This window comes from Ammospiza nelsoni, chromosome 3, assembly GCF_027579445.1.
Source record: "Ammospiza nelsoni isolate bAmmNel1 chromosome 3, bAmmNel1.pri, whole genome shotgun sequence".
Lineage (NCBI taxonomy): Eukaryota > Metazoa > Chordata > Aves > Passeriformes > Passerellidae > Ammospiza > Ammospiza nelsoni.
The window spans coordinates 58,234,795-58,378,973 of record NC_080635.1 but is presented as its reverse complement, the minus strand read 5'-3'; the positions used below and the strand labels follow the sequence as shown (position 1 = coordinate 58,378,973).

Below are 144,179 nucleotides of genomic sequence, written 5' to 3'. Positions count from 1 at the left end.
CTAAGTGGGGAAGTAAGATATGCTTCAAGGAAATAAATCATAAGCAGTAAATTAAATACACTGAAAGTCTCCTTGAAGAGTCATCTGCAAGCCCTTGTACTTATCCAATGCCGATTGCACAATGAAAAGCTCATTTGATTAGGAAAAAAGGCTGACAAATCCATGTGACTAAGAAAAACACGTCCTGAGGAGGCTGTCCCTGCTGCAGTATAAGAAAGCACATTGTGAAACCACCGTGATGTGGGTGGGAGAAGCAAATTCCAGAACTGCAGATGGTATGTGGCAGCATATTGATCACTCCCTGACAGGACTGTCCCAGCTCCACACAGGCAGTTTGCTTGAAGGAAATAGAGAAGAAAATATTCCTGCAACACAGGAACTATTCTAAACAGTTCATCATCTGCATGAAATTGTCCACCATGGTTAGAGCTGTTTAGTTTATTCAAAAACTCTTCCTACTCCCCGGGTTTGGGCTTTGAGACTGCAGAGACTGTGAAAAGGACTTACCAAATCAGCTGTTAAGTTGCGATACATTTACTTTAGCTCATTATATAAAAGTATGGGTTCTGTTTTTATAATAATGTAGATTCCTTTGTTTGTCTAAAGCCCTATGCAAACTGTTAGCTATGTAGCACTAAATTTCAGAAGACTTGACCTTGTTCTTCATAATAAAAACATGTGGTAGGGAACCTCTAAGATGAAAGGCCTGCATTTCAACCCATGCACCATATTCAGCTGTAAAAACAGTCTTCACACTCCTCTTGAGAGCTATTGAGCAGGTTTAGCTGTATACTGCCTCAAAAGGAGTTGCTTTCATGGCCCAGAGAGCCAACAACCCTGTTTTAGCTCATAGTGAGGGAGAAATCTGAAGGGAATGCTGCTGAAAGGCCATCACACACTGGTAAGTGGAAATGGGAACAGATTCATGTACAGACATAAAGATTTTGCTCCTGATGACTGAGGAGCATATGGGCTTTTTGCCCACATTTCAGGCTTTGTTTGACCCAAATCTTCCCAAGTCATGCACCTACAACTCACAGCCTGAGTTCAAACACTTATGAGATGGCAGCACCCCTGAGCCCAAAAAAGCAAATTACATCTGGAAATGACTGCCAGGCCTCCTGGGAGACCTGTGGTGAGTCCCGGACCTGCCTCTGATCCATCCAGAGTGCCTAAACAAGCAGACTCAGGTCTGCAACATATCTCCAGTGTACTTGATGCTCGGCATCTCCAGAGACTGGGATAGATTTCAAGTTGTGCAAAGATGGTGAACAGATCCAGTCCTTGATCACACACCCAGGAGTTATCAAAAACATGTTCTGCTTCTCCTGCCATGTCTTGTCTCACTTGCCTGCTTGGTGGTCTTCAGTTCCCTGAGGTAAAATGACAGCATTTCCTATCACTCTTCTCACACCTTTGCAGATAGTCACAGTGAAATTTTCTTGTTGATGAACATCAGAAACAGGCCTTATTGGAGTGAAACACATGCCATAACAGCAACAGAGAACTTCTGGATGAAGAAATATCTCCAGCTCAAAGCAGATTTTGTCAGTGCAGATGCAGATTCAGGCTCCATCAGCCTTTCCCCCAAGCTCTATCAAAAGCAGGCAGAAATACTGTTCTGCTTCTAGCTGGATCAAGCAAACAGCCAGCCAAAAAACAAACACGCAAAGCTCAGTGATTTAATTTTGTAATAGCCAATTTTGCTAAACAGCTATTCCACAGCAATATGTTTATGTTTCATGTTTCATACCATGTTTCATATCAATACATCAGCTATAGAGGCACCCTGACACATTTTTGTAAGGACAAAAGATTAAGGTTTGTGGTGGTCTGTTTCTGTTAGGCAATTGGACCAACTCTCAGAATTATCAGATGCCACTTGACTTGGATGCCTTGTAATCTGGGGGCCAAATTTAGGACATATTGACACAGGTTTTTATGTTTCAGGCACCAGGTAGTGGCAAGATGATTTCAGACCTGTGGAAAATACAAGGTCTCCACACCTCAGAAAGGATACTGACCTCTTTATGTTTTAAACCAGGTGATACAGATAGGGACAAAGGATCAGAAAGATCAAAAGACAACCTTTCAGGTACACAAGCTTTTGAATGGAATGAAAGGAAACTCACTCTATTTGCCTGATGCTGTGCACCTGCAGACTGAGTCACATCACAGTGCAGATGTACTCTTTTACATCATGGCTCAAGGAGCTGAAAAAGTTGTTTGCTTATTTTACGTGACAGCTACTGATGTCCTGTTGAGAAACAGAACCACTCTCTTTTAAGCTTCTTTCTTTGCTTTAGTCACTGGATCGTGCTTTCTCTGTTGGAAGAGCTCAGTGAAGAGTGGGAGGGCTGAAACACAAACACCAAATGGTCGGACTTTTCCTCCAATGGTGCTTTAAAAAAGTAGAAAGCCATGGTGAGTGGAGCCAGATGATAAAATAGAAATACAAATGTACGACACTACTAGAACAGTGGGGAAATAAATGAAGGCAATGGAGGAAAATGCCTGCTCAAAATGTAGTCATGTCCCAGTAAAAATGTACTCGTATAGAGCAAGGCACAGTTTTGATTCTATCACAAGTCTACAACCTCATGAGTTTAGGACCTCACAGACAGATACTAGCCCTTACTGAAATCATTGTAAGTACTTCTAATGATGTGTACTGAAAATTTCTATGGTCCAACTTAATGATTAGGTGCTAGATAACCTAATTTTTAAAATTCTAAATAACGGGAAAAATCTTCCTAATTAATTCTAGTGCCTGTTAAATTGTTCCAGTACAAATTTGACACATTCCCAACTAGGCTGAGCCATTCAGTATAGGTTCCTGCAGTACAGATAATAATATTATCCTGTGCACACTGTTTGTTACCTCAAAAGCTTTTAATTCAGGCCATAAAAAACAGTTATAGATGGAACAACAGGGCCTCATGGGCTTGGAGAGGCTAGAAAACTGGCAGACAGTTGTTTCCTCCCCAGCATGGCTGTACCCTGACTGCTGTGAGCAGGGAAAAATCCTGATAACAGGTGGAAGTACACACAAGTGAAAGCATCTTTGTGCCATCAAAGATCATACTTAAGGCTTTCACTGAAGAGCTGTGAGCTGTAAACTGTGCATTTTAGCCATTCTCCCTTCATTTTTAATAAATAAAAACTCTCTCTTGCAAAAATCAATGACTCAGGGGAAGGTTTGTTTGTTCTCTGAGTGATTTGGGAAGGCAGAGGAGAATGCTGTTGGGGAGTTCTTGGCACAAATTTATGGTACAGAGGCAACAGCCTGCAATGGAAGCTGGGAAATATTTAGAAAATTTGAAAACAGATTGTTTTATATTGTTCTTGTCTCAAGGGATGTGTGAATGGTGTCCACCTCCTGGTGGGAGGGATGGGGGTGAATGGCTAAGGAGGGAGCCAGTGGAATTCACACACTTCAGTCCCGCTGGCCTCTGCTTTGTTTCGGTACAGGGGAGGATGGAGGGTGAGGAAAGGGCACTGCTTGTACATCTGAGAAATAAAGAGGGTTTTTAACTGTTAGGAATATATTGTCTTGTATTAATAGTTTATGGGCAAGAGGTAGCAGGGAGAAAAAAGGTGGAGGTAATTTTTACCCCTGAACCAGGCAGCACAGGAAAGGCTATTTTAGATAGCCAAAAATTTTTGCCATATTAAATTTTGCTAAAATTCTGCCCATTTTGCAAAACAGAGGCTGTCATTGTTTTGATAGGAAGGAAGGAAGAGGGTGGGGAAGGGGAAAAAAGTAAAGAAGGGAGGAAGAAAAAGCACATGAGAACAGACACATGTAGCACTTCCCAAACAGTTCAGAAAAATAGGCATCGCCTAAGAAGAATTAGAGCACTTCAGGAAGTTTGGGGTTCAATTAGGATCACCTGGCAATTTAGCCAAAGCAGCCAGTCCATAGTGACCCCTAGTAAACCACCCCAGATTTTCACAAATTACAAGTGGGCATTTTCAACATGATTGCTTGCCTTCCAATTACAATCAGTGATGCCTTGCTTATGTAAAGTTACTCCTATTACATCAGGTGTAAAGCAGATCAAGGTCTTAGAAAAACCAAAGCCCAGCTGGCTTTGTTTCTAAGCAGAAATCTTGTATTTCAAGATCACTGCAGTTCAGGCTTCCAGGACTGCTCAGCTCAGAGTGCAATGGGCTGACAGTGGCTGTAGAAAAGAGCCAAGTTTTCACCTTCCCTGCCTGCCACAGACTGCAGCAGTCACAGACACATGGCAGGAAGGGAACTGGAACTCCCACATGAGGTTACAGTGCAAATTGTTTTTCCACGGTTCATAGCATCACTACAGGCCGTTGCTTAGGGGGAAAGGCTGTTTGGCAATACCCAGGTATCTAGAATTTAAAGTCATAGGGAGTCAGATACGTGCTCCTCAATGCCCTGTGCCACACAGCCCTTCTACATAAGCCTTCCTCTCTCCAAGACTGAGAAGGAGCAGGCACTTGCCTGCCTAACGCACATGCAAGTTCTCATCACATCCTGCTCAACCAGAGGGATCAGTGCTAGATTTCAATATTTGCTACCTCCAATTCATTCCACTTACGTGATCTGTGGGAACCCTTAGGGGAATGATTGCACAAGCTAGTCTGAAAAAGAAGGTCAGCCAATGCTAATCTGCTGAGAAACTGGCAGCCCTACAAGCTCGTAGCACCAGAACTCATTTGCTTTCAAAAGCAGCAACGTCAGATGCAAACAAGGTCGGGTCAATAACCTTCAGTTTGGTGCCAGTGTACATCATGGTCAGACTAGAATGGACAGTCTTGCTAAATGGGATAAAGTGCCTTATCCTATCTGCCCTGGCATCTAATTTCCAGGTTAACCCCTTGCTGAGTTTTGTATCCTGCATGCCTTAAATATCATCATGACTTGACTTAACATAGCTGGGAATGTCTCTATGGTACAGTTACCAGTTCCAGGCATTTCTTTACTGCACCCTAATTATGTCACTGAGTCACTAACAGTGTAATGTGTGTGATGCACTGGCTGATGTCTTTCAATGCATGGTAAACCTACAGTAGCATTAGGTATTGCTGTTATTATGGCCAGCAAGAGCTGTGCCAATAAGCTAGGGTGAAAAATCTTAGCCTCTCATAAAAAACATAAGAAAAGTTGTTTACTGCTGTGTTCACATTTTCGTGTGCATTTTTACTGGAAGCAGTCAGCCAGCTATTAAATTAGGCTACAACATCTGCAGAGATGGAGCTTATGCTTACACATGTGGGCAAGGGTTTTGCATTTTTACCTCACAAAGTTGTCACACCAGGGACTTGGTTGCAATCATAACCTCACACTTGAGTGAAGAGAAACAGTGTCTCTTATCCTATTCAAACTTTTGGTCCTGAGCTACAGAGTTTTCATTTTGCATTCTTAGCTCTGAAAACACAGGGTCAACAAAGGCCAGGAACAAATTTGTGAAATAGTTTTGATTGATGACGGTAAGTTTGTTCACAGCACATTGCCTCACTGAGCAGTAGGAGGCATTTCTACAGTGATGAGTCAGTGTCTGTAGCTGGAACTAGAAGCCTAACAGCAGGTTAATACAAAATCAAACACAAAGGGATCACCAAGGGCTAAAAACCATGCTAGCACCTTCAACACCAAAAAGTTGCTGCAGGAGAAGGGCACAAATATCCTTAAGTGTGTTCTTGTCACATATCCCACAAAAGTATTTCTCCAGACTCGCCCTGGATAGCTTTCTGAGGGAGCTGTTGGCAATCAGGACTCCCAGGTGTTTATTTAGGGTTGTGATTACAGGGCTCAGCTCCAGTATTCTCTGAAGTGCTCTCTGAATGGGAGCACACAAAGAATGTCTCTTGCCCTGAACTCTTCCCATGCAGATTGGCACATGGACATGGTGGCACTCTCTGAGACGCATCTGAAAACAAAAAGTGATGCAAGCCTGCATCATAACGAGACATCAGATGGTTAGAGGTACATCGGGTTCTGTTAGTGGGTTACTAAACCTTTAAGGAACAAATAGTACATTTAACTTGTACTTCCTGAAAGGATCACGAAAGCAAAATAATCCAATTTATTTCCTGTGCTCCCTTACAGGTCTTGTTTTCTAAAGACCCATATTTTTTGGCACAGTTGTCTTGGCAAAATTCAATGGTTTTAAATACTTACTACAGATGCACAGTCACATTTTTCATCATACACACATTTGGATACAGATCTCTCTATTTTTCTCTTAAGAATGGATGGTAGGTGTTATCTTTGTTTATGGTTTAAAATTTAAAAAACACTCAGGTTCAGCATATACCAAGAGGGGCATCTGAATTAACACACATCTTTGAATGAAGCACTATTATCCCATGTTTCACTTGTATATGCCTGCTCAGTTCTTCCATGCTCATCATGTGATATCCATTGGCTTAATTTCATTCAGCCCAACTGAGCAAAAAATTTAGCAGGTAGAAACCTGCCTACTTTACAGTGAAGGCTGAGAGATACTTGTTGGTTGGTTGATTTCAAGTATCCAGCTTGAGAATATTTTCATCTGTCCAGGTTTTGAGCTGAGATAATCACATTTTATTGGCTCTACACCAGAGCAGTTCTCCCAATTGAAATATGATAGCTAGAACACTCATCTGCTGAAAAAACAGTCCATCTGGGATGGTGAATCATCAGCTCTTGTCTGCCAGTACCCACCCATAAAAAACATATGTGTCAACCGTCCTTTGGATTTACCGAAAGTGGATTTACCACACTTGTTTCCAAGGAATCCACTAAATTAAAAGCCCATTCATTAAAGTACAGCTTTAATTCATTTCAGGCTCTTTCATGCCCTGTCATGTTATGGATATTCCTATTTCACAATCCAAGCAAGCAAAACAGAACAATCCATCCTTTGATTTGTCCAAACATTCACATGAGTTGATGACAAATATCCATCATGGAAGAAATAAGAGCTTTCACATGATGCCTAAAAAAGAAATGCTCAAATGGAGTAACTTCAGTAAACAATTTAAGTTATTTTGAACAAATATTTGTGCACATCAGGAAACAAAACACTCATTTTGTTTTTCAGCTACTCGTTATAAACAGCAAAAAATGAAGAACTTTTGTGAATTCAAAACCACCACCAACTCCCTTCTTTCCACTGATGTTTGTAAATTGTCTGCAGCACTGTCCCACATACACTGAGCAAAACTGCTGATGGCTGTCAAAAATGAGACAAATGGCACTACAGAGAAAATCTTAGACTGAAGACGAGGTGATTGACCCTTCCATCATGCACTGTCTGAAAGGGGGCTGCTGCTGATTTGTGAAGAGGCAAAACAAAGGAGCAGGTTTTTCTGATTCTTGGGCCAAAGGGCTTGCAGCACAGTTTGTATCTCTACCCCTCACTCAGAATAAAAAGCCAGAGTGTCCTGAGCTTGTTATTCCCGGCTGCCCCTCGAACCATGGAGCAGATTCAGTTTAGCCTCAGTTATGTGACTCAAAAAAGCAATATAATAATTACAGGATACTGGTAAAAACGGTGAGACTTTTAGAGTCTTTTAAGTGTCTTCTCTCCTCGCATATCTTTTTTCCTCTATCTTAATTTCTAGATAGAAAGTTCCTTGGCACTAACGCCCTTTGGTCTTGACTTTTTAAACCCTGCACAGGATGTTTTAAGCTCTCATATCTAAGTGCACTAGATCCTTTAAGGGCTTTAGCCCTGAGGACATTGACTCTCTATAAACAGCAGGAAAATGATCCATCTGTTAAGAGGGAATTGCATTGCAAAACCATACACAGCAAAACTTTGATATTTTTTATACATCCCACAGCTGAGCTGACACCATTTTCTTTAAAAATCTTTTGTTTCCTTCCTTTAATTTGATTCACAATTTGCTCCTTTGCACTTAAAGGCTGTTGGTAGAAAAGGAAACTAGAGAAGAACTACAATAAACAAATACAAGAACAGCAGAAGTGTCTTGGTGCATTTTTTTCATTCTAATCTTGAAGAAGTTTTACCTTTAGAAGGTCAGCAAGAGGGTATCTACTGATCATACTGGACATCATTACTTAGGCAAAACAAGTACTCTTAAATTCATTTTTACTATGACTCATAATAGTTAATATGGAACCTTTGAAATGTTCTCCTCTTGCCTTGACTCACTCTTTAAATTGCCAGAAAACTCAGGGCAAGGGTCTGCTCTCCAGCAAAGGGATACAAAAGTCAGATAAGCCAGTCCAGGGGCAGCAAAACTATCCTGTATTTTTTCCCATAGAGGACATGCCCACAAAGCCCTCCACCAGAATTGCTTCTGTTGAACTGCTTGCAGAAGGTGATGCAGAGGATGATTGTCTGACATCCTCTGGCAAACATCTGTCTCACAACCTGACAGGTGACTCACCAATACAGTGAAAGGTACATTATGGGAAAGCAGTCCCAGAGTGTGGAAAAAGAGAATTTGTGGCATAAGAGGGAGGGAAGGAGCTCTCTAGCAAGCTCAAGCCCACTAGAACAGGTGATCTTGATTTTTCAGCTCAGTTCACAAGGGATAAAAAGGGAAATTACTTCAGCCACTTAGTTCATCAAGATTGTATTTAACAACCTCAGGTGGGAACTATCAAGCCATAGGGAGCCTAGACCAGTTAAAAGATGTGGGAAGTATGTATGAATTACACAGACGGAATAATGGATTTGAGTTAGACACACAGTCACACAGGATTTAGTGTAACAGTATCACTTCTCTCTCAGTTTCTTTGCTCTGCCTTCACTCTTTTCTCACCAAGAAATGGAGGCAGAGCAAGGGTCACAATACTCCAGGAACCAGGACAGCTACTGGCAGCAAAGAGGTAAGAAAAATGCGTTTATGTAACTTTATGAACATTTTGCTTACACAGGAAATTTAATCAGCAAAGACATCATGTACTTTAGGACTTCCTAAATAGCAGTATTATCTGTAAAAGGAATGAATGCTATTACATGAATTCCCCTTCCGGAGGCAGAAGTACATTTCATCCCCTTCTCCCTCTTGGCATGCCTATAAACCCCAAAGTATTTGCAGGTAGTGCACTCCAGGGCTACTGAGCAGTGAATATTTGATTTGGGCAGCTCTTAACCTCTTCAGCTCTTCTGAGTACCATGTGTTGTGTGATTCAAGAGGTGAGTTTTAAAAACTCTAGGTTCCTTCATACTAGTGACTTCTAAATCACCCATTGCTCTGCAGATGTGGTAACACAGCTCCTGCCTTGTGAAATACCCTAAAATCTCTCCTCTTTCAGATTTACACAACTGAAAATCACATTATAGGTCTGAAATAAGAGAGTCTTTTGTTCTAAACTGCAGCATCCCCAACCATTTCTCTAGCTCCAAATACATTTGGTGCTAGGGAGAGAGGAGGCAAAGCCATGTCCATATGCTCCTTGGAAAGATACAGATCTAATCAGGGTTTAAGTTTAGGCTTTCTTGCCAATCCCTTGTGGTCCCAGAAGAGATACCAGGAGGGAAAAACAAACTGTCGTAAGACTGACCTTTCCTGTATTATATTTTTCTCTGAGGTTTTTTACACAGCTAGCTTGCTGGAGAGTTCCTTAGGCAGCTCCATGTCACTGCCATACAGGAGCTAAGGAACTTCTTAGCATGTCTTACAGGACTCTGCAAGTCCCTGGGGCTTTACTACAAAAATTAAAATATTATGAGAAAGACTGCTTATATTATCATTGTAATTCTTAAAACAAGACTTCTTATTTCCTGCTTATCAGGGAAGGAAGGAACTAGAAATAAATCAACTACATATTAAATCCTTTGAATCTCCCTCTTTTTAACAGTTAGACTATACTAGTACCTGTAATGTTTGAACAGAACCCTCTCCTGCCTACATATCCATATTATATATATAATATCTATATGTAGAATCATGAAAGTCAAGCTTGTTTCATGTACATAAATTTTTTTCAACTTTGTCAGAAAAAACATATCCTCTCCTTTCATTCTTGATCCTGAGGACCCCCCTTTAGCTTTATACCCCTGCTGCCCTAATTTTCAGGGCATTTCTTTCGGGGTTAGTCCTGTCTGCCTGTTTGATTTCTCCCTGCTTGGCTCACCATATTGTGAAGGACGTTTATGCACAGACAGGTGAGATTTGTTTAGCCCCTCACGTTATTAACTGACAGGATTTGTAGCAATGACTACAGCCACTGCTGTGGCTGGTATCCCAGCTGGGATTTATTTCCATGGGCTCCAGAGCTAGCCAGAAGAGAAAATGCCACTTCAGTTAGAAGGCAGGCTCTGCAAGGGGACTGTAGTGTTCTTCCACCTGTGTGATCCAGAGAGGACAAATAAAAGATCCTCTAATCCCAGTATGTGACAACAGAAATGAGGAATACAATGCTGTCACGGAGGATGAGTTCAGACAGTGACCAAACAGAGAAACAGATGAATTCATGGGCAAAACCTATTCTGTCTGGCAAAATCAGTGTAAATGAAAAGAAACAAAAAGCAGCAGGAAGGACTGTGAAGATATTCAGGCAAAATTGTTCATCTGCATTTGATGGATGTTGCGGTGTGATGGAAACAGCAAGTCTTTAAAAACAACACTGGCATTCTTCAGGTCATGTGTCCATGTGAATGGCAAAGTCCAATGCAGCCTTTTCTAGATGTTCTCAGTCCTTTTATCCACTTGAGAAATAAACTATTACTCATTCATATGCTATCATGTCAGTAATTCAGTGTGGATATTATTACATTTGCTGGGGAATTCCCCAACAAAGTAGATTTTTATTGGAGACACTGTTGACCAGTCAAAACCAAGAAATTTTAGGCAAATTGTAGTGAAGGACTTGTTCAGAATTTGTCCTACCACTTTTCCTTTGGGTCATCTTATAGTATCAACAGTTCCAGCATCTCAGCTTCTTGAGCATTTTGCCATAACCAGCGCTAGCTCACCAACCAGGTCCCAAGCTTTCAGGCTTCTTGACTCAATTTTGAATCATAAGGAAGAGCCTCAACTAGCAGATCTCTATCAATTTTTCTTCCTCTGTCTGTTTCCCTTGCATAATGCTACAAAAATTATCCCAGATTATAAGCTTCACTTATTTCACTTTGCATTTCACTTTTCCAGGACTGCATTTTAGTTTTAGGAACAGCCTATGCTGCTAAAATACAGAGACACTACAATTTGTATAAAGCAAAGAGCTTTCTACTTGAGAGCAAGTTATCTCCCAAGACACTGAAGGACAAAAATTGAGAAAACTTCTCATTTCACCTTATGCCAGTGTAATATTTGTTGCAAATATCTGAAGAGACAGTTTCTTCTTCTCAAGGTGAACATTAAAACCTGATGGGCAATATGCTGGCCAAAATAAAACCACACAGCCATATTAAGCACTCTTAAGGCAAATGAGCTCTGCTTGTTAAGCATGCTGTTGGAAGAACCAGAATGAGAATCAGAAGTGTTTGAAGACATCCCCTCAGGGCTAAAAAGAACAAGCTGAATTGAATTTGACTTGTACCATGAAAAGTACACTGCCTAGAGCCCCAGCAGCAGAAAGTCAGTAAATGAAAGCCATGCCATGCTTGGGTGCTACAGGAGAAACAGAACAAATGTACAGCACATTAATTATGTCTGTGTAATTGCTCATTAATCTGAAAAGAGAGAAGTGATGTTCATCATTCCTCTACTTCAACATATGACATCAGAATAAATCAATACTTTCATAAGCTTGACAAATTTGGGGAAGAAAACATTGTGTTCTCAAACAGAGAAAGCCTGCAGATTCTAATCCAACCCATTCCAGTGACTGACAGAGGACAAGCACAGGTGTTTGATGCCCTGAGAATGAGAATAAATCAAGGGCACAGGGGAAAAACAAGGAGGGCTTCAGCATTCTTCATTGATTTTAGGTTACAACAGGGGAAAAAAAGAAGTCCAGGTTTTGATCTTATGGAAAAATGGACAAGTTTACCCAACTATGTACTTTGCACTGTTATTGTTATTTTATTATTTGTTTAATTCTTGTTCTCAGGTGTGGATATAAAATTGAAAGAGAATAATAGGAACTCAAAGTTACTATCCTGGAGTCAAGAAAGGATTTAAACTGTTACCACATTTTACCACACATACAACTGGGACACAGTGAAAATCGACTGCTTGTTAATAGCAGCACTGCATAAAACAGACTGACTACAAGCCTCTTGGGAAATCTTCTGAGGATTGTAGTTCTCCTCACATAAGTTGTTAAGATGTGAAGCTGAAAAAAACAAGCCAAAGCTCTTAAGCAGGCTCCTACTAATTTGTCAGGTGGCATCAAATAAACAATCAACACTTCAGATTAATTCCCCATATTCTAAGGGAATGTCAGTGTGGAAAAACACAACATCAGATTTTTTTTTTTTCAAATACTGACCAGATGTGTCTGTCTGTGTGTGTGTGTTTGTGTCCCCAAAAAGAGGGAAATTAAAGTTTTAAAATCTCAGCCTTTCAACACTAATTTGCCTTTAAAAAAAAGAAAAGGACACAAAGTTTCAGCTAGGCAGAAATGCTTCTTTTCCAAAACTGAAAGTTATTTTGCTATTTCTGTTAGAAAGAGGTAGATACTCCTTTCAAGACAGCATCAATACTTCAGTTCTTAAACAGGAGGAGACCTTTTATTGTTCTGCTGCCGGTTTACTTCTTCCACAACCCGCATTACACATCTCTGAGCACTGCAAAATCTTTTAATCTATTTATCCTTATGACACCCCTAAGAGGCAGCAGAGCACTGTTATCCCCATCTGCCAGGTGAACTGATAAAGGGAAGGCAGTCCCTCATGAACTCACCATGAGCAGAACAAACAAGGGCAGAGCAATATCCTTCCAGGAGAGGGGCAGGAGACTTTATCCATGGATAAGATACCCCACCAGACGAGGAAGACTTTGAGCCTTTGCTCCCAGTTATGCAAAGAACTGAATTTTTCTCTTTGTCATCTTGGATATTTTCAATGTAGTCCAGCAGGTACTCATGCATATTGTTTGGTATCACATTTGAGCAACAAGACAGCTTCAGGAAAAGGTGGGAACAGATAGGAATTCTGTAAAGTAAGTATCCACTTCTGACAAGACCCTCTATGCTGGTGCCAAAAAAACCTTCCTGTGTATTTTGCTCATGGTTGCCTCTACACAGGAGGCTACTTCTGGCACACAGCATAGGAAACCTCCACTTTCAACACAGTGCTTGGAGTGGCCCTGAAGGAGTCAGATCTTGCAGCCCTGAGGAGCAAACCTGAGTACAGCACCTCTGAGTGGTCTGCCAACAGTAACAGGAAAAAGGTGGTTGAAAATGAAGCAGAGATATAAATCTAGGCATTCCTGCTTTGCCTTCTGGTGTTCCAGCCCCTGGACTATCCTCACTGTTGGGCCATATGGATTTTTGAAAGGAGATAAGAAGCTTTCCTGCCCTAACCAACCAGGAGTGTTTTTATCCAGGAATATATTAAAAATTTCTTCTCTAGACCATCTGTCAACAAGATGAGCACACATGGGCTGGAAATGTTAGTCCATGACATTGTCTTCCTTCACCTTCTCCAAGTGGTTCCTAGAGTATAGAGCTATGTGAGTCTGACTTATGTAGAAAGAATAAAATCATTAAGCGCGGTTGACTTGGCCAAAAAACTTCTAGGACTGAGGTAGGTGTAAGCATTTGGAAGGCATAAAAATTAAGTAAGGAAATTAACTGGCTAGATTAATCCAAAGGAGTGGAAATTGTTCTATATGGTGATGGTTAAGTACTATCAATTTTTATACTAGACTAATGCAGAGACTAAAACTTGCAAAAAACTCTGTTTTCTCTTACAGCTCCCAATAAGACAAGTATTGCTAGAGTAAAATAAGGTTGTCTGGGTTTCAGTATCAGACTCAAAAAGGGCATAAATAAAGAAAGTGTGTGGCAGAGATGAAGGATTTTGACTTCTGGATCAGTACACACAAGGTGCAATATATTAAACGCTCAAATTGCTGCCTGCATCTTTTCCACCCAAAGGCAAAATGGGCTGCAGTCATCCCTATTTGCTACTTTGCCACATTTCACAGCTCAGTCAGCATAAACCTCAAAGGTTTTTTTCATTTACATTGAAGCCAACACTTCAGGAGAAAGCAACAAACGCTTCTGTCTGTCCCACCACAATAGTACAGGTTTGCTTTCCCCCTTCTGCATTCTATTCTCTAATTCTTTTGTATTTCACAGACTCACAGGCTGATCAAAGTTGAATGGGAGCTCTGGAATTAATCTTGTCCAAATCCTCTGGTCAACCAGGGTCATCTAGAGTTGTTCGCCTAAGTCTACACCTAGATGTCTTTTGAATAAATATATTTATATTGTCTAAGATCTTTAATCAGCAGTAAAGTCTAAAACAAATTAGAGCTAGCATATATTCTAGGAAGTAAATATTTTGTGATTCTAGGCATAGCAATCATTTAAGTTACAGATGACCTTAGAGAGCCCACACGTGGCAACTGATTATGCACCTACAGCAAACTTGGATATTGACTGTTACTGTCACCTAAGTCAGATTCCCTTCATGTTCAGTCTTAAAAGATAGAGTGGATGAACAGAAGACCTGCCCCTCTTAAAGTTATTTGAGATTTTAGGTATTATTGATGGGTTGGATCTGAATCTCTGTCCCAAGATGTTACAGTGTAAACAAAGCTAATGAACATGAAAAAGGAGAGCCAAGAGTAGAAAGAGATGTCTCTTCCATCTTTCAAGAGAACAATGGCACAGAGAACAGATAAGTTTCAACTAACTTGCACCTAGTTCAATGCCTTGTACCTTGACCCAAGGTGCCTGGATCATCCAGTTTGAAAAACTGATCATCCAGCCTTTCCCAAAATACCTTTCTTTCAAAGCTGTTAAAAATAATACTGCTTACCTATGAAATATTGCTGTAAACAAAAATTCAAGCCACAGACACAACATTTTTATGAATAGTTCTGTGAGCACCTACTGATGGGTTTTTACAGAGATTGATCTGAAAAAATCTTGTTTCCCTGCTCTTTGGACAGGTTTTACTATTGCATCAGAAAGCTTTTGCATTGAATACAGCTCATCATACACACCACAATGGGCCCCAGGTTTCAATCAGGTTCCTACACAGCACACACTGCTTTCTTTATAAAAGCTTGACTGATAAGCCAAGCGTGCCTCCTGAACCAGAGAAGCACATTAGCAGTAAACTTTCCATGGCTGTAAACAGCAGGCTAATGGAACAGAATCAACAGGGATCTCACAATCCATGGACTGATTGTGTAAATGTCCTCTGACTGTTTACTCCAGCCATTCTAAGCATGGCCTAAACACAAAGCACATGGAGTTTTTCAAATGTGAATGAGACTCTACTAAACATCTAGACACTTTCTTCTTGGGGGTGTTTTTCTCCAGTGCATTTGACTTTTTCAAACCACTAAGTTAAAGGTGCAATTGCCACTGGAATGAGGAGACAGCTACTTGGTATCTTTTAGAAACAATGTTCTTCTTAAAATATGTCAGAAAAGAAAAAAAGAAAAAAGTGCATTATGAAGCTTGAAGGGTAGCTATTGTAAATCTTGATGCTGAAAGTGATCATTTCAAGCTACAGATTCATGCACCTATAAAAGGCTACAATAGCTGGTTTTTGGCTGGTTGGTTTTTTGTTTTTGTGGTGCCAGACAGGTAGTTTTAAATGGAGAATTGTACTTCATAGATGTAAGTTAATATAATGCTGGAAATTGTGAGGCACAGCTACAGTATTATGGATGACCAGTTCACATTCCTGCAGCTTGTGTACAAACCCTCCTTTCCATCTCTCTAACCAAGCACATATTCTTTTTCAACATATGCAAACACTCCACTGCATGTACCTGTCCCACCTAGAGCTCCAGTCCTTCAGTATTCCTGGTGGTCCCACATAACAGATGTCAAGATCTGAGGTTTGACATCCATGGTCTGCCTGCCACAAGTGGTGTTGAAAACTCTTCCGTGGTGAATATGGGATGGGTGGCAGCAGCAGCTCTTGACGCTGGCTGCACAGATGCTTCCCCAGGAGCTGCTGGAGAAATCCCCCATGTTTCTCACAGAGCAACTAGGAGTTGAAACAATTAGCAACCAACACAACTGTGTCTTTAATGATGATGCAAATGTCAAGAACTTGGCAGAATGAGATAGAGATCATTGGATTAGGATGGAAGGAAGGCTAGATCATATTTACCCCTGAGGTGAAAGAAGAAGAGCAATTAAGAAAGAAGAAGAATAGGATAGGATTGGATTCCTCCTTTTGGCAGACAGAAAAAGAATGGAAGGAAGAAGCCAGAGAATGAACTGCTGCTTAAGGGTGTGTAAAAGGAAGCAAGGAGCTTAAAACTGGGAAGGGAAGTGAAGTCCTGTTTTGGAAAGCAAGCAGGGACATGCAACTTGCCTTGAAAGTTAGCAACTGCTGCTGCCTTGAGCAGTGCTTCCCAAACAGAGTAGAAAGTGCATTTCAGAACAAAGGATTTATGGCAGAGACTCCCCTGCCCATTCTCCCATCCCTTTTATTTTATAGGAAGAGAAATGAAGATAAAGTGTCAGCTCTGGAAATATGGTTCCACTCCCAGTCCAACTAGTGTCAGAATCAACACCCCAAAGTGCACCCACAGGACTAGAGGGAGCCACAACAGCTCTGAGGGCAGGGTATCCATCCCATATTCCCTCTCAGGTATGCTGCCTACTGACCTTATGCTTTTCCATTGAGACTGGGCTACTAAGAGAATACTGTGGAGCAGCTTCCAGGTCTATGAAAGCAGAGATAACATTTGCAGTAAAAAAACCCAAACTCACAATGCAAGTCCACTGGAAATAATGTCAGGGAATGGCAGTCATCAATTTTTTTTTCCATTGACCACTAATGCGCACTACAAAAATTTTATATTACTGAAGAAAAGCTCTCCCTCAAATGCCAATGTAATTTGGCCTAGTTAAGCAGGTAGTTCTTAGCCCTGACTTCAGCAGAAATCAGTGTTTAAAGTTAGACCCATCCAAAGCATCTGCAGGATCAGACTGTGTCCCCATAGTCAGCTTTTCCAGTACAGTTCACAGCACTGCCAGAGAATCATATTCAAGACTGTATCTTAGTATATCCAATCTATTTAGCTGATAAGTTGTGCATCTCAGAACAAACAATTTCCACAAAATATTGTTGAAGATTTGCTTTTCTGACTCCCAGTTGTTCTGATAATCTGCTTTCCTTTTTTGTCAAGATGTGATTCATTAAACTGATTTAAATGTACTTTGATTTTTTAAATGTTTACATCAATCATGTTTACTGAATTCCATATTTGTATTATTTGTGATATGCATAATGTTTAGAAACACATGAATAATATACTCAGTAATGATAGAAATTACCAGCTACAAAGGCAGGAAAATTATGTTCATTCCATTATCTAGATTCACCAACAGAAATCTCATAGATGAACTCTATTCTAATACACAGCCAGATAAGCAATCTTCTTATCTCATAATGATTTCTTCTCATTTAAATCTCCATTACTTCTGCCATCTCACTTTTATGTAATTTCCTTCTTACAGATGCTTTCATGTTAAATTTCCCCAAGCAGACAATAGATATTGTGTTTTCTTGATATCTATTTCAAAGCCTTTTATGTGGAATGAAAATAAGTGTAGAGAAGCTACAGGAAGGTTTTGTGCTTTCATGCACTCTCCAGCTATACATATAATACACTGCAAACTCCTTCTAGATGGAAACAACACTCCTTCTTCTTAGAAACAATACCATTTCCAAAGGTAATTAGGAAGCTAAGTTTCAGGCTTAAAAATTTTTTGATATAATAGTATTGCTCATAATACTGGGCAAAAAAACCCCAAAAATCCAGAAAGTCCCTATAGCTTATCAGCTGAACCATATTCCACAGACCTGATGCAACAATATCATCCTTGAATTCACTCCTGCCCATCAATACAAATTTCTTCCTCTAATAATCCTATAAACCTCATCACATTTATCTTACCTTATCTTATAGGTTCTGGAATCTGTCTCTAAAAGATGGAGGAGAGAAACCAAGCCTAAATGAAGTGCAACTTGCCTTTGGTAACTATCATATCAACTAGACTAATTTGATAATTTTTCTCTGTGAACTTACTGAGGCTGCACTCAATCCCCTGATCCAGATCATCAATAAAGATATTAAACAAGGCTGGGCCCAGTATGACCCTCGGGGAACCCACGCTCATGATCAGCTGCCAGCTGGATGCAGCCCCATTCATCACCACTCTCTGGGCTTGGCCATCCAGCCACTTGTTAACCCAGCAAACAGTGCCCCTGTCCAAGCCAAGGGCTGCCAGCTTCTCCAGGAGAGTGCTGTGGGTGACAGCACTGAATTCCAGGCAGACAACATCCATGGCCTTTCTTTCATTCACCAGATGGGTCACCTGGTCATAAAAGAAGATCAGGTTGGTCAAGAAGGACCTGCTTTCCTGAACTCATCCTGGCTGTGTCTGATCCCCTGGTTGTCCTGTATGAGAGCACTCAATCTGTCCCATAACCTTCCCCAGCACCAAGGTCAGGCTGACAGCCCTGTAGTTCCCTGGATGCTCCTTCTGGCCCTTCTTGTGGATGGGTGTCACACTGGCCAGATTCCAGTCCACTGGGACCTCCCTGGTTTTCCAGAACTGATGATAAATGACGGACAGTGACTTGGCAAGGTCTTCCACCACTTCCCTCAATACCCTCAGGTGGATCTCATCCAGCCCCATAGACTTTTGAGAGTCTGTGTCCCAGCAGGTCACTGACTACCTCCTCCTGGATCACAGGAGGTTCATTCTGCTCTCCATCTCTACCTACCCACTCAGGGGCCAGTTGCCCTGAGAATAACTGGTCTTTCTGTTAAAGACTGAGCAAAGAAAGTATTAAGTACTTCAGCATTTTCCTCATCCATGGTGACAATGTCCCAAATGCATCCAATAAAGGATGGAAATTTTCCCTTGGGCCTCCTTTTGTTGTTAATGTATTTATAAAAACATTTTTGTTGTCTTTCATAGAGTGGCCACATTGTCTTCTAGCTGAGCTTTAGCCTTTCTCATTTTCTCTCTCTGTGATCTAACAACATCTTTGTACTCTTCCTGAGTTGCCTGCTCTTTCTTCTAAAGGCCACAAACTCTCTTTTGTTTCCCCTGAGTTCCTGTGAAAACTCCCTGTTCAACCAGGCCAGTCTTCCCTGATGGCAACTATGTCGTGGCTTTCCTGCGGCAGGATGGCCTCTGGTTCCTCCTGTTTGTTACCCATACCACCTGCACTGGTGTAGATGCAATTGTGACTGCTCCTCTCTCCTCCAAAATCAGCTTCTACGTGTGTCAGGTTCTGCACCTGAAGGGAATTGTAAGCATTTGAAATAATGGTCCTTAAATCAATGAATAATTGTAACCACTGCATGTTGCTGAAAAACAAGAGTGTGTATGGCTCAGATAAGTTCATGTGTGTATTCTGAGACTCAGAAGAGGTTTTGAATTAACAGGTTTGAAAAACAGTATGAAGAACGTCCTGAGGGCAAATGATCTAACAATTGTGTCATGACATGTATTTTAGTAAGAAAAAATATTAACTGCCATGGTGAGCTAAGTGATCATTTAGACATTTGCAGACAAAAGAACCACTGCCCTGCTGAGTTTTTAATGACTTGAGAACAAAAGCATCTCCATTTAGACACCAGAAGCATTTGACCCTCACAACCCACTGTTGCTGTGTTCACTAGGTTGTGCCCTTCTGGTTCAGTGTTGAAGTGAAACCTTGACTGTCCTAATTCACCATCTGTCACTTGGATTGCAGTGTGGTTTTAGCATATTCAAACTAGATCGTCTGAGCAAGAAACCCATCCAAAAGCTCTTCTCCATCCAACCATGCACCATATTTACCCCAGTCTATAATGGAAAAAACAAGTGGCTAAATCGATGACTTGTCATTCAGACAGCCTCAAACTACTGAATGATCAAGACTGCTGTGAGAATTAAAAGATATGGTATCAAAACTTGCAGGGACTAGAGACCAGGTTTGAGTTACCCACCCCAGTTTGCACAGGCAGATGTTCAGAAATGTAGGTTGCATTTCGGCTTTGGGAATAATTCTCAGTGATCCTATTACAAAACTCTAATGGATGTCTCCATCTCATCTGCATAGCACTGCTATAATTTTATAGCTAAACATATTTGGGTTCTCTCCCTCAACAATCAGTCTAGAATTACTCTCACAATATTGCAAAGTTGGGTCATTTCTGATTCTTTTTTCCTCTTGTCCATTTCAGCTGCAGCACTGAATCATGCCACCTTCAGACCATGTAACTGGTTATCTACATGCAAGGTAAGCAGCCTCACAAAGCACATAATGCAAGATCCACATGGGGTTGCCTAATGCCAAGGTACCCCAGCACCAAAGTACTAGGACACCCCTCCTTGCTGCTGCTTCTCTGTGTTCACCATCCTGAGCTCTCCCTGCATCCCAATGTGCTGAATATGACTATACTTTGCAACTGAGCAAAGCAAAGGTTTAGTGACCACTGAAAAAGCCTCTTCCATGATAATTCTTGGCTGCAGCCCTAGGAAGTATCATCCATGGGAGCTGCAGGTGAGGATAATGCAGGGCGTTGTGGGGGAAGACTACTGCAGCTGCCTTCCCACAGCTGCTGCGTGCCAGGCTGCACCCGTGCTTGACCCATTTACAGTTGCCATGGAGAGAATGAAGTGTATGGAATTATCACTCCTCCAACTGCAATGAGATCTCATGGAAATAAATATCTATTTGTGCATTTAAAGGGGAAATACAATAAAATAATTATGAAAATCTTTGTCCAGTGACTGCTGACAAACATGCATTATTTGACAAAGCTAATCGGTCATCCTTTGTTATCAGCAGGCTGCAGCTCTACCTGAATCAAACCTCTTCATGAGAAAAGAGAGGAAATTGGGCACAGTGGTGGCACCGTTCCTTTCAAGACTTTCACATTCAAAACTCAAATACTTTGCATTTTAATGATCTTGTAACACAAAAATGGATTAAAGCAGCATTAAGCCAGAAATCAGATTTTTATGTGCAGTGTAATTTCTTGCAAATTCCGTGAATAGGTTGGTCCCCCTCCTAAAAATTAGATTTCTTCCCTCTGTAATTGTGTTGCAGCTACAGCAGCTCTAAAGAGAACAGCACAGTGAGACTGATTCTCTGAGATCTCAAAGAAAAGTTCCTTCCAAGTGCTACTACTCAGCAAGGTTTCTTAAAGATAGAAACACTACTGTGTAAAGGGTCGTTGAGTTGATAAGAAATGACCAAAAATGTTTCATTTAGGCTTCAGTAAACATTTTATATCTTAATGATTTTTTCATTAGTTTATTCTCTTTTTCTGCTAAACTGTGAATTTATGAATTTCAAGGATGTATAAAAATGTTAAGCTATTGCAAGCAACTCTGCAATCATTAGACAGCTTAATTTTGCAAGCTTGGTGGCTGAAGATAATTTTGGTCAAGCCTCCAATTAAGGATATTTGCAGCACTTAACAGCAATAATTTGTTGAAACTATGGCTCAGTGACCAATGCTATCTACCCTCACACGTCAGTACATGGCCCTTGATTAGCCATTTATATCCATGTGCAGGCACATTCATTAGTTTTTACTTTCATTTGTTTAAAGAACTTAGAAGCCTAGCTGGGGATCAGCATTCCCAAACATCATCCTCCATTTGGAGGAGCTTAGTCTCATACTAGAGATCTGATCCCACTTTTTTTTTCACTGAGCCTTCTGGTTATTTTACATTTGTGATAGCAGGGAGAGACAAACAAGTTAAAAGAACAGAGTACAAAAATCAAGGCATATAATTTATTCTAACCAGAGTGTCCCACAGGGAGATGATTCAGGGCCAGCAACCCTGAAGATGGAGGAGGGGTAATTGAGCTAAAGCACATTTGAGTGACACAGACACAGACTGTCAGTTTGTGAGGGTTGGGGTTTGGTATTTTTTTTTCATTTTGTTTCCTGGTAAAGATTAAAGCAGACAGCTGAAAACTCAGAGGTAGGAAATATCTTTCATCCATCTTAGAACAGAGGGAGGCGGCTTGTCCTGCGGTAACGCAGTGCCATCTGCTGATTCCTTTCTTTAAGGAAAAAAAGGGAAAAAAAGGAAAAAAAAAACCAAACAGGCCTCGTGGTAGGGCAGGTGTAATCAGTGGCTGCAGCATCAAATGACAGCTGTCCTGATTCTTACTGTGAGCTTTGCAGCACTGCAGCTTACCTGTCTCAACTACCCATAGTTAACTATAGCTAAACCCAAAATATTTATTTCGCAGATGTGAAAAACCACAAAAATGGGAAGGAAACTGTTTTTTTAAAAGAAAATTAAGCCAGAATTTCTCATCACAGAAGACTTCTTGACATAAAGTGATGTTTGGATGCTGGCAGTTACTCTAAATCTGATTTATCCCCATCCTGTGAGTTGAGGTTCAGGTGCAGGTGCCTTCCAGAAGCCACACATTCCCATGAGCTAAGTGCTGGGCTACGTGCCGGGAAATTCCACATATTTCATTTCTGCTCCCCTTTGGCCTGAAGACACCCATCCCTTTGTATTGCTGTGTAGCTGCCCTTGGCCAGGAGACAGCTGCAGGCTGCACAAAAAGGTGGGGAGTGGGATGCAGCTGCATGGTCCTGGCTTTGATAGCTGATCACCATGTGTGTCCACTGCACCAGCAGTGCTATATGGGACTGCTATCCCTCACCAGCAAATCTATGTTTTATCTTCTTTATTCCTAACTGAGAGGAAGATGAGTGAGAGGAAGACCAGACAACAAGCCTGGGATTTAGAAGTGCCAAATACACCTCACGGCTTCCCACAGATGGGTTTTTTCCAGATTCTTTCAGTGAGAAAGAGCAATTCCTAAAGCAAAACCAAAGAGAAACCTTTGCACATTTTTGATTGAACAAGTTTTTGGGTACTGCTGCAGCATTTACCTTTTCCTAAAGATAACATTTTTTTTTTCTTTAAGTTGAAATACTTTTTTGAAAACTATTGTTTGCATATTGGGCCATAAAAACACCATGAACATACAGAGTCTGAGACAGTGTATTAAAAACAATGGTGAGCAAGGCTCTAGAATAGTAAAGAGCAGATCCTGAGAGCTTTAGTAGTTCAAAGCTGATCTATATCCACCACTAACACATAATTTTCAATTTACATGGCATGTAGGAAGTAGTCCTTTTGCCTTGTCCTGTCCTGGACAGCTCTCACTTGGATACCACACCCAGGATTTGGTGCCACCTTCACAATGTGTGTGAAGAGATCCAGTGGAAAGCAGTGAACAATGAGAGATCTGGAAAACATGGCATGCAAGGAAGACTTGCATGAGACAACATCACCTTAAAATATCTTTAAAAGCTACTGAAAAGAGAAGTAATAAAATTTTCCGTCCATCAAGGATAGGAGAAAGATGTAATGATCTTCATTCACAGTTAGGAGAATTCAGGTTGCATGCTAGCAAAAAACGCTTCAGCAGAAGAGATAGAAATAGGGGAATTGGGTGCCCTTCAACCAGAGGTCCTTACTAACAAATTTAATAGAAATACAGGAACAATTACTCTGGCTAGAAGCAAAGCCTGAAACAAGTTCATGAAGTTCTTCAAACGCTCCTTGCTCCATGAATCTCTGATGTTAAAATTCTAGCCTAGGGAAAAATGAGCCTCCTTCCAACCACTAATGCAGGGCCAAAATACAAAACCAGCCTGATTTCACACATACTGGTGTAAATCAGGAGGTACCAAATGAGGGGCAGTGGAATTACACTGCTATAAAGCCCAAAAAGATGGCCTTTAAGATCATTAAGCTAGTGGGTTTTACTGTAACAAAAGGCAATTTCCAGATATTTTTTGTACCTATTCTAGTATCTTTGTTATGTTCTATTCTGGGTTTTATAGCAGTACTGATATGATCACCTCATTGCCCTGGTATGTAAGAAGTGTAACAGGTGGAAAAAATATTAGCCAGGAGAAAGATAAGTTGATTTGATGCCCCTGCACCATATTTTAAATCCACCAATAGAAGAATGGGGATGAATACATTCTTTTTATTAAACTCTACTTAGTAACCCAGTTTCTCTGCCTTCTGTGGCTAAGGGTTTCACATCTCCTTTTTTTGAACTGGCTAATTTTGTACAGGAAAAATGTTAATTAAAAAGTAAACCAAAGGGCTTAGCTAAATCTTTGATTTTCTCTGTGCCCCAGTTGCTCATTTGTAACAGAGAGATCATAGTTTCCTCACCCCAGAAATCTGCTGTATGATTCATTAAGATTTGTAGGGTGGTTTGCACATTCCCAAGTTATTAAAATAGATCACAGCAGATAATCCAAACACTACATTAGGAATTAGTTTCCCTTTACTGGACTTTTGACAGAAGGCAGAAAATTACTGGAAGATCTGTGGTTTTTCTTCCAAGCTATATAGTCAGCCAGCGTGACTGCCCATGCTGAGCACAGCAAATAAATCTCTCAGCAGCCTCAGTGGGAATGGGATCAGCTCATAATTTCCCCATTTTTTCTACAGGAAGCCTGACACCTTGCCCACACAATGAGCACCCTACAAGAAGTACCTCTACTTCTGCCTTTGCATCCTCTCCCAGTGGATCTCCCTCACTAGCACCTCCCAAAAAGCTGATCTGCCCCTTTGTACATGGATGGACAGCTTTTATTTCACAGAGAAGTATTTAAATGTCCTTTCTATTTAGCATGGAGGGCAAGCAGTCAGTACAACTTTGGTTTTGAGGTAATTTACTCATGGACAAGGATCAGCTTAATATCACCTATTGCAGGGTGGAAATAAGTTCTCTTTGGGGTAAAGGGGATGCACATTCTGCCTGGCTGCATGTAGAGCATCATCCCTTGTAGTTGTGATAATATTTAACTGCCCATGTGTGGACACTCTTATCCTAGCAGTAACAAGTGCATTTTCATATTTAATCCACTTCTGAGTGTGAGTAAACTAAGCAGGAAGAAGACACTCATGTGCCAGGAGCTGATAAAGCAGAGTTTATCAGACTTAGCACAAAGACAAAGCAAGACACACCTGAAGCTGTGGATATCAAAGCTGAGGTTGCAGGTGTGAACAAATCACCTTAAAGCATTTGACCACACAGGAGTAGCCTGCAAACCTGGAAACAGGTATTTGGAAGAGTGAGGCAATGGCCACTACCTTGCCAAGGGTATCTGGGACAAAGTGTCCTCACTTTCAACTCTTGATGCCATTGACCCCAGACAGCTTTATTTGTCATGGTGTTCACTTCCCCATAGCAGAGAGGGTACCAAGCAAGGACAGCTTCCACTGAATGCTGCAGCAATGCTTTTGCTTGAGCACTGCAATACCTTTGCTATTATTCACATTATTTGATAATTGTGTCCTATGGATCTGCTGCAGCAAAGCTCCTTAGTTTCTACTGTTTCAAAATATAATTCTGAAAAAAATGAAGCCTTAACTTTGAGTTATCAACTTTGAATGCCAGATTATGATTTCCATTATTTATTGCCACAACAGACTATTAAAGAGGCATCTCCACCCAGCTAAATGCAAAATTTTGTCTTCAGGCATAATAATATCTCTGGGAGCTGCTCAGCTCTAATAAGTATTTAAACATATATTTAAATTTAAGCATGCAAGTTGTCCTCTGACGTCAGTCAGAATTCTGTTTAAAAATAAATCACTAAAGACTTTGTTTTCTCAATCCAGCACAGTTGCTATGGCAATAATCAGAAGCAGAGCACTTGTGGTGAAAGGCAGAATGTTTTGATTGTCATGTGAAGATTCACACCTTCAGAATTCAATTCTTTTACTAGCTGCTGCTGTTCCTCCTGCTGGCTCAACAGACTGCAGAGAGTCTTTATTGGCTCTGACAAGCAGCACCAAGACAATGATTGTCCAGCTTGCTCTGAGGGCCACTGAGCACTGAGGAATTAACAAGGCATTCACTCCCTGCACAAACAAACACCCCAAAGATGATACTACAGGTGTTTAATCTACAAAGAAACTTCCTTTTCCTTGGTAAGGAAAGGTTTTAATTCATTTCCTCTATAAAGAACACCTGATGGACTCTGTTACGCAAACACTAATCACCATCAAAGCAGGTGTAAGAAGGGATATCCAATCCCTGATCACAGGTCTGTAGTCTTCTTGTGTGTGCACATATGTATTCCATTTTTATCAGTTTTACAGAGCAAAGAACAAATATTAAACCAACGTGTTCACCAAGAACAGAAAAACATTCCCAGCTAGTCAGACAGAAAAATAGATATGTGGGAAAGAATAAATGGAAAAGTATCAAAGCAGACAAAATGGCAAGACAGAAGTTTCTGTTTAGCCTCAAGGTCACAGGCAAGTTCATAACAATTTTGGAAACTATTTGTTATGCTGAAAAACCTGAGACCTCCTAAACTACCTGCTTTTATAAGGTGCTCTCAAGGCTGGCCCTGAGCAACTTCTTGGGAATTTTAGGAGGAAAATTCAGTTCCCCAGCAGTGTCCTCTTGACTCAGTTGAAGCACTTCTGCAGCTTTCAGATATTCCCTCCATCCTTTCAGTGACCATGTCCAGTACAAAAAAGTCAGATGTCCTTCCTTGAGGTCACTGTAGGATAATTAAGGACCCAGTGTCTTGCTACCACCTATCAGAAAGGCTCATGGCCTCTATATGCAGTCTGAATACAAGCTTCTACAAAAGACAACATCCCCACAAACAGTGAGGTCCCAGGGGTGTCCTGGGATTAAGCAGGCTCTGATGCTCTTTTTCAAAAGTTAATCACACACAACGTCCCTGAAATTCAATGCAAATACTTCTCTGATAGCAAGAAACACACATGAAGCCTTTTAGTTTATAGCTGGGGAAAAAAAAAGGTAGGTACTTTCCATAGCATGTTCCTAGGGAATCTGTATTTATTCTCACAGTTTTCATATTAAAGAATGGTCACATGCTAATACAGGAAAGTAAATAAGTAAAAAGAACAGTGTTAGTAAGAGCTACTTCACAGTGGATCCAAAAAGTCACTTTATCTCTCCTAACTCAGCTGGCTCTGAAATGGGAACTCACCAGGGGAAATTTTTTTTGCTTCTGCTACCTGTTTTTGGACTAGTCAAAAACATATCACCTAGATTTTTCCAGTTTTCAGCTGATAAAATGCTTGTTGCTTTCCCCTATATACTTTCCTACTGTTAAGATTTTTCATACACAGTAACTGAGCTTGCCTTACCTCAGTTAAACTCTGTTTCATAAAGTCTATGGTCCATTTCATAACGTTAGAGTCGGGTCTTACACAACTGTAAATGTCCAACACCCTTCCATTTACACACTACACTAGCTCAAATTCTCTGCATAGAAAGCGGAAGCTGAAAAAAACCCCAACAGAATCTGCCATGAGAAGTGGCAGATTGTGAAAGTTGGACCTTTTCACAGGCATATGTTGACATTAATTTCAGGCAAATATCCAAAGATTTGTTATTTCAAAGTGTATCACATCTGGATCTGGTCTGGTACCTGAACCTGAAGCCTTAGGTACACAGGTTCCTCACAAGAAAAACTTTCCTGCTACCTTTTTACTGCTTTGTCTTTTTGCTCTATTGTACTTTAAACTTGCAGAGGCAAAGGTAAAGCAGACAAGAAAAACTGTAAAAAGATGAGAACAGAGGTGGTTTTTAATAATCAGAATAAAATTCAATTTTTAGAAGTTAGTGAGCTTCGGTAACTATGTTTAAAAATCTTACTTATGATTTTAAAATATTTCTGAAGACTTTCACTACCTCTAACACTGGACACTGACCCCAGTGATAAAGACAAATAAGCTTTGAGATGGAAACCAATATCTTCTCCTTGTCCAGAGAAATGCCTGAGAACTACTAGCTGGGAAATCATCTGTGACAGGCACATTGGAAAGCCTTGTGAAAATGTTCTTCACAAACGCAAAAGTAGGGAGGCCCTCCAGCCATACACCTTCCACAGTTTGAAATGAGTATATGTGACCCAGTACGAGAACTTGGGGCTCCTTTTGTTTAAACATTAGTCAGTTTTTGCAGAAATAGCAGAGCAGTTTCATTCATTCTCTTTTCAATTTATATAAATACTAGATTTGTAAATACATAAAAAAACACTTTGCACTTCTAAAATTTAAATTGCTACAAACTTGAAATGTAGCTTCATACAATACTTGAAAAAAAACCATAAAAAAAGCAGAAGGGAAAGTACCGAGAATACTTTCCTAATATCAGATTGATCAGATAAGTTTTCTACAGCTAGCAACAAATTTACTTCAAGAATATTTCATTTGCAGTTCATCACTATTAAAATGCCTCCTAACTTAGTCCTCCTTGCTATGTATTACAACTGTCAGAATTTAGTCTTGCTCAAGCAAAAAATCACGAAAACACATACAGCACCACCACTCCCTGCAAATTACTATTTTCATAAAATTTTTGTTTTGCTTAAGGTAAGAGATATAAAACCACCTTAATCCTGCAGACTAAGCCAAACCATTCCTCCAGTAAAGAGCCATCAGGCAAAAAGGAAAATTCCTTTCTTGGCTCAGAAGTTTGTGAATGCTGAGAAGGAGAGAAGACCTCTTCAGGCAGGGGTAGTTCCTCAGCCTCCTCCCATCCCATACAAATCAATCAGCAGGACAGCTCTACACACCCTTCAGGGCTGGTTTATATTTAGAAATTAATAAAAGATAAAAAATAGCAAATCATACACCCACTCTGCTTTGGGGAAACAAATGTGCTAGTCAAGGGAAGATATAAATAACCGCTCGATGACACAACGGAACGCCTCGTCCGGTGCCTTCAGTGCAAGCCGCTGTCCAGGGCCAGCAGAGCTGCTGGATGCATTCCATCAATTCCTTCCTCTAAGTGATGGATTTCTTTTTTTGGGAACAAGCCCAGTTCACCGAGGAGTCATTTTTACCCCCATCAGCTGAGATCAGTCACCAGTAACTCATCATCGCTTCTCATCCAGCCCGTGCTCTTCCCTTGTAGCCGAGCCTTTCCAGCAGCGATACCGCAGCTGGCCTGCAGGAAACACCCCCGAGCTCCCCATTCAGAGTCTGGCAAGGGCAGAGGAAGGAGAGAGCAGGCAATCAGATACAGAGTGATAGGAAAAGTGTGACCTTCCTTTCCCTCCGTAATCACACCATTTTCTCCCTTTAAAAGCTTTAACCCTAAAAAGGTTTAACCTTTTAAAAACATTCAAGAAGCCACGTGAAAACTCGCAACCTCCATGCAATCTAGACATAACAACTCAAAATGTTTAGATGCCAGAGAAAATCCATAGTGCTGGGTGTAGATATTAGGCCAAAGAAGGTGAATGTGACCAACAGCTTCAGGGAAGAGCCATTCTGGGTTATTACTCAACCAACTACAGGCATTTCTATTAAAAACTGGCTTTATATTTCATTAAATAAGTTTGACATGCTGTCCTGAGAGCAAGAAAACAGGAGTTTTGTGCACCTAGCTCTCCAGCTGTAAGACAGTTTACTTTTAGGGAATGTATGAAAAATAAATCTTTCTAGGGACTTCCATGCCCCCTCCCTGCCAGCTGCAAGTGAGGTTGGCATTAGGCAGGAGTCATAATGCTTCTAGACACTCAAAGGAAAGGATTGAGAAGCCTGGAACATTCAGATGCTAAATGCAGAGAGGATGGCAAGTTTGTATGGTGGCTAAGCAGAGGCCTGGGAAATTGCAATGGAAATCACTCAATGTCTTGTCTTGGCCATCCAAAGCTGGCTCTGTCAGTCTACTCAGCTTCATGAGAACTTACAGACTCATGACTGGAGGTGTGTAGGGACAGAGGACCAAAAAAATGTGATGGGCTTCTAGGAAGGGAACTGGGATTTTTACTGCTTTCCAGCTGCCTTACAAGAAAAGGGGGCTCGAATGGCAGGCTTGTGCTCTCAGGGTGGTCCACAGCAGGGTGTAAAACTGTTGGGAAGTTTATTTACATGCTCATTCACTCTCTCTGACCTCTAATAGGAGCAAAAGCAGCATGAAATGAGGCCCTAGCTACTGTGAAGAATTGCCACATAATGGGATTTATGGAAGAGTAAACATGTTTATGCACATCCCTCAGCAGTTAACCACTGTATCGAGCACAAGACATGCAGCCACTTAAATGGTTAAAACAGATTCATAATTAGAAGGAAAACTACAAGACTCTGGTGCAATCCTGCTGTGCAGGACAAGGAGAAGGGTGGTGAGTGTGCACACACATCTCCTGCTCGCAACAACAATATTTTTATTCACTTTCCCAGATAACAGAATCAAAGAATCATGGAGCAGTTTCGATTGGAAAGGACCTTTAAAGGTCATCTAATCCACCCCCACCCCTGTCATGAGCAGGAATACCAGCATTAGATCAGAGTTGCTCAGAACCCCTTTCAACCTGGCCTTGAATGTTCCCAGGGACCCTAGAGCAGCTATAAATTGCAGAGCTTTTTGTTAGCTGGGCTATCACTGCAGTCCTGATCCAAGTTGGTGCTGTAGTTCAAAGCCTGTGAAGCCCAGTGGCTCTCTAAGGAGCAGCACAAAGTGAATGGGTTTGATCCCAGCCTTGGCATTAATACAGCTGCCTGCACCTCTGCTGGTTGTTTCTGGGCACACAGAATTTATCTTAGTCCCAGCAGGGTGCAGCGGAGGCACTACTGCAGAAGACATTGCTTGGTCTGCCTCCATTTGGGGAGGAGTGAATATCAGTCCCTTGGACTGTAAATTCTACCAGCATTTCTCCATATTTTTACTTATGGTTTTCTCAGAATTAGGGGTGGTGGAGGAAACAACTCTAAATAACCACAATGCAAACACTTTACAGTAGAAAATGCACCACCCTAAAAATGGCACAGAGCCATCATTTTAAATTACACAGGGCAAGAGCAATGCCCCTTTGGAAAGTGTCATTTCAAGGTAATGAGGATGTTGAGGAAAGACTGTGTGACCCTGCCCATATTCATCCTCCCAAATAGGTGGGGATGTGTCACAAATCACTGTTACCGACCCCAGCCACTCCTCATTCCCACATGGCAAGCTCTGCCTTGCCACCAAGGGACAAAGCACAGCCACCACCATAACTATTCCACAGAAGCAGCTCACAGTCAGTTTATCACTGCGAACCTGCAGCGGGGAGCCAGCAGTGCCAAAGGACAGAAAAAGCAGCACTCCTTTTATCACCCAGGGCTTCACAATGCACAATGCCGTGCCAAAAGGTCCATGGATAGGGTGGGGAGATTCCCCTCACCTTTTCCCAGGGCTCATCACTTAGTCTTGACGTTTACAAGAACTGTAAGAAAAGGTTTCTCATTTCCAGGTGTGGCAACATGACCCTCACCTCTCAGTTCAGGATATGTTCTTTACAAAGATTGGATTGCACGGGATGCATCCTGAGGAAAGGGTGCAGTGCCACTCTGCATGACTGCTGCCTGAGACCATGAGCTGCATTAACCTTCTGGAGGGAAAGGGGGGAAAGGACACTGCCCTTGATCTGAGATATACAGTCACCTTTAAACAATACTTTGGTCACACAGTCTGACCATCTCTTTACTGTTGCTCCCTCCCACTCCAGGGAGAATTGCTGCTCTAAGTGGAAAGTTAAGAGCTGGAGCTGTGCTTGGCCAAACTTCCTACTGTGATGACCAGAAGCCAAGTATTGAGAATGGGCTGAATCCTCCCAGCGCTGCAGGGCTGGTCTGAGCTCACCCCCACACTTACCATCCAGAGCAAAACTGTCCCTGATGGGAAAAGGGAATCCACTGATGCTGGAAGAACAAAATGCTGCATTCAGCTTCTTTCCTAGTACTAGAGAGCGCTTTCCTCATTCACATTTTTCCATCAACAATGTATCAGTCTCCCCTACAGAGAAATAAGAGTTATTACCATTCTGATGTTTCAGATACCAAGTGTTCTGCATGGAGAACTACAGGACCACAAATCATTTCTATTCAAAGCATGATAAATTGTTCAGGGCCTCATAGAATAAAACCAGACCAAAATTCACATGAATTTCATTTGTGAAACCCCAGGAAACTTCCAGCTTAGTTAAGAACTAAACAACTCTAATTTGGCACACCTAATGCACCTGCTGCTCTGATCATGCAGGGCTTAGTCCATGCACCATCATTACTTTGAGTGTTGACATTTCTTAAATTTAACTCAGAGGATAGCTAAGTAGCCACATGTGGAAAGAGAGAATGCTGTGAATTAATCATAAAAATTACCTGACTTAGCTGCAAGGAACAGAGCTCTTTCAAGAGCACTCAAAATCTCACAGCATCCCAGTGACAACTCCATGGAGTACAACTCCAGCCCTTGACAGCTGTTTCCTAAAACCAAAATAAGTTAAGCTCTTATATTATTTCATGGCAGTGAAATCCAAAAGAAAATTTTGTATTGTTCAGAATGTTGCCATAGATTTATTATTTTCCAGTGCACAGATGAGTGTCAGCAGTTGCTTTTTCTCTCTCTACATGATTTGAATGATCTCAAAGGCAAAAGCCAATACCCCCCTATAAAAGTTATTTAATTTTTTTCTTTTCTGAGCTTCATCTGAGTCCAGTCCTCACTTATTCTGCTTCTTTACATCTGCTGTTACTTCAAGTATCTTTATTATTTAGAGGTATATAAATTGATTTATAATATTCATCTACAGTGAAACAAGAACTAACCAGCCTTCCTGAATTAGTGTCTGCCCTCCCAGTGATGCACACTGAAATCTTTCACTCTTTCTACCTCAGCTCTGCTCTAACTCATCCCTATCAGACACCCAGCAGCCAGAGTACACACCAGCTGACACCTTTTTCCTGGAGTTCCAGCAGTTAGTTTTCCAGGATGCCTGAAGACAACATAAATCATATTATCACCAAAGAAAGGAATAAGCAAGAACATTTCAGCCAGGATTATTCTGTCTCTTCCATACAAAGCAACTTTCTTCTCTGCTGAGATTAGTCAAACCATTCAGAACATGACTGCACGAGGGAAAACACTACCCTCAACTCACTTTGAAGAAATGTCTTGCAGGCATTACAGTATAGTCTGTCCTTAAATAGCCTCAGCAGCAAGAAGAAAAATGGTTCACATTTCCAGATGTAAAATGTGCAAAGAAGGTTAATTAACTAAAGTTCATATCCTGCTTTGAAGGTGGAAAGACCTTCAAAGGAGGTGTTAAGAGCAGATAACCAGAATCCATCTTTTCCAACCTCATAAAAAGCAGATCAATGCTTCATAGAATGTGTACAACAGAGAAATTGTCCAATTGTAGGATTATTAATCTAAGTTTTACTTAGAGCCTAAGGGCTTTCTTAGAAACTGATGTTTCCCAGCTGTATCTCAGTCAGAGCTCTGATTTCACTACCTACTTTTGACAGGTAACCCAAATGGGACATTTGAGTCAATATGACTGGAACATTATAACATTTTCTTCAGCATTCAGGCGTCATAGTTTTAAAAAGCAGATTTCTGACAGCTCCCTCAAAAAGTAATTTTTTATGTGTCTGTCCAAATACATAACAGCCCAGCTAAAAATGATGTTTCTGTTGCACAGTATGCCCATTAAATAATTCATATCACTGACTAAGACTGGTGAGAAGTGGTATGTAGTAGCAAAACAACAAGTGAATCTGAGTACATGGCAGCACATTTCTAAATATTAATTAGGAAGGAAAGAATGAGCATATTTAAAAATCCAACTGAAATGTACCTCTTGCTGTATTTTGTCCTTAGACAGAATATTATCATCCTTACATCCAAACTGCATGAACTGCAATAACTTAGCCAAAACTCAGGAAGAATAATGGGAGGAATTACTTTCCTCCCCAGTGGTGAACAGTTACATCTCTCAGGCAAAGAAGCACAATTTGCTTTGGTAAACAATGCTCTAATTCCACTGTGGAAAAAAGAAGTATCAGTCAGACCCTGGGAGGAAAAGTGAGTCTTAGGCAGGAGGGCAGCAAAACCAGAACCAAACCACCAACTGACTTTTAAAGGTAGACATTGATTTGTATCAGCTGAGAGGAATGTGACCTCCCCTGAACCCTTGTTCTCAAAATAAGGTAGTTTAATTATTTAGATGAGTGGATGGTGTTAAGTAAAACAAATACATACCATGTTGTGCTATAGAGAGCTGAGGAATCTAAAATACTTGTTTTCATTTGGGCTGCTCAGGGAAAGAAACTGAAGTAAGGGAAGTAAGGTCTCAGACCAGAGTGAAAGTTTCTTTGGAAGCACTTGGATCAATACCTCAGCTTGCCCTTCTAACTGAAGCACCACGCTGTGGAAACTGCATATCTAAACAGTTATGCACAGACACATACTTATTTTTTAAACATAAAAAGGTTAAGCAAAGGTTTCAAAATATATCACCAACAGAGGAAGCAGCCTGAAGCTCCTCGCAGGGGTCAACTGATTAGAAGAATCTCACAGCGCTGTAACAGCAAATTTCTCTCTGAATCATCAGCAAACTCTGGTGCATGTGGCTCTTGTAGAATCTTGGTTTTCACCCCTGTCCCATATGACTCAAAGCCGCAAAAGCCAGAGATACATTTGACCATCCAAAAAACCTCTCCACACTACACGTTTGAATAGGCAAAGCTGACAACTCGAGAAAAAAATTATTAACTGTAGGAATATAATTATGGGTTACAAAAGCAGCCTTTCCATCCTCAAAAAGCCTAGTGCAGTTCTGGAAGCAAACCAGCACAGGAAGGAGGTAATTTCCTGATCAAACTTCTAAGGTTATCTTATCAAACCTACTTGATGTCCTCTACTTGGAAAACTGGCTCCAGCATCTCCTTGGAAAAGAGTGACTGAAATATAGCCATTCAGCAGGATTGAAATTACCTACTTTCAGCTAATAAGTAGTCCTGTGAAAACATGGATATTTCACCAAAGAATCCCAAAGAGAATCCCAGACAAACATTCTGCTGTTTCCACCAACAAAGATTTTGGCATTCATCCTGAGGACAAGAGCTCACATTTTCATCAGTGAAACACAGTCAATTCACTGCAGCCAAGTGTAAACAAATCAGATTTAAAAAATTAAGGCAACATTATGAAATGTTCCTTTTCTTTTTTTTTCCTTTTTTATTTTTTTTTAATAAGTCAACCTTTGAAAATGCCATATTACAGCTGCAGAAAATGTGACTTTGCCTAACTTTTTTGTTGGGTCAGCCAAACTTGAAGAAAAACATGAAATCTCTCTGTAACCAAGGATATACTGCTACTTTAATAGGCACTGCTCCCAAAGGAAGAGAAAATCCAATTACTAAAATGGTAGCATAATCTTCTCATTATTATTTCAGGAGCTCAGAGTTAATTGGACAAGTTTAGCACCCTGTGAATGAATGTGTGTCCTCATTTCACAATAAATAGTCTGTAATTACTTCCCTTTCTCTGAAACCAGGAGATAGCTCTCATTACCAATACCCTGGAAGAAGCCTTTTGTGGGTTTGAGTAATATTACAAACTCCATCATTATCACATCTGGGCACCCCACAGAAGCTCTTACGCGCAGAGAAATGTTCTTATTTCACCTTTCATGTAACTGCACAAAGGCCCCACATGCCTATGGGGAAGCTGCACAAGTGGTTTTGCCTCAGCCTCCACTGCAGCCCAGCATCTGTCTGCCACCTCCTCATGTCCCAGTGGGCTCCTTGGACCAGGCACTCCTTGCCAAGCTGCAAGGTCCAGCACACCTTCCCAAAGCACAGGACAAAAACACAGTGGTAGCATCCAGGGGAGAAACCATGGCCTGATCTACTGACAGGTGACAACTTCCATCTTCCTCTTTCCACCTTAAACAGCTGCCCATCCAGGACCCTCGTGCTCCCTTCTGTGGGAGCATCTGCATTTTCTAGGATGTTGTTAAGGACAGCTGGTGCCAGAGGGAAATGCCAAGGCAGGCTGTGCAGTGCTTAACTCGTCAGCCAGCAGAGAACACACCAGTCAGGTGTGCTCCACCACCTCCTGTGTTTTAAGAGAGAAAACTTGCTATTCAACACAGAAGCCCAGGAGTGTGCATCTGCCCCTCTAGACTCATCATTGACCACTGCAATTTCTTCCTTGCATATGAACACACACACCAGTTGTCTTGGTAAAACAGGTGTTTGTGAAGCCAAAACGTGTTGCAATACATCATCCAGATCCCACACTAGAAGGACTTTTTTTCAGAATTTGGAGTAATTTTCCTCCCTCCAAATCTATTTGTTAAAGAGAACAGAAATAGATGCACAACATGACAGTAAGATTATATACAAAGGTAAATATTATTTGCAGATTTAGCACAGTTCTGCTTATTCTCTCCAGCACCATGCTGACTCTCCTGTTAATTGCAATGATGTGGCAGAGCTCAGGCTGAGTTCTACACTGTTGGGCTGCTTTGGCTGAACTGGTATTCTCACACTGATTGCACTTTCCCTCATAATCTCCAAATCCATTTCAGCTGCTCCTTTTCAGGAGGCAACACCATACACATGGGTTTTGGCTGCATAACCAGCTGTCAGCTGCATTAAAATGCATCCTGTTTAACCAGTTATAATATTGCAGGGCTTCCCTCTTTTTCTCATTATACCCCAATCTTCACCTAAATTACAACAGAGGTTTGATGTATTCTAGAAAAAACTTTGTGCATTGTTGTTCCTTTAAGTACGAACATCACCCTCCAAGTGCAAAAACAAATGCTTGGAAAGGAGGGGAACAGAATTCAATGAAGAAAATGTCCCAGAATTTCCTGCAACTGTTGTTGGTTTCCTTTATTCATTATATTTGGCTTTCTATAGCATATTTAATTACCATCTAGGATGGAAAGTGAGACCCTAGTCTTACTCTAACACTAAGAAAATTTCATACCATTTTCATTTTTCACTTTCCCACCACACAGAAAATCCTCTAATTTAATAAGAAGTTTGAGGACAAGTACTTGGACACTTCAGCCAGTGTTCTTTCTTGAGCTGAGACAGGTGTTGAGCTCAAGCTTCAAGTCTGAGCAAAAACTTAAACCTAAGTCCTGAAGACAAGCCTGGAAAGAAACTCCTCATTGTTCCCTCACAATCCCACTGTCTTTTCCCCCACCTTTTTCCTTTATTTGTTGATATTCATAAGAGGAAAGTCTTAAGTATCTGACTCTACCTGTGAAGGTGAATCTTAAGGTATAGCCTTTCTGAAGTTCAGAAATTCAAAGCTTGGGTTTTAAAACCAGTCTAACTTACTGGACTGGTTTACATTCTTGTCTGCACATTCAAGTTACACATGAAACTTTCTCTGACCCAAAAAGTAAAGTCTGTTTTCATCCCTGAGAGTTTTAAAATGTCTTGCTTTGCCTAAGTTAGAAACACTGTGGGAACATGGATATAGCTTGATTTGAAAATAAACATTAGAGCTGATGTGTCCCCTCTCCAAACTACATGCAGAGTCTCCCTTAGCAAAGCTGCTTTCAGGCATTATACAATAACTGGGCACAGACATAAAAAGGCTGAGAAAGGATCTGAAATAGAAGAGAAATAACTCTATGCTAATTGAGAGCTGTAAAGGACAGCAAATATATTAATACCTCCCATGTAAAGTAATCATCTCACACCAGTGAGATAATCTTCTGGCGTTAAACTGAACTGTACTCACTCCATCAGTAAGAATTAACAGATGGAGCAACTCTCTGAGAATTACATAACAGTAATTAAACAAATCCTCACAATGGCCACATGATTTCATGCTCAAGCCAGGGCAGTCTACAGAAAAATAAGCTTTACGGTCATGTTGGAAAATTCCATAACGTGGAGGAATGAAGGCTGAAGAACTCTGCAAGAGCTGTCAGCCTCAAAACTTGGATCAGCCTGCCTCATCCTCCTGTGAAGAGGATATCCTCTTCACAGTCCACTTAGAGTGAGAGCAGAAAACTCTGAAACAAAGCAGCTGTAATAGACACCTTCATTAGCTGTAGGAAGAAGTCCCTGGACTGCTTCATCTGCAAGGTGAGACAGTTATCCATACATGTTGCTACACTGGAAGTTGGTCTGAACAAAAGACATGGGAAACCTCATAGTTCTTGGTATATAGGAAAATTCTGTGTGCCCACAGAGAGCTCCTGGCACAAGCAGGTAACCTGTCCCATGGCACCTGCTTCACTGCCACAAGCAGCAGCAGCTCCCTTTGGGGCTGGGGCCTCCTGGAGGTAGCTTGGGAAAGGCAACAATCACCCATTACTGCTGGCAGGAAATGTCCCCACTGGGTAACACCCTCACATATGTACATGTGCAAATGCATAGTAATCCAAAAGGGCAAGAAATAGCAGAATAAGCAAGGTACTTGCACATTACCTGTAGGAGGAAGTTAGAGATGGAAAATACAGAAAGGGACAATATTTTGTATCTTCACATGAGCTCTCCCTCCTGCCCAAAAGTCAGCAGCATCATTAGCACCAGCAGACTTCCTTTACCTCTCTGAGGTGCTGGACACAGGGATGAAGGAATGGGGCTTCCCAGAAGTTCACCTCTGAGAAATCTTCACAGCCATGCTGGACAGAGGGCCACCACCTCCATACCCCACACCTGGGGGTCCAGCAGAGCTCTGTCCCCACCCCACCCACTACTCCACCTCTGATGTCTTGGGCCAGAATCACATAGATGACACACAGACCTTTGTTCCCAGCATGCAAAATACATCTGGAAATCTCCCATCACATTTAATGTAAAGATAAAATCAACCCCTGAAAGCAAACTTATCTCATTAAACCTGAACCTAGACCAGATCCAGATGGGGGAAGGTATTCATCCATTTCTACTAATTGTGCAATATCCCATCTGCTGTTGCTGAAAATGTTTGCCCCCCACATGCCCCTGTCACCCCCCAAATAATGAACTGTTCCAGAGCTTTTGGTTCTTGTGCTCTTCCAAACAGGATGTGTAAATAGAAAAGAAATCAGCAGAATGAAATATGCACTGATATAGCATTTTATTCCCCTCCCAGCTGAGTGACTGGGGATTAAAAACACCAAAGCAGGTGTTCTGCTGCCACCACATGGTCATGAATAGACCTAGATATATTCAAAATAAAATGTTTATGCTTCTTCAGAATACATCAATTCAATAAGCCTATAATTTTTACGTATTTCCTTAACATGCCTTCAACTGGGGGTTCTTGTACCAAATCCATCAAATGCCCACAGTTCCAACCTGGCTGCTAGGGCTGCCCTGCAACCAGGTGGCATCCAGAGATCTGGAGGTGTATCCAAGTCTCTCTTTTTGTTGAAAGCAAACAAGTTTGTGAGATACCTGATTAAAAAAATCTCTGCAAACAAATGAGGAAGAGTTGGAAGTGGTTTTATATTTTGGTGATAAACATTTCCAGCAGTTCATTCTCTCAGGAGTAAATTCTGGGTTCTCTTAATGAAGAGGGATGCTGTTTGTGATGCAGCATATTTTTGTGCTGGGATGTAAAAACCACCATCACTGAGGTCTTGAAGTGAAAAAGGCTTTAATTTCAAAACAGAGAACAGGTATTAGAATGATTCAGCTCCCTACCATAAAGAAGGTTATAATTAAAACATTTATTGTTTCCATGAATATCAAGAGAATGCCATGACCCCACGGTTTAAAGCCACTTGGTTAAAGGTAGTTCCTCAGGCTTTTAGTGTAGGGTAGTATCAATCCGTGTCTGATATCAGTGAAAAGCAACATGGGTGGATGTGTGGACCCCACAGTTTAGAGTGAAAATGAGCTGATTCCCCTTTACAATTTCAGTCTTACCACATGCTTGCTACTTTGTCCCTCAAGGTAATTTAGAAACCAGAGTGACTGTCATATGCTCTTTCTTCAATTTGCCTTAAAGGGATAGATTTTTGAGGCAGGAATATCAAAAATATCAAAAAAATTTCGGATCTGTAAGACAGGCAAGTCATCTGGCTTGGGATGGGTTGATTGTGGAGTGCACACTGACCTTCTCATTCAACATGAAAAACTGACTTTAACATTAGCATTTGGGATGATCATTTTCAGCTGTCATTGATATTACTTGACCAAAGTTCAAGAAAGGAATGGCCACAATAGCAGCCTGTATTCTAAGGAGCCATTTTTGGTAACTCAAATTGCTGTCATTTATTTCACTCTAAAATACTTCTGTTGACATATGTCAGTGCTTTATCGTGATGGTTTTGACCTCAGTGAAGAACTCGTAGGAATCCTTTGCTCCCTCCCTGCCTATGCCTGAGGCTTTCATCCCACCAAATGGCAAGTTCAGGTCTCTCACAAGCCAGCAGTTGGTCCACACCAGTCCAGACTGCAGCCTGTGTGCCACCCTGTGAACGCGGCCCACGTTGCCAGACCACACCGTGGCTGCCAAGCCGTACTTCACACCGTTGGCTCTTCTGATCACCTCCTCTTCTGTATCAAATGGTACCACACATGTCACAGGACCAAAGATCTCTTCTTGCATGCAACAAGATTCGTCCTTGACTTCAGCAATAACTGTGGGCAACATGAAATAGCCTTTCTGGTTGCCAGGTGGGAGGGCCAAAGGATCCACTCCCTCTCCGCAGAGGACTCTGGCTCCTTCAGCCTGGGCTTTCTTCACATAGGTCCTTACCTGGGGAAGCAGCAGAAAAACATCACTGCTAAAGGACACCAAATTCCAAGGGTTCACACATCAGCAGGAGCCCCTAAACAACTCCAGCTGGAACATGCTGCCCTCTTACAATAGAGGGCAGCATTCCCTCAATTTTGTTGTTATGCTTCTTTGCATGCACAGCTGCGTATTTCTTGCTGAAAAAAGCAATTGTTTGCTCTTTCCTAACACTTACTAGCCTAGAAGACAACACTGCTGGCCCTTGCCACTAAGTATTGTCAAAAGGGCAGGACCCTTGGAGAAAATACAAGTGGTTCCAGAGCCTCCCTCCCGTTCCTCAGGAGCAGTTTGCCATGTACCCCATGCCATGGTTCACTCATTTACTCCAAGGAATCAGTGGTATTTTCCTGCCTCAAGGCAGGGCTTTTGAATATTTACACGCCACTAGGATGATGAAGCCATGAATGCTACGGAAAATATCATCAATAAATGATTAAAGATGTTTCTGTAGCTGCTGCTACCATAAGCTTGCTACCCTGAACACATGTTCTTGTACTGTTGATCTGCTTCTGCTGTTCTGCAGTCATTGCCTGGCTTCCCTCCTTACAGAAAGACCACAGAGATACCACAGGACTTCCTTATCTTTTTCTTCTTTTAGGCACCTTGGTAGGTGAACCTTGGAAGTTCTCTGTGGTGCTACAAAGACCTCAGGAAGTGGTCTCTTCTTCAGAGCAAGAGAACCTGGAGAACCTTCTGAGGCATCAGGGAAGCATATCAAAGATCTGGCTTTCTCTCACTCTGTGGTTTTTTGGTCTGCTTCTTGCGTCAGAGATTTCTGGGATATAAGCATCTGCTCTCCCTGAACTCTGACACCTTTCATTTCATATAAGCCACTAAAGCAAACTATGTTTAACTGTGCAACATCTCAGCTGCTCTCCACACACAGACCATTACAAATTACTGCAAACAGTTCTGGGAAACTGTTCTGTACAAGCCAGAATTTGCCAGAGTGATATAAAAATAAAATTTTTACCTTGTTAACTAACTTATTAGCAAATGCACTATTAACATCCAAGAAAATGTTGTTGAACTCCAAGATTATTAATATAATAATTATATTATTATCCCACTCAAACAGGAGTAAATATTCTTTTGCCACTTTAAATTATTTTCCCCAGGGAGTTTGATTTTTTTTCAATGTAATCACATGATCCCAAGCCACAGGCAACAGAAACCTTATTAAAAAGATACCTTATAATGGCTTTGAGTTATCATCCCTCAGAGCTGATCTTGGAGAGGACAAGATCCTTTCCCACATAGTCCTGAAACTACCTTTTAGCCCTCTAAAAGATGAGATGAAATCAAATAAACTCCATGTACCATCACCTTTTCTAGATGCTCTTTACTTATTAGTGCTCCCACATCGACTGTAGGATCTGAGGGATTCCCAGTCTTCCACTTCTTGGCCTCTGCCACAAACCTCTTCAAAAACTCACTGTATATTCCCCTCTGAACAAAGATCCTGGAGGTGCAGAGACAGATCTCACCCTATCAAAAAGAAAGAAACAAACCAGAAATCAACAATATTGGTTCATGTTACATTGTACTATTGACATAATTCCTATGTATTAGGAATTATATAATGTCTACGTATTAGGAATTACTAGCCAGTTCACTGGTGTCCCTGCATCCTCAGGAGTGCAAACTACATTAACCAGCACTGCAAAATGGGAATTTTTTTCCAGATTAAAAAAAAAAAGGAGAAGGAAAAGGCAAAACTGTATCAGTATCATGCAATCACTACCATAAATAAATTTAATTTTATAAATTACATGTTTTCTTCTCCAACATTTTTTATAGGTAACATGATTTCCAACTCAGAATGATCACTCTCCATTTCCCGATAATCTCTGATACCAAGCTATTTTTCTAACATTTGCCCAGATACAATTTCCTGGCTTTGGTGGTCTCTCCTGAAGGTGATGATGAGGGAAGAATAATGTTGGTAAAATTCTGGGGAAGTCCCCTAATTTAATTCTAACAAATCAACAAGCTTCCCACTTTCTTACACAGTGGAACTTAAAGCAGCTGCTTCCCTGGGAGATAAGAAATGTATGTACTTTGAGAGGAGTAATAACACCTTGTTATCTTCTGATGGAGAGCACAAAGAAGAGCCTTTTATTACTCTGTGTCCTCCCTTGTGGAATAATGAAACCCTTTTCACATTTTTCTACTTAGGATTTTCTCTTGAAATAGACAGTGACAATTTGAGATTCAGATCCAAAGGTGGGTGCAGCACGCACACAAGCCCTCAGACGCGCACCCCTCCTGCTGCCAGCGGGGTTTGTGTGTTACAGGGGCGGGAGGCACCTGGTTGGCAAAGCTGGACCTGACGGTGGCGGGGATGCACTGGCTCAAGTCGGCATCGTCGAAGACGATGGCGGGGTTCTTGCCTCCCAGCTCCAGCGAGAGCCGCTTGCAGTGCGGGGCGCTTCTCTCCGTGATCCGCTGCGCCGTCCGCGTGCTGCCCGTGAAGGAGATCAGGGGCACGTCGGGGTGGCACACCAGGGCCTCTCCTGCCCTGGGCCCTGTCCCAAACACGACATTCACCACGCCAGGAGGCACCCCTGATGGGAACAAAGGTGCACAGTTGTTGCAATAGGACACGAAAGAACACAAGCACACACCGCTGTTCTTGAGGTGAAGAAAAAGGGAAGTTTATTTTCTGACTCTAACATTTGTAGCTTTCTAAAAGTGACAGTGGATTGGAGGGGTGACAGTGCCACCTCTCCAATGACACTGGACAAACCAACAGTCTATCAACTTTCTCCTCCTCCATAAAGGAACGCAAAACAATGAGTTATTTACAGAAAGTGTGTGAGAGAGCTCGCTACAAGAATGTAAACATCAGAAGTCTCAGAAAATCTTAAAAAAACCAAAGTGACACACGGCCTTTGTACCCTCCTGTCCCTCTGAGGGTGTCACCTCACTTTGTTTTGTCCCTGAAGTTAGAAAGTCATCAGCAGCTCAGGGGTAAAAACACTAACCCTTAACTTCAATAGTAGCTGAAATGCATGTGTTAGACAGCTCTATGGCTCATGGGTTAAATGACAAAAGCAGTTCCCACTAATCCAGCTTGTCTGACGTGAATCACCAGAGATGCAGTGTTCGGTCATTCAGGGAACAAGGAATTGTTCTCCCAGTTTTAATTAATAATGCACCCAATACAGCCATGACAGAGTGACACTAATAAGTAAAGAGCTCGCCAAGAGCTGATTCTCACTCCTTTATTCTCTCATGGCTCCTTTGCTTGCACCACAGACTTAGGACATCTGTAAATGGAGTGCAGGAGGGGCAAAACTTTCCATCAAAAGATAGTGGAAAAAAAATGAGCAACAGCTGGATTGGGGAGACAGGATAGTATGAGGACAGAAAAAGCCTTTTGTTCTCCAGTGCAACATTCAGCTACAGCAGTCTTTCCCAGAGCCTTTAAACGACTTCTGATTTCTGCAACTAAAAAAAACCTGGTGCAGAGACAAGCACTTCCATTCTAATCCTGTTCCTTAGCATGCTACAGGACTTACCTGCTTTCTCCAGGAGTTTGCACATCATCCAGGCTGTGACAGATGTCATCTCACTTGGCTTGGCAACCACAGTATTTCCACATGCAATGGCAGGAGCTATTTTCCAAGTCAACAAATACAGTGGCAAATTCCAAGGACTGATTAAACCAGCTACAAAACAAAACCACAAAGACGGGAGGTCAGTCTGCTGGGATACAAAACTCATTTCTCTGCACTCAAGAATTATATACACCAATTCAGACCTATGAAGGGAATTCGGCCATAGCTTTTATTTCCAGGCAATATGTACAATAAATTTGCAGCATTTCTGACAGGGAGATAATTTCTTAAAAGACCTGTGCAAATGATTCTAAAAGTGATCAGCTGAACTCTCTGAATTAGTTTTGCTGTTTCTTCAGGGCAGAATCTTATATTTTCAGGAAGTTTTTTAGTATTTTTCAGGAACATTAATGCAAGGTTAGCCATACCAATAGTTTGCAACAACTTGTCTGTAAGCACTATTTTGTGTTAGCAAAGAGCAAGTGAAAGTAATTATAGAATGGTTTGGGTTGAGAGGGTCCTTAAAGATGATCTGGTTCCAACCCCCCTGAGACATCTTTCACTAGACCATGTTGCCTGAAGCCCCATCCAACCTGGCCTTGAGCACTGCCAGGGTTGGGCCATTGTTCATTTCTTCAGGCAACCTGCACCAGTGCCTCATCACCCTCACAGTAAAGAATTTCCTCCTAACATCTAAACTGACACTCATTCAGTTTGAAGCCCCTTGTCCTATCACTACATGTCCTTGTAAAAAGTCCCTCTCTCTTAAGCTCTCTTGCAGGTCTCCCAAGAGCTTTCTCTTCTCCAGGCTGAATGTGCCAGCTCAGATCATATTCCTGCTTTCTCTTGCTCTTTAAAGCTGTATTTTATTTTTCAATTTTAATATTAACCAAACTCTGTATAACATACAGTACACATTTTCCAGAGAACTTTTAGTCTAATTTATGAGTGCCAACATTTATCACTACATAAACTGTTGTTCCCATGAATTGCTGAATGACCAGAATTATTTTCAGTAATTGCCTTTAGGAATATTTTCACTTTACATATCAATAAGAAATTATGAAAAAAATCAGTAGTTGTCACGTGCGACTCCTTACAAAAGTCACGGGATTTCTTTCTGTTCGATGGAGTAGATTGAGTGAAAGACTTTCCTTATGAGAATAATTTTACCAGAAAAAGTCACGTTCTCCACTGCTCAAGAAAAGTTTTAACAGGGTCTTCTAAATTAGCCAATTTTACATTTTAAGTACTTCAAGTGTAATGTGGAGAACTCACATATATTTAATGCTAAATGTTATTTGTACTATATGTATAACAGAACCTAATAATGAAATCATTACAACACTATTACTTTTCAGCTAAGTCAACCACTTAATTTCCTGAAGCAGCAGCAGCAACTAGTGGCTGAGTTCAGCAATTCCCCAGCTAGAGTAGTTTCTTCACCCAAGTGCACCCAGGTCACAGACTACTACAGCTTTCCCAAAGGAGAGGGTGATCCCACTCTCCCTGCTAGAGCAGGAGCTCAGTGCTCTGCACATCACACTGACCCACAGCTGTAATGCTCACCCACAGACACACATGAACAAAACACAAGCGAGACTGTGAAGGTGAGAGCAGTAGATGAAGCTTTTTAAGTATGCAGTCTTTTTTTCTTTTTTTTGCCATGAAGTCACGTAACTGATTTTACATGGAGTTGCTGATGCTTTAGCAGACAAGCCATGTTTAGCACATGACTCAGAGATAATAAATGCTTTCAAAAATCTCTTCACTGAGCCCCTAGGGAGCCTGACATTCTGCCAAGCTTTTCAGCACGTGAGGATCATCATACCAACTCCCACAGGTGCCCTGGAGGTGTAGTGCACACAGCCCATGGCTGGCATTTCGGTGCACTCTGTGACGTGATGAAGGATGGAAGAGGCGAAGAATCGGAAGTTGTGCACAGCCCGAGGGATGTCCACTGTTCTGGCAAATGTAATAGTTTTTCCTGAAACAAAAACAAACATGCTACTGTCATCATGGACAGAAACTTTTTAAAGTTAACTATAAATTGCTTTATAGTCTCTCAAAGTTGATTTGTGTGTCTTTTGGGGAATGTCTTTTGTCCTGTGCCCGAGTAACCACCAGCACAGTACAAACATAGTCAATGACTACAGCTCCCCTCTAGTAATTCCAAATATCTGACATATTAAGTCAAAGTCGGTAATTCCGAAAAGCAAGAATCACCCAGGAATCCCAAAACCAAAACCTCCTCAAGGTTCATGCACATCTACTGCAATTTGCTCCAACAGTTCATACCATAAAAAAAATTTCATCCAAATCCTCCATTTCGATATTCAGCAAGGCACACTTGTTTGAGATCAACAGTTCCAGTTCTTACCCTGATCCTTTGACTCTGCTTGTGCAAACGCTTCCAGGTCATGTTCAATCAGATCTGCCAATTTGTTCAGGATCTGAGATCTTTCCAATGGACTTTTTGAGGACCAAACTGGGAAGGCATCTTTAGCAGCTTTGACAGCAGCTTCCACCTAAAAAAGCAAAAGAGGATTCGTGAATGCTAAAGAAAGGCTTAAGAAAATATGAAACACTCGGCAGATAAATTCATATTTCAGAGACTAATAATTCAGACCATATTGCTGGGGAGATGACAATTCCTTAGAACTTCTCCATTGTTTACAAGACATTACCTCATAACTCAAGAAGTGACAGAATATCTAGAAAAGAGACTTCCACTGGAATTCTTGTTTTTATCCAAATTACAGCAACTTGTGGGCCACCCTCCAGGCCTGGAAGAAATGCTGGAATGGTCAACTGGCACCAGCAGGTGCCACTGGCCAAAACAAAAAGAATCTTTTTTCTCATGGAGGAAAGAACAAGAATCTCCCCAGAGCAAATGCACCTTCAGTCTAAACATGTACAACCCTTAGAACACAAGACCTCAGCCACAGCAGGCAATGATGAAACACTGGATGCTCTGCTAGCTCTTGATTTCCACCATTTGGTTCAAGTAAGGACTAAGAATATATTTAAGGAATGGACACTCAGAGGAAAATTTTATCTTACCCGTTCACAGCCAGAAAGTCATTAATGCCCTCACAGAAAAAAATTAAATTCCTTTCTCAACACTGGGAGTTTAGTCAGTTCTCTTCCCAGACTCCTAACAAAGCCTAGAGGTAAGAATCATTATATGCATTTATACAGATACACACCACTCCTATCAGTATTTTGCTTGAGATGTACATGACAGCTGCACAGTCCTTCAGCCTGACATTTCTGAGCAGTGGTAGATTACCAGCACTTTTCTGAAGCAGACCCATCCTCAAAGGATTAAAATTCAGCAGAAGGCTTTCTGTCCCATCAGTCATTTCCTCTGGACTCTTAAATAGAAGTTACCTGCATCATTCATCTGCTGATTTATAAGCAGTTCCTTCTTCATGTTTATCAGTTTCACACTAACTAAAGATGGTCATCAATATCTTTCCATATTTTCATTAACTGCCCAATTTCCCAGCTTTTGCTTCCTGTGTAACACTTAGGCCATACCCCCAAAATCTAATATATGCATCAAAGTGGTGGTTTAGTCAAAGCTGTGTTCCTAAAATTTTGCTCATACAATTTCTTCAGTTTTGGAAATCTGCCAAAATCAATAACTAGGAGGATGCTGATGCAATACTGATCAGACCATTATCACTTCTCTGAATGTTGCCATATTGCTAGTTCCCATGAAGTCAGTGAAAGCTCCTTTCCACCAATTCCACAAAAATGAGTTCTGAATTTGTTCCTTCAGATTGTGACAGGTCTTATAAAAACCATCACAAAATAATTTACAGATACTCCAAAGACTTTTTACTAATGAGGGGACAAAATTTCACACAAACAAAAAAATAAACTCTACCCCTTCTCCTTCCCCCTCCAACACACATCAGAATTTATGGGCCCTGTAAAAATAACACCCAGAGTTTGAAAGCCAGAACACCACCAGTGCAGGGGGGAAGGTGGGAAATTAAACCAATGTGCAGAGTCGCATGGATCACTGGCCAAGCTCAGAAACCCAGACTCTTCGCTTTCAAGTGCAGTTCAACAACCTCCTGCTCAAGTGCTCATGGCAGCAGGCTGTCAGCCACTGAACAGCTGAAGCAGGACCAAATCAGGCCCGGGAAAGGGGAACTGCAGCTTCCTGAGTGAGTCCAGTGCAGATGCCATGCTAGCCTGAAAACGTTCACCCTCTGTGAAACCATAGCACCTTCACTAATTAACTTGTTCTTCCACCCTCCCATCCTGTGCTGCTCATCTGTCCTCTCCTCTGTGGCCTTTTCCACCAGGTGCTGCCAGGAGAGGAGATAGTCAATACTGTCTGCATTTTTAACCCTTCAGTGGGTTTAGAAGAAGGACAAAAGTACTGCTTTTTCACAAACAGCAGAGGAGAAAACTAGCGAAGGAAGGAATTAAGTGGCAGTAGATTCATCTAAGAAAATGTAAGAGGAAAAAAGGAGATTTGTAGAGAAGAACTAAGCATACAAAGGTTAAACAATTACTTAGTTTGACTAGCAAAAACCAGCAAAGAAAGTAAAGCCACAAAGAAAGCACACATAAGAATTCAACTATGAACTCGGGTGTCTGAAACACTTCCTTCTGCTTTCCTCTTCTGCATGAGACAGACACAGAGAAACAACACACATTCCAAAGGTTGCTATCAAAATACCCCATGCTGAACTGCCCTCAGGACAAGATGTTTGCTTTTGCAAGAGATGATGTGGAGGAGCCAGGTTCTTTTAAGAGAAGTGTTTTTAAAGTAGATATTTGCCAGCACTAATTAGTCTCCATCAGCCTGTGTTTTGGATTTATAGGGCACCTGCTAGTCTTGCTGTGGTACTGCTGTGTAGAATTTAAGGTATCTAGCTGGGGAACAAACTAACCTCTAGAAAAAAAATACATTCAATGCTTTTGGCAGAAAGTGGCTAAAATGGCCATAGTAGCTGACCTGGTGTTAAACTCCAGGGTCAGCAACAAACTCACTGTCTCTCCTTGTTTCACCTAACTTCCCAGAAAAATCTACCAAGATAATATGCAACTGGACATTGAGCCTTGCTAGAAACCAGCACCCTGAGTCCTTTGCTGAACTCTGGTCCAGATGCTTATTTGGTATCTCTAGATAAGCTCAAGTAGTGTGTGATTACATTTTCTTCAGTCCCCAGCGGATGCCAGCTCTGCAGAGCACAACCTTCTTGTACAGCTGTCTAAAGGCAGGACTAAAGCACTCACCAAATTTACAGGTCTTTAAACTGGGTTCCCATTGCTACACACAAACACTGACTCAGAAAGCTGAAAGAGAAAAGCATTGCTCTTAGGATGCTTGAACTGTATCTCTAGAGTGACCAGCAGCCGCTGGCATTCTCAGATCTCTCTGGTTTTAATGATTTTGCAAATGAATGGACAGGAAGATTTGCATCTGCACATTGAAGAGTAAACTTCTCATGCATAATTAGGAATGGAATGAACTTACACATATATTCCAACAAACTCAACCTGTTACTCTTTAACCCTTGGTCATCAGCATCTAACAAATATTTACCCAGTTGAAACTACAGTGCAAAGGTTTCTGCTGAAAGAAGCTGTCAATAAGGCTGAAATGCAAGCAAAGGGAACACCTACACACTGTAGTAGTCTGTTTTAAAAAACATTTTCAAAATGCTGTCCATATTTGACAATATAATGGACAAGCCCTCTGTGCCATCCAAGCTTGTGCAGTCACTTTCCTCTTCAGTAAGTCTGAAACACTATTTTGGACTTGTAGGCCCCTTATAAAGCAGAATCAATGAAACTGCAGCTCCCCTGATGAACATCATTGTCCATCCACACCTGATCCATACACCCCATCCACCATAAGTACAGTGTTGCAGGAAACATTCTCCCCAGTAGAGAGCACAAGACCTGGAAACCCTATGGATGCAGAGGACCGGGTATGTTATAAGGAAACACTCATCACAGGCACTGAATATCCAACTGCTAATATCAAAACCAGAGAGGTCTGAAAGCTTTTTACCATTTTCAGAGAAGAGACAGCAAGCCAAAAACCCTTTAAAATGAAAACTGCAAATCATCAAGACACTAAGGGAGAACACAGTTGCATATGGTGCCTCTAAATTTATTTACAGAAGAGATCAATAAACAGTGTTCTCACAGATTGTTTATATTTACAGTCTGTCTGGGTGTTATTGTGAACTTATGCACAAGGCATCTCCCACCATGTGAGCTGAAGCAGCTCCATTCAAGTTACTGAAGCATTGTTGATTCACACCAGCTTACAATCCAGACCATAACTTTCTAATAGCAAAATGTAAAAAGAAAAGACAGCAGTTGCTGCCACAGCAGTGGATTATGCAATGCTACAATATAACAAAGAATTTACTTGTTTAAGCATTGAAGTCATCATTTTTCTGTTCTCTCACCTCCAGCCTCTCTCACTCAAAAGGTTATTGTTACATGCATTTAACATTTTTCCCTTTTTTGTCCATGTGGATAGTACTCACCTCTTCTTTGCCACTGTCTGGAAGCCTGCAATAGACATCTCCAGTGGACGGATTATAGGAGTCTATGTAGGAGGAACAAGGAACAAATTTGCCACCTACGAAGTTTTCCAGCACCAAGAGAGCCTTTGAGTGAGCCATTGTTGGCTGTTTGCTTCACCTGTGATTTTTTTTCAACGAGGCATCAATTTAGATTAGTATGTCTGTATGTATTTGCACAGTGAGTCCGAACTCCTCCCCCACCCCTCCGTGCTCCCTGCACCACTTGTTTACAAGTGGGAACAAACCCTGGCAACAACAGCAGGAAAGAACAAAGGGGAAAAAATTAGTATTACTGTGACACTTGGTTCTTTTCTAGGAGTTGAAGCAAGGAGGGAAGAACAGCACACTTGCTGGCAACCAGCTTTTCTCTTGTCTGTAGGAAGTGAAGGACTGAAAAAAGAGAGAAAAAGAATGGTTTGATAGGGAATTTCTACCTGTTACAGTTTTTGAAGTTACAGTTTGAAGACATTTTGCAACAACTAAACAAAATAATTCAACACTCAAACATCTAGCCATGAACCTGCTTCTAAGTGTCAGCAGACAAAAGACACTTCAGACCAGCATGTCTGCAGCTCATGTTCACTGTTCCATCAATACTTTTCCTTGTATCCCCAAAACCAATGCACCTATCAAACCAAAAGATTTTAAGCACTAAGAAACTCTTTCCCACCAATATCACCAAACAATACAAACAGCTGAATGACCCCTCAATTCAAACAGTTGAGAAGCACAATCCTACCTGGTACACTCTTATTATGTTGTCAGAAATTCATTAGGTTTTTTCTCCCAAGAAAAACAGGACGCTGACTGTCATGCTTTCCCTTCCATAGGTATTCCAGTGGAAGCCACCTTACTACAGACAAGCCTTTTATACATAATTAGTTTTTTCCATTTTTTTATAATTAAATTCCCAAGAACCTAAACTGCCCAGTAAGTGCTGTGTAAAAGACATTTTCTCCAAGACAATGCTGAGGATTATCAAATTGTTTTAAGATTGCATGCCACCTCCTTGTTCTCCACAGATATTCAAAACACTACACCCAGAGAGCAGTATGGTCTCACCAGGAGATTGTGAATATCTCAGTCAGGAGTTTAGGAAGGTTTTGCATCCTAGACAACTGGCAAGCCATCAAGTTTCACATGCATCAACATGCAATCATATTTTGATTGAACAAAGGTGATGTGATTCTATTGCCCAACAACAGATCATTTATGCTTCAACCAAGTGGCACCTCTGGGCAGAGTTCAAGTCTGTGTCGAAAGGTAGTGCAGTCACGTTGAAACTGGGTTATGTAATACCTCTGCTTCTCCCAAGAAGCAAACTGGGAAAGCATGCAGTAGCTTTTCAGTCAGCACAGAAAAGTGAGCCTCAAAATTTAATGCAAACATATGTGAGAAGAATTATCAGAGGTTCACCCTGTACTGCACTTCCTTGTCCATAAACAATAAGGAACTTATGCAAGTCTTAGAACTGAAGACTGTAACTGCCCCCTGACTTAAGGGCAACCTAAACATTTCAAAGTTCGAAGGCAAGCTCAAGTGGAACCGGTTCAATGTAGGAGCTTGGCAGTATAAATCTCTGGAATCCAACAAGGGCACCTAAACCTTCACAGTTGCATGTTGAAACTGGTAAATATTTAAGTGTAATTTTTGGTCTAAAAAAAGACATAACAAAGAGTGGCAATTCATAAACTTGACAGTAACAATTTTCAGGTATTTCAGATTCATAAGCTTTTACAAAAGTAATTCCCATACAAAGAATTGCTGATACTCTGCAAATATCTATGCAGTCAGCAGTACAATTCATCAATGTGGTCAAGAGCAGGTAGCTGCTGAATGGGGGCTAAAGCACCTAAGTACAAAAAAATTACCTTCCAAAAAACTAATGTGGGAAGAGTAGGTGCAGACCATACAGGACTGTGAACAAAATAACAGCTATAGCATTTTTGTGTTCTTTACTACTCTGAACAGAGCTTTACTTCAGTTAACCCCCTGGACCATTGCTCTGGAGGGAGTGCTTCAGCTCCTGCCTCCCACTACTAACTCTGGGCAAAGCGAATTGTCTCCACTCTGCACTCACATACAGGTCCTGAAATACCTGAGGTCCTCTCAAAATTCCCACCAACATAACTTGCAAGTTATAGTAAAGTGTGCCTGTCCTGAGCTGGAGGTGGCAGAAGGACCCTCCTTTCAGCTGGAAGGTTTCATCAGCCCCATTACTGAAAAGCAGGAAGGAGCTACAGGCGTAAGTCAGCACAATTTGGCTTTAGCAGACACCACAAGATTAAACTGTCAGCCTTTGTTCAAAAGAGCACCAAGTCTGGATGAAAGAGATGTGTATGCACAGTGGCTGCACTGAGTAACATGAGAAAAACTGAAATTATTTCTTCAGAAAGCCAAATTGGATGCCAGTTTCGCATTTTAACTCATAAGTTTACTCTGAAACTTCTCAGTTATGGTAAGTAAAGAATGATTTAACACAATTTAGGAGTGTTTAAATAACAAAAAATGAGGGAGACAAAAATGCTCAGACAAATTCATTTTATTATTCTCACTGTTTAAAAAATAAAATTAGCCTAAGTTGGCACAGCTTCCACTACACAGCAAAAGAAAATTTCTTTTTTCTTAAATAAATTTTGGGACAGAGAAAACAATCCCATGATAATATTACATGCCATTCTCTTGAAAACAAGGTAAATAGGTTTTTTTTGCCCTGAATATGCATTCAACTCAACCCTAAAAATATTTTAGACCAATAAAGTTACTTTACTGAATTAATGTGCAGCAAAAAAGCAATCAAAGAAAATATGTAAACAATTTATGTCTGGAAGTAAGAAGTTTGTTTCATGATAATTCATCATCTTTTTCTCTAATTCAGCTTTCTAATATTTTTCCATCAACTTCTCTAAGGGCTAAGTTCCACATGGAGAAATTCATAAGATTCTTGAGATCAAGAAGTGCAACACTTGCAGTTCCTTGTCAGTTGGCATCTTGTTCTGCAGCAGGAGAGACTGATGAAGGGATCCCCAGATGTCTCACACAATTTGACTTTTGTCACCACCATCTTCTCCCCAGTTAATTGCACTTGTTCCTTCAACTGAAATAACTGGATTCTTACACAGAAGTTTGGATAACTGATTGAGTTTTGCTTGGACGGTGGAAATTCTGTCACCACTGTCATTCTTTAATCTAAAAATATAAGCAAACGGAAAAAACCCTATGGTGAAAAATTAAGTACTAAGTGCAAAATTATCTAAGTGTTTTTCAGTATTACACAGTTGTGGAAAAAATAATTCCTTTTCCACTTAAATTCTCAGAACAAGAAAACAAGTACTAAAATAGCAATTCCCAAATAACATATCAAAGAGGTTTTTTAGTCCCAATTTTACAAACATTAATCTAGCTCTAAACATTGCATATCTAAATAGAATACCACTTGCCTCAACTTAAATTTAATGAAAAAATGGGTTCAATCCATCCTACTTCTGGATTTTATTTAAGACCAGACAGATTTTTAGGAGTATTATACATCCATAGGGCCTCTGACTGACCTAGCACATCATTCCTATGCATACATGGAGAAACCAGAAAAGCTCATGCTCTAATTCTAAGTTTTAACATTAAGTGACTCAGCCTTAAGTTCTCAGTACAAGAACCTGGTTAATGTGCAAGATTTTTAAAGGGACAGAGAGAAAGAAATTCACATTTTTTGCTTTTAGTAGAAGATAAAGCATTAATGTTTAGCCCTACAGTCTTTGCTTCCTCTCGCATCGAATCAGAAAATGTTTTTTGGCATCAGTAAGAATCATATGTACAATTGTCTTTAATTTTAACAGAAAAAGACAATGGACCCAACCTAGACACAGTTAAAATGGCCAACACTTCTTATTTACAAACTGTTTCCAGAAAATTCATACAGGCAGATGTCAAAAAGACTGATGTATTTCAACTCAAGGAAAAAGAGGGGAAATTCTAAACACAGTAAATTTTACTTCTAATAAATTAGACAGAATCATGACAAGTTTTCCTCACATCTTGCTGAAGCATTGTCTCTTTTTTAGCAGAAAAATATTCACTCTTTGGGCTAGAGGGTGTAAAACAGGTCTTAACCATAACACCATTCCTCTGCAGTACAGAAAGTCTATTACAAAAATGCCATACCTCTGTAACAACTCCTGCAGCAATAGTGGAACCACTGTAGCGTAACATAAACCTCCCCAGCTCTTTAAAATCTTTGTACAACTCTAGAGCAACAGGTCTTTGAGTCTGTAGTTCAATTAGAGCATTCTGGCCTTTAGCCAAGAACCTGTAGGTAAAAAAGCAGAAAATTTTATTAGAAATGTATGCACAGATAAATGAAGAAAAGAACATTGAATAAACAGGAAAAATCATTTTAGAAAGCCCAGAGTAAAATTATCAAACTCGATTACAATTATAACCCAAGCCATGAGACTGAAAACTCATTTGCCTGGAGTACACATTTTAATAAGGCAACTAAGTTTTCTTCAGAAACCTCTTGGCACTCACCACAGCACTTAACAAATTGTTTTGAAGCTAATTATCCCATTAACACCTGTATTTTCATGTCAAGTGGAAATCAAGTCTTGTTTCAACCCCACAGCTAAAGAGCTTATTCATTACTTTGTAGAAGTTTGCAACAGTTTCAGCCATAAAATTTCTGGAAAAGGATTATTCGGAAAATGTTGTATGTCTCAAAAAGCATTTCTATATTATTTTAAAAATCTTATTTTAAATAACTAGAGGCCTGTTACTGTAGTTGTATGGGAAGATTCCCTAAATTTCTTTTGCACTGACACCTTGTCTAGTCAAGCATGTTTTAGGCAGTTAGCCATCTGCAGAATTATAAAAGGCTTTAACAGTAAAAGAAATACTGTTAAAAAAAAAAAAAAGAGAGAGAGGGAGAAAAAAAATTCCTTTAAGTTCTTTAAGTTAAGCCTGCTGATCTAGGATTCATTCCCAGTTATGCAAGTGACCTTAGGCCTAAATCACTGCACTTCTCAGGTGCCCTGCAGTTATCAAGAGGGCAGGAGGTTTTGCAGTTTGCAAAGCACAATGAAATCCAAACATGAAACCAACTAAAACAATAAAAGCATATTCTTATAACATATAATTGATTCAGAGAAGAACCTGTTTGATGTACTGTGTATTAAACATCAACCCATTTCTTGCGTAATTATTAACTATTCATAACACTTACTTAGGTTTTTTCTTTGTCACTTCACCAGTACTTTTGTGCAGGACACTCAACAGTCTTGTAATAGTAGCAGGTTCACTTACTGTTTGATAGTGTAAAAGCACCTGAAAACATTTTTTGCAGTTAATAAACATCCTACAATAATCAGTGATCCTAGGTGTTAATAGCTGAAAACAGCAGCTTGCTTTAAGACTGATATTTTTTAAAGAAATACTTATAAAACTTCTCTCACAGGAGAGAACACTGGGGGCACAGAGGCACACTGGATGTGTGCCTCACATCCAGTAACTGTTTCTAGCTCCTAAACTTTGCGATCACAACCGATATTACACAAAGGCCATAATTTATGTCATCATAATACATTTTTCATCCTTTAGTGTTTTGCTTTTGCCACCTCAGTGCAGTTCTGTAGCATGAACTGGTGTTTTATTTCTTTAAAATTAAAAGCTATCTTACACTTAAGTGCATCACTGTATTTCCCCAAGATGTGAGCTTCTAAAGCCTAGCTGTGGTGGAACTCACATTCTCTGAAATGGCTCAGCTATGCATTAAAAGCTAGTAAGAAAATGCATAAACAGCCACAGTGGCCCCTTCTATCCATGTCAAATTACAGAAGAATCTGTTTCCTCTGGAGACACAGAACCACTTCTAGACTCTGACTGTACCTCGTATTCAGGAGGTCAAACAGAGAGAGGAAAAGCCCTGAACAACCTGCCATGAACACAGTTTTCAAAGAGACTTACAGGAAATCCTTTAGTGATTGGAACCTCAATATTGAAGATGAGAACCCGAGCTCTGAACCGAGTGCAAACTTTAATGGGCTCCTTGGGATCACAAAATACACAGCCCACACTAGAAGAGAGAACAAAAAACAAAAAAATCAAACAAACAGATATCTCTTGACATAGAAGCGTTAAATAATTATCCTTTTCCAGGGCAGTGATTAAGACAAGCAAAGGAAAAGCAGCAACACTTTAATACAAGCAGGGTGGTGGGGGGGGGTGTAGGTGCGTGGACCTCCAGGAATACTGTATTGAAAGCTGTAACAAAATGCATTCCTAGACAATGTCTACCTTATCTTGTGTGTATGCATGAAGGGCTCTGTCTAGTTCAGTGAACAATTACCTCCAGTGCTAATCAGTTTCTGAAAATGTCATTGTTTCCTGTGCGTAGATATTTTTAAGAATTAGACTTTCATTCAGAGATTCAGGGTTTCCGTTCAACAGAATAAAATACTGCAGGGTGCCCAAAATTGCAGTACTGCTGCCCGTGGCTCAAGTATTTTCTGGATAATAAGGGGACAGCATGATCAGGATTCAAAACCTGAGCTTTCAGCAACACCTATTTCCAAAAAATTCTACTTGGAGTCACAAGAAAGCTGCTGCTTGTTACAAGATGGTAAGTAGCCTAGACACAGCTTTTTCATAGGGCCTAGTTTTAGCCATCTGAAATGAAAGGAAAATTAATCCCACACAGGAAAACATGACGGAAGAGAAAAAACAGCATGATTAAACATATACATCAAATTTCATCAATATCAAGAGGACTCAAAAATTCATAGCTTTTTTTTTACAACCCTAACATATCTCCAAAAGATGAAGACATCAACGTAATAAATTGATTCAAGACTTCATTCAACAACTAGAACAAGACTTCCCTCAACCTTTCACCACTGAGAATCCCAACCCACTATGAAATGGCAAGACAGAATACCTGTACTTTTCCCTTTAATCAGAGGTTAGATTTGAAAAACTACCAATGGAAGGAGATTTTCCAAGAGTAGCTTGAAAGTTTGCTGTCTGAAGTCCAACTGAAATGTAAAAAAGGTGAACAAATTGTAGATCCAATTACCTGGCCTGAACAACAACTGACACTTAAAAGCTTGAGGTTAATGCCTAGCATGAATCCTACAGACTGGAGAAGACACAAAGAGATTTGCTGCACACCACTATTAGACCACCCCTTAGCAAAACATTTAGGAAAATAAATCTTACAAGTAGCTAAATGTGTTGAATAAACAGGTTCCATCAATTCCACTTGTACAGATTTACTTATTAGTACAAAATGACAGTTGTTTGCATGTGTCCTGTTAGAATGATTGATAATTTGAGAAGTTCTTGAAAAATTTTCTGGTTTATTTAGCAACACCGGTTGAATTTATCTGGCAATTAAAATGTCCAGGGGGTAGTCTAAAAGAAAGGGGCTCAGAAGGTTACTGGTGTCAGCACTAGGGCAAAGGATGAAAACTGACAGTATCCTTCTGAGGCTGCCGTTGCACATGCAGCAGATGTTTCCAACGTTTGTACATGCAAGCCAGGTGATATGCATCACTTTGGTTTTAAATATCCTGGTAGCCACATCATTCTTCAAGTAAACCGCTGTACTATAGCCCAGTGTAATAGTTATACAGCTTTTCATTAAAAACAAACCGTTACTTAGACTGAAACCCAGCTTTGCTCACTTGATTTTGATGATATCCATGCCGGTCAAAGTGAGACTAACGTGATCTCCTGCTGCAGCCCAATCAACTGGTTCATCGTGCAGTGTGATTCCTGGAAATGAGTAAGAACAGAACCTCACAGTGAAGTACCTAGGTTCTGAGCTACAAACAAACAGCTCTGTTTGGGCCATTTGTGCTTCATCAATCATTACTCATCAATTTTCAGTATGAATGGGTTGAGAGTAAAAGCTTTTTAACTGAGAAGCCTGAGGAAGCCTTTCCTTCCCCTTGGTGAGGATTCACTATTCTCTCTCACCGCACCCTGCACCATAACATGGCCTTATTCGAGCCAGAGGAGGGGACCTGGCCCTTGTCAGCAGCACAGATGACGCAATCCTGAAAATGCTGCACTACTAATATCTCCATATCTGCCCCACCCATCCTTTGAGGCACACGCACACCCTAGACCGCATCTTTCATATACTTTAATGGTACTGTGTCAACTTTCATTTACCTTGAGTGGGTTTGCTGACTCTTTCATAAAAAAGTGTAACTGAAGCCTTCCGTTCGCGACATCGTGTCTGTTAGAAAGCACCTTTACAAGCAATTTGATTCTGGTTTTTATGTATTTTAATGTTTTAAAAAGACAACCTGCCTGATGGGTGAGGGCAAGACTAATTAGCTCTGACTGAACATCCTGAGGTTTCTGGTGGGCACCAAGAGAGAAAGAAAAAAACCTGGATTTTTAGAAATACTGCATATATTTATAGGATCTAGTTCTATTTTGCTGCAGATTGTACCTCTTGACTTGCAGATTTGTTCCCAAAACCACTTGCCAAAAACATGCCAAAAAGCATGATTCAACTATAATCATGTTAAGTACCATTTTTTAAGCAGTGCTGATAATTATTGATATATCTGTCATCACCACAGAATGAAAGAAATTCAGCCTCTTGAAATGAACAACTTGAATCCTAATGCGCACATTGCCGTAAGTAAATACTGTATGCTAAATTAAATTATTACTTCTTTACACTGAATATAAATAGTAAATACTTAATGAACTTATATGCCCAACCTTCATTTGCCTTTCAGTCATAGGAGAAGCAGCACAAAAGAAAAACCATAGAATCGTGCTGCAGGAGATACTCAGACAAAATACATCTGTTTCCATGGTACTTCCTCCACTCCCCACACAGAGGAGTGACTACAGTGGTCTGCTACCCAAATTCATCCACATTATTGTAACATTCCTGTGCATGTGACTAATGTGCATAGAACTGTGTAAGTTGATAGACTGAAGAGCTTCCCAAATTAGCACTGAACAAGCTGGGTTTGACAGACAACTAAACCAACACATTGCTGTATTCAGGCTAAATACTTAGATACATAAACCTATTCATATCTCAAGGACTCAATTTTTTATTCACTGGCCAATGTAGGAAAATCATAATTTTATCCTTCTATTTGCATATGAAGCAAAACCAACTCTGCAGTACAAAGACAGCAAGCTTTATCAGGAAACAGCTAAGCACTTAATGTCTAGCTATTTCTTTCCAGAAATCAAATACATTGAAATTTAAATCCGATTTTCTTCTATTTTCTAGTTGTTCAAGACAACTATATCCTGAAAATTTGATACTATGAAAGGATCAGTGACAAATCTTACAACATCAAACAGGAGGGATGACTTTATTCTCAAGCTTTTTCACAACCAGTTCATAAGATTAATTTCTAAAGGTTGTTCAACATCCTCACACTTCCTAACAGAAGAAACACTCCACAGTAAAGCAGAATACTAATGATTCCTGTACTGAATATCTTTACAGACATTGCTGGAACTCAAATGCTTTTACAGGCTCTTCATAAAACCATGTCAAAAGCCACAGGGCTACAACATTTGGATTATCTGATACAGTAAAAAAAAAAAAAAGCAAGATTTCACATACTGTTCACAGACATATTTATACAGACACAGTCACATCTAAAGAAATTCGTTTTATGCTTTCACAATTTATGTTTGACAGTTAGTATCAGTTTGACAGTCTGTTACCATTTCAGTAACTGTTTCTAGCCCAGTATTGACCTGAAAGTAAACACGCTTCTGAAGACTGTACCTTTTGCAGTGCAAGTTTCATTGGGAGGCATTGCCAGAAGTCGCTCTCCAACCTGAATATAGCCTGCTTCTATTTTACCAGTCACACAAAATCCTGAACCTTGGTCTGTAATAAACACAGTAACAAATTCAAAAAACTTCATAATACAGTCAGTTTCCCATCAGAAATTAGTCCTTCACCAATGCATAGACAAGTTTTTAATATAATGAAGATTTTTTCCCTTCTCAGCAGTGTTCAGTACTTGCAAGTTAGCCAGATGTGCATCATAATGAAAATGAAACATTAAATTCAAAACCTCTAGATCTTATGTTTTTCAGAACTAAGGAAGAAATATTCTTCTTTAAGCAAATGTAGGTACATAAAGAAATATTTTTTAGTTTTTTTCAGTATTAGACTAAGTCCCTTAATTTCTAGCAATATTATTTAATTCAGCACTTTCTCACTATAATTACAGATAAAAGGAATATGACAGACCTCTCAAAATAATTCTCATGCATACAGGTGCAAATTCCTATGCCACTTTACTGTTTAACTGAGTCAGAATCCTACATACTCTGTCTGCATATTACTTTTACTCCTGGAAAAATTAAAGAATGATTCAGTACTATTTAATATGAGAAACTATTATAACTAGAGATGATCAGGTACTTCTGAATAAAAGATCTGCAAAGTTTTCATCTTCAATGTCCTAAGAGCCTGTTCATCATTTGAATGATATGCCAGTTACTTTCCAAAGATATGCTACACATGGACATTTATGCACATACACCTTAACAAATGCCTCGTCTTCTTAGCATGTGTTTGCAGGTGTGTTTAAAAAACAACTCTCTGAACTGATTCTACAATGACATTTTAAGTATCCACACAAACAACAAATAATCTTTTGATGAACATCAGAATTCAGTGATGTAAGCAAGCATCTTAGTATTTTGTGTCTCACATTAAATTAAAAGCTGAACTTAGAGCTGAATTTAAAAGAACAAGTTGATCTCTAATCTTGAGGTCACTTAGTAGTAACTTGCTCTTTGCATTCACCACAGATACTGATGAATGCTTCTGTTTAGTGAACGCTTCCATCCTTCTATCTGGAAAAGATACTGCCAGTATGCCTGCACGCTGGTTTTCCTCTATTCATTCCAGCAAATGAGATGAAACACGGACAATTAACAGATGACATCAAATGTCAAACAGAAAACTGTCAAAGCTGATATTGGCTAGAAAAAGAATACCCAAGTCACGTTACAGACACCATCTCAGTACAGGACACAAAACAACCTGAAGCTGGCTTTGCAAGCACTTGTGGCAACCAGAAACATGACCTGATTCCAGGTTTTCCACCACTTCCAAGCACAATTGAGAACCATTTATCTTTTGTTCACATCAGCACCAGGTTTGCCTTGGTAAACCAATGTGGTCTTTGAAGCTTCACCAACTCCCATGCTGATTGCTTCCTGAAAAGTGTCAAGTTCCTTCAGTTCCCCCTGAAATCAGTGCAAGTGCAAAATGGACAGTGGGAGACAGAACCAGGGCATAAAAAATGGCCCAATTTCTGTGCATCATGGTATTGGAGTTCTGCCAGGACATGCTTTTTGTACTCAGGATTTGGTTGGTGGACAAGGCATTTTAGGGTCAGATCAGTCATACCCTAGACAGAGTTATAATATAGTAAGTGGGGACTGATGCAGCACCAAAGAGATTTATTCACTCAGGGATCTCTCAAATCAAGAGATAGCTAGCCAGGAGAGAATGAATATTAGGATTGTGGAGGATAACATCTAAAAGCTGGCTGAGGCAGGTGAAACATATGTGAGCAGCCTTAACAGAGAAAGGGGTTTTCCAAACTACGTAGGAGTACACTCAGCACTCTCACTTTTTACACACTTCTATGGACAGCTCCTCCTGAGCACACACTGGCACTGGAACTGAGCTGAGAACAACTGCTGCTTCATGTACTTGTACTGCAGCTACTTCCTCTGGTGGCATCAAAGCTGATTAAGTTTTGAGATCATAACGTAAAAACAATAGCCTAAAAAACACCTAAAAGGCCACATTTAGTGATAAGCCCTCTATATGTAAATTGTGTCCCTTCCAAAGTCATATTTTTTGCATACTTTAGCAAAATAGATGTAGTCAAAATTGCTCATTTTGGAAAACTTTTCTCAATCCAAAAATTATTATTGCAGCTGAAAAGCTGTGATTTATTATTTTGAAAGATCTCAATCAATAATCTTAACACACTTTCCCACAGCTCATGAAATTAAACAGGAAAAAATAAACAGAGAGATGGCATAGATGACAAAACCAGTGATATCACACTAGGGTAATTTCCCATGCAACTCTTCAATATTTAGCATTATGGCTTCAGTTAAATCAGCTAACTAAGGGCATGCACAATATCTAGTGTTTTCTCAAAGGCCCACATGAAAATTGCACAAACCTGGTATTTCCAGGTTTGTACTACTTACAATCAGTATTTCAATCTGATTTTTTTGTACTTCCCCTATAAACATCCTAAATAGAAAGCAAAATTTCTTAAAATATGAATTTCAATAATAATATTTGATTAAAATATTTACAACAGTTTTCAAATCATGCCATTTGGTTTGCAACATTTCTCAAGGGACCTACAGAATGTTTCAAATGGGCTGAGTCTAGAAGCCTTATTTCTTCTAAGTTATCTGCAATTGTAAACGACTAAATGGAAAAAAAAATCAAGTTTACCATGAAAACCTTACAGGCTCAAGACACTTTATTTCCACCAGACAATCAAAGTAAGAACTGGTTATAGTTCTTGCTGTTGCTATCTTTATTAATGCTAAGGAATAGCTCACTGCCTTAAATCCTTGGCTGGTTGTAACAGTCTCACCACCATCACCATTTTCTTGCACCTCACCTGCCCAAATTTTTATACAAAGATTAAGGAATATATCATTATTCACAACTACATCAATGAATGGAAAAGGAACAAGACAAACTTGTTTAAAATCTAGGACTGGAAAGCAAAAGAGCCCAAAGCCACATTCCAAAAAAGTTCAAGAAATATTGATTTAGTCCAGCAGAACCAGTTTGGGAAAGTCCCACATTCTGTCCCACAGAACCATGAACTCATTACACAGACAAATAATTGGTCATACAGATTAGCTTCCTTAATTTCATTTCCAGGGTGTTTCACCTTCAGCAGTACTATTTAAAACTTGGCAAGGACTAGAACTTGAAAATGTCCTACTCTGGTCTAGGACTACACATGAAGTTCCAACTTTAGGTCTTATTTTGACAGCATTTTTAACACTTGTGTTAAATATTGGGAAAATGATGGTAAAAACACTATAAAAACAACCAACCTTTAAAAACATCAGCAACACACAGTCTAAATGGTTTTTCCACTGATCTCTGTGGTGGCTTGAAAGAATCTGCAAATAAATTGATAAGATTTTTTAGAATGTCAGTATGTAATAACTCTCTCAGCAACTTCTCCATTAGAGAAATTAATTATGTTGCATTTCATTGAGTTTGTCTCACATTTTACCCAAAATACAAGTTTTAACACACACAGGACTAAGATGTATTATTTTAAATGAGGAAAATTGCACTTACCAATTTGCTCCAACAAACACTTTCCTTTATACCATTGTGTGAGGTCACTTGACTGACCCCTTGTGACTAGATTTTCTCCACCAAGGCCACTTGTTGGGATATAAGCCACATCTGATTCCTAATAAAGAAAACAAACAGATGTGAAGCATACATTAACAACAGGATCTCCTAGCAGAAGTGAGAGGTGCATTTTTTCAATGTTATGCATCTAAACTTTAAAAGAATAGTTGTCACATTTGTATTTCCCCTGGAGAAGGCAGGTTACTCATGGATCCATTTCCTTTTTGGTTACCTCTTGCCTGATCACTCTGCTCCAACAAAGAGTTGGAGATAATTAAATATGATGGTATCAATGCTGACAACTAGAAACTGAGTTCAGGTAATAAACTCCTCCATGTTTGACAGGAAAACTTAGGTTTGTATTGCTGCTTTATGCATAGGGATTGCAGGAAAACCAGCCAGTCCAAATGAATAGTAGTTGGAACTCAGAAAACATGACAGGACAGTTCTCATGAGCTCATAATCCACACTGATACCTGCTCCACTATAAAACTCTCTACTGTCATTCATGTAATCCTGAACATTAAGATAGACAATTCTTGGTCTCTTCTGCTTTGTAGCCAACAATCCCAAGAAACTACAAGTGATCTGAGTACCCCAAAGATTCAATAGACCTAAACAAAGATGACACAAAGAGTATTAAAGAACTGACTACCCTTATGCAGGACTCAGTATCACCCTTCCAAGAAGAAAAGGCAGAAAAATCTGCTATATTATGTGCATGTAGCAGTAGCAGGAAAGTGACACAAAATAACCTGACTGTAGGAAAAGTTCATCCCACCCAAATGCTTGAACAAAGCAACAAAGGCCTCACAAATATATTACCTTAAAGCCAGCTTGCTTAAGAAATTGGCCAAGCTTACTTGTAATTTCCTGAAATCTTTCCTGTTGCCAATTGACCTAAAATAAAGCACAGATTATGATATGATAATAAAATTATAGATTTTTAACCATAACTTGAACATACAGCTGCATGTCATCAATTCTGTAGTAGAAACAGATGGGTATTTATAAACATGAGATTTCCAGGTGCATTCATACTTGAATATATAAGAGCATACACATTAGCAATTACTGATCACAAACACCACTAAAATTGCAAGCCCTTTTAATTTCAACAGCAACTTTTTTTTACATTTACACAAAATTCAGGTTCAGTAAGATATATTCATTACAGGAGTAACTTAAAACGTAAATAGTAATATTTAACATACTTTACACATTTAAATAAAACTATTGCAGTCTTGACCTAAATGACCACCAAGATGATCTTACAGTTTCCACTGAGATTAACTGTTGTGAGATTTCCACAACTACAAAAGGGACCCTTGCTCATTTTAGCACCAAACTTAATCTTCTGTGTACTTTGAAAATACACCGATAAATAAAAAGAATGGCATTGTAAAGTCTAAACATAAGGGACAGAGCTGGAAAGCAAAGAAACAATGCTTTATTATGAGTTTCACAATACTGATTCTTAAACTTAATATCTACAAATGTAGACAGATGCCCTTCACTTAAATGAAGAAACTAAGCATGTACCTGGTCCATTTTATTGACTGCAACAGCCAACTGTGTCACTCCAAGAGAGCGCACTAATAATCCATGCTCTCGAGTTTGTCCACCCGTCTCAAACCCGGCCTCAAACTCTCCTCTGCTGGCATCCACAACCAAAATTGCCACATCAGCCTACATTATAAAGAAAGGAAAAAAAAAAAAGAAAGTGGTTAAGAGGTGGAAATTATCTGGGTAAATACATAAATCAGTAACATTTCACACAATATGTACGGTACACAGATGAAATTCTGATGTGCTCCAAATGTAATTGAAACAGCTCAGTCCCATCTGTATCATACCCACTTCCGTGAGATATTATGGCATTATGTCATCTTATGTCACAAACCATCACCTCCTGATTAAACACAGGACAATTGCTGGTTTGGGGAACCTGTCCCCTTCAATCTACCCACTGTGGATGCTGCACAGATCTGAACAAAAGCAGCCTATGCTCAGAAGCTTTAGAACAATGTATGAGCACTATGTCCAATTCTCTCTGCCTCAGTCTGTGCACTTTCGTCTTAGTGAGAAGCTGCAAAAATTACAAACAAATCATCACATTATACAACTGGGACAACCAGTTGTACTGTACTGTTGACTGTATGCTGGATGTGAATGCTTCAGAGTCCACTCAACACACTGGAGCATGGCAAAATCACAAGGTGGCAAAAACGAAGTAGCCTATTTTATCACCTAGACAAACCCTCTGCCAAAGCATTAAGAGCAAACAGTCTACAGTACTGCACAAAAGTCAGCACGTAAGCACTGGGAAAGACACAGATCTTCCTGTTAGCCTTAAATGCTGCTAATATTTCTTGTACTTTTCCTGCTTTGGTAAGTAATTGCCAGTCAGATCATCATCATGTACTAAGCAACAGCAACAGATGTGAACAACAAAGGTACTGGTGTCAATAGGCAGGTGTAAGAAAATGTCAGATGACTGAAGAGATGGACATAATGGAAAGAGAGAAGAAAAAGTGTTACATTTTCCCTTTCCTTGAATGTTTATGCTTCAGAATTCCAGGAAAAGAATCCTGATTCTGAACTTCCCTGGCCTCATCCTAGGCATGAAATCTCCAGAGCTCAGAGACAGCACGAGTGTGAGAACAGGAAAAGGATAACTGATGAATTTTCTCAGAGCTCCCAGCCCCAGAAGTGCATTGCACTGAACTTCTCCTCAAAAAAAAAAAAAAAAAAAAGACATTCTGCATTTTCTAAATTATAAAAACAGTACCTCAAAGACTTATTGAATGTGTATCAAAGGCCAGATGCTGGTTTTGCATTTTGCATAAGAGTAGTTGGGGGTTCACCTCCTAACAGCATTCTCCACAATAAAAAGACACTAAAGCCATTTTCAACCATTGCTTCAGCACTAAGCCTACTCTAGCAGGCAACAGAAAGTTGCACAGTTTCAGTGATTCCTTAACAGGCTCCAGAACAGACCAGCCCCTCATCACCCTGAGAGCTGGAACACAGAGATACCAAGCTTTATTCAGTCAGACCTGTCTTCTGCTGAACTGATACAATTGCTGGGGAATTGTAGCTCTTCTCTTAATACTTCTGCCTGTGTTATTTTTCCCAAAAAGAAAAAAAAAAAAAAATTGTAAAAAATAGCACATCTGAGTCAGTATTTTCCACTGCTCTGAAACCAAAGATTCACTTCTAATTTTCAAACTCATAAAATTGCTACAACACATACTCTGCCATATAGATGGTTTTATAAGAAATACACTATAATTTGCAAACTTCTGACTACTCCGCAGCCTAAGCACAGAAGGGTCACAAGGTCTGAATTCTCACCCAGGCTCTGCTTCAGAGCTAAAGCAGAACTTGGGACAAACCAGTCTTCCTACAGTGCAGTTTTCTATCTAAGATCATACTAGCAGTACTCATCCAAGTACTCAACAAAGATCTTCAGATACAACCCACATTTCAGACAATTCTGGCACAGACAAAGCAAAAACCTATACGCAGCTTAGCTTTAGGGAAAAAAAAATGAAATCTCTACTCTGGAGAATCAATTTTATTATTTAAAAAAGGGTACCTTTAAGTGAAAAAAAAATTACTCCTTTTATATAATGTAACCATGTGTTTTTTCCCCTATATCTGAGGTATTATTTCCACAAATAATAATCTACAGGAAACTGCTAAGTGCCATACTGATTTCAATGGGTAGTGTCCAATGCTATTGACTTCACCTACTGATCCTAAAACAAGTGTCATGCAGTCTCTGCAAATACCTTCTTGACAAGACAAATGCATGGTGTATAAACTTTGTTATCTGTTTTCCCAACCCCTACAAAATACATTGTAAAACAGAAAAATGTGTTTTGCTTGATCTATAAATCCTTTTTCTTTAAGCTCAAAATCACTTAAAATCTTCCCCTACAATGTGACTTTCACAGAACTACTCACTGAGTAGCCATATATCACATCTGAATAGCTTTCAAAGTGTGGTTTTATCAAACTGCAACTTACTATTAAATTACTTGCATAATAAAACCTTCTTCCCAAACATTAGCATCAATAAAAAGCAACTACCTTTAATGTTTAACAAACACATTCTTTTTTAAGTTTAGAAAATGCACAGACAGATGAACACCATCAATGATTCCATTCCATTCCACCTTAGATTTTAAAAGAAAAAAAAAAAACAATTTAAGAAGAAGTTACAAATAATACTGATACTGGAAAAAGCCTTTTAGACCATCTTTACCTGTGCAGCTCCTGTGATCATATTTGGAATGAAGTCCTTGTGGCCTGGAGCATCCATCAATGTAATTACTTTAGTTGGTGTCTCAAATTTGGTCATACCCACATCCATCGTCACTCCCCTTAAATAAAGCATACATGCAATGCACCATTAAAACTGCTTTAAAACTTCACAGAGAAATAAAGTAAGCTGTTAAAAACACAACTATGAAATTATACCCTTCATGTCTTTCACTGATTTAGCCTTCACCATAGGGATACCTGTGTATTGGAAGAGCAGACCTCTAGAGCTGCCTTTTAGTAAATGCAGGTGTGAAGAAAAACACCCAGAATTCCCAGTGCTCCCATGTACCCTTAGACTGTGTCCCAACAAGCACAGCGAAAATATGAAAATTGCACTGCATATTTAAGTCACTACTAATTATACTTTTGATATTTAGTTCCTCAGAAAAATGTAAGAAAAACATAGCTGAGCTAAAAAAAAAAATTAAAAATAGGTGGTATAGGACAATAGAGATACAGTTACACATTTGCAAAGATGCACAGGCAGAACTCCTGATTACCAAGGAAGGATCACAACACACTTGGACTCAGTTCCAGATCTCCCTACGCTCTACATGTTCTGCATGACACACAGGATAGGATCCATCTCATCAAATGCAAACACCTACCATGCACATGTCTGCATCTGGAATAGTCACCTGCATCTCCCTTTACAGACAATCAAGACAGACAGGAACTTTCAAGGGACAAAACATCTTGTAGTAGAACATACTTTTAGTATGCTGCTCCCAATCACCAAAAAATCCCAACTACAAAATAAGACCCCCAAAATCCCAAACATTTACAGATGACTCCAGAATTTTTTTTTTTAAATAAAAACCTCAGAGCAAAGAGAAAATATAATCAAAAATCAATCAATCAAAAATACCAAATCAGAAAACCCACTTCTTCAATATAAAAATGCAATTTTAAATTTCATAGTTCAAATTAATAAAGGCCTTTTATAAAGCATACAAATATTGTTAATTTTATTAATTTGTAGATTTCATTTTAAAAGTAATGTAAGTCACATGAGATGAACTGACATTTCAATGCTTAGTTTATCAGACTAATATTTTCTGACAAAGCTGTTCTTTCACAGAAAAAAAGGTAACTCCCATCAAAATGTATTTCTACCTTTCTCTTTCTTCACCAGTTTCATCCAAGACCCATGCATAGGCAAATGAAGCTTTACCAGCCTTTTTAGATTCCTGTTCATATTTGTGCATAGTTCTTTTGTTCACATTTCCCAAAAGGTAGAGCAAATGACCCATTAAAGTACTTTTGCCTGCATCAACATGTCCTGTGGAAGAAAATAAATATTACAGCAATTTTATTCATGCAATTTAGGTATAGCACAAGAAATATACTAAACATATAAACATCACATGCACTGATAATTCTTCTGTAATCTGTAGAACTTCATAATCCTGTGAGACAGAGACACAGGAAGAAGACAAGTTATAACAACAGCCAGTTAGCATGACAGCCATAGAGTACCTCCAAATTCATGCTAAAAAGAACACACTGCAACAATGAAACCAAACCAAACATGTTCTGTATGCTCAAAGGGACTCTAAATCAACCTCACTGTCCAAGTCAAAGACATCTGAATGTACTCCTTCCAAAAAATGCAGATGCAACTGAAAACAGTATGAGATTCCCTTCCCTGGAGTGAGGGAAGGGAATTGCTTCCATGTTACTTCAAGATTCAATCAACACAGTTTTTAAACTTTATGTTTGTCAGAAATATAATTTAACAGTATTACCTATTACCACCAAATTCAGCAGCTGCTTTCCTCCTTGTCTCTTTTCCAACTCTGCTTTCACATCTATTTGTGGTTTTGCCTTGCTTGACTTTTTTCCTGGAGTAGGCACCATATTCTGCTCTTCTGAAACCTGCACTACTTGGGGTGAAGGCATAGATTTTGAGACAGCCTCAAGCACTCCAGAAGCTACACTGGCATCTTCAGCTAACAGTCCTTTCTGAGGTGTATTAGTGTGGCCATTTTCCTCAGCAATCGCACTAGGGGGAAAAAGAAAACACAAAGAATGCAAATGGCAAAGAAAACAGAAAAAAGGGAGAGAAATTGAGTTTTCCATTCACTATCATGTAAGCCCCAAGGAGTATGTGATAAGCCCATTAAGGTGGAACTGATAAGCAGCTGGATAAAAACCGCACAGATACCATCTCTGAACATCTTGTCTGAAAAGCAGCACTGTTTACAAAAGCAAGATAAGATGAAATCTTGTAAAATATATCAAACAGATAAACAAGGATAAACAAGCTTTCCATAGACCCTTCCTTTAACAGGAAAGGAAAGGACAATTACGCAGAACAACCACAGAGCAGGTTTCCTCTGAACTAAGAGCCTAAGTCAACTTTGAAGCACAGATCCTGAAACAGTTTCCACGTACAGTACCATTACTACAGTTCATCATAGTAATGTTTTATTCTGAGAACAGCAATATAACATAAAGAGTTGATATTAAGCACATGTAAGCTGCAATTTAAAGTGCAATGCTTATACAGAACTGTAACAGATGAGTTAAGATTTATCAATGTTGAAAAAAAATTGCTTCAAGCATCAAACAAGACACGCAGGACTAAAGAGATTTGGATTCTCAAAGTCCATTTTTATAACACCCTGTTCTCCTACAAATCACCATACTAATCCTAATGGTAAATAATCTCAAATATATTTTCTTACACGGTCTTTTTTTATCTCCATTTTATAAATGAACATATTTTCCTGATTGACAAAAGCTTTCTGAGAACATACAATATTATTCTTTATCTGTCATAGCAAAAATGATCACTAAAAACAAACACTAAGTAAACTTTTAAAGACAGCAAAAGCTTTCTTACTGCCTGATAGAGTTGCATGGTGAGGCATTAATGTAGGAACAAGACTGGAACAGAGGCAGTTATTACAGGTCTGCCAACATTCTGTCACAGCAATTGTCAACATACAAACCACTGATTATACAGAAAATTAAAATCCCAACAACACACTATTCTCAAAATTTTATCCAAGGAGAAGAAGCTTCTTCCCCTGGAAAACTGGAAATCCTTTCAAGTTCTGTACCATCATACTGCAGACTGCTTTCTCTGGAACAGTTTCATGCAGGCTCTCAGTCAAATGTTTCCACATCCACAAAGAAATTTTCACTCTTCACTTTCTGCTTGCATGCCACAATAAACTACCCTGTTTTAATATTTTCAACTTCTACAAACAAAACTATTTATTTTGGTACTTTAGAATCCCACATTGTGACATGTCAGCTTTTATTTGACATTACTTCTCATTTTCTGTCTGCATAGGAGTATTTGCATTGTGTTAGCCCCTTTCCATTACATAGATCTCATGGAACAATACAGCCTCAACATGTTAGTCTACTAAAGAAGCTGTTGAAGAGTTATTATTTAAAAAATTAAACATTATAAATGTTCAGATCAAATGCAAACTTAGCCTCTCATTACAGCAATAAGTACCATGGGACATTTTACAGCTCCCTCTTCTTCCCCACAGTTTCAGAACCAACCTGTGTTATCAGTACTGCAGCCAACTGATTGATTTTGACACCTTTTCATAAGGCCCAAAGCCAAGTTTTTCTCTTGATTGTGAGACCAAAGAAAAAATTCCAACATTCATTTTTTGGCTACACAACCCAAGGTCAGGTTCTTGTCTCAAGGCTAAATATCCAGATTTTTTTTCTAAAACCCAAGGTCAGGTTCTTGCCTCAAGGCTGGATACCCAGGCATGCTTCCCAAATTAGCTAAGCAAACAACCTGTTCTATGCCAGCCATGATGGCTGCAGGGGTACAAACAGTAACTGTACTTCTGCATAATAGATAAACAATTCTGTAGAAAATCTATTTGATATTAAATAAAATATAGATGTACAAAGTCTATTTATATTTTTGTATTAAAGTCTGTTCCAAAAAGAAGTTACTCTATCAGAATATTGCAAACCACTTTTAGGAGAAGGACAAGTTTTTATCAAACTACGGCCTTGGGTCACACAATCTTTTGACATTTTAGAATTCACACTACAAAGCCAACTGTTCTGTATCGCCAACTATCACCATGTTACAGAGAGTATTGCAGCTTGACAAACTGAATAACCTTGATAACATTTGATTTTCTAAAAAAAAACAATAGTTGGTCATCATTGCTTTACATGTAGCAATGAAGAAAGTTGATTACACACAAATTATTCCACAGGGAAAAAAGTCACTACAACTATTTAAGTTTTTTTTACTGGAAAAGGGAAGTGCATTTCTGTAAGGCTGAACAGCAGACTCTGCCTTTAAAATTCCTTAAATAGTACATTAAGATTTAGCTGAAAACATACTTTGGAGAAAATAATTGTTTTGCCATTCCAATGTCTCTGCAGGGAAATTTTACTTCATGAAAACAGACTGGAAACAATAAAGTTGATATAGGGTAAATATACAGAGAATTGTGATAACTAAGTTTTCTACATATTGTAGTAAGGTATTAAAAATCATCTGAATGATGTAAAGTATGACAAATAATTTTTGTCTCCATCATTTAAGAGAGCCTCATATGTTTACAATTAATTTGCATTAGAAAATCTTCATCAAGATTAAGATTCTTTCATCTTTTTCCTTTACTTCAGGCAAACTTTAGTCTCAGCATAGTATCTAGCAGCATAATACCTAGCATGTTCACATTGAAGTACCAGGACTAGTGCCAATATGCAAAGGTCACACAGAAATGCAAATATGATATTTTACATTGGTATCAAGTTTTCTTCCTTGAAAGTCTACTATTTGAAGTTCTGGAGAAAACTATTTGTATAAGAAGTCATATCAAAACAGCCTTTACAGCTGGAAATAGTTTTCTCTCCTTCTCAGTGTATGCATTTCTTCCCAAACCAAATTCTCAAAAGTGAAAAAAAAACTTAAAAGGCAGTTATTTAGATGAAGCTGAAGGTAGTGTGACCCACAAACATAACTCTCATATTTTTCTATAGCTTTTTGAAATATATTCAAGCATTGTCAGATCAGCCTATTAAAAGACAAGAATGTATTTTCATAAAGAGGTTATTTGCAAGCCTATAAATTTTATTTCAATAAACTAGGTAATGATTCTTTTTCTAATCCCAGATGCTAAGATCTTCCTGCAGGCCAAAGCATATGTCAGTAAGGATTCCCCAAAACAAGATGGGTTTTGTGTGGTAGAATTCAAACTAATTACAGCATCTGAAAGAACCATGGTTATTGCCAGAGACCAAGTACTCTCTCATTTCTATGTAGCTTTTATTGCAACCACCCTTGCTGCTGAAGGAAGTCAAGTAGCTTTTATTTTGGGTGGTGCAAAGAAAAAGTGCTAGACACAAATGAAATTAGTGAAACAAACCTCCAGCCATCATTAGGCCTTGCTACTTTTTCAAGGGTACAGTATTTGAAGAGTCAGTACACTGCTATAGTTTAAAAGTTTCAGATATTATGTTTTGGAAACCTGGAAATATTTTGTGCCACAATAAACTAGACTTGCCATTTCAGAGAAGAAACATCAGAATGGAGAGAGCATATGATCTACTTACAGAATATCCCTAATAACACAATTCAGCTTTTTGCTGACCAGTTTCAGGGAAAGGGAGAGCAAGTTTATTGCTAGGTACCTAAGCAGGAAAGCAGGCAGGTTAAATTCCAGTCCCATGGAAGTACATGAGGAGAAATGCAATAGTAAGACCCTGACAGTTACTTATGCTTCATGGCAACCAGATGAGTAGTTTATTGAAAGCCTGATAACGGCTCAGAAAAATGCTAAGGAGCTCCACAATAGTCAATAAACAAAAATTAATGACATTGGAAATGCTCATCAGCTAGCCTCTTCCCACAAGGTTTTACAAAATTACTGAACTGAAAACTATGTAGAAGGCAGTACTAGTGTGCCACTAGTGCAGGCAGTCAAGAATATAACCAAGTCAACTGCACTAGAAAGCATCTTTGGTAGTAAAGTTCAAGCTTGGTCTGAGCCATGACAATCTACCATATGAAAAAAAATTTATATTGGAGGAAGACCACTTCCTAAACCATTGCTCACTTTGCTGTTTGAGGAGTTGATGGAAGTGTCCAAAGCAGTCTCAGTTTGCCAACCACTGCTATCTGGTAACATGGAGACATTGACTGATTATGTAACTCAACTTCTTTGAAAGGACAGAACTATTATGAAGCTTGCATATGCACTGAGATGATGTACTCAAGAAAGCTTGACCATCAGCAATTCAGGAATAAATCTCAAAACAGCCTATCACAGCTCTTTTGGAAATCAGCAGAGAAACCAAAGGTGGCAGGGACCAACATTTAGTCAAAATTAAAACTGCCAGGCCAGAAATTTCCTATGCTGTCTTGCCAACAAGCATCATAACAGTAAACTGAATAAAATGTTATGGTTACATTACTGTTTCCTGGGGAATATTAATAAATACAACATATGTTGTTATAAGACATGTTAGAAGGCATTCAATCTCCCACAAGTATTGAAAGGTTCACACCACCACACATTCAAAGAGGAACTTGAAAGCTCATCTGCTCAATATTAACTCCTCAGAATTTAGCTTTTAAACATTATTTTCATCTTCTAGTCTCGATGCTGGGTGAATTATTTTTACACAACCGACTCTTTTGGAGTACTTACAGTCATTACAGAAATGTCTACATTTATTTCCCCTTTCAAAATTATTAATTACAAAATATTGGTCAGACTAGTTAAAATGATCCACCCTTTTTTGGTCACAACTTCTTCTGGCTTCCTTTATTACTTAACAGAAAGAAAAAGCCCAGTAAACAGCTTTGCTAGAGCATCAGTTTACCAGCAAACTCCATTTTCTGCAGACAATTCCACTAAGAATGTCCAGCAACAAAGGCAATCAATGCTCAAAGCAATGAATGGCATCTAACAACCCATCCATTCCAAATAAGATTAACTGATCAACATGAGGTTACACCTCAAAACAAGACTGAATCATAGTCTGAATAGTTAGTCAAAGAATGGGGTTTTTTTGCTAATGCAAGGCTGCTGCTTTTAAAAACATGGTCCCAAAATTACCTTTAAGATCCCATATAGGTAACAACAAAAACTTGTTCATATGTACAATACAATTTCCTTCTAATGGTATCTGCACCAGCACCATACAAATATTTTGGAGTAAAAGTAGGGGGCAGAGTTACAGATGTTTTAAGATTAATTTAGAATGCTTTGAATAATTCATACTGGTGCTTTTGGTCAGTGACAAACTATATACTTTTAAAAAGCTGTATTATTATAAACACTCTGCAGTAAATTAACTATGAGACAAGAACATAAAGAATTTATAAAAAGGGTCAAAGGAACAAGTCTTTCTTAGGTGTTAATAAACACAGACTCTTTCTGTTGCTCAACAGGTTATCCTTATCCTGCCATTAATCCAGAAGGTAACTGTAGAAGAAAAAAACTAACCCTAATACATTGAGGTGGAAGTTCATGTTTTGTTTTTCATGTTTAGAAATAGATGATTCTCTGCTTCTATAAAGTCAATGTCATAGCCTTGGCAGTGCCTCCACAGCAGTCTGTTAGACAAAAGAAAGGAGGCCCTCATCAGACTCCTTGAAGAAGGGGTCTTTAAGACATGCAGGCAACTTTACCATTTAAATTGTATCTTCTTCCATATTCATTGATTGGCTGTGCTCCAAATCTCTTGCTCTTTTATAAATCATTCCACTTCTTACCTATTCCTCCCACTTAAAGCTAAACACCTTAAGTATATCCAATCTCAACAGTAAATAGAAGTTTGTTTTCAATTAGTATTTCAGCAGTACCACTGAGATGAATTAAAAACCATCTTCACAATCACAGAATGACAGAATAGTTTAGGTTAGAACGGGCCTTTTAAGGTTATCTAGTTCAACCCCCCTGCAATGAGCAGGGACATCTTCAACTAGATCAGGCTGCTCAGAGCCTGGTCCAGTGTGATTTTGAAAGTTTCCATAGTGGAGCATCCACCACCTCTTTGGGAAATCTGTTCCAGTGTTTTAACATCCTCACTGTAAAAAACTTCCTTACATACGATCTAGACTCTCTTGCAGTCTAGAACCATTATATCCTTTGCCCTGACAGAACAAGCCCTCCTGAAGTGTCTGTCCCCATCTTTCTTATACACCTCCTTTAGCTACTGGAAAGCTGCACTGAGGTCACTCCAAAGCATTCCCTTCTTCAGGATGAACAACACCAGCTTTCTCAGGCTGTCTTCACAGGAGAGGTGCTTCATCCCTCTAATAATCTTGGTGGCCTCCTCAGGGCGCACTCCAACAGGTCCATGTCTTTCCTGTGCTGAAAACCCCAGAACTGAATGCAGCACTCCAGATGGGGTCTCACAAGGGCATTATTAAAGATGCTTCTAGAGGATTTACCCACAAGTCCTGAAGGCTTAATCTTTTTTCTGCCACTGAACTATAAGGAAGCATGATACAAACTATGTCAGTGGCCCTGAAAAGAAGCAGAATGGCTGAGAACCATGTTGGAGACAACCACCTTTCATCAGAGACTGAGTCATCACTAGCCTATCCAAGGATTACTTAAGTCTCAGATGAGGAAGCATTCTTATCTCCTCCTTCCCTGTGGAACAGGCATAGATGTTAAGTATCAGAGATACAGAATTCTGTACTTGCTCTTTTTTAGAAAGAAACATTTTAAACAGCCATTATTAGAGATTAAAAGAAAAAAAATCAATCACAACTACATAGAATTAGCTAGCAGAACTTCTTCACTCACTTAATATTCCTTTATTTCTCTAAACTTCTATCCAAATGAAATTACTACATAGAAGTCCCCATGAAAAACTTCAACTTCCAAGAATTTTAATAAGAACAAAAGAGATGAAGGTACCTGGAACTTCATGAGTCCAGTTGTCAAACCCAGAGCCACTGATTAGTAGACAGCAAGTGAAAAAAAAATTATGCTTCCTCTATATATTGCAATTCTCAAACAGTACAGACAAAATATTTTGAAAGTCCCAGAAATTTTTCATTTGGAGCTTATTGCATCTAAGGAGATTAAATGAAGGTGATGTCTTTTAGCAATGATATTTGGTAGCATAAACAAATAATGACATCAGGTTCACACCTTGTATTAAATGTGCTTAAGCAGATGAAATTGCTTGCTTTCCACTCCATTATCAAACATGCACAAGATGCTGTAAGATAAAGACTATGTTGCCCTCTTACTTCCAAGAATGCTTTCCAGATCAGAATTACAAACACTGCAGGATGAGGTTGCGATGTTGACACTTACACTTGAGAATTTTTTGACCTCAGGATGAACTGTGGCATTTCTTGCCACAGATTAGATAGCTATTGTAAGATGGGCTCAAAACAGAATAAGGGTACCTAAGTAAGAAAAATACATTAACCATTCTTAATAGAAATAGACAAAACCAAATAAAAGTAAAATTTGTGGGGAACCACAGAACACTACACCATGATATGTCATGCACCATATTCCCAACATACATGCCCTGTTCTTGTATATTTCTTTAACTATTCACTGCTGGCTATTACTGTAGGTAGACTCTGATTCAGATGTCTGTCTTCTTGCTCTCATGAGACATCCCCCTTAACAGTTCCAAGTCAGGATAAAATTAGAAGCACTAATTTAGCTATAGCACAAGTAGGACCAAACTCTACAACAGTTGTACCCTGGACACCTGTTAAAGTTAATAAAAGCTGCAGAGGAAGGCATGGTTTAGCCATAAGTGATTGTTTTACCCATCAACTATTCTTAAATACATGACTTCCTTTGAAGAACAAGCAATTACAGTTAAGATTTATTGATTTCATAATTCCACTTAGAGAACTAAATTTAAAATAAACGAACACCAAGAAAGTTCAGTATTCTATGAAGCGGATGTTTAAATAATCTGACTACCTGATATCTCTATGCACTATTCATAGTGAAAGGATTTGTTAAACTCAAAACGTGAGGTACCATCTTCTGAAAGTAATTCTGAGTCAAACAAGAAGCTGAGATGGTTAGTTCTGAAGAGTGACACTAAAACTGCTGTGAAAAATAGAAAAAAAAATAAGAAAACTTGCTACAGGTGCATCAGTCTGAAAGAAGAGCTGCTGATGTACCTTGATGTATGAGGGCTTGGCTTACCATGGAACTTCAAATCCCATAGATTGTTTCTTTCCAGACACTGTCATTTTGGCAATTTTTGGCACAATTTCAGATTCCATTCTGGGTGACTGGGAATCCCTTGTTTTTCCTAGTAATAGACAAAAAGTAAGTTTGAACTTAAGGTTGTGACTAACAGGTATTAAAGTTCAACAAGTTCCATTACTTCTCTCCAACCCAACAATACCAGTCCTTTGTGACCAACACTCACATTTCAGTGTCTTATGTGCACATATTACATAATTAATCATATTATCTACAGTTAGATCTATTGTGAAAATCTCACCTCTATCTCCAAGCATTCACATGACACCTACACTATGCAAGAGCTTTACTAGAAGCAGCTCTGCAGGGTGCCAGAAGCATTTCATGCAACACGAGATAAAGAAAGAGTTTGCAGCTGCTCAGTAGATGATTGGATTAATTCTTCTTTAGAGTTTTTCTTTTACCTTAATATTGCTAACACTGTAAAGCAAAAAAATATGCCCAACTCAGAGAATGCTAGCAGCAGCACCAGCTATGTGTGGGCTGCAAAGCCTTCCCCGAAACTTGAAAGCAGAGTTGTCTCGTACTGAATTACACTCAAGAAGCCAAGCAATACTCCAAAGCTAGCTAATTTCAAGGTTATTTAGAAGCAATTACCAGAATTGAGCAACTTAATTACTTACAGGTATTAACTTTTACCATAACTTAAATGAAAACACAATTAAAGTTCATTCTTAGTTTTGTGAAACTAGTTGCATAACTAATAGCACTATTAGTTTCTTATCAAGCTGTAAAAAAAAGATAAATTATTTACTCTGCAGAGGAGGGGTTTATATAAAAGAAGTAAATTAGACACTTTATTTGCACAGTTCCCTTATTATTTTAGGATCCCTTCTTCCTTCAAGGAAAAATACTTCCTGTATTACAGCATTTGTGACAGCTGCTGCACATTGTGTTCTGAAGGATGTTACACACATGACAAAGCAAAAAACTAATCCAAATTCAGAATTAAGCTGCAATTTCTAAACACGCTTTACCTACAAGTGTATCTGAGAACTAGAAAAACGCCACTACTCTTTCGGTATTGGACCAATTTGGACAATCACTAGTCAAGTGAATACCAAGTTACTCTTCCAAGTATTTTAGATACACTACATTAGGATGAACTATTGGAGCCATTTGGCCTTACTCATTTATGTTAATGCTGCACTTCCTTCTGAAGCACAACGGCTACACCTTCAAACCACAAGATCAAATTGGTTTGTAGGTTACATAAATGGCTGCGGTCAAGGCTGCTGAAGATTTCAGGCAAGGAAGCAGAATACCACAGACATGTCTACAACAGCAAACCAAAAAAGCAAACAATCACAATACAGATGGAAACATTCTTATTTATCTGATTACTTAGTCTTCATCTCCCTCATTTGTCTTACCTGCTGATACTAATTTATTTATATGCTACCTGCAGATCTCTCTGCAAGAAGTTTGTGGTTCATGAATAGATACAAATAAGAAACAAAATTAGGAGAAATAATTCTCAGAAAATACCATGTTTGAAATCTGGCTACAAGGAACTAATAATTACAAATAACACAATTAAATTGAAATGAGACTAGCTGAAAGAAAAGACAATCATTAGTATTATAAAACTTGAAAATAACTTGCAATCTATTAGTCCAAAAGTCAAAGGTCTTACAAAACACATCTTCTCAAATCAATTCCAAAATTTAGCTTTACTCTGTACAAAAAATGCTGTAGTGTTTGACACAGACTCAAAGTTAAATTGTACAAGGAGACTTAGCATATTCAACAAATGGATGGAGACAGAAGAAAAAACCTTAAAACTAGAACTTAGGAAACACTACAAGTTAAAAGAAGATACAAAACTAAAATCACAAAGAACAAGAGAAAGTAAAATAATAGTCCATTAAAGCTGACAGTTTGGGTAGTTCTTTATTTATATATAAACTTTAGTTTTATAACTAACAATAACAATAATAAATAATTACATAAATAAATAAATACTGAAGCAGAGGTGGAGCAAGGAAGCAAGGGATCATATAAAGACAAATCAAACCATAGAAATAATCCAAGAATGGCGACATTCATACAGATGAAAAGGCAAGGCAAGAATTATTAGTAACACTACTGATAGAAGCATCAAATACAATTTTCAGCCTTCAATGTTTTTATAACCACATACAATAAAATCAAGCAGAACATTTGAGATAAGGACCAAGTCTGTCTTTTATGCATTGCAGGTGCCATTAAAGATTAATAATTATGGCTTCATTACAAAGGACAGAAGGCTGGGAAAGGAGTATACTTCATTATCTAATCTATAGGGAACCGGAGAAAACTGCATGATAAATTCTTATCTGCTCTAGCAGGCAAAGCAAAAGCTATTCGGCACTTAACAGATTGCATGCAAATCCTTAAATTGCACCTTGGAAGTAAAAGGAAGTCAATGCACAAAGCTGATACAATTCTTAAAACACTTCTTAATCTACAAGCAGGGTACCCTATGGCAGCTGAAGTGTACTACAAACCCAGAAAAAACATAGAAACAGTAATCCCAATCTGATTAGGACAAGAGCAGCTGTGGAAAATCAACTTTGAAGGGAAAGGATTACAAGGATACAGAGATTTTTACCAAGAAGGCCTTCATAAAGTTCTTCATACCTACTGCCACTTGGACATTCTCAAACACATACCTAGATAATTCAATGGCAATACATTTCCTAAATCAAGAGTACAGATAAAATAAAAACAGATATATCTTTCACAAACTCGAAAAGAAGTCCCAATACTTCATTACATTCAACTGTTATAAGCATTGCAAGAAATAAATCTAAGTGTATCCCTAAAAGTAAATGCACTGACTGACATAACACTAGGAAAATTTAAAAATTTTCCTTCCACAGAAACACATAATATACATTTATAAATCATAAAAATTAAAACTGAAAATAAAAAAGTAAAATCTTAAAAGCTCATCAGCATGATAGTTCTCACAATTCAGAATGTTCAGAACCCCAAACTTCTTGCCTATTTTAAGCAAAGTAGCTTCCAGAGAGGTATTTGGTACTTAGACTGCACTGACATCAGAGTACCAAGGCTAAAGCACACTGTAGCTACAAGTCAAACACTACTACAAAACTCAAAGTGTATTGATCAACCTTGTCTCAGTATTAAACTGGGATCAGCCTAACTCCAAAGGGAACAGACAGACTGTACTGCTGTTACTCCAATACAACTGGAATGTATGACACCCTGACAAAATCCTCATCTATTATTCTTGGCTGTGTTTTTACTTTTCTGTGACTGCCAGTTGGTCTTCTGACTTAACTCAAAAGTCTTTAAAGACTTACTCAAAAAGTATTACTAATGACACCTGATATAACTTCAAAATCATTACCAATACAACCCCAAAATCTGACGGCACAATAAATTACCTGCAGGCTGATAAATATGATGATGACATAGACAAATACATATGTGAGAAGGAAGTAAAACATTGGGATAGTTTTTAAAAATTAACACAGTCTCTCTAGATGTTCAAGATGAAATAGTAGAAGTACATAGATTTAGTCAACCACCTCCCTTTACTGTGAGCAACTCTCTCTGGATTCCTTTTCTAAAACGAGTTGTAAGCAGTACCTGTAGAAGATCTGTACAAACAAATCAAAAGATTACTCTGGCTACATTATCAAACATAACAGGCTTGATAAGTCCTTTTATCAATTTTGATATTTAACACTGAAAATAACAGGAAGATAAAAATTAATATTTTCTCTAATTCTGTTGGAGGTATGGAAGGTTTCAGTAAATGGAAGAGTGGATTGACAGTGTAGTCTGCTCCCAGGTAGTTTAGAGGTGAATGAAAAGAGGAATCTGCTAAACAGCCACTCTCTCAAGACACATTGATACCAAATGGATATTGGCATATTTAGAGAAACACACACTAGCACTGGGTATTTAAATCCACACTTTGTCCAGGTGACCATATCTTTCCAATAGCTCTAACAAAACGCCACTGCTCTCAATTCCTATACACAGAAGCTTCTCCTCTCAAGCAGTCTTTCTTACCCAACAGTAAATTAGCACTAAAACTCTACACTCAACTAGCCCCCTGCATAGAGAAGTCTGTTTCTGATACAATGAACCATAACATTTCAAGTGCCTGAATTCAGCTTGAAAAACAAATGTCAAGACAGGCATGTCTTGAGCTTATGCTTTTTCAGATGGCAATTCCATTTAAATAAATCCTTGTCTACTCACAAACCAACTACTTAGTGGTATATAAGCACTGGCAAAGGAACACACCTTCAAGGGAATTATGTTCCAATTAACTGTAGGCAGCTTGCTGTTTGTTGTTCACTTTCATGCTTTTGACATTTTTAATGGCTATACTGATTCTTCTCTTTTCAAAATTGAATGTGCACTTGAAGGCAGCTGCATACTATTTCAATTTTGAATGGGGATGAGAATCTTACATTTAACTGACACTTGACAGACAGAATAAAGTTACTTAAGCAGGTCCTCCTAATGCTGTCTAAACCAGCACTGCCATGAGAAAAAACACACATGCAACACCATGCTTTCTAATCTACAAGATACGGTTTGCATCCTTTCCTCTGCTACAGACTTTCTATATAACCACAAACAAGTCACTTACACCTCTGTCTGCTCATTGTACAGCAATAGCCACCAATTACATAAAAGAAAACAGGGCACTGGTTTTGTGCACCATGTCATGAGCTTGGTGCACATGTCATGAGAAACAGTTCTGTCTGAAAAGCAGAATTAATAACCAAGGCTCCTCTCAAGATAACACACTTCCCTTCCTATATGCTCTGCTATGATTTTAAACTAATTTTAAGACCCTGTAATTGTGAAAATATTTCAAATATAGACTACACACGAGTGAGTCAACCAGATGTAGACACCCACACAACCACACAAAATTTAATGCTCAGAACCATGTATCACCTGTTTGACCACATATATCTGGGTTTATATTAATATCTAATAAATTCATCCTGTCACACAACCCACCTGAAAAACTTCAAATTGTTCACATTTTTCTATTTTTGTCACAAACCTCATGAGTTTTAAGACATGATTTTTTTTTAAATTTGCCTTAAAAACAGTAGAATTTTATTTTTTATCTCTTCAAATGTCAAAGCACATAGAAAAAATAACAAAGAAATATCAAAACTTGTCAAATTAGAGATATGCTACTGAAAATAATTTGTTTTGGTTTCATAATTAAAGTGAATTATTTGACACTCACGAACTCTACAAAATGCTGTAGGCTACAGTGATAACTTGCAGTTAGTTAAGTTCACACTGGGATGCAGTACACTACCACCAGTGGCACTGGTACTGTGTATTAGTATTACCAACATATCACCACTCTGAGAACATTGTCAGAAGTCCAAGACTCTTAACAATGTACCACCAGTACATAAAAAAGTCTGCATGATGTGAGAACTTCAACTTACAGAATTCCTTCCATATGCAAACTTTAGTGCTTAAATTAAACCGGTTCAAAACAGCCACTTTTAGAAAACCATATGACATGCTACCATAAACTACAACATACAAGTGGATGCTACTGAACATCCACAGTACTTCCAAAAACAATGGAACAGTCCAAAATAATAGAAAATACAACTTGCTAAGTCACCACCCAGTGATGAGACACAGCCACTCTAAAGATATTACTGAAAACAATTCTCCAAACAAGAACCCTGAACTTTTTCTTTTTAAAAGAAAGGTTATTTCCTAATAGAAACCACAGTCAGGGGCTTTCCAGGTAACTTGGTCTCATTGTTATAACTATTACCTTCTCTGCAAAATTTCAGAGGGTAAATATGAATTTTTTTTCATGTAACTCAGAGAAGGCATTTTCTCTGAAAAATGTTGAAAATAAAAATGTTCACTTGCACCTAACTACAAGAATTTTTTTTGTTTGTTCTTAAGGTTTGATACAAGAAGAGGGAAGAGAAGGTTCTTGAGTGGTGATATTCCTGAGTCTGTCCATCATGGACCAGTTTTCTGGGATCCACAACTTGCTATCCCAAGACTGAAGTTCCAGAAAAGTTTGCTTCACTACATGCAGCAGCCACAGTCAGAAGGGCTGGCAGCTTGCTACAGCCAGCTGGCACGCCTCACCTCTCTGGCTTTACTTTCAATGTTTGCAGTTTTCAGCAAGTTGACATCAGCAGTCCAAAAATTAATTTGTTCAAGTGAGGCTCGGGCCTGGAGCTGACCTTTTTTTTTTTTTTTTTTAAACTTCCAAACAGGGAGAACAAACTGGAAGATAAAAGATAGAACAGAAGGTTTTTTTAAAAATGGCACCTAAGGAAGGTATTATTTGCATAAACTAAATCCACCAAGTGATCTTTCCACATTCTGAAAATCCACTTGATTTTGCCTTAGCAAACAGTTTGCACATGCTCTTATGGCTTAAGTTTTAAAAACTAAATTCTTGAAACACTTCATCAACATTCAGTATGTAGCTGCTAAAACTGGTTTTGTCCAGGCAGGACACAACAGTGTCACCTGAATTCAAATTCTACCTCTCCTGTGGTCTCCATAGTTTCCTACCACAACAATAAACTGGAGGCATAAATCTGTCCTGGATACATCATAAAAACAAACTAAACTGGCAGGCAAGAGAAGAAAACCATGTAGTGAGAACTGGCAAGCAGTAAAACACACAGATTATCAAGAACGGATGAAGACTAGAAGAATGAAAATCAGTCAAGCAGAGAAGATGAAATAGAGTGATAGAGTGAGCATGAAAAAAACAAAACGACAGTATTAGTGAACAACCTTCCTTGAGGAAAAACTGTGTATAAGGAGAAAGTAAGAGGCCATATACGCAGTGATAAGTTATATGCAAAGCTAAACATGAACAAAGGAAGCAGAAATTGAGCAGAACTAAAAGCAAATGCAAAGTATGTCCAGAAAACAGCAAACATGGAAAATAATGGCCAATTATTGGAAAAATAGGTAGGAAACTGGGAACTGCTAGATAAGGAGATTGAAATTATGAAGTAGAAAAAAATGGAACTGCAATAAAAAATGTGGAATGACATTAGGAAATAAATAAAATACTGTGCTTAGGGCATAAAGACAAATTCAACAAAAAAACTGAACACAACTGAATAAGTTGGAGGATTAAAAGGACACAGACGTATGTTACATCAGGTTGAAGTGGCAACAACATATTTTCTTTCCTGTTTGAAACATAGCCAAAATTTCTGGAGTTTCACCACGTCTCTTGCCATCAATACTACCTCCCCAAATGAAGCCAGATGATACAGAATCCACCAGTCAATTACAGCTGCCTTCTCTTGCTCTTCTCACCTGAAACATCTCCCTGTGAGAATTTTCTGGCCATCAGGACTTATTTAATTTACACACAGTCAAGCCTGCAAGCAGCACAAAATTAATGTTACCTATTAAAACTTTTTTTTCCAAGTGACTCTTTACTGCAATTATTCCATCAAATGCTGTACATGTAATTTAGAATATCTAATGTTGCCAGAAACACACCTCAGAGAACAGTGTATATTTTTATATAAAAGATTTTACTCATGTCTATTACTACTAGGAGCTTTCAGCACTTTCACAACTTAAACTTGTATGTCTTAATATTTGGACACTTAAATCAACATTCCAATTTTTATGAAATTATGTTTAAGCAACACATGATGGCAAAGAAATGCACAGACCAGTTCTATACGTAGACCATTGGGGCAGTCTTTCCAGAAATATGGATAATTAGTCTGGTTTGCATTCATGGTTCATCTGTTAGGAGAAAGACAGGCACTGATGCTATAGCAAAACTCTAAAGATTTCCAGTTTCACTAAGCCAACACCTCCCCTGTAAAAGAACGAAGCTCTCCTGCGCAGAAGGGCAGACTGGGGGGTGGTGCGTGTTTTCCTTTTGAGAGAACCCAAACATCAGCTGTCTCCTTTTGATGTTTCCGACATGTAAAGGTCCAATAGGAACTCAACTATCAAAACAGCAACTTTCTCATCCACCAAGTTTTTCAAAAGGATATCCCTGTGATATTTCTCATACCTACTGCTTATAGTTCAATGGACTAAAATTCAGTCCTTCACATGACCGTAACTCAGCACAACTCATCCTGTAACTACTGAAACCCAGTTTGTGGGAGGTGTATTGCTCTGCATTCTAGCAATGCCAACAATACCCATTCTCAATCCGTAACTGAAGCTACGATCTCCTGCAAAAATAATTTATTACATATTTACAGTTGTTCGGTAACAGCACCTTTACTCTCCCCCAAATACACAACCATAAGTCGTTGGTGGTGCTTTCTAACTCAACGAATTTTTCTTAAATGACTGTGAACTGTCTTTCAGTGAGATTTACAAAAAGCTCAGTCTGATATTTCTGAAGTGCAACTTCCTGCCATAAATGGTCATGTAAAGAGCAGAGTCAGCACTATGGGCAGGATAACCCTAAAAAGATATCCCCTTTAGCCAGTCACTTAATTGAACAGAACACAGAGTCCATGCAAATTACCAGAATTTCTGTTAAACCTTGGTCCAAAATGAGTATGTAAAACTGAAAGTACAGTATGTACATTCTATTACAATTATATCAAATTTCCAAAAATAACAAATAGCAATTTCAGGTTTAATTCATAACTAATGTTACAATGCCAGAGGATGGTGCTATTAGCACATCATTCAGACAATTCAGAAGCATCATACCCTTTACATGCTGACATTATTTATGCAAGTGCATTCCTATTGATTGTATGGAAGGAGTGCAAGGCATTTTACAAAAAGAAAGCTTTCCTGATCCACAACTTTTATTTATGCACTAAAACTACTTCAGTATGAAACAGAAATTTAAGAACAGTGAACACAAAAAACATAGAAGCAATCTGACAGTATTTAAAGAGTAAAATCATCTTACATTTGTTCAACTTTTCCACAACCATTCTGCAAATTTTCTCCAGAAACTTCATGAGATAGCCTTTTAAAGTTGCAGAAGAAAATGTATTTACTAGCCCTACACAATTGTTTAAGCTGTAAATATTTCTAGCAGTTTTAAGGTCCAGAAAAATGCAAAAATTTTGTGTGGTGAGAACTTGTAGGCAGGAGTAGCTAAAACCTTATTTAAATTTAGGTTCTGTGAATTCTCAACCCTCTCACTCTGCTGGTGACATTACAATCACACCAGATCCTCTCCATGACTTTGGGGCTGGCAATGCATACAGCATAAGGCAATGCCACAGCACAAGGCACATTTCAGAGGGAGTGGCTTCAGAAGACCAAAAGCCTAATCACATATCAAAAATTTTTGATAATGAAAAAAACAGTTCAGGGGCTTTTTATGTAAGATGTGATTTTAAAGAAGCAAGTGTTCAACAGGTTGAGTGAGTATAGGTCTTTTAAAAGAAAAAAAAAAAAAAAAAAACAAGACCCAGCAGTACAGCAATTACTCATAATACTGTGTGCACACAAACACCCATCCCCTACTGTAAATTCAAATACAAATGTATTTAATCAAAAAAACTAGGAGTTGTTCATGAGTACAAGGGAGAAACTCACTGACTGACAATGACTTTTGCATTTCTGCTTGCAAGATTATGGCAATCAAACAGCAAATCCGCAGAAATGTCCCCTTTCAGTTTGTGAGTTTTTTCCACTTAAAAAGACAAAAAGACATAGACATATTCTACTTACATATTTTACAAAATGTCAAAATGTCAGCCAAATACTCCCATTTTGAACGCTTTACCTATAATGAAGATAAAGGGAAAAATAGTACTTACTAGAATTTCATTACAGGAAGAGAGTAGGAGCGGAGGTAGAGGATTGCCAGCAGAAATGGAACTGAATAGATGGAAGGACATTATATGGAGCAGTTTGTATTTCAAGGGGTTTTGCTTTGGTTTGATGAAACTGACTTCTTGATCATCCTTTTCATGCCCACCACCTCCTAGTTTACATAGATGGAGACATCTTCCCAAGCCAGCAGTTAGGGTACTTTTCAGGGATGTGGCAAAACTAAGTACAAAGTCTTTACTATACCTGACAGAAACTGTGGATGATATGGGTATCACCCACACCACAGTAAATGTTCAGACTCTTGATGTTTTGGGGGGCTTTCTTCTTCTACTTAAGCAAGAGACAACCTTCCCACTAAAAAGCATCTCACTATAACTACTAACCAGCTTTGGGTGTGAGCCTCAGTTCAAAATCATCTTTGTGTTCAGTATTTGTTCATATCCAGAACTCAAAGCAAACCTAAGTTGCATTTTTGCAACAAATACTTAAACGCCTACTGAATTGCACAGTCCATAGCCATAGTGGAGATCCAAACTCAAGAAGAATGCTTCAGGGCATTGTGCTGCTTTCACTAAGAGAGAAAACTGCTAGAGTGGAAAGAGATACGAAGGAGCAAAGATTAATAAAGTTCCAGAACTTTTTTTCTTGCGAAACATAAATAACATAGTACATTTTTTTATATATGACTATGTAGAAAAGAGTACTATGGTTCTCTATATTAAAAACTACAATTAGATACATAACAGAAAAAAGAAATCATGATCAACAAAATACCTCTATCTAATACAGTGAAAAAAAGTGTGTTATTTTAAATCTCAAAATAAAAATCATTAAAAGGTATTACTTTGACCAAGTAAATTAGACACAGTAATTTTCCAAACTGCCAAAAGACAATGTTCAGTGTTTGGGTTTCTTGATCAGGAGCAATTTTAATAAATTGAGGAAACTGACAAGGAAAAACCAGTATTAACCAGAATGGAAGTAATGATGCTGGAAGGCAGGCTCCAGTGAAGATAAACCCAGTAAAACACAAGACTGACATTCTAAGCTCATCTTCAGAAGCAGCTGTGTTCTATGCAAGGCAGTTAGCTCAGTGAACCCAACAATAAGAAGTGAAATAGGAGCCAAGATCTTACACCTAATATTTGCTCTTACTTTTAAAGCAATCTAGCAGAACAGGGCCTGCCCTTATGTCCCCAAGAAAACTGGAATTTTCATTTTCAATGAATGGAATTTTCACTTTCAATGGAAATCTACATAAGGTAAATATCTAAGTACTATAAATAGCTTACATTAACTAATGATACACATGAATGGTGGAAAAGGTGCCTCTGACTGGTGACAGGTGCCAACACACAACTCCCAGACCTAGAAGGTGATAGGCTCCTAATCACCAGAGATGTCATCAAACACAACAGAATAGGAGAGATGCTATTTACAGTTTTACAAAACAGAATAGCTCAAAGGTACTGTAACTTGAAAATCCTACCTCTTTTGCTATTGCAACTAATTTCTTACCCAAAATCTCTTATTCCAACTAATCTGTTAAGATCCAAAATTTAGGCAGCTACTGAAAATGTATAACCTTGTAAAAAGTTAAATAATAGATTAACTGAGTTTACTTTTAAAAATTGAACTCCAGCCTTTTGGAAAGAAAGAGTGCAATCTCAGTTTTGTCCTCAGTGCTACACAGATGAAAGTTCAATTATCACACACACAAGCCTACTCAACAGCAGCTATCTTTAACAAAAGACAAGTAACAACCAAATATGTCTGCAGGAGAGGATGACCACATTCCCAAAGCTTGAGTTAGAAACTCTCAGATAAAGAAGTTTGATACTACTAAGTCATACTTTACTATCACGTCATTTTCTTCTAGTTCGTTTTTGTGAAATTTTCTGTATGTCTTCACTGTAAAATCAACAGGCTTCATTCAACAGCTACTTTTGCTGCTTCCTTTAATTCCAATGGAAAGCACCCTACTCATTCCCTAAATGAACATAAATAGCTCACCACACTGTCATCTTGTCCTGTTCATAAATAGAGTACATTTGAGGAAGGACAGAAATGAAAAGGAAGCAATGGCTAATAAAAATAAAAAGAAAAAACAAAAACCCAAACAAAAAAAAAAAAAAAAAAAAAAAAAAAAAAAACAAAACAACTTCAGCATTCTTTCCTATTTAAATATCTTACTGGTAATCCAAAGAATATTGGAATGCTAGGTGTGAAACTGTTAAAGATCTCCGAATTTAACTTGCAAGACAAACTTAAGTTGCATCAATGCAGTAGGCTGATCAAAGGTACTTAATTTATCTGCAGTAAAGAACCTCCACAGTATCAAAACCAACATACTAGCAGAAAACATATAACTGAAAAAAGTTCACACAACTACTACTACAAATTTAGAGATTAATCTTAAGCTATCTGAAAGGCCAGGAAGTTTTCCTGGACCATTGCTGTGCAGTTTGTACAAACACCGAGTTACAACAGATTATATACCAGAAAGACATATTTCCCTGAGGAATATATCATATATGCAACACTGAACATTGCTAAGGATTTAGAGAACCTACCATTAATTTGGTGATTTAGTTGACAGTAGGCCTTTGAGTGGCTAACTAATACAAAATTCCAGAATTAAGCTCTACCTGTATTTATCAGGGATACCACTGCAAGGAAGAGCACAGATTCTGGCCAAACTGGAGTGAACAAGGTACAAAAAAGCTACTTGACACGCACAGCAGCACACATTTGAGAAACACGAAAAACAACTTTAAAAGCCCTACCTGTTCTGTGTTAAAATTTAGGAAAGCATCATAAAAATTGCACCACACTTCAGCAGAAGAAACGTTTTTCTCTTTTTAACTGCGGCATGTTTTACATTATCTGCATTACTTATCTCTACTTGGAATACTTATATATATTTTTACTCTGAAAATTTATTTATTCCACATTTTCCTATGAACTCACATGGTGTCAGCCAAACTTATCTGATTTCCAGCACCATCAAAGATGAACTTGTTTAATCAAGACTAGAAAAAATTAAAGTCTAATATTACTATAATATGAAAAAGAGACATCCATATTTAGAAAATAACCTATATATAGATGTAATGTGAAACAGAACACTGGAGGCTCTATTCTCCATTGCCAAAATAGTTCAGAGACACAAACTTATTTATAAAAAGCTGCCTATCTGAGTTTAGAAGCAAAATTGAATACAGTAAAGTACAGCCTATAGTTTTAGACAAGCTTTGGAAGACTTATCAGACGCAGATCAACATGAGAAAAATTTCATTTGCCAGCCTGATGCAGTGCATTCCACTCTGTCATGACCTTAGAAGCGAACTTGCTTCATTGCTTCATGTTTTTCTCTACACTTCACATTTACAGTAGCACCTGTAAGCACACACTTAGCACCTATAATCTTGCAATAGTTTGTCTGCATACATATTATCATAAAAATAGCACCAAAAGCATAAAATTTAAAGCACATTTCTGCCTTGAAAAGTGTTTATCAAAGACCTTTGGGTAGCACTTTTTTCCTTTTTTTTTTTTCAACTCAACCACAGTTACATTATCTTGCCTAGTGGACAACCAAAGTTAGTCATTTTCCTGTTTATGTGGGTCAGCAATAGGGAAGAGGAAAACATTAAAAATAGGAAAATGTGATTGTAAAACCACAAAAAGTTGCAGCAGGGACTCCAACAAGGAGTACCCAAAATAACTTCAACTCATATTTTGGAATTAATTAGATACAAAATTTCCACTTAGGGTGAGCTTGTATAGGCAGTAAAAAACATAGAAAAATAACTGAAGCAACAACCAGTCAAAGCTCTTGCATGTCTTGACAACATAGCATTACAACTTCTGCAGACACAAGTATTTTCCACAAAGTCAGCTAGTTTTCCAAGCTTTTGGTATTTTAAGCATTAGTTTCTGACAGTGGACTCATGAGTTTTCATTTTAATGGCCATTTTAACCATCACAAGTATAACAGAAGGGAGGAAACTGACACTTCACATATTTTTAAGTGTCCTTGCTGAAGACTGAAAGGCTGTGAACATAGAAGCTGAGGTGATGAAAAATGGGTGATATCTTGTCACCCAAGAAGAAAACAGTTCAGGTGTAAATAGAGGCACACAAGTGGTGGCATTTCTGTTATGTCTGATATATATGTGCCCTAATACACTAGACTATGGAACCAATGTGCTTTGTAACAATTCTGAATCATCCACAAAACTGAAGAAACACATCCAGAAGACTGTACAGACATGAAGTTTGCATTGTTGACACAAATTTTCTAGGGAAGGAACAGTATTTGTAGTGAAAGACCCTTAGCATAGACAGACATTGTGAAGTAATTTTGTGTTTAAAGCCTGCAGTTTTACACCATCCTGGCTTTTACTTTTTAACTTATTTTCTGAATTTTCCCAGGTTTCCTGCTAGCACTCAAGCTCCTTTCTACCAGTAGGTAATGTATTTTAGTCTGCTTCTTTTGCTCCCACTATTTTGGACTGGATATGCCACTTCTAATGTTTAGATGTCTTTCTAGTTTCTAGAACTGAAATGCACTAGTTTTCAACTGCGAAACATTCCCATGTCAGCATTCCCAATGGCATTCCCTCGCTTTGAGTACTCTTCTGGTACAACCTGAAGTACAGCTTCAGACAGGATTTACAATCTTTAAATTGGTACATGATACCACTACAGCAGCAGTGATTCACTCATCCTTAAAACAGGATTTTTAAAAAAATCTGACTCCAATCATACATTTCCAACACTCCAGCAATCCCATCTGAGAATTTAGTAAATTCTTCACTTTACCTTCTAAAGACACTGAGAAAACCAAGTTTTCTTGGTTGTTAGTTGATCTTTACTGTGACCTAAATGGACTGAGACAGGACACTGTAAGAACAAGTGGAGCTACGGTTTCCCCAGGATCTCTGGTTCTTCTGGAATCCCAAAGTTCTAAAAAGGACACAATCATTTTTAGTTTCATCCAAGTTCTCTTAGCTTCCAAGCAAAACACCCAATTTTTATACATGATACAGTCAACTATGGAAATTACTTTGTATTGGTTTACACTTCATCCTAACAAAAGTAAACCAAACTAGTGTTACAGGACCATGAAGGAAAACTCAGAAAAAGCCTGGAGTGTCACTTTTTCCAGTGTAGGTGTACAGTATGTATGAGGAGAATCTCAAAAATGTATTTCAAAGGATTTTAAAAAGCTTTTCATTGCTGGTGACACATTTTCCCCTGAAATAAGCCACTTCCTTTCTAAAACCCACACAGTACCTCTGTGTCAAGATTCAGTAACTTCGCAAAGTCTGTGTATATATTTTTCTTACCCAAAACACGGAAGTCTTAAATTCGTATTTACTTTCCATGATTTAAGATATATCATGTCAGATTTCAAACATTTCCATTGAGAAAAGAAAGCATTTTCTTTGTCACAGGCAGAATGCATAGCATATCTGAGTATAATTAAGTACAACAGGTCCTCATCTCTATAGCAGGCATTTGAGAATTGTAATGGTACAGAAAAGTTACCGCATCCAACTGAAGATGGGAATAAAAATTTCTTCTCAGCTACCCATGTATAAACAATGGATTTTCAATTCAGCAAAATCAAAGCATCAGAGCCTCATGTGATAAATGGCAGTAAAACATGAGGAAATATAAAGCTAATGAAAATATATTGTACATCACCGTTAAACTTCAGAAAGTTTGTTCTTCTTTGGAATTCTCCCTATAAATAAAATCCAAAAGTATCAGTTTGTCTGGTTTTGCTTAGGTTGTTTTAGTCATTGAAGGCTCCCAACCTCATTTGTCCATTAACCACAACCAAAAGTGATAAATGTTATCTGTTAAAGCACAATAATTGCATTCTGACACTTTGCACTAAGAAGTAACCACTATCACAACATAAAAAAGACAGAAAACAAAAAAGTATTTGTCCATGGAAAGAGAAACACGTATCATTCTGAACCAAAACCAAAGCTTTCTGCATTCAACTGAGTAAAAAGAAAGAGCTAATTACATCAAGTCACATTGTGATGATGTTGGTGTGATTTTTTCATTTTTAACTGCTACTGATGTAAAGCAAAAATAAAGGAAGACACTTATACAGGAGAGGCAAAAAAAAAATTAGAAAATTAAAAGAAAAATTAACAAAATGCAAGGTAAGCACCTGCCAATTTTATTTGTTCTTTTTTTGAAACTGCCTGCACTGTATTACCAGTTATGTTAAAATTCTGAATAAATTCAGAATAACAGCATAAACCAAAGATACATTTCAGTGAAGAAATATCTGTTTCTCTATTAATATCTATTAACTGCTTCTCTGTAAGCAAAACAAAGTAGGAAATCCCAGTATCTACAAACCTAGACTTGAGACATGTGCTCTATTCCTAGATTATCTGGCATGTCATGAGTAAGGCTTTTCAGCTTCCTGTGCCTTACTTTCAACTTTGACTCTACTGTGAAGTTTATTTCTTATTAAATATTTATAAAAAATAGACCTGTTCTCGGTGCTATTCTTGAGAAATTACCATAAAACAAAATAGCCAGTGCCACCACAAAGACAGCTCAATTCTAGATTCCTTGCTGCCCCAACAACAACCAAACCAAACAGAATCAGTTTGCAGAGCTTATTTCCTGCAAGGACTGCACATTTACAGACACCTGACCTCTTTCTTGCTCAAGCATCACTAAAATCAAAAATCTTAATGTCATAAAGTGGTTAACAATTCCGTTAATGGTGCCTAAAAGGGAATAGAACCTTGCTCAATCACCAGTATGTGTTTGTTCTGTAACGCTAACACAAGCAAAAAGAAATGAAAATGTAGTTTAGCTAGAAAAAAAACATGCAGAAATTAAACGAAAATGTAGATGTTATTCACTGAGGGAACAATTTTCACAAAAATACTTGTCAGAAATTTGAATTTTAAGAAAGATTTTTCAGAGAACCCATACATACCAGCTACATTTCCTGAAACAAAAATCTTTGCTTTTCTTGACTATAGTGAGAACAATTTACTACAAGACTGTGTTTCAAATTGAAATCTCTGAATATCTAATACCAGAACAAAGGACACCTGAGAAATGCTACACACATCAAGAACATATGTCACCAGTCAAAAAAGGGAAATCTGTATATTTTTCATGTTATGGATAAAGACTCAAATTATCAAAACAATATCCATCTTCATCAGCTATTATGTCCACACATCGCCAAAAATCACAAAATGACAGTGTATTCTGAGTTGGAAGGGAACCACGAGAACCAAGTCCAGCTCCTGCCCCAGCAGAGCACCAACCGCAAGAGTCACACCATGCGCCCAAGAGCATCGTCTAAACACCTCCTGAGCTCTGTCAGGCTGCTGCTGTGACCACTTCCCTGGGCAGCCTGTTCCAGTGCCCAACCACCCTCTGGCTGAAGAACCTTTTTCTTATATCCAGCTTAAACCTCCCTTAACACAACTTCAGGCCCTTCACTCAGGTCCTGTCACTGGTCATCACAGAGATCAGTGTCTGCCCCTCCTCTTCGCCTCATGAGGAAGCTGGAGACTGGGATGAGGTCTTCCCTCAGTCTCCTCCAAGCTGAACTGACCAAGTGACATCAGCTGCTCCTCATGCAGCTTCTCCTCTTGGCCCTTCACCATCCTCATGGCCTCCTTTGCATGCTCTCTAGTGGTTTAACGTTGTTATGTTGTGGCACCCAGAGCTGCCCCCAGCACTGGAGGTGAGGCTGCCCCAGCCCAGAGCAGAGCAGGACAATCCCCTCCCTTGCCTGGCTGGCCATGCTGTGCCTGATGCCCCTCAGGACAGGGTTGGCCCTCCTGGCTGCCAGGGCACTGCTGACTCGTGTTCAACTCGCCATGGACCAGGACCCCCAGGTCCCTTTACATGGCACTACTCTCCAGCATCTCATTTTTCAGTCTGTATGTACTACCCCCAGGGCAGGATCTGACACTTGCCCTTGTTGACCTTCACTTGGTTGCTGACTGCCCAACTCTCCAATTTATTGAGGTCTCTCTGCAGGGCCTCCCTGCCCTCAAGGGAGTCTGCAGCTCCTCCCAGTTTTCTGTCATCTGTGAACTTGCTCGTTATCCTTCCAGTCCTGTGTCCAAGACATTTACAAAGATGTTGAAGAGCACAGGGCCAAGGATGGAGCCTCACTAGAGATGTCTGATGTCACCTCACTCACTATAAACCTTTGTGCCTGATCCATCAGCCAGCTGCTCACCCATCTCACAATGTGTTTATTCAGCTGCATGCTGGACGTTTTGTCCAGAAGGATCCTGTGAGACAGTCTCTAAAGCTTTACTGAAATCCAGAAAGATTATATCAACTGGATTCCCTTGGCTAACTAGGCAGGCTACCTTATAATAAAACAAAATCAGACAGGACTATCATAAAGCCACACTGGCTGTGATCACTGACTGTGCTGTCTTTCAGATGTTTTTCAATACCTCCCAGAAAAATCTTTTCCATAACTTTATCAGACACTGAATTGAGATTGATGGGTCTGTAGTTTCTGGAGTCTTCCTTAATACCTATCTTGAAAATCAGGACAATGCTCACCAGCTTCCAGTCAGCTGGGACCTCACTGATGATGAGTCAATATTTCATGAGCAACTCTTCTCTAAAATCTCCACTATCTCATTTACAAAAGAGTAAAATAATTTTCATTGTTTTCATAAGTCTAATTCTTAAGAAATGGTTCAAAGATCCTCTTTCAAATATCACTTTAATCTCTACAGACTACAACCATTTTACAGGTTATAGTCATCTTCTGGTCTTAGTACCAGAAACTTAGGGCAATGGGTTATTTTCTAAAGAAATCCTACCAACACTAAGCATACCAATCAATTATTTGAGCAAACTACAAACTACTGACATACCTCAGAAGTCACTCACAATTGTTTCTAATGGGCCATTTTTAAGCATGCAACATAACGAATCCACAAACCAGATAAAGAACCCTTCCATGATGACACTAGAAGCTGACGAGCAGCTTCATACAGATGGTTCACCTTAAGAATTACCTAAAATCACCAACTGCAACTAGCTTTTACTTTTTGGTAATATGGTGTACTTGAACAGACCACACAAAGGAGCAACTGCTGCATAATACAGCAGTAATAAAATAGAGACTCATTCCCATTGAACTGCATTGAAAGAGCAATTTGGGAAGACAAGTGTGATTAAATAAATAAATAAATCACCATTGGCTTTTTGTTTCCTCACATTGTTCTCCAGTGCAGATAGGTGACTCGGACTAATGTCATTTCTATCATTCAATTAAAAGTCTGGATGCAGTAAATTGAACATAAAATCTAAGTTCATTAGCTGTCTACATTTCAACAAAATGAAACAAAAAAAAAGAGTAAGATAACCATACAAATTCAATTCATCCCTTTTCAGCACTTTAGGAAGTTTACTACATGAATTACAATGGGATGAAATATTTTCTTGAAATACTGATCCATAATCAAACCTAATACAAAAACATTTTAAAAATCTGAGAAGTTGGGTACTTTAGATTTGAAAAATATGTGACTGAGTGTCTGTATAACCCTAGCTCGTGAATGAACTACTGCCCTTGTACAATGGCACTGTAATAAAGTACATATGCTTCATAAAAAGACAAGCTGTATCCAATATTCATACAGATCTTTTGTCCAGATAGTCATTTTTGCAGTACTAGTTTGCCTAAGTGCAGATTTTCAGAAACTGTTGTTTACAGAAAAATGTTTCTTAATGGCACAGTAAGGAAACAGGGCAAAACACAAGACTGCAAAGACTACACCCCTGCACCAATTAGTGTCTTAGAAATAACATCTTGAAATACTGTTGTTCAGCAGTTCTAGAAATTCAAGCAGTTTGCTGCACATGAAACTTAAAATCTTGAGAACTGTCCAAATAGATTTTGCCTTACTTTCTCCAAAAGAATCTTCTGTGCAAAGAATGTGCATGCAAACCTGGACAAGAACTAGAGCCTGTTTCCACAATAGACATAAACATTACAGAACATTCAACTCTATTTCTATCAGGTAAGTTAACAAGAAATCGTAATTATCTCAGTCCTTTAATAATATGCATTTTATTTACATACATAAAGCAACATCCATAAGTCAATTTTGTATTAAAAATAGTCAGTAGCCATTTAAAAATTATGCACAAAATAGATTTGATGTACTAAACGCCTTAGGAGTACACAGTAGTACCTCTATGCAGTTTAATATTACCTTTTTCTGTTTATATGCAAACACAGAAAAGTATTTTGCAATGTTAATATATGAATTCCAAAACAAGTAACACAATTAACTCATACTAGCCAAGACAGTAGATGCAAAATGAGGCAGGGGAATTATATACATAAATTAAGAAAATAAACTCACCATGTCAAGCATAAAACAGCAGAATTACTTTACTAGAATTCTAATATTCATTAGGCACAAACCCTTCAGTGCAAAGGCCAAACACAGCTGTTACACAAAAATGCCCCATACCATATCATGCAGTATTCCAACACAAACTTGTCCTTGATACCATATACCTCATTCTCAGTAAATAATTAAAGGAATAATTAAGGAAATTATTAAAATACCTGTTAAATTTAAAAAATAAATATAGTGACACAATACTTTTTGCTTAGAAAAACAAAACTATAAAATTGTCTAGGCATGAAAATAAATCTCTGCTGAAAATTAATTGGAATTCAGGTTAATCCACCACTTAGGTACCTTCTCCAATGTTTAGCCTGCAGGTCTGTATCAATTCAAGGCTCACTTCAGGATTGCAAACTGAGGAAAAATCCCTCCCCTACTGTTTACACACTGAATAGCATATACTGCTACTTCATGACTACTAACACCAGAGTCAAATGCCAATGAAAAAGTAATTATATATGAAAATCTAGCTGCCTAACAAGATCCAAAGTTGTTTACTAAGGTAACAATCCCACAGTAAGATCCATGATAAAGATACAATGCTGATGTTCTTTTTGCCCCCCACCACTTGTTCCAATGGTATCCACAGAACTTACATTTAGTTGTATGTCCAGTTCATGCTCTAAAATGACAACAAATGCTAAGGAGTTTTATGCAAATAAGGGCAGCCAGGGGAATGAGAAAACAGACCAGCACCAAAGGTAGACAGAGAAAATAAGAAAATATTTAAAAGGGAAAGCAAAGCTGTTCAATTTTAAAAGACCCACACATATTAGAAATCTCTACTGACATTAATGAAGTCTTCTGGAGTATTTGAAACACAGGAAAATAAAACCACCTACAAATATAACAGGCATGACAATGTCAAACTTTGCACTCGTATTTTATGTCAAAAACTTAGAATTACTCTGCTAGAAAAATACACACAATTTTGGGAAAAGTGAGCTTTACCTACAAACTCTGCTAACAGGACCCCTTTGGTCAGTAGGAAAAACAGACTTGGATTTTTAAGCATGGGGAAGTTAAAGCTTGGATTAACTGCAGAGAAAGAGCTCACTGAAAAGCACTTCATATTTTTGACACAGTAGAATTTGCTATTATGACTAATCAAGAAAACAATCAGTAGTACAATCAGTATCCACCAGATCCTATAGAAAGTCTTCTCAAGAAATCAATTATGCTCCTGCTAATGAACTTATCAGATCATAGTATATACACTGGATTGTATTATTTAATCCTTTAAAGGAACTCCAAATAGGTTTGGATAGATTAACACATCAATTGGAACATAAACACTGCAGCACTGTCATTATATAAAACTTTTATTAATTAGGGTAAGAAACATTCATTTCATTCACAAGGTCAAAGATCACACTGGTCTTAGTCCTAAATGACAGATGCATCAACTAGACAAACAAGTAAAATATACAGACCATTAAATTTGTACCTGAGAGAACTGGAACATGTTTTATTTTATTTAGAAACAAAATCATAGTGCAATCTGAAGTCAGGAATAAACCTTAGAGTTTTGTCCTTTTTTTTGACCGAACATGCTCAAAAAAATTAGGTTAAAACTAGATGAAAGTCATATATACCGTTTCATACTAGCTGCCAAGTTTAGCGTAAGTTTATGAACATACATTTTTCGAGTTTGACAGGAATATCTCTACTGAACTTATTGCTGTTGACAGGAATATCTCTACTGAACTTATTGCTGTTCTGAATTTAAATTACTGGCAATGACACTGGAAATATATTAGATGTCATAATGTGTGCTAAAAGCAAAGTTAAAACATACATGCAGCTACTAATTTGAATACTAGGGCACCATAGCAATTCCAGAATGTTCTGATTTGGATCTTTCATCTAAAGATTCAAAGTAACAGCAATGTGTACAAACAGCAGAAGAGAATGCATTTCCATTTCTGAAGGAAGTTTTCATCAAAAAAGACAAGAGGCAGACGCAAACAGCACTTAGGCTTTGCCTTATTTTTTTTTTTCCATTAAGCAAAGACTCTCATGCTACAGTTGAAAGTACTGAAACTTCAGCACTTCTCTGAAAGGCTTGAGAATAAACAACAGAATCCTAGGGAACCTTCTTATGAAATACATGCAGCATGTACATATCTATAAAATTGCTGGTTTAAAATGCTGGATATCACATTTTGATAGCTAACTGGAGTCACGGGGCGCAACAATTTAATTGCTTGCTCCCCTACAAGTTTGGTCCTATCAAAAACTACACATGTACTACCACAACCAGAACTGTCAAAACCTGAGGTCCTTGAGGCTTTTAAAAACTAAAGGCATTTCTGTTGTAATAGTGTGATCAGTATAAAGATAGAATAATGACATTGACTGGAAACATCCATTACAAGACTGGCAGTTTAATAACATACCTTTATCAGAAAATCTAACCTTAAGAACATTTAATAAAACAGTAGTAATATAAACTGAGGTTCCTGCTCCCCAAACTGTACACCATATAGCAAATTACTTTACAAAATAATAATTCACTGTTCTTCCCAATGAACTGTATCTTCAATACTTAAAGTGGTATTTCAAGAAGACTAATGGTGTTTACAGAATTTTGTACATGCATCTGTATAATAGAGTTCAAGACTCTCCAGAAGTTAAAAATGTTAAACTGTCAGTGAAAATTATGCAAAAATTAGGATATTCAGTGCAGCACTTTAAAAGTTCACATACAAATTTCTACCTATCAGCAAGAACTGTAATATGTCAATTAAAAAAATAATACAAAAAATCAGCTCTGGATCACAAATAGGTCCTATATCAATTCTTTAAATACAATTCAATAACAACACTGATGCCTTTTTTTCTCATTACTGTCTTGTAAAAGCTTTTCTTTGGTTAGCTTTTACAATATCATCAGGAGATGCTGTTTTGAAGTCAAATGGTGTTATGGCTATTGTAGGACCAGTTTCCTTAGGTTTTACATCTTGTACTTGTCTACTGTATAGGAAAGTTTTGTGCAGCCCAACTGCGCGCCGCTTATATCCTTTGGGAGGATAACGGAGGCACAAGGTTAAAGCAAAAGCTGAAGGTCTTGCACGCAGCGCCTTGATCCATGAAAGGGACAAATCCTGCCTCTTAAGACCACCATGCCCTTTCTTGGGTTTTCTGTTTGCTTTGGCAAAACCAGAACCTTTTCCTTGTTTTTCTTTTACAAGTTTCATTTCAGGACTTAAGGTATTTGACCGCCCTGCCACACTTTTCTCTGTAGATACACCTGCACTTTTTACAAGGACACTTAAATCAATGTTGGTTCCTTGGGAGGGCCTTGACTCAATTACATTGTGCATGGACAAATCCGTCCTTTGCTGAGTTTTATCTATTTCAATAGTCTCTGCTATTAAATCCGAGAGTGATAAATTCTCAACCTCCTTTACTGGACAAACTTCAGAAAGGGCTAGAGAAGACAAAGATCCTGTTAGCTCTGGCATCCCACCTGAAGTTTGGGGTTGACTTACTAGTTGTGATAATGATGAGGTTCCCAACTTCCTATCAGTGAGACTTGCTGTTGACTGGGTGAAAAGATCAGCCAAAGAGTAACAGTGGCTAGCACTGCTTTCCTGGTGCTCCTGAAGCAAGTCAGCCAATGATGTACTTCCAGATCTTAACACTGGCAAAGCAGCCGAAGAAAAATTTTCAAGTTCATTCTTTTTATTTATAGTATGACTGACTTCATTATCAAGAGTCAAGTTTCCTAAAGCACTTCCTAAACACGGAGGACTATAAAAACTTGCACTACTGTTACAATCAGAAGTCTTTGAGGAAAAAAAAGGAATGCTGTGTTCAGGACTCAGAGAATCACAAACCACATTCTGCATCAGCAAGGATTTCAAGTCCTGTGTTTCCTTGTACTTCAATGGGTTATTTCCTATCCTAGAGTAAACATCTTGACTGTCAGGAACCAAACTTACTGCATTAGCAGTTTCTGGTAGTTGCTTCTCTGCTTGTTTATTCAAAGGGGCACAAAATGATCCTTTACACAAATCATCACTGAAAACAGATGACAGAACAGGTGAAGAGGATTTCAATCCTTTCCTTCCACATGAAGTTATATTGGATTTTTCAAAATTTGTAGTTAAAGAATAAAGAGCCGAATCACTTTTGTCTGTCAAGTTTCCAAACCCAGGTTTGTTGGTGTTGTCAGCAAAACTGTCTACGCCACAAGAGAAACTGTCTGTATCGACACACATTTCTGGACAACAATGTAAGTCTCCTTACCTTACAATAGCCAATAATTTTCAGATGGAAGTCCAGTCACAAGGAAATATCCCATTTTTTTAAAGTTGACAGCAGCAACAAAAAAAAAAAAAATCAAGAAACATGAAAAGGCATTTAATTACTAAGTGTCATCCAAAGGTAAACAATGTTCTACATGTAAATCACAGGTATCTACTGAAATACATAAAGAACTTTAAGAATCAGCAGAGAATGTCAGTAAAGACTACAAATATTTAAGCACAAATCAGAATAAAAAAGCTACTTAATAGACACTACCCAAAAAGGGAGATACTAGGGATGGGAGATGTCAGTTTACCAAATAAATAACAGAAGCACTAAAAATTTAAAGATGCTTTCTAAATCTAAAGACATGCATTAATTCAGTTAAATCATATATTATAAATGAGAAATCTATCCTGAACTGCAGATGGTCCCAGCTTGAATTTAAACTGACACTGAAGTGTTATTTTGACTTCTCGCTCAAGAAAAGCTCTTTCCTTGAAATGTTTTAGAACACACATATAGTAAATCAGTCTTCTTTCATTTTCCAAGAAATTACTACTGCAATGGTAAGTGTCTTCACAGTTTGTAAAGCCCAAATTAAACTGTAGATAGAAATGAATCACCTTGAATATAAGCAATTAAATATAAGTATACCTTTTGTAGTCTTTGCTAAAATCACAGCATCCTTATTCTTGGTCTTCACATTTTGCTTACTGCCTTGTGAAAGCACAAGATCCAAAGCCTTTTGTACATCAAATTTAGCATCCAGGACTGCTTGCACCATTGTTTGCTCTGGTATGGACTCTGCCAAAACTTCTCTCATTTGATCAAGGCATGAATTAAGACGGGCTGAAAGAAACACATTACTGTTATAAACTGCCCAAAAATATGTCTTCAATGACCTAACTACTAGCACCACACCTCTGATTAGCAAACAGAAGGAAAAATATTACAATAAGGGTTAAAATGTTTAGAAATTAATTATAATCTCATTTACTGCCCTGACAGACTTTGTTCCCACACCCTCCCTGCAGAATATTTGACCTACTTCAGATATTTTAATAAATAATATATTACTGACTATTTATTAATCTAGGAAGTCTCAGTACTGAAATATGTTGATGTTGTAAAATAACTATCTTCATTGCAGGGAAGAAATACAAATAATCACCTTAAAACCATCCAAAGCAATACAGTAAATCAACATATAATCCCACTGAACAGCACATTTTAAGTGCTTACAGATGCTACAATTAACACCCAAAAGTAAAACAGCATTTTCAGGGTCCTCAGGCCTTAACAACTGAAAACCTGGATCAACACGCCAGGTTTCAAACCACCTGTAATCTTTACCTTTCCTGAAACTGTAATATATTTTTTGGCTGATAAAATCAATTTTCTTTGGAGTATATTTCTGCAACTACTACAAGCCTTTACTAAGATATTTGCTGCACAATAAGAGACTGTAAATTCACCAGGCTGCCACTCACTGGAAGCCATACAAACACTAAGGAGCAGAAGAAAATCTTCCTGAAATCCTGGTTTCTGCCAGTTCAGATTTTAGAAAACAGGAACTGAAGAACAGGAAGGCAGCCACATATTTTTATTTGAACACTTCCTGGAAGATGTTTAAAGAAGTTTGGGAATTCAACGCTGCACAATTCCTACCTCCATGAGGTTACTTATATTATCACCCTTTACCTGTAATTCAAATAACAAGTGAATCTTCCCCAGACATTTGCCCTGCAAAACAAGTGTGTGTAGAGCCCTGCACAATGTGCTGGTTGCTATTCTACTATCTAATACCCAACAAGAACAACCTTGTGAAACTCTTTGTAGCCACTCTGGCTACATCAATAATGTTGTATTAATGGCCATCACTACATACTGTATCAAACACAATAGGTCTAGTGAGACCACTGCTGTTTTCACAGTAGAAGTGGATATTTTGAGGTTTCTTTTCTCTCTTTTTTTAGTCCAAAATGTTACTTTCCTTCCTGCTCCAATACCAGATCTTAACTGACTGAGTCTGTCAAAAGCATTCTGCAAAGCCAGAGGACTGCATTGTCTAGATCACATGTACCATTACACTGGCTCATCCTTTCAAACTGCCCTCCACAGCTTTATTTCCTGCTGTAAAAACATGTATATTATTTCTCAATGTATCATATTTAACCATATCTCTAAGCATTAGCTTAACTTTTATCAATTTACTTGACATGAAATCCAAATTCTTTCTAATTCACTGTTCTGAATTTCCTGCAACTTTTTTGAGTACCAAATTTCAACACACTTTAGTCTGATCTTTTCAACATTTCAAAAACAATCCTGATTATTTTCAAAACATTAAAAACTGTACTAACTATTAATACTTAGGAAAGAGACTTGTGAATCTTTTTCATAAAGCAAGTAATTAGGCAATTAGGCAGCAAGTTTAAAAAACAAAAGCAAGTATTTTTTCCCCAGCCACTCAGTTCAGAACTCAGTTTGTAACATGGAACTCATGGCTCCAAGACTGAATGGAAACAAAAGTCTCACGAACTCAAAAGGGAAGGGTAAGAAAAGATTGTACAGAATACTGGCTACTCTTTCAAGGAAATTAAAGACTTCGAAAACCCCTTAAATACTGCTAATCTCTATAATTTGGAATACAAAGCAAAAAGAAATCATTTGAATACTAATACTCAGTTTATAACATTCAAGAGTGAAGATTTGAGCTGTCAGTACAGCTGTTCTAATGTCTCCACATAAAATCTCATTATTTCTAGTAAGAAACTAAGAACACATTTCAGTGTATGCAACCAAGTTACAAGTAGTACACAAAAGGTAGTTATGAACTTGAAGAATGATCACTGAAGGTAGCTCTCTGAAGGGAATTATAACAAGATTCCAAAATTTTGAGCAATGTCAGTCAAGTAAGAAACATTAATTTAAGGCTATTCTAGTAAATCTTTAACTTTTGTAAGAGATTATTCTGATAGTTGTTTTCTATAATTACCTCTATCAACTTCAGTCAACTGATGAGTGGGTGTAAAACCATCAGCAGCAGCATCAGTACCTTCGTAGCCATATTCTTCATCTAATGGCTCAGCAAATGTGGCTGGTTTGTCTCGTCTGGAGTAAATAAACTGAGCTGCTGCATTAGGTAAAAAACGAAGTAATAAAAATAGAAGTTAATTTTTTTTCCTCCTTTAAAAGCAAAACATAACTAAAGGTAAAATAAGTTAGGATGTTGGACTTGCAGTGGTTTCAAGGGGGTGGTGAGACACTACTGTGTAATAACTACTAACTGAGGACTGCACAGAGCATACAACAGCTCATGCTAGAATATAAACAAGTTGCCATCACAGTGAAACTACAGGCTGGGCAATATCCTTGTATGAATGGAATGAAGTAATTCTGCAAAGTTCAGCATTACAAAAAAGATTATACTCCAGGTTTGAGAAACAGTATTTTCTATACAAATCTATGGCCTAATGTCTTCAGAACCTTACACCATTTTTGAATTTCAATTTTCAACCACTTCCAGTTTGAATTTTAAAAAGTTAGCATGAAATGAGCATGGCTTTTAAAGTATGCGACTATAATATGTGACTGTTAAATTACTGATAAGAATTGAATGGAGTTGAACACATCCTTTCTTTCTTGGAATTTCATTAGAAATACAGCCCATGAGTAAAAACACATATTCACAAAAAACTTTAAACAAGTGCATGGTTTCACTCTGATTTAGCAACATTAAGCGATATACAGCTAAAACTCCTTGCTGAACAAGAGCACCAGTCATTATATTTTCTCAGAAATGTGCAAATAATAATGTAAACAAATTGCCTTAAGCCATGTAATATTCTCCCCAGCTCTGAAATCCTCACAGAAAGCAGGTGTATACCCAGAAGTAGCAACTTCTAGCAGCTGTTTCCCAAATGCATACATACCACTTCATATTCAATTGCCACAACTGAAGCAACTATTAAGACTGCTGTACAATCTACATCAGATTATTTTATAATTGAAGCTTCCACACAAAGAGTTCTTAGGAAAATTACTGTGCACAGCCAGGAATTGATTCTGCCATTTATCAGTCTCTACTTGAGCAAAAGGTACACATTGCACATTTTCATCACTGAAATCAACAGCATGGGAGAGGACCAGAGTTCATCTCAAGAAGACCGAATTATCTCAAGTTCCTGTGGCCAGAGGTCACATACTACTACATCACAGTCATGGTGGATTAGACCCAAACCAGTCACCTGCAGTAGCACAGCTTCATGTCAACACCAGCTGTACTATTTCCAGGGGCCATTCAGCTCTAGAAGCACTGCCACCAAATCTGGGGAAACCCTGAACTGATAGTCTTGTCAGAGACTTGACTGGAGAACACAACTTGATGGTTCTACAGCCAGGCTGAATTCAGCTGGGCTGAATTCAGCTGGGCTGAGCCACTCCAATTATGCCTTACCTGAGCACACAGCCTTTGCTGTATTTAAACCTACCCTGCAACACTGCAAACGCTGGAAGGCTGATTAGCTCCACGCGTTCTTGCATGAGAGGAACAGCACTGCAACCCACAATGAGACTCCCTGTCCCTCATGTACTCAAAGGTGTGCAGAAGACACCAACTACCAGGTGCACAATAACAACTGTTAAGCCCAGGTAGATCCTACTAACCACAGAAAAAGACACCAAATGTTTCAAGATGATCAACACACTCCCACGGAGCAGATTTTTACATTGACAGTTACATTACAACCTAGGGTAACACATATGTAGGACTCAAGATGTGGCCAGTTGTCTAATGAAACTTTCAAATTCCAATGCCTAACACTACATAACTGACTGTAACAGGATTATGGCCACTAGGCACTTTTCAAAACTGTCACTAGCTTTTAAACTTTGTTTTCATTCAGAAATAAATATCAGAACAGGTATCAATGAACAATACTTGATAATTATTTGAACTAACCTGTTGAAGGAGAAATGCAATAATCATCTTCTACTGATTGGCCGTACACATCATCATCTTCAAAGTCTATGAAGCAAAAACAGCAAGATTAATCTGCACAATTTCTAAATAATACTACAATTCAAAGCATACATTTTGCACAAGGTTTTATGAAATGATGCATTTCCTGTATTCCAGAAATAATGCATTTCCTGTATTTGAGTGAGGTTCTGTTTACTTACCTAGGAGAGAAATAACCTTCCAAGTCCCAATAACAGAATTTTCTGACAATAATACAATTTAACATTTAATAGTCTATTCATTAGGCTGAGAATTTCCAAGATCTACCATACTTCACACCTCCTCCTTCAGCAGCTCCTTGGCCCTCACCGACTAAGTCCAACTTCCTACATTCCACAAATCTTTGCCCATGGCAAAGATTTGATATTTTGATATTTTGATATTCTCTTGATATTTTTGCTTGACCTCTCAGTCTTCACCCCAGACAGGCAGTTCAATTACAATTTCTACTTCAACAACTCAAGATCAGCATTTCTACTCCATTCCTATGCATTTCTCATCTTTCTTCTCTATTTTATGCTCACACCCATCCACCTTTCAAATCAAGTTCAGCAAGGTAAAAAAAAAAAATTCACAATTCCCTTTGAATACGCAAAATTGTTTCAGGTAAAACACAAGTATCTTAAACAGTTACTTAAAGACAAAAATATTCTTTCCTCAGAAAAAAAAGGCATCAAGAAATACAAAGAGTAAGTTATGCACCTTTGTCTCCAAAAATGAATCCCAGTATTATGCCAATCTTAAAAAATAGTGTAATTTTCACTAAGCAATAATGAAATACATGAAAAGCTATTACTAAAGACACTACTGCACTTGGCAGCTTCACAAGTAACATCTATTCTTTATTGCTGTAAAAGGCAGATCACAGCATGCACTGACCATAAAAACTAGAATTTAAAATTTACATAAATTACAGAGAACACAGTAGAAGCTACTCTCTAGAAGCATTCCAGCTGTATTGTCAAGATATTTGCAGATGGAATATCACATTTGGTCATGATCACAATATCTCAGAAAGGAGAGGGGGGAAAAATGGAACATGGTCAAATAAAGACCAGAAGACCTAAAGCCTCAGAAGTCTGCCAATGAAAAGAAACCAAAAAATACTAAGCTAAATATTTAGCTTAGAAATGCGACTCATATTTGGGCATTACAGAACCACATGCAGCATTAAAAAAACCATACTGCATTTAATATAGAAGAAGACACAAAGTCTATTTCATTGGGGCCATAAATGATTCTGTGTGACTACAGAAGGAACATGTGGTACAAGGGTAAAGACCTGACACGTAACCTCACAGTCATGTTTCCAATAGCAAAAAGGAACTTAATAGCTACAGCAAATTACTGAGTATCTCAGCAAACTTATTTCAGAAGTCTGATGAGTGTATCAACACTGAAATTAACTATGCAGTGCACACTCAACTTCTCAAAAGCCAGCGACTCAGCTGAAATCAACATTTCAACCAATCTGTGATGAAAAATGGTCTCTAGAGGATGAAAAAATCAAGCAGTAAAATTCCCAGTATAGTTCTGGATTTTGCCTATATTAGGTAAATTTACACTAGCAGAAACTTCAAGGTAGGAACACACAGCCAGCACAGCTCACATGAAATTACAACTTCCAAGAAATTCCAGTATCAGAGTGCAAGACCCAATTTGTGGTACTATAATACATAAAAACCGTGTAGTCTGTTCACTCAACAGAAGACCAGGGACAGGCTGAAGCATTTCTTGCATTTTTTTAATAATCTGACAAAGTGAAGCAACAAAATTGCTGCTCTCACAAAAGGGCTCTTTAATATGAATGGGAAGTGTGTCCATTTCTCCACAACCCAAGCCAACCAAGTCTTTATTTTTATAAAGACTTTCAAGGAAAAAAAAATTACTCTGATTTATGGTTTGTGTAAGTTAATGGGCCCAGGGCACAAAGAAAGCTGCAGTACTGCAGGCACAAGCCAAGTTCTTATGGAAGAACTCCTTCATTCCACTCAAGAAGCGTAAGTAAAACGAGACAGGTGCCTGAAAAAGAGATAAATCCCTAAACGCACAACTCCATCGTTAAGAATTACATTTCTTCCTCAAGTAACAGCTGTTAACTCCTACGTATTAACATCAGCAACACTTTGCTAGAGTTGGGCCGTGAATACAAATTTTTAAGTTTTTCAAGACTAAAGATGATGAATTCAACCATACTGAGGCTTTTTCCAAGTCAGCGCCGCTACTAAAAAGCGGAGTCAACTTGGGCAGCTCAAGGCAGCAGCTGTGGCTTGAACCCCGTTCCAAGGGCACGCTCTCCCCGTGCGGAAGCTCCCGGGAGCCCCGGGCAGCAGCAGCGGGAGGTCCCGCCCGGCAGAGCGGCCACGTGTGCCCGACCCTCCCCACCCGGGCGGGAAACGGGCCGGGAACGGGGCGGGGAGAGCCTCGCCCGGAGCCCCGTCCAACCCCCGCCGAGGGGAGGTGAGGGGGCGGTTTTCCCCTCCCACCGCCCCTGACAGCCCCCCGGGCCCTCCCCTACCGCCGGGCGAGCCCCGCCACACCCTCCTGCCCGCGGCCACCGGCCGGCCCGTGGCAGGGGCACGGGCCGGGGAACGCGGAAGGACCCCGGCAGCTGCGGCGGGCTCCGCAGCTCTGCCACCAACACCTGCTCGCCATAACCGCTACCTTCGTCGTAGTTATATCCTCGGACGTTCCTGTGCCGGGACATGACGGCGACAGCGGCGGCCTCGCTCGCCCGCCCGTGGTGACGCTGGCGCGGCCGGCCTAGGTGGCCATGTTGAAGTACGGCGGCGCCTGGCGGAATCCCCTCTTGCGCAGGCGCGCGGGGCGCCGCTTCCGCCCTCGTGCGCTGCTGCGCGTGCGCACTGCCCGGCCCGCCTGGCTCGGGCCGCGCGGGGCTGGGGGCGGCTCCTGGAGGCGCTCGCGCCCCGCCCTCGCGGCGGGCCAGGCTGAGGCGGCTCGGGGGGAGCGGGGGGTGCCGGGCCTGGCGGGGCAACCGCGAGTGACGGCTGGGGCGGGGGGCCCTGGGGCTGAGGCGGGGCTGCCCTGCCCTGCGGGAGACCTGCTCCAGTTTGGTGCCTCTTCCAGCCTGAATAAAGGTTGCTGTGATTCTGCAGGGTCTAGAAGCATTGAGTTTGTCTGTAGTAGCTGTCTGTTTAGCAATGTGAGTTACAAGGAAAATCTAGATACGAGATGGCCCATTTTCCGTCAGTGTTTGATTCAAGACAAAAATGGGAAGTTTTACATGCACTCATGTAGCAAGTGTTTTAAAGCTTATTCAAAAACAGATGCATCATTGATGAAAAGAGAGCATTCTGTATAGACCTAAATTCACTTATTTAAACACACTTGAAGTAAGTGTCAGTGATCTGTGTAGCCCTACAGGAGCAAGGTTTTAAGTACAAGGCCTTTCTCAGTCCTGGATCTGAAACAGCTCCAGGTGACCTGGCTTTTTGGTGACGAGCAGCCATTACAATCCAGGCACTGACTAGTGGCCAGGCTCAAATGAGCTGCTGTGGGTAAACGCAAGCTGTAATAATTAGCATTGCTGTTGGCAGTGTTAAGAAGCAAAATGTCAAAGCGTTAGGCCCCATGGAGCCTCGATGGGGTCTGACTACACTGGCACATTGCTGTGACACTTCCTAATGCCGAGTTTCAGTTTGCAAGGGCATTGCACTGCCAAGGGTTTGGATAACCAAGGAATGTCCCTACAGCTGCTCCCCTTGCTGGGGCAGACAGGGAAGGACAAGCAGACAAAACCTTAAGCTCTAGTGAGAAAGGGAATTGGGATAGAAATCCCAGTTCATGAGCTCCAGCTCTGACAGAATCTGTTTCTGTATCTGCCAGCCCAGTTGTTTCCCAGATACCTGCATTCTTCTGTGGGCTCAGGAGCTGCTAGGCAGATGACACCATTAATATTTCTAAAGTCAGGTGTCTTCATCTTTAAGACCTTCAATAATTTATTTACCATCTTTTCACCCAGTCTTGAGAATACCAGAAATCGAGTCCCCCTCCAGCCACCTGCATGCTCCAGGTGTCCTCTGACACCCCAGCACACAGCCACACATCCCTACGAATACACATGCCCTGCTTCTGTACCTGCCACCTAACTATTGTCTTGTCCTTGCCCACATGCCAAGATTGTCACTATCTGCCACTCCACATCCTTCCTGGTCACTGCCAGGGGCAGGGAGTATTAACCATAAGCCAAAAGTTTGTGTTCATATACAAATAGTATGCAAAGTTGCAGATTGTTTCCTTATATTATTTGCATATTTCTAACTAATTTCTACAGAGAAGCACATGTGGCTGAGCAGGTTTAGGCTCTATATAATGACTTCCGTATGGTGCTAGGATTAAAACAGAATTGGAAACAAAGATTTCTGGTTAATACTGGTGTCCTGTTGACCTTTAGTGGCCCAAGTTCTCTGCAGCAGAGGTTTCACAGTAGTTGTGCTAATCCTTATCTGTCCTAATCTCTTGACACGAGTCAAAGACACAAAAGTGGAGACTTGCTATCATCCATTATTACTACAGCCAGGGTAGCTCACTTCTAAATTCAAAACCTGATTCCAGCATCTGCTTTCTGAGCCTTCAGTAACTTGAGACACTATATCACTACAACTATAGAGCATCCTGCCAGTCTGCCTCCAACAGCTTTACTTTGGAAAAGACACACTTTCCAGCCTCTGAAATTACTTCAATCTCATTCTTCAAATATTAAAAACTCCAGTAAATATTAATCATGTACATTTATATTTATCATGTACATTTAGCTTTTTTTTTTTCTTTCAGGTAGAGACAGTTCCCGTTTCTCACACCTGACCATTGTGTTGCAAAGATATTTCTTTTATGCTTCTTATTGATGCTTTTTACAGAAATCACCAGTTGCTTATCAAATAATAATTTTTTCATGTTTGAATTTTTTCATTACTTCTCTTGATTTTTAGTGAATGAGCATCGTATCTGTAACATCCACAGATACGATGCTCTTTTCATTTTCTTGATAGTCAAATGTAGCATTGTTTTCAAGATTTCAAAATTAGTTCAAAACAGGAAAATAAATAACAGTTGTAAAATATAAAGGTGACTAAGTGTAAGCCAAATGGAGGAGATGATATACTATGTAGTCTTTCCATGGCATTAATAGTGAACTTGAAATGTTGCTATTTTTCTTAATTTAAAGTGTGATAGATTATATCATACAAGACGGGAGGAAAAAAGAACTCAAAACCAACAATTTCTTACAGGAGCACAATTTCTTCATGTTATTTCATATTTCATACATAGTATCTTCAAAGAGTCATAGATACACTGTGATTATTCCTTGCCTTCTCTTAATTCTGAGACATATGTAAATGTTTTAGGGAAAGATATCCAAGAAATAATAAGCTTTTGTTCTCAAGCCCTAGCTATACCTCAGTCAGTGCTACTTGTGCCTGAATGCAAGGTTCATGAAAAGTATTCATCTGATAGCAAAGCAGTCTTCGGTAACTAAACATTATTCCTTCAGCAGCAATTAAAGCACCATCAGAGAACCTTGTCAGTCTGGCTCCAGAAGCTCTGACTGAGGAATGACTAACCAGGTCACTTATGGCATTCATTTCCTTCCTGCCCACTGAGATTATATATTACTTTAAGGTGTGTGCCTTAAGAAGTGAACTAAGATCACTGGTCTCAATCCAGGTGGCAGCATTTCTGGTAATTCTCTTTTTTCCAGCAATCTGCTGGGCACTCCCAGCCCCAACACTATGAATTTTTTTTGTAACTGTAAAAATCAGTTAATAAAATGCTTAATAATTTCATTTTAGCTAAGTAGAAAGTCTTTCATATTTCTTCTTAAAGTGAAGCCAAGCTTTTTAGTAGTTTAGTAGTTTTAGTTGCAAAACATTCAGTCTATTTCAATATTGTATTGACCTTTTAAACCAAAGTCAAGCAAGGCCTGGTCCAAGAAAAAAAGAACATAATTCCAGATATTTTACCACGTGGCCAGGTGTGGCTGTTAAGTTCTAAAACATAGATTATCGAGGTCAGTAAACACATTTCCAGCTGCTAAATGATCTGACTAGTTCTGCAAAAGAACTGCAGCCAGTAAATACATGTCTGTTTTTGTCTAAAATGATGCCACGTAGTCAGAAGCTGATTTAAAAGTTAGAAACAAAGAGTATTAATAAATTATCATTTTGTACATATGGTAAATAGAAAGTGTCTCCAATTTTCCACAGTATGAATGAGCTTGTTAAATATATTTATTATTTCTTTGGGAATGGATCAGTGCAGAACAACAAGTTTCACATATGAGTGATTTATGTTAAGTCAAGACCTTACACAGTTTCAACAGGATCTATTAACAGCTAAGTTAGATGGCAGCTGATGGCAAATGGTAATGCATTGGCAATTCAGCCTTTAAAAGTGACCTATTTGTATCGTTTAACATAGAATCATTAAAACTTGAAAAGACCTTTACAATTATTGAGTCCAATCCAACCATAAACCTAACGCTGCCAAGTCGACCACATTTGTGTTCCTCACAAGTATGTAAACTTCCTGTTACAATAAGAAATAAAATATTTCAGTGGCTTTAGATGAATCTGTCCTTTCTGTAACACTTTGGTTTCAATCCCCAATACCCCTATCACCCTGCTGCCTCCCTGCTGGCTCTCAGACTGCTTCACATCTGCAGTGACCCAAATACAGGGCCAGAAAAGGAAATTCCATCTCTGCAAGGAGGGGAACTGCCTTGAACCACACAGCTGGGACAGAAGGAGCTCAAATTCGAGCATGGTTGCCAAGAGCATGGTAGCTAAAGCCACTGTGAAGCACTCAATGAAAGCCTATTATCTATTGGTTTTACCTCTGAATAAAACCAATATTTTATTACTACAGAATGGCATTTTGTGTGAAGTTTGTACAGAGAGAGATAAGTGATGAAAATCATTGGGGGTATGGGAAATATCTTACATGAAGAAAGATGAAAAGGATTAAGAGTTTGTGTTACAGAGAAGATGTATAAAATGGAACATCACCAAAGTTTATACTAGGAGTGGCTCAGAAAAAACCATCGGGGGTTTTTTGTCATAGCAATAGCTTTTCTCAATTTCCTTGAAATTGAAAGAAGGCAAATTTTAAACTGATAAAAGCAGACAATTTTCATTCAGCACAGAAATAGACTACAAAGTTCATGAGCAAGATAAATGATCATGGTTAAAAAAATTGGCAAGATTCAAACAGTTTACATCCTTGTGTAGATGACAAGAATACTTAAACACAATCACAGTAAATATTTAAAGTCTATATAAAATTCTGCGAGGTATTAAAATTTTCATGTTAGAGATTCCATCTTTCTTGTTACAAGTGACAGGATAAATTAAGGGAACTGCAGACCTAAGGAAGAGCCAAAACAGAAAGCTGTCATTATGACTTGGTTGTATATGATGCACGTGTCCACACTAATGCAATTTATAATGACACATACACATATTTATAGTGCATATAGGCAGCATTCTGTTGTGTGTGATTATATACATCAATTTATCAAGCACTTTAAAAAGTTTGTCATGGATCCTGGCTACTTCCATAAACTGTGACTTCATCAATTTGTCTGTAATGACTGGACATAGAGACGCAATCAAGCTTTCAGTAGCAGCAGTGAGACCTTTTTCTACTGCATCTGTAGGAAAAAAAACACCAAAGTGAACTTAGATCCTGTAAAATGCCTGTTGAGAGAGATTGCACAATTCTGCAAATCAAAGCAGGGTAAATACAGTTTGAGAAAATCCATAGCTTTCCTGTATAGAGTAATTCATGCCGCAAATCTGACTGGGACATTTCACTACTGATCTCTTTTTATACACTTTAAATAAAAAACAAATACTGACATGTGTGTGCTTCTGGGAGGCATAGTAATACTTAGCTTGTTGGGAAGACAGCTTGTTAAAGTCTAAGAATTACGTTGGAATTACTCTGATTTTGTTTTCTGTGTTCTGCACTTTACATTTTTGGGACCTGCCTTTGACAAACCCAGCTGTATATTTTGGGCCACTGAGTCAAGGAAACTCCCTGTACTTGCCTCTCTCAGAAATCCACTACCTCCATGGTTATTCTGAGTCCCATTTCTTCCCACATGAGACTCAGTATTGAATCTGTAAAACTGGGAATGCATCGGGTTGAAGAGATTTATGTGGTGTTAAGTGTGTCAGGGAGGATAATTTGATGAATAAGAAACGTGGCTTCATTCAGACTGATCCTATATGTCAGTCTTTGACTAAAGTCTTTTGTTTCCCCTCCCCCCAAAAATGTCACTTTCAAAGGGTGATTCTTCAAGAAATTATCAAGTCCCTCTTTATCTCTCAAATGATTCTCATGTACTGCACACTGAATAATCCCATAGAAGGTATTGCTAATTTATCTTGCAATCACAGGATATAATGCACTTCAGATGATTTTTTTATTGCTTTTTTTTGGCTTTATCATAATATTTGCTGTATCCTAGAGTCAAATGCAGTCCTGCAGCACAAAGCAGTGACTCTAGCAGAAATCTTGGACAATAATATCCTTTTAGTTCCATTTTTTCTTATCTGATAACCAGAAACTACTTAACAAGATGCTCATTTACTATCTAGTTTGTTTCACATGTTTAAAGTATGAAATTCTATCATTTGCTACTAGGACAACGTCCTATCTTTCAGGAGCTAATCTTTAATGGCAGATGCCCTGTCTTAAATGTATAAATCTATGAGAAAACCGATCTGATAAAAATTTATGCCTGCAAAATGATGATTCACTTATATCAATGTACTTGTCACTCAGACCTTAAAAAAAAAACATAATACCACAGAATTGGGTGGGTGCTTAAAATATGCAAGACCTCGATAATAGGAAAACATTAGCCACAAAGTGTAAAGGACAAACACCAATTAAAAAATAAAATTACCAGTCCAAAGTTTCCAAGTTTGTACACTATATCTTATGATCAGCAGTATGTAAGCTTTTGGTCTTAGGGAGCTGCAGCAGCTACCTCGTGGGTGACAGCATGATTTCAGTGTAACTGGAGATACCTTACTCATCTCCCCAGTTTTCGTATCTGTGCTTTATAAAAGCAAACATGGCTTAGATCTTATGAATCAATATTTTCATAGTGGTGTCCAAAGCTGAACTGTGGTGGCTGTTCTAATTAAACATCATGCTACTTCCAAAAAACTCATCAGAAATTAATATTGTCTCAGTTTCTAAGCTCTGAGGACAGGCTAACTATATAAACGTTTTAGTGTGCTTAAAATTATAATTGTTTGATATTATTTTGTTGCTGATTGCAAATAGGATGGACTTCATCTTTGTATTGAATCCCATGTGTTTTATGTTTGTATCCACTGAATGAATTCCCTGAAAGACACAATAGCATTGCAGTGTAAGCCAAATTCAGTTATCATTAATTTTTTTTTCCCCAAACCATGCAAGGACACAATGGTTCTTTCTGTCTCTCTGCTATGAATAAAATATTTTCCCACAATACTTCATCCTGCTACCTTGTAGCAATCATTCCTGCAGACAATACCTGTCTAACACCAGAGGCTAACACATCTTACAATATCAACTACATCATCTTGGAATGGAGGAGATCCCTGCAGCAACAGAGTCTTTCTTTGCCCTGCACTCATGGAAAAAAGTTGAAACTTAATTTCCCTTCTACATTAGTAATTTTTGTGGAGGCTTTTGTGGGGGAAGAGGTTTGCAAACTTTATGAAAGCAAAGTTTATGAAAAAATAATTTTCATACATTTAATCATCATAAATTCAGTGGCAAGATGCAAGAGGGGGACTCAAATTAGTGTTCCCTCAGATGAAAAAACATGTAAAAAAGTTAATGTTACATGCTCTGTGTGTACGCAGAGTTTCACATTAGCCATAGTGTGGGCCCAGTGATGAGTCAGAGATATAGAGACCATTCTGGTTACAGCTGTGAAGATTAGTTAGGGGACAACAGATACAGTGCAAAAGAATCCACATTTCATCCCTTCAAAGCTTGTGGAATAGCTCTTTTATTTGACATAAACTATTCCTGCAGTCTGAAGTATTTAATAGAAATCGTCAAAGGCTATCTACAGTGATTCAACTGATGGTAGGACATTCAGGACTTACTGAACTTCTTCTGTTCAGTGCTTAATAATTGACACTCTGCAGAATTTAGAATTAAGTCACTGTCATATACTTTGCAAGGTATAAAACTGTACTAAGTGAAATGTAATCAAGAATACATTGTAATCCTGTAACAATAAATTTAGTAACAAAATGTCTACTTGCCACTCAGAATCCTTATTCTGGTGAAGCATTAGATAAATGCATCAGTAATTTGCTGGATTTCAAAAATGTGAGGTTATAATTTACAGCTATGAAGCAATGCCAGCCCCCTGTATTGATCACATAATTCTGTTAAAGGAAAGTTTAGAATGATTGGAAATGTTATTATCACGATGAGTAAGGGCAGCCTTAGCAATAGTAACAGAAAAATATTCCTACTTCAGTTCATCTGTGGTCCTGAGGAAATCCACATTTCATTCCCAATAAAAGCTACAGCAGAATGCTACTAATACTGTCTAACTACAAGAAACTGGTCATCTTTTTATAAAAATTCATTTGGGGCCTGGTCCAAACCTTCAGGAAGTCAATAGAGATAATTGGGTTTACTTTCATGAATCAAATTGACCCTAACCAGGCCAACAAACTATACAAATAAGGGAATTTTGATTGAACAAAAGCACAAAATTTTACATTGGGTTCCAGTGGAGTAAATTGTATTAGATACCCAATTACTGCTAGAGAAACCATGAGCTGAGCAACAAAAGATAATAATAATAGGTATAGCAAATTTCTTATCTATGTTCTCAGGCAGTGAGAAAATGTCAATGGATGTTATCTGTGGAAATACAAGATTAAAAGAAAGTGAAATATAGCAAAGAGGAGGCAAATAACCAAGGGCCCCTTTGAGCCTGAGGAGGTGGAGAGGAGCACTGGAACCAGCCAGTCCTGTGCCTTTATTTGACCAAAGGAGAAAGCATCAAGTGAGTTCTGCTAAGGACCAAGAAACTCAGCTGGGTCCATGGACTCCTGATTGTAGGGGCCTTAGTCAGGGGAAATATCTTGTGTTTTGCTGCTTGGTCGGGTTTGCATTTCAGGTAATGTACTCTTCCTGAGGGAAGGGCATTAAAGAGGCCTGGGCATGGTACTGGGTTTTTTTCCTAGGTAGGCGAGGAAACCTGCCAGTTTACAAAATTACAGGCACTTAGCAACTACTATGTGCTTGTATGAGCACTTCACCTTGCAATAAAGACATGACCATTTCCAGTATTTTAAAGCAGACTTGACATATTATATTTGAGTGCACATCAAGAAAACATATCACTTCTCAAAACAAAGAGGAAAAAAGAGGTATTTTGCAATCAATTGGTTTGAAAATTTTAAGAAAATTTCTTGTTTGTTGAAAAGTCATTATTCAACAAAAAAACATGTTTGTCTCAGGCTGTAGGCTGTTTGGAAAAATGATTATCTGTATTTTTTCCTGTATTTTTACCCTACTGAAAACAGCATGATTCTTCTCCAGAAATGACACACAAGAGCAATAGCAGTAAAACATTGGTATCTCAAAGGTGAAAATAAACACACACACATGTATTTATGACCAGTCAAAATACTGTCAAGGTATTGGAAGTCCCTTTGTAAGTCTTATAGCAGAGTTGCATTTGTACACATTACATGACTTCTGTAGGCTCCTGAAATAAATTAATGTTGTACAAATGAGCATCATTGCTTTACTCCACAGACATTTTTAATGTGATTACACATTAAGTTTACAGGATTTAAAACTTTCACTTTATAACCGGTATGCAACTACCATGTATTTCTAAAATAATTCTGTTCAGGTATAGACCCAGAGGAACTGATTTTTCTGTGTTTTATGTCATTCTCTCATTCTGAAAAGAATCCTAAGCTATGTGTGAACTAGTAGAAAACTGTATTACTTACCAATGTACATTAAAGAACCCATGGTTAGTCACACTGGTTCCAAGCTTCCAAGGCACAAAGTGAGCGATTGAAATCTTGTTGAGATGTTTCCCTATTTGTAAATAGCAAGGGAGAAATCAATCAATTGAGAATGGAGGACAAAAATTTAGCCATAATAAAGATATTTACACAAAGAAAAGAAAATAATAATTGAGGAAAGTCAAAATGATTGCATATAATTCTTTCAGTATGGGCAAAATCTGTAAAACTAGGTCTACATTCAGTTTTACCCAAACAGATTGCTAATCTTTATGCTATCCTGTCTCTGGAAGCTAAATTTGTCTCTTATAGTACTTTGCACCAGCAACAAAAAGCAAAACACAGACAGACCATCAATACAGTTTAAATGTGACCTCTGCATCAGCAGTATTGATGAGAAAGTTTTAGCTGGTGAAAAGGTGAATGTGTTGCTTTTATGTAAAAAGTTTTATTTCACAAGTATGCTCAAACAATCTGTTCTAGTTATAGGCAGTGTGACTATTTATAGTCTGAGCCTAATACAGACATAACACACTTGACTGTGAACAGTAAATACTTTGTGAGGGTTAGAAAGTGAAAAAAGAACTGCCACATGGTGTATAGCTGAGAGCGACAGTGCAACATCTGCAGATTCCCACAGGATGTGTAATTCTTGTTATTTCAGGGTCTCATCCAATTTATTTGACATTATTGTAAGATTCACATAAAGATGAATTGATTTTGGTCCTTAGCTTGTCATGTAAAATACTGGCTAAATACAGCATTTATATTTGGATAAGTGAAATAAAACCTTCCTATTCCTGCACCCTGAATAAGCACTTTCACCTTGTTTAAGATCATTCCAAAAATAACAGGAAGCAGGCAGGTAATAGGTACTATCTGGCCTAGCATTATAATTGCAGCCCCAGGCAAGAAGGGAATAATGGATTCTTCTATACACATTTTCTCCACGACCAGATCTTCAAGGAAAAGGGGCAATTGTAATAATACAGAATCCAAATCTTTAAAAACCTTTTAAAAACAAATTGATTAAATCATTACTTTAAAAATCAATCATTTCTACCAGTTCTATGCAGCACAGACATAGTTCCTTACTCTGTTTCTCTTCTTTACTTGAGGGATAAATGTCTAATGAAAAACAAAGTATGGAGAGACTTGTATAACCACAGGTCAGCAGATGAGTGAAGAAAAGTATGCTTGTGCTTAAAAATGTAGATCTCAGTTGCCAGAGTGTGCAAATTGTAGATTATAACTAGTTTTTATTAGGCTTTCTGATGGTAGGAGTTAGGGAAGGCGTGAGCTGGGAAGGCATGAGCATCAAGGGAAGCTGTACTGCCATGCTTACTCTGGGGATTATGTTGTACATCCATCCATCCATCCATCCATCCATCCATCCATCCATCCATCCATCCATCCTCTGTGAGTATAACAGGTTCATTCCGATATGTTGCAAAGCTCTTCCATTAATGGTGTTTGTGACTTCAGCTGTTGATTTCCTGCTGTTTGTCAGTGACCTTGGCTTCACCCTTAACAATTGCAGTGAGCTCCAGTTCCATGGTACCTGTTTGTACTTCAGCAGCCTCTCATGAACTAAACTTAGCCCGGAAAAGCAAGAAGTGAAGCCCAAACTTAACCTTTCAAGTGGCAAAGTGGTTGGAGGTAGAACAGTGTTGACATGACTCAGTGACACAAGAGGCAGATGGGATCACGGGAAGAAGCAAGTGTGGCCTTCAGGGATCTGTTTGTCAGGGACACACATACAAATGTGGGTGATCTGCAGGCAGCTGTGTAACACCATCACCTTAACAGTGCAATCATGGCTTAGGACAGTCCCTTCTGATAAAGGATTATAGCTAAGCCACCATCAGTAAATAAACTTTTTGTATTTTTTATAGCTATATGCAATAATTTTTTTTCATTGTTTGATTCATGGACATGAGAATTCACATGAGGATATTTCTCAAAGAGTGCCCCCGTTCATCAGTGTAAATTTTTTCTACTGAGCACAAAGTGGTTGGTTATGCAATATTAGTGTGACAATTCCTGAGGGGATTTGTACACCATCAACAATAAGGGCTCTATGCTCTTCAAATACATGGCCTGCAGATGATCAGTGTCTATGTCTGAGCTCTCAGCTCACACTATCTTGCTAAACTTGTCTGGGCTGAGGAAACTTGTTTTTCTCTTTCCTGTGGGCCTCCCACTAAGAAACAAAAATGAGTTCATTTCAGTATATCCATCTCTGCTCTCAAAATCCCACCTGGTTCTGAAAAATCAAAATGTCTCCCCTTAAAAAATCCCAAAATGAAACACTGATCTCTGCAAAGACAAGAAAACATATACAAGAAGGTGAATGAAACCTCTGGCCTGTCTGCAAAAGACAGCAAGTAATTACCAAAAAAAACATGTGATTTGTTTAATTAGAAATACTGCACTTCATTATGCTTCTTTCAACAGCCAGAGAAGACTGTAAGGCTTTTCCTGGTATCAGCAGTGAGAGCTGGAAGACAATACTTTATGTTCATTTATTACCCACACACAAGTTTCTGTTGATTTACAACTTAGTTCCAGCATTCAGTAATAATGGACCTAACTACCTTTAACCTTGAGACAGGTTTCATCTTCACACAAATTATTTATCTGGTTTCTGTGTGATTTTGTTGTTCCTTTCTGACAAACATTATTTTCTGTCTTGTCCAGGAATACAGATCGTTTTAAAGATTATAAATCAAGAAATGTCTAATGTTATCACATAACCTGGCTTCCTACATAAACTATCTGAACAAGTTCTTATTTTAATTGATTCATGGCTTTTAGATGTACTGTTTTACCCATATCTCTTGAGTAAATGCTTGAAAGACAGAAAAAGAGGTCAAAGCATGCAGCCAACAGCCCCTGACCACTCTGTTCTGGTTCCCTTTCTACAGCAGGTCTTTTGGACTACATTTATTTAGGTAAACCAGACTGGAAACTGTGCATTGACCTGGAAAACACGACATGGCTTGAATCGAGATCCAAAAATCCCTACCGCCCCATCCCAACCAGATTTATTTTATCCAGAATTAATGGGAAAGGTTTTTTTAACATGCTGTCCACTTAGTGATACCCACACATTTTCTGGGATAGTAGGGCTAGTTGTCAAGGATCAAAGTGTGCTAAAACTGTAGAAGTACCAGAAACTGCAGAAAGATGCATGAGTGTGAGCTCTGACCTTGTTTGACTTGCATGTGTAAGAAAAACTCTGTGACCTTTATCTAAGCTTGCAGCCACACTCTTAGGTTCTTCATCTACAGTTTGCTTCTCTGCCACGTGTGCAACACCCCCTCTCCACATACTCCACTCCTCCCATCTATTTGTCTTGACTACTGAGTATCTAATAAACATAGCACATATACCACAGCCTCAGGATCTCCAAGATGTGTATTCTCATGTTTTCGACCTGCATCCCAGTTCTCGCGTATTTTGTTTCCTGTTTATTCTCCCAAGTGAATATGGGGTGTGGTAGCTGTCCTTAAAAGCAGGCTAGCAGCTAGCTGGGCTGACTGTCCTTGCTGAGGAAGAGGACAGGTGTTGTCCGTCCCAGGGAAAGTAACATTTGAGGAAACATTCACAACTGGTGCAATTGAGCATGAGATCACTGTAATTGTAATGACAAAACAGCATTTTGAGAATTGAAAATCCTGAGCATTTACAGGAGAATGACTTATTCTGATCTGAATTATTCTGGTCACAACTCTATACAGTTGTTTTCTGAAGCTGTCTTAGAATCAAACTTGTTTCTGAACTAGTTTCTGAGGTAGGAGGGTGGCATATCAAAGCCTACTATGTAGGTGCCTGTTCAGTATGGATTCAAGTATAGTGTTAATTTTTATGGCATTGAATTTCTTCACAGGTTCAGGTAGGCAGAGGAGGCTATTCATTGTTCCCATTAATGCGAGGGGATAATAGAAAGTATTTTTTAAATAGTCATCATGCATCTTTTGGTTAGGTTTGGTTTTTTAGTATTTCTCATGGCTTGGGGGCCTTTCTGGCAGTAACTTTCTTTCAAAAGGTATCATATCCTCTAGGAAAAAGCAGTGATGTGAAAGACCCAGCCCTTCTAGCTGAAGTATTTGAACATTGAAAGACACCTGCTGATGCCATCCTAGTTTTGTCTGGCTGTATGGGGAGGAAAGAGGGAGTTTTGACTGTTGCTGCCCAATCATAAGTCTTCCCTAAGGGTGGTGAGTTTCCTTCTCAGGTAGGTAGCAGGTGTCACTTCCTGCTTCACTCAATATCTCTGAAGGCAGGGAATGAAGTCTTAGGAAAGAAGATGTTCACTCTACTCGAATAAGGGGCAACTCCAAGCAAAAAGACCTTCTGTGGGTACAGCTGCTACTGGGATCACAAGGTAGGATGGGAATGTGTTTGAGTTTGGGGATGTTTTATTTAGGAAAGAGCTAAAGAGCAGGAGTCATGGTATGTGATGATATGGTTAGGGCCTCAAATTATCCAAGTGAAGGTAATTGACTTCAGTGCTTCAACTTCTTTATAAAAGCAGCTAATTTTCTTTTCAAATTTCTACACTGGACTTCTGACACTTACACAAAGTCAGACATGATTCATTTTACTTTTGAGACTACTTCAAATATAGATGCAGGTGGCATCATGATAAGTGTTGGATGTCACCCTCTGCAAAATGTGCCTTTCTCAAAACCACAGTCTGCCTTTGTGGTTATTGTTTCAGAAGCACCCTTCAGCTGGTGTTATCACATGATAACACAAACTGTGGGAAATGAGACAGTCAACAGGTGCTAAGAGACCATGAATACTAGAAACAAGAAAAAAGTGAAAAAAAGACTAAAGTTAGGCCAAGGAGATACAAAAGTACCAGAAATTTTGAAAAAATTTTTAAGGTAAAAACAACGCAAACAAAGAGAGTTACAGGTCATTCTGGCTATATCAGAGGAACGACTGTGTGAGAGTCATGTATTTATAGCCCATGTCATCATGTGACTGTAAGATTTACCTGCTATGTTACATCAGGCTTTCTCTAGGGCCAAGAAGGAAAAAAATCTTTGATTTACTGCTCTTTATTTGGAAGGTTTTGTTTGCAACAATAAAACCATACAACACTTTGTTGTTTTAGTTGTTGCTTTTTCAGTTGAACCTAGTTTCAGGCCATGGATTCCAGGGTAACCATAGATCTGGGGCAAACTCTGTCCTGGAGCTGTTGAAAAGTTACAGTAGATACTGTAAGTGAAATGTCATGAATTTTACTCTTTTCAACTTGAATTCCTAAGGTGATAAGCATTTGATTGTGTCCAGAGGTCTATCTCTTCCTTTGCATGTCTCCTGCCCCATACCTTCTGACTTCACTAGCCAGTTTCTAGACATTTCAAAATGTGGCAAGTATCTTAAGGATAATTACGATCCTAAGTGCTTCTTGGAATTGAACTCCTTAGTGGAATACCATCATACATTAATACTGCAGAAGAGCAAAAGGAAGAAGAACTCAGCAGTTCCAATAAATATTTGTCTTGTTGTCCAATGAACCTACACATACTGGCTGACCACAGAGCACATTAATCCTGTCAGGTCAGCCATGAAAATATTATTGTTGAGACAGGTCGAAATTGCTAAGGTACAAAAGATTCAAATCTGTAGGAAGCCATCAATTCCTTTGCTTATGGAACAACCTATTAATTACACATACAAAACCTCCCTGCAATCAGAAATATTCAGCATGCAGTAAGCTATTCAATAAGCATATGCATGAATAAATACCCCAAATGCATCTTTAAATGTAATTAAGTAGGTGTACAAAATAGCTAAGGAATATGTTGATATGTATATGCATAATTTCTAAACATTCAAATGTTTACTTGCATAAACAAATACAATGTACAATTACAGCACTTGTAATACAGGCACACAGAAAATTTGATTCTCATTTCAGTTTGATTAGCATTATTAATGTTTTCTAGACTACTGACAAAAATCTCAAGACCAATTAAAAAATAACTGTCACAGAAGTATTTTAATATATTAGTACAAGACAAAAATTGAGCATAATGAATTGTATGAATATATGTTTCAAAGCAAAGAGTGATAACAAAAGGTATCTTCTGAAACAAAGGCTGAGACAAACTTTTAGTCCAAGACATTGTTTTTTCATTGCTATCACCAGTGGGGCACATGGCCCATCGTGGCTTCTCTGCCAACTCTTTTTTTTATGAGTCATCACGGCATCAAAAGCCTGTCAAACACCAGAGCAGAGATAACACATCCATAGACCACACTGTTACAGGCCTCCTCAGTTTTTTTCCTACCATACCAGAAGAGGAGTCTCAAAGATTCCACTCACTACTTCCTCAAGTCCAGCCATTCCTTGAAGTGCTACTCTATGCAAGCTCTGGGGAGTTGAACAAAGAGCTGTAAACGAAGCCAGCATTAGCAAGGGCCATGGGAGTCAGCCTGGTCACTGCTGTAGATTAACGAGTGCTCCTGACTCCTCTGCCCTGCTGGAACCCTGGGGTGCCCCAGGAACCGTTTCCAAGACACTCTTACTCCACCTCTGGCAAATCCTTGATTTCTCCAAAAATGCCAGGAGTGAGAGATGTGAGGGCAACTGCTAGCCAAACTGCAGTACAGCTTTAACTTTTTTTGATTTTAAATTGAACCTTTATAAAGGATCAGGTCTCCTATGTAAAAGATTGTATTGTACTGGTAAGGAATATGCCTCCCCAAATCACCAAACCAGCAATAAATTCCTCTACAGAAGTCATTACTTGTGGTCAGAGTTTTCATACGTTAACAGGTATTTTTCTCAAAGAATAGCTTCTGGTGTTTCTTTGTTTATATTCAGTTATTCACGATATTTCTTTGTTCTTAGTCTTCTCCATGAGTCCATATTATGAACACCATTAAAATTAACCTGTAATGAATTTCTTAAAAAATATATACAAAAACTTTAAAAATTGCTTTTTTAAAAGGTTTTAATTTCTAAGGAAGTATTCAGAGAAGCTCTGGTCCTTTCATTATATATGATCACATCTTCCAAATGTGTCTGTAAGGAATAACATTGATACATCATATTTATTTGGTACAATTCTTCACTAATAGTAAAAATAATGAAAAATTCCAAAGACAGGCATGTTATATACAATACAGAAAAGAATACTAAAACTCAAGCCAAGTGGAAAGTTATGTTTAAAATCAGCAGCAAAATTCTTCCCCGAAGACTGAGTAGAGTCAAAATAAAAAATTGTACTGAATAATTAACAGGTGTTACTGAAAATGGGGTGAAGTGGTTTTAGGTGTATGTCCTGAAGGTAGCGTGGCAGCATGGTAAATAGTGTATTACATGAAAATGAAATCCTACCCACCTAGTTGCTGTGGAACCTCTAAGAGCTGCCATTGCACAGGTGATTAGTAAGGGCAGGAAGCCTGGAGCACAACTGCGAGCTTCTTCCTAAAAGTGTCTTAGCATCACTCCAGACAACTCAAATCATCCTGATGATGTTATTGAGAGCACTGTCAAATGACAATATGGCTGCTACATTCTGAAGGGGTATCAGGTGCAGAGCTCCATGAAGTCTAACATGAGTGGGCTTCAGTGGGCGCTGGATGTAGGGCCAGATTGCAGGAGGCAGAGAATCTGCTCTCAGCACTTGGGCAGAAGCCCACACAACCCATCCCACAGCAATCAGCAAGAGAGTTCCTCTTGTGTACCTACACACTGTAGTCCAAAGGTGAGTGGAGCTCACCATGGCTGAACCAGAAGAGGTACAGAACATATTGTTGCACTATTAGCTAGTCTGGCAGACTGGCTCACAGTATGGACTCATGGGGAAGACTAAAGACAAAGACATACCCTGAATAAGTGAATATAAACAAAGAAACATGAAAAGGTATTCTTTGAGAAAAATACCTGTTTGACATATGAAAGTTTTGACCACATATGAGTCACTGCAAGTGACTTCTGATGATTCACTGCCATTTAAAAAACTCTGATATCAATCATAACAATCTCTAATTGTTTCAAAAACCTTTTTTTTCTCTTGTGAATAAATAGTTTGAGTAACTTTTCGTATCAAAACCCTGTGATTTAGTTTTCTTCTTCTTTTTAAGCCTCTAAACAGCCATACCAGTGGGCTCTAGTGGGTAAGATTGCTTACATTACTTGCTCCTAGTATCTTGGAAGGCTATTTCTAGTGCAGAGAGTTGATCTTGACTGCTCTATCTCAAACTCTCTACTTGATCCATTCTGGTGGTAATGGTCATCTCCCAGGAACTGGACCAAGGGAACAGAACCCATGCTAGCAGATCACCAGAATGCCACCAGATTATGACTCTTGGTTACTTCCATGGCCTTTGAGTTGTGATTCCTGCCTTACTTACACAGAAGGTTGAGTCGGTCGCTTACACCACTATCACTGCTCAGATAAAAATAGCTTGAACTTTCTGTCAGGTATGAGAAGGTTCTTCCCAGTCAAGCATGAATCCCTTTCCAAATGAGGTAGTACAAACTGAAAACAAAAAAAAACTTTTTCCATATCAGAAAGAGACAGTTGTGGGTCATTTGAGTTTAGCTAAATCAAAGTAATTTGATGCATTTAGCAGTGTCCATGTGGACACAGTTTAGCAGTGAAAGACTCTGGCCTACAATTACTAGTCCTCTTGACGGCTCCCACAGTCTTCTGTCCTAAATGTTTTTTTCCCCAGCTGATCTGAATTTAGGTAAAAATGTATCCTAGCAGTATCAAGGTATTCAGACAAATTTTGCAGGCAACACTTTTGAAAATTGACATAATACAGTCTTGAAATAGCTTCAAATAGTTTTAGAAAGTCATTCAAGTCTAATCTGAATTGAAGAGAAATTATTTGAATAAAATAAATTATACACTTCCTAGTTTATACTGCAGGAAGAATTTTTTTACTCTGTTCAGCCTGTATCTTATTACGCACAGGTAACATAAAAATTTTGGGTGGGCAGCACCAACAGTCAGATAATTCTTCCAGTAATTCTGCTCTGAATTTTTACTCTACTTCAAGGCATACATCAGTGATTGCAACCACCTGAAAAAAACCATCAAGTTTAGGATTATTTGTTGCTTGTATTATTGTGGACCCTGTGAACACTCCTAGTCCCTTTCAGTGTAATACTGAAGAGGCTAACTACTAACTGAACCAATCTGAGCCTGTCTTGAGCTAATCTGTTTGACTTTATAACAGAATGCTTATTTATTTAGTTAACAACCCTCACCTGGAAATAGCAGTTAAAAGTAAATTTTTCCCAAATTTGTTAGAAAAATGGCAAATACAAAGGTTTTAGGAGTGCAAGAGTAGACTGTAAAAATATTTCTCCTGGGTTAGACCTAAGACTGATCTAGCTCAGTATTTGCTAGTGGCCTACATTGGCCACTAGCAAATGAGGGATCTCTCAATTTGAAACCTCCTGATGAATACATACTGTGTTGGTTTAACTATATTAACTATTAATCTATATATTGACTTTCTGGCTGTCCTGCAGCACTGGTTTTGCCACAGTACACTTGAACATCACATGGAAAAATATTCTCCTTCTATTAGGCTGACCATTTTATGGAGTGGCTCAGGTCCTTATGTTGCAGGAAATAGAAGTAAAAAAACAAGAAAACTTTTACTAAAGGTAAAATAATTTACTTGTATTAAATATATGGGCAGTGTTGTTTACTTACAGATCTAAATGTCCAAGCTCCTACTGAATTTTCCATTTAGGAAGATGCAGGTAGACCTGGCAGTTTATGACATTTCGGTTACCGTAGGGAGATCAACGTTTTTCTGATTCCTATGGGGACATCTGTTCATTAGCACACAGGGTGGCCAATATTGCTTTAGGTAAAGATCAGCTAGTTCCTCTGTTCTACACACTTTGGAAGAATAGCTTTGCTTATAAAATGTAACAAATGTTTTCTGGACTCTAGCCAATATATTTTTGATCCTTTCTTGATCTTCTTTTCACTAATCCTTTTCTTTTTGTATTCTTACTTTTTGTTGACATGCCAAAATTCTGTCAGTCTTGTTTCCTCTTTCAAAAAACGTATTTTTGTTAAGTTGAATTAGGCATTCTACCCTGTTGCCAAGAGCAAATTAAGTTCCCCCACACTGAAATCAAATTTCTTAAAGTGTCCGGGCAATTAGCTCTAATATGTAGTTGCTGTAACTCTTAATTTTCCCCTTTTAAGGGTTTTATTTTTTCTCTGTCTTTGTTTCTGAACAGAAGACATGAGATGCCTTCTTTTCCCTCTGGTTGTCGTCTTTTAGTTCCCCAGCATCCAGCAACCACACACTGATACTTAGCCAAACCTCACTTTTAATCTGTAACCCAAAGGTATTTAAGTAACAAATTGTTCATTCTTCAACCAGAAAGCCGAGCTGGTGAACCAGCCTGCTGGAACTGGAACAGGAACAAAACTTGAAGAACAGACTTCTGAAGAGCTCTCCCAAGCACCACATTTAGGCATATCATATGCACATCCAGAGGTTTCCCATGACAATTTAAAACTGGCACAGCTCACCCACATAGAAGTGGGTGACTTGTGCCAGTTCACAGAAGTCTTTTACAACAGAACTTATCTTCTCTGCATTTGTTGTTGGGATTTTGATTCCAAGATGTTCAAGGACAAAATAAGAGTATACATAATTATTCCAAGTAGATGAGAAAGGAAAGGTCCAGTTTCAGCAGGATCATTGCAAAATTGTGACTGTTTTTATATGATGGAATGGCCCAGCTCTAGCCCAAGCTTCTTGCAAAGCTTGAGCATCTTCACATCTGCATCGACCTACCAGAGGCTTTCTTCTCTAGGCTGCCTTCAGCAAAGAGTTTTTCTTGTCCTATTCCTCTTATCCTATTCCTCCTTTGTCTTGATGCACAGGCATCAGGAATGAGACCGAGCACTCTGTGGTGAGGAAGGATGTAATCAGAGCCAAGGAAGCAGTGGTTTCAGTTCCAATAAGAAGTCATATCAAAAACCCTAAATAATAAAAAAAATCCTGGATGGTTTCCCAATGTCAACTAGATTAGGATCAGCTAATTTGTTCATGAGAAATTTGACAGTTTGAACATTACTCAGTCAGCCACCATCCTTCTCTTTCCTTTACATTCGCATTTATTTTGGCAGACTTAAATAGTGCACATGATAAAGCTGTATTATAGTAACAGCCATCATGCTATTTTAAACATAACACTGGAAGTCAGAGAAAAGCTTCTTGGATTCCCAAGGAGAGATAGATAGATAGATAGATAGATAGATAGATAGATAGATAGATAGATAGATAGATAGATAGATAGATAGATAGATAGTGTATATACCTGTGTATATGTATACAGCTATATACCTATAGATCTGCAAATTGACCAGCCACACTGCAAACACTCTAATGAAGTAACAACTGATTTCAACACATGAAACCTGCAATTAGATGAAATACTATTTTGTTTAAAAAATTACTTCTATTCTCAGAACCACAGGAAGTGTTTTCCTGCATCCATACTTCCATTGCTGATTGCCAATCCCTGTCAATATAATAGTGCTTTAACCCAAAGACCTGGGTATGTTCTGCTGTTGCTGTTCTCCCTTTCTTATTCCTACTCACCTCCCCAGTGCTCCTTAGTCACCTCTTCCCTGACTTAGCCTTCTGCCAGCCCTGTAAGTGATGCAGAAGGGAGGTGCAGCTGAGAGTTGAGCATCTAGTCCTCACTGATGTTCACTGGGAACTAGTCACAAACTGTCCTGCAGTGTTCTGAAAATTCTGTTATGAATAATAGCACACTAAAAACTCAGTCTCTATTTCAAGTTAATGTGGCCAGAACAGCACCCAGAAATTCATAGCTAATCGTTGCCCTCAGTTGTATGATACCCATCTACTTCAGCCAACTCTTTTATTTCTTCCAGGCCACTTAAAAAAATTTCCATGTGGCCAAGGCAAGAAGGTCAGCATGTTTCTCCAGAGAACAAGCAGAGGATGTGGTGACAGGTGGGAGGTGGAGCATCTTTTCCTTCATCTGGAGCACCACTGCCCCATGGAATGGTTGGGAAAGGCTTGGGGCTAGGTCATGCACCTCCTCTCCCTTCACTGTAGGCATCCCTGAACACTTGGCATTCCAGCCCAGCACAGGCTCATGGCATGGAATCTCTCCACAGCCACCACTTGTGACCTGCTCCCAGTTTCACACAGTACAGGAACATGGACAGACACCTTTCTCTGTGTCATCAATACCCAAACTGCAGCTCCTGTACTCACTGTGCCTCTCAGAAAAGGCTGGGATGTCTGAAGACAAGTCTGATAGTTTGTGAACTCCCAACTCACCAATTTCATTCTTCTCTATTCCATGAGCTACCCCCTACTCTTCTCTCTTCATCATTTCATTTTCCATCTGGCAGACCTGATTCATGTTCTATTCTGTCCCTCATGCTTCAGCTTCTTAATCCTTCTTGATTCTTACCCCTGATAAGACTGACTTTTTTGTTATTAATGTTATCAAAAGGATTAATTAAAATTAATGCAAGACTTGTAATTCAGCTGAATTGTTGAAGTGAAAAGTCAAGCCAGTCAAAACAACAAATGAAACATGCTCAAAGGCATATCACAGCAGCTCTTAAAAGAAAACACAGACTCTTTATAAAAGCCTAGGCTTCTAAACAGAAGAGAGAAAGATACATGACTATACAAGGGACAATGTGTATTCACAGAAGCTATTTGAGAAGTCCATATGACACTTTTCAAAGATTTTAGGTCAGTTACATGACAAGCACAACACATCTGATGATACAGCTACAGCACCTGTACGTCAAACATAAAATATAATCTATAGGAAAAAAAATATTATTTTTATATTGATTATTATGTTAAAAATAGAATATTTAAATAATCGTGACACTATTTTCCCGATAACATCAGTCATGTTTTTCCATATTTTCTTGATATTACAAATATTTTATCCAATATATTTGAGTTAGTTCATAGTGTCATATAATATGCAGCTGCTTGTTTTAAGCTTTGAGTGAAAGGAAGAAGTAATTTCCTTTTTGTACAACAACTGCTGCCTGTTTCCCAGTTGCTTTAATTCTCATTCTTTGGGAACTTTATTTTGAAAGCTAAGAACTTAAACGTGAATTTCCTGGCCTTTACAGTAGGATTTCTGCTTCTACGACAAGCACTCTTGAAAGTCATATTATTTTATAAGCATTATTTCCAAGTTTGATCAATGGGGAAAAATCAGAAAAATCTCAGATGGAAAATATATTTAAATTATCATGAGGCATAAAATGCAAGGAAAAAAGTAGCTATTAATATATTAAAAGGAGGAGGAAAACAATGTATAAATCCATTAGGTAATGTAGCAAACAAGCAAGCATGGCTTCGCATACACACAAACATAAAAGATACATTGCAGTCAGACACATGGAAAAAATATATTTGAAGAAGGACAGAATGTACCGGACAGAATGTACCAGACAGAATACAGAAAAAGCAGGTTAAAGAACAAATTTACATTAATGTTTTAGCCTGCAGAGGTAGATGAAAGTTACCCTAGACAAAATGAGAAAAAGTTTGATGTTGCCAAACTAGCTGATTTTGGAACTAACCAAGATACTTTTCCAAATATTAGTGATTGCATGTGGGAACAAAGACTAGGAAAGCTCTATTAAATGAGAAAAGGCAGAAGTCTTTGCAAAGGGAGAAGGGAAGATGTGAAGATGCCAAGCATCATAAACTAATCAGTCTATAAAAGTACTGTAATGAATTACTGAACAATCCACGTCAACAGCCTTAAAGATAATAAAGTGATAAAAAAAAGCAACACGGGTGTGTCAAGCACAGCTCACTTCACACTGAACTAATTAATTTCTTTGACAGGTAATAGACATAAGAAGCACAGAAGGAAGAAGCAGAAGGCTGTATCTCTACCACAGTAAATGTTTGTCATTGTCCGTGTGGTGTTCCTGGAGAGAAGCAGAATCTTGATGTGGTCACCATCAGGTAGATAAGTTGGCTGAATTAGTTTCAAATCTGCTTATCAGTGACTTCCCACCAAACAAAAACAGTATCTCAAGTGGATGTGATTCTGCCTTGGGTTTACTGAATCCAGTTGTATTTCATGTTTCCATAGTGATTAGGACAGTACAGTAGAAATTGCCCACTACAGCAGAGAGATGACATATTACATGGCTAGGGAAAAAAAGGAAATACTGATTTATTCTGAGCTGGGGACATTTCTGAGGGTGCCTTCACCACCTGTGCCCCTTCACCACTATAGGCCCCCTTCACCACTATGGGTCCCTAAAAGCATTCTAGTCACATCTATATTGCATTTTAGATTTATTCTGCTTCTAAACCCTCTTGCTAAGCCTGGGATCCCTTCTGGTTCTCCTGTGAAATCAGAAGTGGAAGGATATTGCTTGTGCTGGGTAGTTTTGAAGAGGCATATGGTATTGTGAAGTTGATAAATGGACCTATGGATCTGACTCAAAGACCACTTCAGATAATACAAGTGGTAGTGGTTATGCAGATGGGTGATAAAAGCCTTTTGGAGAGATTCTGGAAGACTTTACTCACTTCCCTAGAAGAATGATTGAAGTATTTAAAGATCAGGTTGAATGATAATCTCACAACTGCAATTGTTTTACATTAGTGGCAGTAGTCTTCTGGAAGTAGCTCCACACTTTCACCATTCATTTACAGTTGCACTGCTCCTCAGTGAGGGAAAACTGGCTGCAGCACTCCTTGGGAAAAGTTTGTCTGATTTATAAGAGATCATGGATCTGGCTCTACCTGTTCAAATATTAATATATCCATCTGTGTTGTGTGACTATTTAACCTGGGAGTATTATGGGAGAATTATAAGAATTTAAAAAAACATATATATAAAAATTTCTGGTTTATAAGGCATCTTTTATTGTAAAAAAATAAATCATTCAATAGAATTGGGTTTACTTTTGTTTTTACTGAACATTGGTATATATCATACATGCAGGATTTTATATCAAAGGCCAATAACCACTAAGGTCAAGTTTAGGGGCAGGACTTCTTTTATCTACTGAGTCATACTTATACTTTTTGTTAACTTCAAAGTGAAATCATCCCTACTTCTTCTCTTTATTTTTCAATCACAAACTGCCCATAAAAAAGGCCAAGCTTATTCACAGGCACTAAGACACAAGAAGGCTTGATCAAACATAAAAATTATGCGAACATTGCAAACTAAAATTTCAAGCACAAGGTTTCAGAATCAAAGATTCAAAAGCCTGCTCAGACAAAACAGCACCTCTCCATCTTAGCTGAGTACAGGAGTTTCCCAAAAAAAGCAAAAATTGTGGCTTTAAGTCCAATGGTAGATGAGCTGAACCTTAAAAAGTGGTCTCATTCGCTTTGACCAAAAGCTTGGGCAACTGAAGAAAATGAGTGAACCTAGGTTAACTTCCAAGTTGGCTGGCTGAGTGTTGTGAAGACTCTGCCTCTGTGAATATTGCTTCAGAAAATGTAACTTCTTTTTTATAGCAACCTTTTTCATAGGTACAAGAACAGGATAAAAGATAGGAAAAAGAAAGCAGTATTTACAGTTAATTTTCTTTTCACTTAGCTCTCACATACAGCTGTGATTCATTTTTACCAATAAGGGAAAGTAAGATCATGCCTTTCATGAGTAATGTTCTTTTTTACTGTGGATTTCTCAGTTTTCAATGTTTTGTTTATTGATTATCCTTTTAATTCCTTGTGACAGAGATAAGTTTAAAAGTAAAAAGGTAACCACCAGATGTGCTTTCTCCTCATACCTTCCTTTGCATTTTTGAACTGAGTTGCAATGTCTTCTTGTTGGCAATAACACTGGAGTGAGAGGTTCAGCTCAGTCTTAAGTCCCTAAAGTTAAGGAATATACATTGCTTTCATCTTTGGTTGAGAGATACATTTCATCAAGAAGGCCATATTGCATAGACAGGTATACAAGTAGACTAAGGACTTACCTTTAGTCTTTACAGTATGAAGATCTTGATCAGCTTTTGGGGAAAAAAAAAAAACCAAATAACAACCCAAACAAATCCCCCAAAAACCCCAACAAAAAAACTTAAAAAAATTTATACACATATACATAAACTTCACAATTTAGCCCTGATGTAACTCATCTGGGCCTCCCAAATCACACCAGAAACTGTTCAGCCATACAGAGGTAAGGCTGAAGGGACTCAAAAGTATTCACTGACTTTGCATGCCTCTGTTTACGGTTGTCTGGCTTTAAAGACTTACCAGCAGGTGTCTAATTTAGGCTACATTAAAAAAAAAAAAAGAAGAACTCAAAACGTGGGGGACTTTTTAGAAAAGACTTCCCCAAGTGGCTTGTACAAGGATTTGGAGTGAGCCAGTGCTCAATTCAGAAAGGACAACCCAGGGCCCAACCCAAAACTGACTGAAGGACACAGTGAGCTTGCATTACTCTCGTGCTGCCATGCTCCTGAGAGTGGCAATCACAGCACACACCAGATTAAGTGATGCATGTGTTACAGGATTCTGAAGCACAGAGGTGATAGTTTTCATACTGAAACTATATATTGCTTTTGTATGCACCGGGTATGTGCTCCATATACACACCTTGTCTTCTCTAAAGTGAAGAAGGGAAAAACAAACGGAGTTGGTTTTGATCTGTTTCATTCCTGATCCAATACATCATGATACAATCCTGAAACCAAGGAAAAAACCCAATCTTTAATCTTTCTCATCTACTCAAGGAGTGCCCAAGGAACACACTGTAGTTATTTTGACTAATACGTTGAAACTGTACCTAGTTTTTTTAATTTTCTCAAACTTTCTGAAAAGTCATTGTCCCTTGGATACCAGCCATTGAAGTATTCTAGATTTCTACTCCAGTTTTCATCTCCTTCACAAAATGATTGCACAAGATTTCAAAACTCAAAATATTTTAGCCTTTTTTTGTGTGTGTTTCCAGCTCATAAAATTGTTCACCCCTCCTCACTGGCTAATGGGGATTAAAAACTTCAGTTGTCTTGTCTTCCTTAAGATTTTGTCAAAGATTAATTAACATGGCTTGAAATGCATCCTTTTTACTTAATGAAAGAATGTCTGTATTTTAATTTTTTTTCAAGTTACCACCAGGAGAGTCAGGATATGAAAATAAAAGATTTTAACAAGATAGACAGAAAGACGGTTTTGGAGAAGTTAGACTAATCATCTGACAGTGGTGGAGTGCAAACAGAGGGGAGAAAGGAGGTCAAATGTACATCAGTTTCTCACACCTGTGAGAAAGTAGGTGTGGGGAAAAGTTCACTTAAGAAAAAAGAGGGAAATGTAAAAGTCTGTAAGACACTGAAAACAGGTTGTTGAACTCCCATCCTTCCCAACCTGTTTTGTTAAAATAATAGAGGACAATATTTGTCTGCCTTTTAGTAAAGGAAATTGGGGCAAAATAAGAGGTTCTCTGACTCTTCTACAAAGATAGAGAAGAAATTTCCAAGGATTTTGGTTATTATATGTATTTGACTAAGAAGAGGATTTGGCCTAATATTTTTTGTTCCAAGAGAGAATTTATTTATGTATTTTTTAATGAAATTTTTACTCAAGCAAGATAAGACCCAACTTAAAGGGAGTGTGAAATCCTCCCTTCTGGGTGGAGATCTATGCTGCAGAGCACTGGGAGGTAAGGTACAAAAAGGATGCCATGGAGCATCTCTGCTCTTAATTCCCACTCTTGCATCTACATGAGCAAGCAGGGCAGCCCAACAGGCATGGATGTGCTGCATGGCACGTTGATGTTGATGGCCCAATGTCCTCCTGCTGGATGTTACATGAGGTTTCGGTTTGTGAGCAGCTCCTGAAAGCTCCTGCCAGGCATCCCCATCTTGCTTCCACCTCAGAGAGCACCCAGCCTCTGCATTCCCCGGGTATGTGGGCAGGTGGGGTGGGATGAGCAGGGCATTCCCTTGGAAGGTGTGACTGTGAGGTGCAGTGAAAGCCCCGCGTGTCCCCTCGCCCGGGGCACGCTCGGGTGGGATGGGAGCAGGGACACCCACCAGCCAGGCCCTTTCCCAGCAGCAGGAGCAGGTGGAGAAGCACCAAAGCTCTTTGGCCAGGCAAGCTCAGACACGAGCCAGGCCCTGAAATGTTCAGTTGTGTTCTCACTGAGACACTTCTCACGCAGGCAGAGAGATGCAGAAGCTTAGGCCATGACCATCTGTGGTTTCAGGACTGTACCTTTTAAAGCATTATTCTGCTGCCTAAGCAACATTTTAGGGACCTGTATAGTAGTTCAAGTCATTTGCCTGAAGCCACGACAGCCATTTGTGGCAGAACAGGGAAATACACCTTCATCCCCAGAGGCTCTGGCTAACACCATAACCGCACCGACGTCCTTCCTCTTTTCTCCTTCCTCCTGGCTGGTCACAATCAGCTTGAAATCACAATGATTTTGATCACAGAGAGATGGGGCTGTGAGAGGTATTGCAGTTAGACAGCTGTCCCTGAAATGGAGACACTTTGATCACAAGAAGTCCATGTGGCACATAACCAGCTGGACTGAGCCCACAGTGGTCTGTCAGAGATTAAATGGCTGCAGCCATATAAAATAAGAGATAGCTGTGGGGATGCAAGAGGAAAAAGGTGGTGTTGAGGTGAAGAGAAATGCTGGGAAAGATATTTATCCCAAAGAAAATAAAAGTCTATTTAGTCAATGGCAAAATTTCTACTAACTTCGAGACAAAGGACTGGCGAGCTATGCAAGTGACTGCAGAAAGCAGCCACCAGTGTGCAACTCAGTGTCACTCCCTGGGCAGCTCTGAGATACCAACACTTTGTTTCATCACAAATCAGCAGAACAAGGTAAATATTTGATTTTTTTTTTTTCAAAATGAAATATTCTGTTATATTCTGAAATATACTTTGCTTTCAGTATGTGACAAGACTTATTTTAGGCCTTAAGGTTTTGGCTAACACTGTTATAGAAAAAGCTGCAATAGTAAGTATAGAATGCCCTGCCAGTTTACAGAGTCACTGTATGCTCAAGGTTGGAAGAGACATTCAAGATCATCTAGTTCAACCATCAACACAGTACCACAATAATCACCCCAACACCACACCCCAAGTGCCACATCCAGACGCCTCTTGAACATTTGCAGAGATAGTGACTCCACCATCTCCCTGGGCCTGACCACTCTTTCAGTGAAAAATTATTTTTATAATAATTAATCTGAACATCAGTTTAGTATATCAATATACAGAATGTGAAGATTGAAATTATCAACCATTTTTGCAATTTCTTGCCAAGGTATTACAAAAATCAGTAATTCACATTATTTTTTCCTTGTTTAATTGAAAAAGCACTTCAAGATTTCCATTCTACTTTCTGTTCATTACTTTTTACAGGCTATACTTGTATGAACAGGAATTTTAATCTCAAAACATAAAGCTTGAATTTTCAAAACTCAGGCAAGTTACCATGCTCAAAGTCTTGCTCCTTCTAATGACGGAGACTTGCCAATTAGTTTTAATGAAATTGTGCTGGTACCTATTACCTTTCACAAGTTTTGGATGAGGCCTTTGTTGAAAATTGTTTAATTATATCTCTCATCACACTAAAAATCTAAAGATATGGAAATTGATCAAAAGTCATGAATAAACTTCTTTTTTCAAGGCTTATTCTAACTTGTTGCTTAATTTGCTCTAGTCAAATATTTAATTTATAACACTTTATTGAGTGCAAAAAAGAGTGAAAACCAATAATGATTACAAATGAAATTGATGGAATATTTCTCTCTATTTATAATAATCTCTTCAACAATTCACATTTTCTAAATTACAGTGCCATTCTTTATGTTTTCACTGCACATACAGAAGTAGCAATGTACATGTGAATTGCTATCAAATATTCTGAGGTATACATTTTCTTGTGGTATGTTTGCAAAATTAATACGAGATGTATTCATTTCCCATTCTGTCCTTATCCTTTGTACTAATAAATCACAAAAAAAAAAAAAAAAGAGAGAAAAAAGACAGTATCTTACTAAAAGAGATGTGGAATAAGATGTGGCCCCTTATTTTTCCCAGCTCTCTAGATTTATCAGGGTCCCAGAGTCTGTGCTGCTACAGGAAGGGAAAAATGTCTCAGCTCTAGTGCCAGGTGAGTGGGTGAGTGCACAGGGAAGAGAATTAGTGCTGGTTTTATGGCTCTACAGTCAAGGTGGGAATGAGCACGGACAAGAATATCTGATTTCATATGCACTCCATGAAAACTGAGAAGAGAATGGTGCTGATGATCAGCTTAGTGCCAGGTAAGAAGAAACTGCATTTCCAAATTTAGGGCAAAGTGTCAAAATATTGCAACATGTTTCATTAAAAAAAAAACAACAAAATCAGCCAAACTTCCAAAAGGTTTCTGGAAAAACATCAAAGCAACTGTATCAAAAGACTATACATTGAAATGGTTCTGCTGCATGATGTCAGAAGCAAAAAGTGTTATTTTTCTCTCTAATGTTTAACAGAATACAGACAACATAATAGCATCAATGTAGAAGTTTCAAAAAAACTTAAAATTAAATAAAATAAAAATTAAATTTAAAAAATTAAATTAAACAATAAAAATTAAATAAAATTAAATATATGAGAAAAATAACACATGGAAGCAGATAATGGTCATAAGATTGAAACTATTTAAAAATTAAATAAAATCTTGTGAAATATTTTTTTTTTTAACAGCGTCTTCTGATTTTTTAACATTTTAAAAGAATATGAAGATCTTAAGGAAATTATACATTTGGGTCATCCTTGTCCTTTCCTCTTTTTTTGGTAATTTTGGTTTTTGAACAATAAAATGTGCAACAGTGGTATTAGTACCTAGTTCTGTTTGCACAATGGTGACAAGATATGATAGGATTCGGTTTCAAAGGTCTTTTTCCCCATTAATCATCTTTATTTTGAAATAATATAAAATAAATGCTCATCACACCTACAGCCAACACTTCCCTACTGAAATGCAACATCCTGTAAGAGGAAAGCAAATTTTGTTGGAAAACGTGGGAGCAAGAAGACCAAACCAGAGCAAACAGCTGAAGCTGGCCCCTGCTCTGCTCAGTGTTTGCTTGCACAGGGCTGCCAGCATCCCTGCAGAACCCCACTGCCAGAGATGATGCGCAAGCTGATACGATTTCATCCATCTGCCATAACCTGCAGGGTCGCAATTCCTGTTGCCTCGCTGTGGTTTGAAAAGCAGAAGAAAAGGACACCAGGTAGGAAGTTGCTTACAGAATTCTGCTACATTGTATGAGATTAAAAGAGGGGATTTCCCATCAAGGTGAAGAAGAAAGCACACCTGTAAGGACTGAACATCAGCAATAATTTGGCATGATTTCCTTCCTGCTCCAAAACCTGCTGGAACGTTTTTCACTTTTTTCAAACTCCCTTTTGTGTTACAGATGAAAAACAATGTACAATTTTAAAGCTGCAAAGATATACTTTCCCACCTGCTCACATCTTAACACGACTGGACTATTTTTGGTAGAAAAACTGAAGAAAAAACTGCTTTTATATTTTTCTACATCTTTACCTTCCAGACTTGCTCTATGATTTATTTTCACTCTCCCTTTCTCTCTTATGTGTCATCATGCTGAAACTTTAAAAACTTCCACACCCTGTGTACTTCACCACTGGGACAGCCTGGACTTTTCTGGTGCTTGGATCCCTCACTTGGATGTCACTCTGCTGATAGAAGCCCAGAGTGCAGAAGAGAGATAAACCCCGTTTCTCCTATGTGAAATAACGGTTGGACAAGAGTTGACCAAAATATGTCCTGAAAGGGCCTGATCTAATATTCCCTGCAATCAATGGAAGGCCTTCAACTGACTTCAGCAGGTCTCAGATAAGGAGCCACATTAATATTGCCATTATCATTTCTAACGGAGGCTCTGATGTTTTGTAAGAGTAGGAGACAACTATGGCACTGCATGTTTGTCTCTGCTGCTTCAAAAAAAACATTATTTTCATGCAAATTTCTGTTTGCTTTGTTTTCTTTGCTTTTTTTATATATCAGATGTGCCCTTGTTAGAGGTCCTCCCCATGTTTTGAAATCTCTCAAGCCTCAACAGAAAGATTAGAATATTAAAAATCAACAACAAAGTTTTTCTCACAAATAGTTCAGGCATTTGTGGTGATTAGGCTTTAAAAGGAAAAAAATAGTTTGGAATGATCCAGATGAAAGAAGAAGCCCCAGCACATTTAATCAGGTCTCACTTGTATGGGTGACAGTGGTACCATTACCCTTCATGTTGCATTGTGCTCCAGAATGAAACAGACCTTAGCATCTGACAGAAGAGCCCAGAGTGAACTGTAGCAGGCCAGAGATGTGGAAGACCTTAAAAAAAGACATAAATACTTCTTTCCTTTTAGAAAATTGCCCAAATACTGTGTAATAAAAATCTGTAAATATAAGAAAAACTAATGTCTCTGTTGACTTCCACTGAGTGGGAAAAAAAAAAGAAAAAAAGAAGTGGAGCAGAAAAAACAGTTTTAAAAGAGGGATATCACTCAGAGTTCTTTTGCTTCAGTAACTTTTCATTTGATTTACATCACAATCATTTCAGTCACTGTTATGAACTTCAAATGATTAACTTTTGCAATGTCCTCTAAAGAATAGAGGTGTTATTAACCCTTGTAAGAGTCCTTAAGCTGGACCTGCTTTAGATTATATGCTTTGGACCATGCAGCACATCAATTGCAGCATGCAGTCCTTTTCTCTGAAGCTCTGGCAAGTGAGCTCAGCAGCCCCAAGGTTACACCTGAGCACCTGAGGAAGCTGTAGCTGTGTGAATTTCTGCTGGCCATTGCTCTTGCAGTCATTACGTCTGGGACTGACCTTCATGTGTTGTGTTCTGGACTTTGTCCTTTTCTCTTGTGCATGAACAGAAAAATCCTTTTGACTCATATTCCAGGAGCAGGAGTATGACATGCAAGGAGCCTGTTCAAAAGCCAGATTCAGTGCTGCATCTTAGCAAGTCTGAATTCTGTCTAAATTGAGGTATATACTTATATTTGTACACATCTTTTTCTATAAATATCTAACAACCTGTACCTTACACTACTTTACACTTTTACTTCCTCTCACTGATTTCTTACCCTCACCTTCCATCTTTGCCAGTCTAAGAGAGCTTGCCAAAACTTGTTCTTTGTGTGCCCAAACCTCAATACAGGAATGAAGCAGCTAATCAATAAACCCTGAGGTCAGCCATGTATTATCTCTAAAAATTACCTAGTAACTTTTCCAAGAGCTTGATTGTAGGTTTTACTAACTCAGTGCATCAATAAGTGTATGTAGCTAGGAAATTTAAATGAAAGTCAATAGTATTATTTGTGTATCACAAGTGAGGTTTGTCTGTATGAAAAACTATATAGTTTAAAAACAACATTTTCAGTTAAACTGATGAAGTACAAATAGTTGAAATGTGTCATTCATATAAATTTTATCCCAAATGGATAATTAGAGATAAATTAATATGAGTCAGGTTGAACAAAAAGAATAGGCTTTTTGCCACATTTCACCCTGTTTTCACTTGCTTTCCAGTGTGATTTCAAGATGAACAACCTTAACTTTGCCAAAGATGAAAATCTGAGTCTGGCCTTAGTACTCTGAAGTACTAAAATGCTGATGAAGTTACAGAATAGTCAAAATACAAGGAGTTCTCACAGGCAGCTACCAAATTTTTATACTGAGAGTTAGATATAGAGGAAAGATCCATCAGTTTGCAATAGTGTAGGAAGAGAATATTGGTTTGCCAATCATAGCTTTCCTAATCAAGGAGGGGGAAAAAATAAAAGAAAATATGAAGGCCTTGAAAGTACCAAGAAACTTAGCTATAGCTTGATTTGATA

At 38.7% G+C, this 144,179-nt stretch overlaps 2 protein-coding genes across 6 annotated transcripts; both read right to left on the bottom strand.

The window, feature by feature from the left end:
- Window positions 1–39,309: 39,309 nt before the first annotated feature.
- Window positions 39,310–51,764, bottom strand: ALDH8A1 (aldehyde dehydrogenase 8 family member A1). Its single transcript, XM_059468201.1, has 9 exons — window positions 51,497–51,764; window positions 51,051–51,147; window positions 50,719–50,875; window positions 46,569–46,716; window positions 46,020–46,175; window positions 44,150–44,299; window positions 42,936–43,192; window positions 41,952–42,113; window positions 39,310–40,586 (listed from the first exon to the last, which is right to left on the bottom strand). The coding sequence occupies exons 3-9, from the start codon at window positions 50,854–50,856 to the stop codon at window positions 40,134–40,136; spliced, it is 1,464 nt and encodes a 487-aa protein (XP_059324184.1). The 5' UTR covers window positions 50,857–50,875; window positions 51,051–51,147; window positions 51,497–51,764; the 3' UTR covers window positions 39,310–40,133.
- A 1,517-nt stretch (window positions 51,765–53,281) lies between these two features.
- Window positions 53,282–111,056, bottom strand: HBS1L (HBS1 like translational GTPase). Of its 5 annotated transcripts, XM_059467614.1 has the most exons (18): window positions 110,920–111,056; window positions 108,196–108,261; window positions 106,231–106,368; window positions 103,887–104,081; window positions 78,664–78,772; window positions 70,264–70,520; window positions 69,632–69,797; window positions 68,457–68,574; window positions 65,726–65,872; window positions 65,009–65,083; window positions 64,124–64,241; window positions 63,871–63,939; window positions 60,530–60,634; window positions 58,434–58,524; window positions 56,716–56,824; window positions 55,976–56,076; window positions 54,919–55,063; window positions 53,282–53,946 (listed from the first exon to the last, which is right to left on the bottom strand). In XM_059467614.1, exons 1-18 carry the CDS (start codon window positions 110,960–110,962, stop codon window positions 53,935–53,937), a joined length of 2,064 nt encoding a protein of 687 aa, XP_059323597.1. In that variant the 5' UTR covers window positions 110,963–111,056; the 3' UTR covers window positions 53,282–53,934. The 5 variants fall into 5 exon arrangements, 4 of the variants coding, with proteins under 4 accessions (XP_059323597.1, XP_059323601.1, XP_059323599.1 ...); XR_009418029.1 differs by lacking the exon at window positions 55,976–56,076 and having other exon boundaries at window positions 110,920–111,041; XM_059467618.1 differs by lacking the exons at window positions 103,887–104,081; window positions 106,231–106,368; window positions 108,196–108,261; window positions 110,920–111,056 and adding an exon at window positions 103,230–103,282.
- Between the last annotated feature and the right edge of the window lie 33,123 nt (window positions 111,057–144,179).

Coding starts and splice junctions, on each gene's coding strand:
- ALDH8A1 (XM_059468201.1), bottom strand. CDS start 50,856: ATGGCTCACTCAAAGGCTCTCTTGGTGCTGGAAAACTTCGTAGGTGGC. Junction 46,717..50,718: donor CAGACAGTGGCAAAGAAGAG/GTGAGTACTATC, acceptor TTGCTTTTTTAG/GTGGAAGCTGCTGTCAAAGC. Junction 44,300..46,019: donor CAGGGCACCTGTGGGAGTTG/GTATGATGATCC, acceptor TTTGTTTTGTAG/CTGGTTTAATCAGTCCTTGG.
- HBS1L (XM_059467614.1), bottom strand. CDS start 110,962: ATGTCCCGGCACAGGAACGTCCGAGGATATAACTACGACGAAG. Junction 108,262..110,919: donor AGGATATAACTACGACGAAG/GTAGCGGTTATG, acceptor TTTGCTTCATAG/ACTTTGAAGATGATGATGTG. Junction 55,064..55,975: donor GTGACAAAGAAAAAACCTAA/GTAAGTGTTATG, acceptor TTTTACCTACAG/GTTCTTGGCTAAAGGCCAGA.